Source organism: Crinia signifera, chromosome 4 (assembly GCF_055691185.1).
Source record: "Crinia signifera chromosome 4, ASM5569118v1, whole genome shotgun sequence".
In the NCBI taxonomy this organism is placed as follows: Eukaryota; Metazoa; Chordata; class Amphibia; order Anura; family Myobatrachidae; genus Crinia; species Crinia signifera.
The window spans coordinates 50,512,523-50,656,701 of NC_139220.1; the positions used below are offsets into that span (position 1 = coordinate 50,512,523).

The window sequence follows — 144,179 nt, forward strand, 5'->3', positions numbered from 1 at the left end:
CACCAGGCACTGCACTCATAAAATGCACCAGGCAGGCGGAAGCACTTTGCACCAGGCACTGCACTCATAAAATGCACCAGGCAGGCGGCAACACTTTGCACCAGGCACTGCACTCATAAAATGCACCAGGCAGGCGAAAACACTTTGCACCAGGCACTGCACGCATATAATGCACCACAACCACAACGGAATTCCAAACAGTACCAAACAGTATTGAAAATCACCCTTCCCAGCACAAATCTTCCTGGCCTATATAATGTTGTAGTAGAGTCCAGGTATATAATGTGATATACACCAAAATAAACAACTTTTGTGCCAGCCATTACCACCCCAAAACTGGATATGGGTTTGTTTATCTCCAGGGCTAGCCAGTCACCCATTCAGCATCCCCACCACACAAGGCCAAACCACCCACCCCCACAACATAAATAACTACAAACATGAAGCGCTCAGCACATTAAACTCTACTACATAGCAGCCGCCACCCTACCCTCACCACCACACGAATAAACTCACCAATTTATTGAAGAATCCACCCCTGCTGTGTCCTGCTACGCACGCTGGTTCTCCTGATGCCATCAGCAGCGAAATGGCGCCTGGGAGGTTCCTGGGAGTGGCTACATCGCTTTCCGTCGCTCGTTGTCCGCCGTTGTTCATCGTTTGCCGTCTTCGGCACTGTACAATGTAAACGATGATAGACGAATTGACCTGCATGCAAGGGCGATGACAGACATGATGACCGACCTGCGGGGACGCGCATCGTCGTTTATCGTCCATCGTTTAATGCTAAAAATGTGTACGATACCAATCGATGTTAAACGATTAACGACCATGGATAATCGCTCAAAATCGTTGCAAGGGGGTTAAATGAATGGAATCTTTCATAGTCGTGGGCATAGGATCTTTGTGTCTGTATGGGCCTTAAGTAATCCCTCCATTGTACCATCCCCATCCTCAGACCATCATGTTGAAGGGGAAAATGAAGGAATGAGTAATGAACTGATATTGCTTTAAAAGATGCATTCTCCTGTCGAAGCAGAGCATGCAAAGGGTTATTGTAATCAAACCGGGAGAGCCCCCTGGAGAGACCAGCCACATAATGTTGAGCTTGTAAAAATGCTAGGGGAAAAAGTTGTAGAACCATGAATTTTTTAACAAATAATGTAGAGGCTTTAATTTTATAAAAAAAAACAACAACACTTTTCCCCTGTTCAAATTAGGAGTAAAATCTACAGCAACCTGGGATTTTGATTAGTGTGAAAGAAAATAACCCGGGTCTAAGTCCTGGGTCCCTGATCAGGGTCAAGGAACTGAGACAGGGAATTTGTTGGCTTTCTAGATTCGTCAAATTCCCAGGTCACATGTTTGAGTCAAGTATCACTTATGGATATTGCCAGATAAATGTCAATGTGGGCTTGGAGCTGAAATTACTAGGAACCTATTGTGTACCACCATAGACATGTGGGGTGAAATGTAATAGGATGAGAGATTCAGAAAGTGAGAGATTTGGTAAGAAATCTCCAGTTTTTTTAAAGTGGCAATCATTGACACAGCAAAAACACTGGTTTTGCTGTGTAAATGATTGCCACTTTAAAAAAAACTGGAGATTTCTTACCAAATCTCTCACTTTCTGAGTCTCTCATCCTATTTCATTTCACCGTGATGTGGGACTTGTGATCAGCATTGAAAGGAATGATCTGAACAAGGGCTTTATTAATATTATATTGTACATGTCTTTGAACAAAGGGAAAAATGTGAAACCAATATACTACAGAGCAAAGGGGTAACTAAGTGATGCTAACATGTTGCACAAGCAGCTTTTGCTGATTACAATTATATATAGCATGCCTATATTCTGTATGAAATTAAAAAATGTTTTGATTCAGTATTTCCCAGCCAAACAGTGTTACATTATCTATTATGCAGATACAATCGCATACAATGATATGCAGCTTGTCTATATTTTTTGTGTATGTTACAAACTTGGCCAGCGTTACATCGGCTGATTTATATGTTTAACATGGGCAAAAATCTGGATCCGACTTTTCACAGGCCTTTTGTATTCAGAACTAAAAAAAAATTCCGACTTTTAATGAACTCAAATACTATTACATTGACTGACTTTGTAAAATGTCCGATTTTTACGTACAAATTGGACATATTTTACAAAATTGGGCCTAACACAATATTTATTATATCTTGGCCTATATGTCCATAATAATAATGAAGATTGTTCCAATGTATTAATGGAGGCACAAATGTGGATTCCGAGTCACACTGTGCTAGATAAAAATAGTGATATTGTGTGCCCAAATGTTTTTATAGAAAGAGTGGTACATTTAGTGTAATAAAGAGAAACATCATAAAAAAGACAATATATTAAAAATAAATAAATAAATAGAAAACAAAAGGGAAGAGAACTTTGCTAAAAAAAAAAAAAAAAAAGGCCAAATAGCTTTGTAGTAGTCCATAAAACGTATAGCAATGGGTGAGGAGGGCCCCTCCTACTGTATTTCATGGAAACAATCACATATAAAAAGACCATTTTTAATTATTAATTTATTTTGCAAGGTATCACAGGAGAACATTTCTTTTAGCGTGTTACACATCTCTCTTTTTACTACAGTTAACAACATCCTCACAACCTTTTTCATTCTGATTTTGTCTTAAATTCAAAATGATGTTACATTTACAACAAAGGGCCTAATTCTGCTTGGATCGGGGCTCGATGGTACGGCTCTGCGCATGCGTAAGGCCGATTATATCCATGTGCAAGGCCGCTGGGCGAATGCCTTTGGTGGCTATTGCAGTCGCCGAGTCATTTGCATGGGTGGGGGGGTGGGGGGGGGACGCCTGACCCACATGACATCAGCGCCTGCCCCCTCTTTGGGCGACTCGCTCGCAGGGGCTTGTGAATGGATATTACACAGTAACATCCATTCACAGGCAGGGGGAACCTCCCACATCTTTCGATGGTCGCCGGCTGACCATCGAAAGATGTGGAAGTTGCAGGCATACTCTCAAGTCACTTACATATGTGTGCATGGAGGGAAAAATTTGACCCTTTTTTCGGTGTTGACCGAGTCATTATCTATCCACTGACTGCATATCCTTGCATGGACTTATACGTGCCCCATGAGAGCCCATGTGTCTCAACTATGCTGGCCGGTATTAGTAAATACTAGCAAAAAAAGCATCTCATTGGAAATAGCTTCAAGCAATGTTCAGTACTGCAAGTAAGGGGGTACGGCGTACCTTTAAAAAATGCTGCTGGTACAGATGTAGTCCCGGCGCCCGGCAGAACCTCCCCTCTGGAGAGCGCCTGCGGAGAGGGACTCCATTAAAACTGGTAGGCACTTGCGTCTCACACGCGTCCCAGTCTTCCACGGCGGCGCAGTGTGTCCCTGCCTGTCTCTGCTTCAGGGCGGTGAGGGGGACCGGCAGGGGACCCCGGTCAAGCTCCATTGCCATGGGGCGCGCAAGTGTCTCGTGCACACACGCCCTCCTGGCGGGAGCTTACGGCAATTTTGACATTCTCTTCCAGGATGACAGGGGCTCCATCTGTACATCGTACTATGTGGTCCCCACCCCGCTGTCATCAGAAGTGCAGCAAGGGTTAAGCCGGTGGAGCGCAAACTCCGAGCGCCGAAGAGTAGCAGGGCACCTGGCAATACACTCGCTGCCCGTCAGTCTGCCCTCCAGATACCGACTGCTCGTCTGCTGCGGAGGCACAGAGTCTATGACAACATTAGAGACTCTACACCCTGGCCACCGCCACAGAGAAGACACACTAGAGGTCCTCCACCTCTAGGGTCTGTCACACTGACAGACCCTAGAGGTGCAGGAGGGTCTCTCCTCTGTGGCAGTGGCCATATTTGGAGGGACGCAGGGTCTCTAAAGCTGTCAGAGACTCTGTGCCTCCGCAGCAGACGGTCGGTATCCGGCAGGGGAAGGTCGGGCAATTAACACATTTAATTCCCCCTAAGCAATGCACATTTAACTCCCCCTGGGAAATGAGCATGTAATACCCCTGGCTATGAGCATGGCACCCCTGGCCACAAGCATGTAACCCCTATGGCAACGAGCATGTAATCGCCCTTAGAAACAAGCATGTAATCCTTCTGGCTACGAGCATGGAACCTATGGCAATGAGCCTGTAATCCCCTATGGCAATGGGCATGTAATGCCCCTTGGCAACAAGCATGTAATCCACTGTCAAAACACCGACAGCTGGGTTCCCGATGGCCACCCGCTATTTCCCCTCGTGGGGCTCCACAACCCCCATAGAGGGTGAATAAAATAGGTGGCTCGCATAGCGAGCCACCGTGCCCGCAGCGTGGTGAGCGCAGCAAGCCCGCAAGAGGCTTAGTTGCGCTCACCATGCTGTCTGGGTCCGGCCAGTCGGGATCCTGACAGGATAATGACTGTCGGGATCCCGACTGTCGAACCCCTATACCACACCCAGGCTTTTTACCCAATCCGCACAGTTCACAAAAAATAGACATGTGTTCTTTTTCTATATTCAAATAGTAACGTAACCCAGGATCAACATTTCTGTGTGATTATATCATCCTTTTAGACACTGGCAAGTCCTGCTAATAATAAATACTCATTTAGAATTTCTAAAACAGCAGACTTCTGGTAACTCCATCATCCAAATACTGTATCCGCATTTTTAAAACGAGAAAATGTAATTCTTTGTAGAGCAAGTTAGAAAAATGAAAATATGAGAGTAGGTCGCCCGCAAAAAAATCAGGAGTCCGGATGTTCCATTTTTGCACTGTCTATTCCGCGGGGACAAAATTCCCTGCAGCCCTTGGGAGTAGCAGCTGGAAGAACTAGGTAGCTATATTAAATTTTGTACCATTCACTTACTTGGTGCGCTGAAATGACTTTTTATGACACCTCCCGGACAATGGGACACACAGTCATCAATATACAGAGCCTGCGTCTGTAGAAAATAACATACAAAGATGAGTAATCATCAGCAGACACCTGTGCTGGTTTGTGTACAGTCAGTAAGTTCTGTGCATTTAATTGGTGCATAGAGAATGCCTATTATAAGTCTACAACTGCAGCAATATTTTTGGAACATTCAAGTAGAACAACCAAACATTTATAACAGCTCGCTGTAGGTGGGGAGAAGGGGGTCTGCATTCATGGTTTCATGAGACCAATGCTGAATCTTGTGTTGATAGAGCAATAATGAGGTACAGTATGCAGAGAATAGAGAGGGAACAAGTGTATTCTGTATAATAGAAGTGGTATGAAGAAAAACAAACACTTTTGCATTGATAATATACTGTGGTATGCCTTGTTATGGCCTGTTTCATGGCCCCAGGTATTCTGAAAAAGCATGGGACCAGCGCCGGTTTTTACCAATTTTTGGCGTTTTTTACAGGTTTTTACCACTGTAGTGAAGCCAGATGCAGTCTGTGAGACTGCACTAGTTTCACTGTGACTGGCAGTGACTTCCTATTGGAAGTCCGACCTGCCAATCACCAAGGCAGTCCCATTGGAAGGTGTCTTCTCCCTCCGGGATGCCTTTCTGCGGGCTGCTGAGTGAAATCCAAGATTGTGCATGCATCGATACTGCACATGTACTGGTTCCGGTGCCTGTCATCGGTATTATACAAGCGCCGGGACCATGATTCCCCTTCTATGGGCTGTTGCTGAAGAAGCCAATAGAAGCTGAGGTTTGTACTGTGCATGCGCCAGTCCCGGCGCCTGTCACCATAGCACAGGCGCCGGGAACTCTGCAGGGACCGGGAGGAGAGGAGGTTTCGGTGACAGAGGGGGCCCTGCATCGAGGTACCCCCGTGGGGTCTGTGGCCAGAGGCAGCCGCCCAAAAGGAATGAGCCACCACTGCATGGGACCATCACATTGTATTTTAAAAATTGAATTTTTTACTATAAAACATCTTCAGAGATTATTATTTTAACTGATGAGCACTAAGAGGTGATGTTACCTATAGCCACCAACCCAAATATTGTATGTTCTAAACTACTACAAAAGTTACAGAATGTTTGGTTGCTTTGGGCACTTGGACTTGGTGGGAAGCTCACATGGACTCTGTTGCACTGAGGCGTATTGAATCCAATCATTTCAATTTGTTGTTAGATAGCCATGAAAAATTTCAGTTGCACCAGCTCTATACTAGGAGCAGAACCACTATCAGAGTATGGCCTCCGATGTGAGTGCTTAATAATCTGAATCCGCAGTTTGGTGACACGCCTGCAAGACTTCCATAACACGTCCATAAGACAGTGCATCGCTGTGTGTCGGTACAATCACCTTCCAGAAACGCCCAATACATTTAAACCACTGTGTGCCTCAATCGCTACTGTGCCTCTGTGTAACTCAAACGCTACTGCGCCTCTGTGCATCTCAATCGCTACTGCGCCTCTGTGCATCTCAACCACTACTGCGCCTCTGTGCATTTAAATTGCTACTGCGCCTCTGTGCATCTCAATCGCTACTGCACCTCTGTGCGTACAAACAATGTGTTTATGCTCTTCTGCCCATGGGCACAAAAAGATTTTAAATTTCTTAAACATTACACTTTCATTCAGTCACTTTGGCCCTCATTCTGAATCATTTGAGACATGCCAAATTCTGGGACTTGCACATGCGAAATCGTGTTTTTGCGCTTGTGTAGATCCCGGCAACAAACGGCCTTGGTGAGTTACACACTCGCCGGGCCATTGTCTTGCAGGGATGGAGAAACAGGGCAGTCAGTGACGGGGATCGCCCTTAGAAACGTCCAGCGTTTTATGTTCCTCCCCTTGAAAACGCTGGGCATTCACATGGGTACGCGGATGGGCCTATGTCTGCCGGGGGTGGCTGGCTGGCGTCACAGGACGCCCGCTGGCTCCAGAGGCCGCTCGCCCCGTCTTCGTCCTGGTGGTTGTGGTCTTGGCAGCTTACAGAGCCAACCAGAATCAGGGCCTTTATACTATATTTAGATATGTCTCCCATTTTATTTTAGAGCTTTAATTTTTTTTAAATACACAGGTAAATTTGCTAAGATGGGAGTTGTATATCACATGGGATGTTGCTTACCCCCCCCCCCTCCCACCCACCCACAGTCACTCAGCCTTGACCCACTTTGACACATGTCACCGGATTCAGGACACTCCACCCCCACTGGTACTACCTGTCACATTGCCATTCTGCATCATGACAGTGGACTGCCCTTCCCCCCACCCAGTGACACTAGGCACCGGACCGCCCTCCAACATCATACTAGAATACTACTCCCACCGTGTCATTGCACCACTCCACCGCCAGCCACCCTGTCTCACCATTTTAGCAACCTGTGCATCACCACGCCGGATAAATCTTCACACCGTCACCTCCGCGCATTAGCTTGCAGCAGTTGCCCATCCGCTTGCGCAGCAGCGTCACCACAAGACCTGACCATGCCCACCGGGAACACCTCTAGCTGTTGACCACGCCCATCATAACAAACCACGCCCACTTCGTCAGCGTGGTGACTTTTTTTTGTGTGATAACGGTTCATTTGTGACGTAGGCAGAGGGACCGTTGGTAGCGGTGGCCGATGTGCTGAACACGATGAGAAGAAGACAGTCTGCGCAGCGAAGCCGCGTGAGTGCCCTAAAGGGGGCGTGGCGTATACAAATGAGGGTGCGGTTTATGCAAATTAGGTCGCGGCCTCGTTTTCGGCCGCGAATAGATGCTGTGCGCATGAGCACAGCGTCTATTCTGTGAGATTGGGGGGACTCCCAACTGCCCCCCCACAGCGGGACACTGCCGATAGCGGGAGGGACGCGGGAACGTCCCCAAAAATCAGGACGTTCCCGCATTTAGCGGGACAGTTGGGAGGTATGGTATAATGAAAAACGTTCACTGTCTGTGTGTGTACTGAGCGATTATCCATCATCGCTGGCAATACAAAAATGCCCAGTGTGTATGGACAGTTAGACTTCAAGCTTCTAAGGACATGGATTGATTATATACTGTATTTTGGATGGCCATCGACCATCGATGATTCAAAATCATCGATCGTTCATGTCGATGTTGAATACTTTTGTAATCTATGTGGGAGAACCAGATGGTCTCCCTCCATCGATGGAACAGCAAAACAATGTTTTGCTGTTTTTTTTTTTCTTTCAAAGTGCCGGAAAACGGAGCATGTCTCCGACACCCGCGAAGCCCCGCCCTGTGTTTTGATTGGCCCACAAGCAATGTTCCCTCTAATTTTACGAAGGCTGTGTGCGGCAAAAGATTTTGGCTGTGCCACTTTGGAAGGAAATTTAAATTTTTGTGCGTCACTTATATATAACTGGAAAATGACGTTCAGCATTTGTGTTAACTTTACTTTAAAATGATATTAAACATTTAAACATTCAAAACACAGCACACAATGTAGTTAATGTGTGAAACACACATTAATTGAGTCCACAACTGCAAAAAGGGACCACTGCTGCTTTGTGCGCTCTGTTGTAATGTCTGTGCGCATGCTTGTCGAGTTGTGTGCGCGTGCACGCGCGCACAGCTTAGAGGGAACACTGCCCACAAGCCAATCGATCAAACACAATGGCTGACCATCAATATGTAAAAATATCGATGGCCAGCCATTGCATAGTTTAGCACTATCGATGGCCAGTTGCAGAATTGCAATCGATGGTAACCATTGATGGCAATTTTAACAATGGCCATCCCTATACTTTATTGATTTGTGTTCTCTGTACAGCACTGTATTAATATGTGTTACATACAGTATAATACCCAGTAATAATAAATATGCATGTATGTCATGAACATATTTTTGCTGATATGAGTGACATATTCTATATATAGCATTGTGTGTTCCAGAGTGTTTGTGTGTTAGTAAATTTAGAGTGGAAGCTCCTATGGGGCAGGGTCTGATGATATGAATGATTTTTGTTGTCTGTACAGCATTGTATTTATGTTTGTTATATATAATACCCAGTAATAATAAATATGCATGTATGTCATGAACATATTATCGCGCCTCTTTCTTCTTTTTTTCAGGTAGGCCTTCTCCACAAATGAATTGTGATTTCACCATCCAAGCCAACTGTATATCTGGGCTTCTCTGGGCAGTATTCAATGAGAAAGTTCTCCGTGCATGGAGAGCGTTTTATTTCGTTCTCCATGCACTCTCCGTGTTTTAGCGGAGATTCTCCCTGTTCCGGAGCCTCCTGCTCCCACTATTCAATGTATTTAAGACTCGCCGCCACTCGCGGCGAGTCTTAACCCCTGCAGCGGACGAGCGTCTGCGGCAGGGAGCTTTCAGGGAGCCGGGGGACAGAAGCAACCAGAGAGATTAAAGTCTCCCTGGCTGCTCCAGAGGAATGTGGAGGGGAGGTGGGCTCCCCTGGACCCAGGCAGCACAGGCTGCCCCCCCCCCCCCCTATAGCCAGCGGGGGACCCAGTATTCACTGCACCCGATCGTGCATATTAACGATCGGGTGCAGTGAATATATGAATATCTAATGAGCGGCTCGAGCGCTCCGGCCCCCTGCTGGCTGCACTGTGTAAAAAAAAAAAAAAAAAAAATTTAAATTAAATATATATTCATGTGCTATAAGCACATGAATAAAAATAACATGCCCCTTCACAGAAAAAAAAACTGATTTTTTGACACCAAAATTAAAAAAAAACCCTTTTAGTTTAAAAGTTCACATTCCAGATCTCCATGAAAAGATGGAGAATTTCTACACGGAGAGAGATGGAGAAAATCACTTAGATAGACGGAGAATATTTCACATTGAATAGGGTTGCTCGCTTTTGGAGAGCAAAATGCTCCGTCCAAGGCGAACAAAGCACAAATTCTCCATAAAACACGGAGAATTTTTCTCATTGAATACTGCCCTTTGAGGTCATCTTTTCTACATCATATACTGAAGATGGAACGGCAGTAGCAGCTGACCCACAACAGGTAATGAGGCGCGATAGTATCTTCCTGGCATACATGCATATTTATCAAATCTGTATATTTGCTATAGACCCTCTTTTTTACAGTACTGTTATGGCTTGATGAATTTAGGTCATCAAACTATTGTATGGGGACAGGGAGCCAGATCAGGACTGATATCTGTGCAGGAGATATCGGTGATGTCTGCCTCACTGGCTTTCTATTGAATGGCATGGATACTTAATTTTTACCAAAGTAGGAGAAAAATAATTTTCAACTACTTTTGTAGAAATTAATGGATAGTACATAGGCCCCTTAGTGAGCAATCACCCTGACAACAAGGCCGGGTGCAATTAGAGATTAAAGCAACACAGTTTTTGTGCACTTGTGTGTTTGGAAATTTAGTCTTTAACCTATAACGGGGAAGGGCCTAACATAAATGTTTTTTTTTCTTCTGCACACTAATCATGTCTAATGAATATGTGTCTTTCTTCGGGGGTGCACATCAAAAAGTGATAAAAAACTATCTTTAAAAAAGCCTTTGTCTTACAAATCCTACCCATGTGTGTGAGAACACTTGTTTGTTAGGAATTTTAGACTGTATGCTCCTATGAAGCAGGGACTAGTTTGAATGACATCTATACTCTGTACAGCATTGTGTGTTTCAAAGTGTTTGTGTGTTAGTAAATTTAGACTGTAAGCTCCTATTGGGTGGGGATTATTAATATGAGTGATATCTACTCTTTGTATAGCATCTGGGTTTCAGAGTGTTTGTGTGTTAGTAAATTTAGATTGTAAGCTCGTATTGGGCATGGACTAATAGAAGTGGTGATGCGGTGTGGAGGAGACGGCCCTATAGGCCAACAGTGTGCCAGGGCGGAGTCAGTGTGCTACACATACGTGGAGAAGGAGACTTGCTGCGCAGAAGGCCGCCGCGGAGGAGACTTGCTTGCAAGGAGACCGGATACCCAGGACACCTGTTGCTGGGGAGGACACAATCGGATGCTGCCGACGAGACCTGCTGCCACAGAGGACACTGCCAGACACTGCCGCCGGGTTTGTAAGTGATGCAAAACAGCAACTGGGCAAAACCGTGCTGCACTGCAGATGGGGCAGATGTATTATGTGCACAGGGATTTAAAAGCAATGGGAGGTGATTTTGTGAAATGTCCGATTTTTCCGCAACAGTCGGACATTTTGCAAAGACGGCCAATGTAATAACGTCCAAGTTCATTAAAAGTCAGATATTTTCGGCTCCGAATACGAGGGCCGGTAAAATGTGAGAACCAGGTGTTTTGCACATGTTAAACATATTACTTAGCTCAGGTATGTCCAAACTAGGGCCCTCCAACTGTTGTGTGACTACACAACCCAGCATGTCTTGCAATAGTTTTAGCATTCCCTACTAGCAAGACTGTGGCAAGGCATGATGGGACTTGTAGTTTCACAACAGCAGGAGGACCATAGTTTGGACATGCCTGACAGCTGATGTAAAGTCTGAGTTAGGAAACTTTATATACAGTTGTTGGACATAGGGCCTAATTCAGACCTGTTCATTGGGCTGCGTATGTGCGCAGGCTGGCGAACAGGTAATCGCCGCCCGCTGCTTAGACGAGCGTCCACCCCGGGTGCACAAATCCCGTAGCTAACATGCTAACACATGTGGTCCCTAACACATCCCCTCGCATGCGGCCGAACAGGAGACAAATCATTTGATGGACGCGCTCCACGGAAATATTTCTCTCCCCTTTGGTAATAAAAGTCAGTCTAAACTGAATATTGTTCCGGCTGCTGATCGTCAAAAAGGGGACAGACACTGACATCATGTGACGTCAGACGCCCACCCCGAGCAGGCATCGCCATGCTGGCATGTGCAGGGGAACGCCCAGCATTTTTATAGGGCCGCCCATCAAACGCTAGGTGTTTTCCTGTAGCCACCATCTGCTGCCCCCACTCCGCAGCCCCTTTTTTACAATTATTTCTAACCTTAAAATTGTAAAATATACTTTGATCTCAAAGGGTGTGGTATGCGACTCCGACAGTCAGGATCCCGACAGTCATTATCCTGACGTCGGGATCCCAACTGCCGGAGTCAGACATCATGGCGAGTGCAAAAAAGCCCCTTGCGGGCTCGCTGCGCTCGCCATGCTGCGGGCACGGTGGCTCGTTAAGCTAAGCGAGCCACCTATTCTATTCTACCCTTACGAGGGAAAATAGCGGGTGGCCGTCGGGCACCCGGCTGTCGGCGTTTTGACAGTCGGGATCCTGACGTCGGGTAAATGACTGTCCCGACTTTTTTTTATGACAAAAAGAGTCTTAGTAACAATGCCATGCCACTAAGATGCACCAGGAGACTGTGCTGGATAATTTGATATGTGACACTTGTGCTGTATATTTGTATGCGTCTGGGACTCTGAATCTGTTTTACAGACTCAGTCGCACACAGATGTACTGCACAAATGTTGCATACTGTATTAAATGAATCAGCTCAGTCTCCTGGTGTGGACTACAGTGCATTAACTTCCCAAAAAGCCATTTAGACCTAATCTCTTCTGAATGAATTTGCAGCGGCCAGCGAACAGGTAGACACCGTCCCACTATAATAAAATCCTGCCATGTGATTTAATATGCACATGGGCCCTTATTCTAGTTGATTCGGACGAATGCGTATTTCGAACAGGAACCGAGTGTTCTTAGCCCCGCCTACCGTAGGGATTGCTCACACCATCCGAATGCGGTAAGACGCCGAGCGAACGTACCGCGAGTGGATGTTTCATGTGAACACCTCCTTCATCTGTGGGAACCTCCCCCATCCTCTGATGGTCGCCGTCCATCGAATGATGGACCGAGCGGTCAGACAGCACCGAGTGCTCCAGACCACTCGGACATTTTTCCCTATGAAAGCAGGGATATGGGCGGGCAGCTGGCATCCGGCTATGTCAGTTGTCTGCCCCCCACACGTGCGTCACAGCCGGATTACCATACATACGCCCATCATTTTCATGGGAACACCCATGAAACACGGGGCGTACACATATGGTAATGAGCCCAAACAGCCCTTCACTCTCTTCTCCACCCCCTGTTCGGATGGTTCCATACGATCGTTTTCTGCACGGACCTCACTCCGTGTTTGGACGTGCGAGGCATTCGCACATGCACAGATACGCTTCTGCACATGCGCAAATACCAAACTTCTGCTGTCCGACCGCACACAGAGCCATCCGACTCAATCAGAATAAGGGCCATTGTGTGAATAAATGTGTACATCTTAACAAATCCTTTGCAGCCGAGTGAATATGTCAAAACTCCTTTATTAGACGCTCACCATGGAATGGTGGGGCTACCCAGTTGTTACTGGAACGATGTGCCTGCCCCAGAAAATGATATAAAAGGTGGTCATAGCACTAGGCCACACCCTATATACCTGAATCCATTTGCACAGCAGCAATCAGTTATGAATCAGGCCCACAATCACAGTTTCTTGGGACCTGGCGGCTGACTCATGCCAGGCAGCTTACAGCTCATGTTGTATTGAGGCTAGATGTAATCAAAGGGGTTTAAAGAAAAATAACAGTAAGTCAATGATGGAAGACTGAGGGAAGTTGAGTGGTTAAAGATAAATAATGTATGATTAAAGATGGAATTTGGAAGACAAGCAGTTAATGACTTGTATGTTTGACTTATTGTCAGTCACCGCACATCCTCACGTAGACCGCAGTATGAAATAGAGCAGCCTGGCTTTTATATTACAGCACAATATAATTACTTATAGCTGGCAGGAGAAGGTGGTAAAGCTGGAACTTGGGAATTCCATAAATGCTATAAATAAATCATCTTACAGCCAGAACTTAGCTGTACAGAATGATCAGTGGCAGCAGTCAGTGCAGGACCACAGGTACAGGGAAGGATGGACAGGGACCTGCATTCAAATAATTACCTTTACAAATGGAAAATATCAGGAAAAGTAAATAAATAAAACATGAGATACTGTATAAACTTTCATAGTCCTGAGTTTTGCTCAGTAGCTCAATAAAATTAGCAAGATCCGTCAAATAATAAATAAAATGATTTTTAGACAACAAAAAAATGAATAGGAACCATTTATTTTATAAGTACACCTAAAATGTTCACCTAAAAAAGATGGCGAAAGCAGAACAGAGAACAGTGAACAGAGGGCCTCATTCAGATCTCATCGGTACTGCGTCACGCAGTACCGATGTTGCGCGTCTGCGCATGCGCAGGCGGGTATCTGCGCATGTGCAGGCGTATGGTGCGTGTACCCACGGCGACCTTTCGGTTGGCGGCATGGGGGGTGTAGATGGTCGGGGGGCGCCAGGCTGCCCCATTACCATATGGGAACGCCCAGCGTTCCATGGGCGTTCCCATGAGAACGCTGGGCGTTCTCATGGTAATGAGGCAGTGACGCGGGTAAGGGGGGCGGGTAGCTGACATCACCGGATGTCAGCTGCCCGCCCATATCCACGCCAGCGTGCATGCAAATGTAAGTAACTAAAAAGTCACTTATATATGCGTGCACTCTAAACATCATTCGATGGTCGGTGACCATCGAAAGATGTGGGCGGTTACCCGAACCATACGAATGGATGTTTATGCAAAACATCCCTTCGCAGCTGTTCAGGGGGGGGGGGGGGGGGGGCGGTCGTTCGCCGGGCGGGGTTTGGTGGACTCGCAAGGCTGCGAATTCGCAGAATGGATTTCGAGTCTGCTTTCCCTTTATGCAATTCTCACACACAGGTCTCTCACTATTACTCATTGGCCCTTACAATTTCTGTTGTGAGTTTGGTATTGTTAGATTCCGATGCAACCACCAGGAAATCAATTTCGGGTGTCAGATTCTGTAACATCGCCATTGCCACCACCTTGTCTTCCAGCTGTGCCCCCACAGGTGCCAACTGCTGAGATATTGACAACAATTTATCAATGTAATTGTTCATATCTTTGCAGGTACTTAACTTTGTCCCATATACAGTAGCAACCGTTTCAGACTTATCCTTCTCATCAGACCTCTGTCTTCATACACCATCTGTAGGCCTTTCCACATGTACTTTACTGACACTTTCCCACTGATAATGGAGTATACATGCTGCTCCACAGCTAATCCTATAGTCCCAATGGCTCATCAGGGTTTGGACCTGCCCCTGGACTAATTGTGACTTTCTCCATGGCAAACTTCCATGTACAGATGGAGCAAGCTCCATCTTTGCAGGGGCTGGCGATAAAATCGCCATACCGCCAGGGGCACGCACGAGTTGCTCGCGCACCCCTTTGCAAACGGAGCCTGCCGCCTCCCCCGCTGGTCCCCCTCGCTTCACCGACCCCCACCTCCGAACTGAGCAGCGTCTCCCTGAAGCGGAGACGGGTAGGGAGATGTTGCCCAGCCGCCGTGATACTGGGATGCATGTGCGTGTGAGACGCAAACGCTTCCCAGTCTCCATCGCCGGTGCTCGCCAGGGCAAGGGATCTGGCGAGCGCTGGCCAAGAATGATGCCCACTCCATCTGTAGTGTAGTTCTCTGAGCCTTTCAGTTTTGCAAAGTTCATAGTGTGCCCTGTACTGCGCATCTTGTCTGTGTTTTAATAAAATGTCCTCTCTAGTTTAATATGCTGCACATTCACTTTCTGTTTCAGAGATACTTTCTGAAACACGCGGTCCTGGGCCCATAACCTGTTGGCAGGGTGATGCTGGGTTTGGGTGATGTTAATCTACATAAACAGAATAATCAGAACTTTGGTTATTGAGTATTGATATGATAACAGTGGTAAAAGAGGTTCTGCAGCAGCACAAGGATCTGCAAATACACAGCGAGGTAGAGACAGGAACTATGTAGCAGCGTGTGTTAGGCGTAATGTGCCAGGTATATGACAGTGACTCACGCCTGTAGTAGGGAGCTGTGCAGTCTGATACACTCTGGTATAAACGCCCGTGAGATGGCGCCAGGCTCCGCAGTGTTAACGCTCGGGCAACGTCGCACAGATCTCCTCAGGGTGGATGAAGGAACATACAGTACCATGACAGGTTCCTTCCTGCACAAAGAGGAGACAAGGAAAGGTGATCAGTGCGCTACTATCTGCAGCTGGTACTAGGACTTGTCAGGTCCTCAAAGTGTTGGATAAAAAAGAAAAAAGTACCAGCGCTGGCTGAGGTAATAAAATATAAGCAAAAATTTGCAGAACGGTATCCTGTACAATATATTTATTTGTTAAAAGTACTGTTTAAAAAGCTGTATCATTTGTGTACTTTGCAAATAATAAAGGGGGTTACAATAGTATATTAAAATCAATATATGGACATTCAGTTATCAACACAATCTCAATTTTCAGAACAAGCATAGAATTGATTTTCCCGTGACAGCCACGGGAAAATCATCTCATCCTCCAGGTTTTACCATCCATCCCACCAGAGAAACCTAATTTATCATCTGGACTCTGTTCTGGGACCGCAATTGGCCACCTGGTACCTGCTAATATGGGACTACACCTTAGGATGTCCGTGTGGTAATATGCAATTCTATGCTTGTTCTGAAAATTGAGATTGTGTTGCTAACTGAATGTCCACATATTGATTTTAATATACTATTGTAACCCCCTTTATTATTTGCAAAGTACACAAATGATACAGCTTTTTAAACAGTACTTTTAACAAATAAATATATTGTACAGGATACCGTTCTGCAAATTTTTGCTTATATTTTATTACCTCAGCCAGCGCTGGTACACTTTTTCCTTTTTTATCCTTCCTGCACAAATCAGTCACTAGGGGACTCACAAGAGCATACGCAGTGCTGTCTAGTGGACACAGGAGACAGCGAAGTTGTGCTCTAGTCTCCAACAGAACAAATCTGGAAAACAAAATGAAGACATTGAAATTCACATTTTTAAATTAACTTTAATTTGTGAGAGGCAATGGACCTCTTTTATAAGGCAAACTTGTCTTAGAAGGCCAATCAAACTCCATATTTCAGTGGAATACAGAAGTGTGCACAACAGGTTAGGCTGCAAGAGTGTTTAAAGGGGCAGCAGGAGGGGAGGAGTCACATTGGCTGACATGGGGTGCCGAGGGAGATGACTTGTGGTTCGGCTGGAGTGACAAGATGGGGATCTGGGCCACTCGGCCTTCCTTTGATCTGTTTCTGTGTAATTGATACAAAGTCTTTTTGAATAAAGAAAGTTTCATTTATTCATCAGACTGAAGGCACATGATGTCCTTTAGAGGTACGGTATTATTATTATTATTACCAGTATTTTTATATAGCGCACATATATTCTCATTGGAGCTTACTCCCTACCATTCCCTACCACATGCAAATGCACACACAGACATACAGTACTAGAGTTCATTTTGATGAGAGACAATTAACCTACCAGTATACTGTATTTTTGGATTGTGAGAGGAAACCGGAATACCAGGAGGAAACCCACGCAAGTACAGGGAGAATTTACACACAGTTTGGGCCATGGTGGGAATTGAACCCATGACCTAATTGCTGTGAGGCAGTAATGCTAACCATTACACCTTCCGTGCTGCATGGCACAGAACAACTACATACAGTAGGTTCTCAGTATTTTACCTCCTCAACCAGGTTAGCGTCTGAGTCACACACGACAGCTGCATGCAGTGCCAATGCTAGAATAAAGGGTTCCTGTGCATTGTCATTATGCTCCATTAGCTAAGCGACTGAGATACAGTACATATATTGAGGATAGTTGTTTGTGGACACATCTACATCTAAACTCAGATACTTAGAAAATGACACGCTAACTCTGCCCTGATGATAATAATGATTCAGCTACATTATCCATGAAGCCTTTTTCGAATACTTATGTTATGCGCCCACGCTCTTTGCTGTATGGTAGAATAATAAGTGGAGTACTTGAATGTACAGCTCTATAGAGCCACAAAATGACCCATTCACACATTCTGAGAAGCAGAAATGTTCAAGGCTGTATGAAGAAGCTTAAATGTTTGCCTTGAGCTGCCCTTTTCATTTTTCTAAAATATGTAAATACTGTAAACTTAATCTTAATAGCTACTGTGCATTATTAACTAATTTCAATGTCATGGAAGAAATAAAGAACTGTACAATCAACAATTATACAAAGTATAACACCCTGTAATATAAGGGTACCAGTATTGAATTGACAATATTGTATTGTAGCAGTATAGTATAGTTTCATATTGCTATAGACCAGGGGTGGGGAACCATTTTTGTGCCAAGGGCCATTTGGATGGGGAAAAAATCCTTCGAGGGCCATATGTAAAAAATTTCTCTTACAAATTGTCCTGCTGCAGCCGTCCCACGCTCCGGCGGCTGCCGCTGTATAGGACTCACAGTCTCCGACTGCTGTTGATTAAGAGGAATCTCGCGAGAACTACCGACCTCTTGTGAGAATTCCCCTGTAGTTGACTCCCGGCAAAGCCGCTGGGCAGGTGGGTGGGCCACTGAGACTAAGACTGGCTATGGTCCCCGGGCCTGAGGTTCCCCACCCCTGCTATAGACTGTTCTCTCTTTTGTCTCATTCTCTCTTTTGTCTCTTTTGTGCCTCTTTGGTGATTTGAGGTTGCGGTTGTTGTTTGTACAATTTCCACTGAGAGAGTGTTTAGAGGTTTCAACCCAGCATGAACATGTAGTTGGCAATCTCACTCAGTGTGTATCTTGCAAGATGAATGCGCACTTGGATCAAATGATCCTGGGCGAATACATCTGTGAGAAGTGCATACAGATGGCTGCCTTGGAAGCCCAGATCATTGATCTAAAGCACACCATCGAAAATCTGAGGGACATTGCCATTTTGGAAAACAAGCTTTTTTCTTATGGTGGAAACTTGGACATGGGGTTATTAGCGATAGATGAGGTAGCTAGCTGGGTAACAGTCAGAGGGAGTAGTAGAGAGAGGAAGAGTCAGAGTCCCAGTAGAGTCTCTAGACTGGATGAGCCTACTGAAGGGGCTGAAATGCGACCAACTCCTCTAGAAACCAGGGAATTGCCACATTAGGCATAGTAGGGAACAGGAAACCTGAAGCTCTGAGGCAGGTGGTGGGGGTTTCTATTATCCGAAAGACAGACCGGGACTGTGATTACCTGTTGTCTTCCAGGTACTTGGGTATGACACATCACAGACTGATTATTGGGTGGGGCTGGGAACGACCCAGCAGTCAAGGTGCTCTTTGGCACCAATGACTGAGTTAGAGGAAGGTGCGGTGTCCTTAAAAACTATTTTATGGATCTAGATCATAAGCTAAAGGCAAGGACACCCAGAGTAATTTTCCCAGCCAGACTAGCCAAATGCTATAAAAGAAGACGTTTAAGGGGAGACATACTTAACATGTACAAACATATTAAGGGGCAATACTCATATCTATCAGGCAAGCTCTTTAAAAAGTAGGACAGGGGACATGCATTAAGGGTAGAGGAAAGAAGATTCCCTAACATTGGAAGGAAAGGGTTTTTTACGGTCAGAGAGATAAAGATATGGAACACTCTTCCAGAAAAGGCGGTGACGGCAGACACATTGAACATATTTAAAATAAGGTTGGACAACATCTACTGAAAAAAAAAATATTCAGGTGTACAACTAATCTCTATTCAGACATAGTAGGAACAAATGGTAATACTAAAAGGGGATATACAGATGTAGCAGGTCTCATCTTTACAGGTGCTGGTGATTCCATTGCCAGCTCCCGCCAGGGGGTGCACGTGCCCTGGACGCCCACGCGCCCCGTGGCAATGGAGCTCCCCGCCGACGTCTGCTGCTGCCCTCGATGCCCTGACACCCACCCCCCTAACACTGCCCGTCGCCCTGAAGCGGGGACGGGCAGGATGCCGCTGCCCAGATGCTGAGAGACTAGGATGTACATGCGCGTGAGACGCACGAATGTCCCAGTCTAATGGAGTCCCTCTCCGCCGGCTCTCGCCAGCGGGGACAGTCTGGCGGGAGCCGGACAGCAATGAGAGGGGCTCCATCTGTAAAACTTCACTCCTGATTGGCTGGGGGCGGAGCTGTAAATGTAAACAAACATTAATTCACAGATTCTCTCCATTAGTGGGTACGTGTATGTGGTTTGTTTTTTTACCATCCCGGGATGCCTACTACGGACCGAAAAGGATAAGAACAACGCCCGAGGCATCTGTAAGTATAATTTTTTTCCACAGGCACCAATTGGAACAGGCCAACAATGGCAGCCATAGGTAAGTATAGTATGAATGATTGTAGAGTGTATTCAAGTTTTATTTCTCTATGTGTGTGTGTGTTTTATTTAAGTATTTGTTCTGCTGTTGAACAACAAGTAACAGCGGGCCCTTTAATGCCATGATTGCTGGGACTTGTGGTTCTCCAGGTCTCTGCATGCAGGGCAAGCTTGCTAGTACTTGTAGTATGACAGAAAAAACACAACAGTTTTATATCTATTTTTGCACAATACCATCAGCCCTGTGCCCACTGCCCAGGGGCACTGGAGACACCCCCGGGCTTTAGCCCATAAAAGGGGGTATACTGGAGGGGGGCCTTTATGGGGGGGTCTCCACTCCCCCTGGGTCACTGCCTGTGATGAACAGTCAGTGAGTTTAATGCTTCAGCTGGGGGAACGAGTGTAAATAGTTTCCCACGGCTGTGGCATTACCCGGCTGGCTGTTTGAGCCCAGTGCTGGTTGCCAAAATATGGGGGACCCCTATTTATTTTGTCCCCCAAATTTTGGGCACCAGGAATGGCCCTTGAGCCTGGTGCTGGTTTTAGAAATACAGTAGCAGGGAACACCAACATCGGAAAATTCAATTTTCAGAAAAACGAATGCCAAGATTATCAAGGCGTTTTCAAGATGAAAGGCTAGCTGTCCACCAATTGATGATCAACAGAAGTTGTGTGATGCACCAGAACAACAACTCAAAACACAGAAGTAAATGAACAACTTAATGGCTGAAGAGAACAATCATCTGTCTTCTAAAGTTGCCCAGTCAGAATCCTGACCTCATCCTGATCAAGGTGCTGTGGTATGACCTGAATATAGAGGCTCACAGCAGGCATCTCAAGAATATTGCTGAACTGCAACAGTACTACTGCCTGTTTGCAGCTATGAAAAGCAGGGACAGGAAATGTTTGAATGAGGTTATAGCTGCCAAACAAGGGCCAACCAGTTATTAAATCCATGGCTTCACATACATTTCTGCAGTATCTTGTACTGTGAACGTTATCAGTGTGTTCAATAAAAACATCAAAACATTTATGTGTTATTAGTTTACACAATCTGTTTGTCCATTATTGATACAGATAAAGAATAGGGTCCAGATGCACTAAGCTTTAAAAGTAATAAAATGGAGAGTGATAAACAGCCAACCAATCAGCTCCTACCTGTCATGTCACATACTGTGTTTGAAAAATGTCAGACAGGAGCTGCACATACTGCCCTTGGATCGCATCACATGCAAAACGCATTGGTTGCGATGCGATCCAGCCCATAACGGGTGCCATCATCACACCGTGTATGGGCACCTTAAGGCTATTCAATAAAGGATGTTCAAAAAGTAACTGTCTGCTGCTCTTCAGAGAGATGCAATGTAAGTGGGCATAGGGTGACAGACAGAGGGTGGGATGGAGCCAGCATCATATTTTACATGTAATGCATACTGCTTTCTTCACAAGCATAGCGGCTTCTAGTAATGCAATATGGTTGGATAGAATTGCAAAGGACAGCTGTCCTATGTAGTGATTGGACTTCTGAATTTATGAATGGGAGGGATCTTCTCAGTTCTCATGCCTTCCAACTGTCCCTATATTCATGGTGCAATCCAGTTTTTTGGGGGGCTGTTCTGCATCCCAGCCATAGCCAACAGTGTCTGGGGGGGTAGTTGGGAGTCCTCCCTGCCACTTGCTGCTCGATATATAGATGCTGTGCGCAAAGGAACAGCTCACACAGCACTGGCCATGACCCCCGGCGGCGAAATGGGGATGTTGCCTTGCAATCACGGACATTTCTACAAAGTCATGCCCCTTTCCCAAGGTCATGCCTCCTTATCGGGAACAAACACAGTGGTGCCGCATGGAAATCCTATTTCGGGGCATTAGAATGTTGGGAGGCAGTGAGGAGGTGTAATAGTTGCCCATAGACTTTAAAAGGGCATCACCATACTGTATTAAGATGGCGGTGCACACTGCATCCAAGCCCCGGAATCTATTGCATTCCCAGGCTTTGTGCATACACAGTTAGCACACCCTGCAAGGCTGGAGTGGAGCTGGCATCAGGGCAGCCAGTTCCTGTGGCCAGGTGAAGTCTCCCTGTCAGCCGGCTGAAACCTGGGAAGAGCTGTGAATGCAGTACACTTGGGAGCTGTCCAGTGCTGATCATAAGGGTACCTTTAGGAAAGCAGTCTGTGTAATATGCAAACAAAACTAATTTGCAGTGCCAATTCAAAAGACTAATTAGAGAGTATAGTAGGTCATTTTATTGCCACAAATTTGAATCAGGCAAGATCCCCGCCATATATTTCTGTACCCATGCCCAGATGCCCCTCTGTGCCATATAATGACCATGCTAATTAATTACATTGGGGGAAATTTACTAAGAATACAAATACAAAAAATCGTATTCGTATTCTTAATACGAATGAATACGAATAAGTACGACTGGTGTAGTCGTATTTTCATTCGTATTCCGGAGGATAATTTACTAATCAGTAGTATTTGACTGATTTGTATTATCCGATGGCCTATTGATTCGTATTTTTTCTGATACGAATTCGTATTTTAAATACAAATTCGTATTTTTAAATACAAATTCGTATTTTTAAATACAAATTTGGATGTTAAAATACATATTTGGATGTTGAAATACAAATTTGGATGTTAAAATACAAATTTGTATAGGTTTTAGCCTGCATGGAACAGTCAGATCCATGCAGGCTGCAGTGTAAAAATAATTTACAAATAAATAAATAATTTTAAAAGTGTGTATGTGTGCTTAGTGGCCTTTTATAAGTCACACATTTGTGATTTTGATCATCTGGGGGTCATTTTCTGATTTTTCCTCATGTGTAAAATTCTAAAATGTGAAATACAGGGGGGAATTTACTAATATGAAAAACCGAGTTTTTCGTATTAGTATTTCCCCTACGACTGCATACAACTGTTTGAGTCGTATGCAAAGTCGTGTTCCGGAGGGGGATTTACAAAGCAGTCATATACGACTGCTTTGTAACCCTCCGATGTCGTAGGAATTCGTATTAGCAGCCGTATATACGGCTGCTAATACGAATTATTTGTAGGCAGTCTGCACGGATCAGTCAGATCCGTGCAGGCTGCAAGGTGTAAAAAAAAAAAAAAAAAACGGCGTGGGGTCTCCCCCACAGCCGAAACCAGCACCAGGCTGACAGAGCCTGGAGCCGGTAATTAAAAATCAGGGAACCCGACAAATAGGGGCTGGTTCCCAAAATACGGGGGACAAAATGACTAGGGGTCCCCCGTATTTTAAGAACCAGCCCCAGGCAAAACCAGCCAGCAGGGTAATGCCACAGCCGGGGGGAGACTTTTTATGCAAGTCCCCCCGGCCAAAGCATTAACCCTACCGACCAGTCAGCCTGGCCAGGGGCCCTGGGGGAGTGGGGACCCCCCCAATAAAGGGGTACCCCCCCTCCAGGACTTACCTGACCAGGCTGAAGCCTGGTGCTGTCCTCGATGCCCCTGGGCGGTGGGCATCGAGCTGATAGTGGTGTAAAAAATAGAACAAACTATTGTTTTTTACTGTGGCACTACAAGTGCCAGCAAGCCTCCCCAGCAAGCTGGGACTTGGAGAACCACAAGTCCCAGCCTGCTGGGCATTAAAGGGCCCGCTGGGTCTTGTAGTGTTACAGTAAAAAAAATAGTTAAATAAAACACACTGACACCCATTTTAAATAAAAGTTTAATACACACATTACACACATACTGATACTTACCTATCTTGATCCCCTTGGTAGGTCGCTGGCTCCGGTGTCGGCGGCTCCGGTGTCGGCGGCTCCGTGTCGGCGGCTCCGGGGTCGGCGTCCTGTCCGAGGATAATCCATGTTGGACCTGTGGAAGGAAATCCTACTCACCCAGGTCCTCCATGGATGGTCTTCTTTCTTCATCTGTCGACCTTTCCTGATTGGCCGCTAGGCGGCTAGGCGGCTCCTGATTGGCCTGAATTCATTCTGAGCCCAGACGCCAAAGAGGAAGGATCTCTCCGGCTCTGAAAGCCGGGGAGCGTCGCGGGAGATGCCGGCAGCTGCTGGAAGTCGTCAGCAGCTGCCAGAAGACCTGGATGTCGACAGATGAAGAAAGAAGACCATCCATGGAGGACCTGGGTGAGTAGGATTTCCTTCCACAGGTCCAACATGGATTATCCTCGGACAGGACGCCGACCCCGGAGCCAGCGACCTACCAACGGGATCAAGATAGGTAAGTATCAGTATGTGTGTAATGTGTGTATTAAACTTTTATTTAAAATGGGTGTCAGTGTGTTTTATTTAACTATTTTTTTTACTGTGGCACTACAAGACCCAGCGGGCCCTTTAATGCCCAGCAGGCTGGGACTTGTGGTTCTCCAAGTCCCAGCTTGCTGGGGAGGCTTGCTGGCACTTGTAGTACCACAGTAAAAAACAATAGTTTGTTCTATTTTTAACACCACTATCAGCTCGATGCCCACCACCCAGGGGCATCGAGGACAGCACCAGGCTTCAGCCTGGTCAGGTAAGTCCTGGAGGGGGGGGAGCCCTTTATTGGGGGGGTCCCCACTCCCCCAGGGCCCCTGGCCAGGCTGACTGGTCGGTAGGGTTAATGCTTTGGCCGGGGGGACTTGCATAAAAAGTCTCCCCCCAGCTGTGGCATTACCCTGCTGGCTGGTTTTGCCTGGGGCTGGTTCTAAAAATACGGGGGACCTCTAGTCATTTTGTCCCCCGTATTTTGGGAACCAGCCCCAGAGCAGGAGCCTGGGGCTGGTTGTTAAAAATCAGGGAACCCCTATTTGTCGGGTTCCCTGATTTTTAATTACCGGCTCCAGGCTCCGTCAGCCTGGTGCTGGTTTCGGCTGTGGGGGGGACCCCACGCCAGTTTTTTTTTTAATTTATTTAATTTTTCTATTTTTTTACACTGAAGCCTGCACGGATCTGACTGATCCGTGCAGGCTTAAAGCAAATAGAACAGGAAAATGGTGTTCTATTTTCCTGTCGTATTTGCATGCCTGTTTTACACCACTAAGCAGCCGTATTATCAGTACGGCTGCTTAGTAAATCAGAAACCACCATTCTTTTGAATGGTGATTTCTGTCGTATCCTATCGATGGTGTAGACATTCGTATTTGTAAATACAAATACGAATGTTCCATCTTTAGGAATACGAATTGTTGTATTTTTGGGATTGTAAATCCCGAAAATACAAATTCGTAAAAAAAAAGGTGTATTTCTCCCTACGAATACACCTTTTTTCTACGAATCCATTTTGGTAAATGTCCCCCACACTTTCAAATCAAGGTGTATTTTTTTGCCGTATTTTTTTACGATTCGTATGCGTTTTTGATTCGTATTCGTATTTTTTACAAATACGAATTGTTAGTAAATGACTAAAGTACGTTGTTTTCATGTTAAAAATAGGCGTATTCTATCGATGTCCTATTCATTCATATTCAAAAATACGAATACGCCATGTATACACCATGAATACGAATACACATCACCATATTTTCAGGATAGTAAAATACGTATAAAAAATTTTATTTTTCTGTACGAATACAAATTTTTTGTACGATTTTACCTTAGTAAATTTCCCCCATTGAACCTCTAAAACAAGAGTGTAATTCTATATATATGACTATATAGTCTTTGATAAAGGTTGAATAAACCGAAACGTTAGATCCTTGCACAGGTGTGAGTCTGTATCTATACTTATCCAGTTAAACCCGTTGGAGTGCCGCCCGATAGTACCAGTTGGTACTTACCTGTTTGTATCCTCCCTGGAAGGCACCGCGGTTGCTGATTTGGACTGAGAGTGCCGGGCACAAAAGCTGCTATGACTATATAGTTATATATGTTAGTCAGAATCGCACAGTAATTATTGAGATTAAAGTCCTTAGCATCATGGGCTTTGCATTACTCCACAGGAAACAATTACTGTACAACAACTTACAGTACTGCATGGAACTTTTGACTAGGGTCAAATAAATTGGCTTTACTTTTAGATAGATAGTGAGCAAAGTAAGCCCTGGAGGGTCCACTCCAGCTGATCTAAATGAAAATAACCTACACCAACCTAAACTCCAGACAAAATACAAAACGCTGTAAGGGCATTTAACCACTTCTGCCCTCACCTTACATTACATCTTGGTCCTTTCCACACAGGGAAAATAGTTACATTGGGTTAGAGCTGTAGCTAGTGTCTTTTAGCCAACACTGATCGGGGGGGGGGGTTGGGGTACTCAGAACCCCTCCTCCCCTCATGCGTGCGCTACTGTCTAGGCTTTCGTGCAGTACGGAAATATATTTTTCAATAATTAACAAATTTATGTTTAATACATTTAAATATTAGAGATTTTGTTGTCAGTTACTGTGTTTTGGGGAATTTCTGGGAGTCTTTGCTTTTCTTTTGTGGTGTGGAAGTAGAGGAAGCTAACATATTCCAAAATAACTCTTCAACAGCTTCAAATCTATATGCAACTCACTCACCATCGCATGATTTTCACAGTCATTGACCCTTCCACAACAACAATAGAATCAGGCTGATTAAGGACAACACTGACATCACAGCCCCTCCCTTAAAATGCCTGGGCACGCCTGCATTTTTCCCTACACTCCCAGAAAACGGACAGTTATTACTAATGAGACTATCTAGGAAAAGCATAGGGAGACAGCAAGCATGTAATGACATGTGTAAGCTGCCTATCTTTTATTATAGTAAATCTGGTGGCCTTTCTATAATGGGTGTAGCCCCATAGGGCCCACACCGTGGCCATTTTCCCAGTGATCTGTGCATGCGCCGTGGTCTGAGTGCTCATACTCCACAGTGCAGCGAAGGTTTATGCAGTAGGGTCTGAGCACTTATGCACAAGTTGAACATGGCAGCACTGGCTGGGTAATGTTAAAGAAATTCTTCTTATAGGCCTTTACTCAGGTTAACTCGGTTGGGTGTGAATTCACACTGGGACCAATGTTTTGCATATTCGCATGCGCAGCAGCATTTCTGAGCATGTGTATACGGTGGGAGCATGTGAACTCGGCGCTAAAGCTGTTCTCCAAGGGGTGGAGAGGGGCAGGGCCATCTTAACAGCATTATGGGCCCCCGGGCAAAGCAGTGCAGTGGGGCCCCTATGTACACAACCAATTAGAAAAACATCAATGATCAAAATAATTAAGATAGAGATGGAACAGTATGACACTATCAAGTGTTCAACTCAGAAAAGGACTTTGATTTAAAAGCTAACTATTTAGTCTGTTGAAGTTCCGCACACATTTCAGCATGGATTATATAAAATTTCTTAAATTAAGGAAAAACTCTCAAGTTGAGTTTTAAAGACCATGATTGCTGCCTGCCAATCAATATAACTATTTGGGCTTTCATGAGAGTGCCCTTGGGATTTGTAGTACACATGGCAGTGACAGAGGCACACATGGGTAGGGGCACACACAAGCAGAGTCAGAAGCACATACTTATAGGGGCACACATGGGCAGGGGAATACATGGCAGGGAGAGGAACACATAGGTAGGGGCAGAGGAACACATGTGCAGGAGCACACACAGTCCAAGAGAGACACACATGGGCAGGGGCATACACTATCATGGACAAAGGCACACATGGTCAGGGACAGAGGAACACATGGTCAGGGACAAAGAAACACATGGGTAGGGGAGGTGTACACATGGAAGGTACAGGCACACATGGACAGGGGCACACATGGTCAAGGACAGAGGAACACATGGTCAAGTACAGAGGAACACATGTTCAGGGACAGAGGAACACATGGGTAGGGGAGGTGTACACATGGCAGGGACAGAGGCACACATGGGCAAAGGCGCACATGGGTAGGGACACACATGGCAGGGACAGAGGAAGACATGGGCTGGGACACTCAGATAAGGGCAGGGGCACAAATTGGCAGAGGCATACACAGACATTGACAGCAGCACATACTGGTAGGGGCACACTTAGGCTGGGGCAGAGGTACACATTGCAGAGCAACCCGTGGGCAGGGAGAGGAACACATGAATAGGGGTACTCATGGCAGGGACAGAGGAACTCATGGGCAGGAGCACACACGGTCAGGGAGAGGTATATATGGTCATAGGGGTATTGGCAACTCAGAGTTCAGTAGCTCCACCCTAAAATTTACCATTCCCCCACCCAAATGTAAAGCTTTGATAAGTGCACTGCACACTGGGGTACTGAGACTGTGGCTGGTCACTTGAAGTTCACTATCCGTGCAGGCCAGGGATAACATGGTCAGCCTGTGTAAGGAGTAACAACTACCTGTGCACTCTGCTGCTGTTGCCGGCTCCAGCTGGGTGCCGGACGGCTCCCCGACAGTCGGGATTCGACAGTCAATACTCCGACGTCGGAATCCCGACTGCTCCCTCGTGGGGGTCCAAGACCCATATAGTGGGAGAATAAAATAGGTGGCGAGAGCAGCTCTCCAACATGCCCGCAGCGTGGCGAGTGCAGCGAGCCCACAAGGGGCTTCATTGCACTCCCCGGCTGTGTAGTCGGGATTCAGACGTCTGAGTAATGACTGTCGGAATCCCGACTGTCGGTGAATTAAACCACACCCCTCCAGCCGGTCACGATTCCTGGCTGCGGGTCTCAGCTCCGGTCCCCCGTGGCTGCTGAAGAAGGCGGCAGGTCTCTTGTTGGGCATAATTTTCCTTGAGGCTGTTTCTGTCCTGAGTGCAATGCAGCCTGTGCTCCGACCACCCGTTCTGTGCTGCGGCTCTCCTGACTGACGCTGGCCTCTGCCCGCACCTCCTTACTTTGCGGGTACAGCGCTGCCGTTCCCTTGGTTGTGCACCTTTCCTCCACTGCCACAGCCTCAGTCTTCCTCAGCGCACATGCATCTTGGCCCCATCTGCGCTTGCTGTGCGGCTCTGCTCTCCCGGCTGCTTTCTCTTCTGGGCCGTCTTCTGGCCTGTCCTCCGGCTGCCCCGCTCACTCGTATTCGTCTCCGATCACCTGGGACTCCACTCTTCACATCGGCACTGCGGGGCACACACAGAGGGGATCCTGCCTCCCTCTTACCACCGCTGGTGAGCTGTCCCCTCCCAGCAAAATCCCAGTAATGCCCTGAGGAGCATTCATCGGTGGCGCCAGCTATTGTCAAATACTAGGGTCCATTTGGGTGGTAGTGGTTCACAGGGAGCTATGGGGGGGGGCTGGCTTTGGGCCCCTAGCATTTTGGGGCCCCTGGGCATCTGCCCTTCAAGCCCATACGTTAAGACGGCCCTGGCATGGGGTGTCGGCCTGGGTCATTAGCATATGTAAGTGCCCAGCGTTTCATGGGCTTTCCCATGAAAATAATGGGCGTATACATGCTGATGCACATGCGGGGGGGGGGGGTGGACAGCTGACATAACCGGATGTCAGCTGCCCACCATATTCTCTGGATTTCTACATGCATACAGTATGTACGAGTGGTCTGAACCACCCTTACATATGCGTGTGCCTTCACCATCATTCGATGGTCAGCGACCATGGAGAGATGGGGGAGGTTCCCACTGGCATGCGAATGGATGTTAATGTAAATCATCCATTTGAATGCCGGGCGAACTAACCTGGCGTGCGAAGGGGGGCAGGCGTACCACCATTCGCAGGGTGGGTTCTAGTTGTCTCGCAAGGGTGCGAATTCACACCCACGTGAGTCAACCAGAATAAGGGCCATACAGTAGACACAAGCTAAGCTCAACACCATAAATCTTAATAAAGTAAAGTTTATATTTAGACTTTAAAAACCAATAGATCATAACAAGTTGTTAGATAAGTATTATGTTAATTCAAATATTATTATACATTAGCTATACAATATAATCTTAATATGCTGCTAACTACCAATCACAATGAAGGTAAATAGATTACCAAAAACATTATGTTAATTGCTTCATTAAGTCTAAACTATAATATTAATTGTCATATTATTACATAGAGGCAGGTATGAGGAGAACTAGCCAAAAACTGATTTACTACACTCTCCGATGTTATTAACACCTGTAAAGTAATGTAATAGGAGCCAATATCATGGAATCGGCAGGATTCCTTGTTCCACCTGTTCCATAAAATCTGAAGCTATTACATAACCACTCTGGTGTCCGAGACTGCTACATAATATGTGGGAATTCGGGAGCAAGCCAGAGAAACAATAATACAAAATAATATTTCACACAGGAGATTTTTACCTATGAACAAATTGGCTTCCAAGTTCCATTTTAAATGAACACTAAACTATCACAGTAGGAATCTGCTTCCTGATTGGATAGTGCAGTGGTTCCCAATCTTTTTTGAATCACGGCACCCTAAGGGTATCAACATTTTTTCATGGCACCCCTAGACCGCACAAAAATGTATTAGATTGGGTTTATATGCGATTCCCAGGGTTAGTTATGTGTTAAAGACAGGATTTGCTTCTGTGTGTACATATTTTATTATTGGCAGCCATCAACACTGGTTTTTCACATAAATAATTAACCATAATTAATTTGAATTGGTCCTGGACCACCAGCCCAGGGCACCCCTGCAAGTGTTCTAAGGCACCCCAGGGAGCCACGGCACACAGTTTGGGAACCACTGGGATAGTGCAATACTGCACACAATGCGTATCTCTGTGTTACCTGTTCAGATGGCTAGACTGGGCTGATTCTTCTAGAGCTGAATTCACTGTGTAAGTAAAGGAATAATAATGATAGTAATAATAATAATAATTGTTGATGGAATAGGTAAAAGGAGTCGTTTCCCATTAACAAGTAATATTGTTATTTACAGGAACTATAAGTTATATTTGCTACATTGTTCCCAGATAAAAACAACTAAGTACTTTGCTGTAAAGCAGGGATTGATTACACATAAGGTGGACCAAGCAGCAATCTATTGTTCAGTGGATCCTAGGGGCTCAACTGACATCTACAATGTATGCGGGGTGTCAAACAGCAAGTACTCCTCTAGGAAGAAATGGCTGCATTTAGGTATGGCCATCCACCATTGATAATTTCTAATCATTGATGGTTTATGGCCGATGTAGAAAAGCTTTGCCGCCGATGGGAGAGAATCAGACGGTCCGCCCCCGCCCCCCATCAATGGCACAAAATAACCAAATAGGTTTTTTTTACCTCAGGGGGCTGGGATATGGAGCATAGCTCCGCCCCCATCACCCATGAGGTCCTGGCCCCCAGGTTCTGATTGGCACATGGGATGCTCAGTTAGAGAAAATGGATGGTCAACGATAGATAAACCTATCAATGGTTATCCATTACATAATATGCTACCATCAATGAACAGTTGCACTATCGCCACCATCAATGGAAGCCATTGATGGCTATCGCAGCGATGGCCATCACGAGGATCAAGGGACTGGAGGCTGTCCCAGAATATAAAATACAAGTTGTTGATGAAGTGCACCAAAGACCAGATGACCTTATCTGGGGGGGGGGGGGGGCTAACACTAAGGCTCAATAACATGGCCAGGAAAAGCGAAATACCCCCACCAGTGTTATACGTGACACTTGTACATACACCATATGGACAAAAGTATTTGCCGACACCTGTTAATTATTGAATTCAATATATACCCATTGTCTCTGGTGTAATAAATCAAGCACATGAGCAATGCAGTCTCTATTTGCAAACATTTGTGATACAGAATGGGACATTAAATGATGGTACTGTGATAGGATGTCATATTTACATTGATATGGTTCATGAACTTTGACCCCGGGAGTATAAATAATATTATCTAGGATCAACAGCATCTCAGCCACAAAGTGGAACACTACATAAAGTCAATGGGGTGATTCTACTTCTTATTTATTTAGCATCTTCTACAAGATAATAGATAGAAATTGATTGGTTGCTGCTATATGGGCAACTACCCATGACTGCTGAGGTGCATGGTGGGTAAAAGTCATCTACGCTCTACTAATTCCATAGCGCAAGAGTTCAGACATTCCACTGGCATTAATATAAGTACAATGACTGTGTGGTGGGAGCTTAATGGAATGGGTTTCCATGGCCATGCAGCTGCATGCAAGCCTCACATGGCCAAGTCCAATGCCAAGCATCATATGGAGGAGTGGTATAAAGCACTCATGCTGCATTATGTATTGAGGCAAGATGTATGAGGACACATCTGTAGTTAAGCTTATAGCATGAAGAGATGTGTCGCAGGAGTGAAGAGTAAGCGTGCATCTTGTAGTATGCTGGGTGAACAACCAACCTCCTGCATGGTAATATAGATGGCTGCCACAAATTGGTGGTTGATTTTCATTAACACTGTCTCAGTGGAGTGTTCTGGGACTTGTGGGAATACTCCTAATATATTCCAAATAATTTATAGGGGAAATTTATCAAGCCTTTCAGAAAAATTAAGGGAAGTTACCCAAAGCAACCAATCAGATTTCAGTTGTCATTTACTGGCAAAGTCTTTGAAATGACAGAAGCAACTGGTTGCTTCTGTCTTTTCCACTTTATCTCCAAAGCTTGACACATCTCTCCCACATTATGTAACTAAAGCATGCATGAGATTTACCTTATTGATACAATACACAGTGGTTATCGCTAGGGATGCCAATCCCGGGACATTCAGGATTGAAAAACTGTCAATCCCGGTATTCCTAGGATTGGCCTTCTGATGCGTGCCATGCCTAGGAACTGTTTATTGGCAGTCCTTCGGGGGGGGGGGTGGATGGATGCTGTAGAGCAGGAGATTACTGGCTGCCGAGCATGGGAACCAGCGCCAGAGCCTGAGAGAAGGAGTAGTATTAAAGGGTGTCTATTGTGAGACTAGCGGCACAGGAGGGCAGAGGTGACCCATAGTGATCCCGCGACCACAGGGAGTTACCTCAGTACCTTATGATCACTGTTTTTGCAGCGACATAATCTCTAATATCACGCATGTGCATTTCAATCCCAAAATCCCGGGATTGGAGGCTCCAATCTTTGACAAAAAAGGACCGGATCCCGCCAACCCTAGTTACCGCAGTCATCGCTTCTTTATATTTTTATTGGTCGGCCTGGTCCATAATACTGGTTGTTAATATTGGCCTTCCTGGATTTATCTCATGGTCTTACAAACACTGTAGAGACATTCATGCAACTGTGCTGAATTTTGCAAGTTAAATAAGACAAAAATTCTCATTCCAAACAAGTTTGCCTTCTCGATGCTTGCTGACCCAGGCTGAAAGTAGAGTGGTATTTCAGGCTTATTAGCGAAAATAGAGGTCACCAGAATGTAGACATTGAAATGAGGGTACTGATCTGTTCCTGATCCTTGTGACAAAAACTATTCTGCCAAAAATGGCCTTTAATTGGTTGCATACAAATAACCACTGATTTTCAAAGCTGTCAGCTAAATCTGTAAAGGCCAAATATTTTTTTAGCTTCAGCAGCACATTCGTGTCACTCATGATTTAAAAATTTTGCCAACTGCAAAAAGTAGTCTTTACAAATTGCTACTTCTTTCCTTCATACATCATTTTGTGATGCATAAAGGGTGTAGTTTATTCGGTACTTGTTTTGTAGCACGGCGCCCGTCGGGTCCCATCGCATACCATAACTTAAGGTATGCGATGGGACCCGATCAGACCCGACCGACCCGATTTTCGGGATTTAAAGAAGTCTCTGTACAATTTAAAAATCAGTCGCATCGCATGCCATTATATTGGCATGCGATGCGATGTGACGTGACCGACCCGATTTTTACATTGGACCCAATGTTAAATGGTCCCTGAGACCCGATTTTACATTGGACCCAATGTTAAATGCCCCCCAGACCCGATTTTTAATTGTATACCCACCCTGATGGTTAATTATTATGTGAAATGCCCCCCCATTGTTAACGCAACACCACGATAAACGTCAACCCAAAGCGTGGCGAGTGAAGCGTGGCGAGCGAAGCGAGCCCGCGAGGGGCGGCAGTACGCGTCCTCCGAACTTTTCATACCCCCACTCTCCACGTTGGTGCGGAGTTGATTTTATATAGTGTGGCGAGCTCACCGAGCCCGAAGCGTGGCGAGCGCATGAATAGGTGTGAAGTATGATAGGTGTGAAGTAATGTGCGTCCCCTCGCGGGGCTCCCTGCGCTCGCCACACTTCGGGCTCGGTGGCTTGCTGTGCTCGCCACACTATATAAAATCAATTTCACGCCGATGTGGATAGTGGGGGTATGAAAAGGTCGGAGGACACATACCGCCGCCCCTTGCGGGCTCACTGCGCTCGCCACGCTTTGGGTTGGCATTGATCGTGGCGTGGCGTTAAATTAAAAATTGGGTTGAATCGGTTGCATCGCATCGCATTTTCCGATTTCCGACCCAATGTCATACAATTGACATCGGTGGTGCCATGCTAGGAAACAAGTACCATTTACAGTATTCAAATTTTAAAGTGTCCCCATTCTCATAGCGTTACACTGCAAAACACACACGGAACACTGGAATATTGTAGACCATATCTGTTCTCATGAATAGGGCCTGATTAACCAATTGGCTGATTAGGCTGCAGCCTACAGCGCCAGGTTTATGGGTCGCCTTGCAGGTGACAGCCGAGAAATAAATTTATGGCCAAATTTATTCCATGCTTGTTAGCTGTAACCTATCCCGATGTACTGTGGGGGGGGGAGTGAAGTTCTTAAGGTGACTGCCAGATGACTGTGCCAATGTAACTTACTGATGGAACCATTTACTATATGTACATTGTGCTTCATCACCAGCTGGGCAGCCTAAAGCCAGAGTCCCCTTCAAATGCCAATAGCATTAGATCCTACATGCCAATTGTACAACCTTTGTTATATATGCACATGGGCAATATGACTGGGAGTCACTGAGCACCCATACACGCGAGTTCAGCAGCAAGGGCATAACTACCATAGGTGCAAGCGGTGCAGCTGCTATGGGGCCCAGAGCTGAAGGGGGCCCATCATTGATGTCCAAGTAATACATATATTTATCCCCATTAGTCACTAAGTAGGGGGCCCTTACAATCTTTTGAAGTAAAACCAAATCTAAATCTCCCTGCACATGTTACATCTGCCCCACCTGCAGTGCACATGGTTTTATCCATTTGAGAAGGAATTTACCTTTTCATGTGAACCAGAATAAAGCCATAATGTATTGAGCTACATGGAGTAGACATTTACTCCTGGCTCATTTGCAAAACATTGTGAATATGGGCCAGCATCTGATTACTGCACTTTATCTACAGCCACTTTTTAAGTGGTTCAGGTCCACCTTTTTATCATGTCTACTCTGTAATGGGGCCTACACACAGAGCAATTGGAGGGCATTTTCTAAGTGATCCCACTAGATTGCTTAGAAAATGCCCCTACATCACTCCATGTATAGGGGCAATAGTGATGCATGGCCTTGTGCGTCGCTATTGCCCAGTGATTAATATCCAGCATGATGGATAATTCTAAAATCGCCAATGTCAGGGACAGTGTTCTCACCGGAGAACACTGGCCCTGACAGATCGCTCAGCACACAGTGATGACACTGTATGCTGAGTGATCTTGCTGAAGCGTTCTTTGTGATTTAGCATTGCTCAGAACTCTCAGCAAATTTCCCAGTGTGTAAGCCCCTTTACAATCCATGTACTGTACATAACTTCTCTTCAGGGTACCCTTATAACAAGTCTCACTATTTACATCATGAATTAATGACTCAACTTGGATGCTGCTCATTCTAACATTGACTTCTTAGCTTTCAGTGATTAAAAATAACTACACAATTAAAAGCAAAACCTTTATCAGAGGTGCCTCAGAACAAAACATGCTCACACACTTTGGGGTTATCTATTACATGCGCTCATTTTTCCTCTGATTTTGACCAACGGTCATTTTTTGAGCTATCCAATCATAGCCCTTTTTATTGGGTGACAAAATTCCTGTTTACAGACATTAACACATGGTGTGTGGGATAAGTATATGGACCCATGTGTCATTGTGTAAAAAATGGGGCTGTTCAACTGAAACTTAAACTTAAAATCTAACCTTTTTTTTTAGTTATTTAAAGAAAAAAAATTGTACACATGTTAAAATGAAGAAAGTGCAATAAAGATAGAAAAAGTGGTTAAAAATGTGTTTCAATGTATTTTGTCTGTTTTGTTTTATTAAATATCCTTCTCTGAGTCTTTTGTTCTTATTATTTTTTGCATATTTTCTTTTGTAATTCCTTAAGGTTTTATTTTATGATATTATTATCTCATACAAGATCTCCCCTCAGGAGTATTGGACTTACAGTATCGTACCATATGCTTCTGTATTTATGTTACAACTTCTCTGGTAAATTACTAAGCAAAAGAGGACCACTCTGGTATTACTACAGCAGTTTTATATTGACCCTTCCAGGCTATTAAGCGACCAAAATGTGTGAGCACTGGGTTTTTGATTGCCACTTGACAAAAACTCCTGCCTCTGATAGTGTGTATTCATGCTAAAGGATTGTTAATAGGATCACATAGAGACACACACGTACAATATATATTAAAGCGTCTAAATGTAAATGGATTTCATTCATGTGGGAAAACAAACAAGTGGTGGAGCGCTAACACAAAAATGGAATTTGACCAATTGGGTATAACAATTATTTTATTTACTAAAAAGGTATATTAAAATGGTATACGGATTGTTTAAAAAGCAATTGCATTTTCCATAACACAATATAATAAAGTGCACAGCCTATTGGGGAACATATAATTGCATGAATGCAGTTGGAAATATCTCACTTGTTCCTAGATACGCTCTCCTGAGATGGGTATCACGATCTCCCACATAAATTGAAACTGGTTTTGGCGGGTGTCCATTTAACCTGCTGGAGTAAGTTGGAATACTGGTCCAGATGGTATGGGACCTTGAAGAATAAGTCCTTGATAGGTGACTCCAGATGTAGTAGCAGGTGGTGGTTTCCCTTTAGAATGTCCAGTAATGTCCAAACAAATGGGCCGGTGAGGATAAAGGAGAGCTGGTCCAAGTTGAGATCTTGTTGTGTTCCCAGAGTGATAGGCTGTTAGCACTTGGCCTGACGCGTTTTGTCGTCCACAGACAACTTTTTCAAAGGTATACTGTGATGTCCCAAGTCAGGGTTTATATACCTCTACACAGGAAGTAAAACATTTGACCTATCATTTCATTACCCAATTGGTCAGAACATAAATAAGGGATGAAAAACATAATTTATACATTGCATAACTTAATAATAAGAATTGATCAATAGGAGGCAGTCTGTAGGATAAGATAATATCGGAATGGCATCATATAAAGATCTATAAACCACTTTCTGAAGGTATCAGCGTTGCACATCCGGTTGTTGGAACGCACGCCGCGTCCAACTTCCGGTTTCTGTGGAACGCACATCGTAATATACAATTTATTGAGGATGGCTGTATATACATTCATATACTTGTTATTTTGTACGGCTGCAGTGGGAGCGTTATTGTTGCTCGTTTTGTATATCGGAGCCTACTGCGTAGGTTACTCCGATAAACCCTGACTTGGGACATCACAGTATACCTTTGAAAAAGTTGTCTGTGGACGACGAAACGCGTCAGGCCAAGTGCTAATAGCCTATCACTCTGGGAACACAACAAGATCTCAACTTGGACCAGCTCTCCTTTATCCTCACCGGCCCATTTGTTTGGACATTACTGGACATTCTAAAGGGAAACCACCACCTGCTACTACATCTGGAGTCACCTATCAAGGACTTATTCCTCAAGGTCCCATACCATCTGGACCAGTATTCCAACTTACTCCAGCAGGTTTATGGACACCCGCCAAAACCAGTTTCAATTTATGTGGGAGATCGTGATACCCATCTCAAGAGAGCGAATCTAGGAACAAGTGAGATATTTCATGCAATTATATGTTCCCCAATAGGCTGTGCACTTTATTATATTGTGTTATGGAAAATGCAATTGCTTTTTAAACAATCCGTATACCATTTTAATATACCTTTTTAGTAAATAAAATAATTGTTATACCCAATTGGTCAAATTCCATTTTTGTGTTAGCGGTCCACCACTTGTTTGTTTTCCTATTTCTTCCCCTTTTCTGGGGGCTGACCTCCCCATGGTTTGAGCAGCTTGCTAAATAACCCACCTCTAAGCGCCTGTATACCCTGCCCCACCAAGGTGGTATGGTGTATAATCTTTGTTGGGATTTCATTCATGTAATTGTTTCCTTCAAGACTTTGTCTTCTGTAATGAAATAACCAAAGCTCTAGTTAAATACCTACCTAATAGGACTGAGGCAGTAGCTTGGCTGGGAGCATGCTGCTGCAATTTATTCATCTCTCTGAGGAATTTTCAATTTCGGCAGAATACAAAATGGCCACTCAAGTGTAGAGAAGGCCATCGGCAGACTTATATAACATATCAATTGGATTTGAAAAATTTAAATAGTGTAGGAAGGATAGTGTGAAAGCAGATACTGCATGGTTAGTACACTGCATGGTGAGAACTCTGAATGGTGAAGACACTGCATGGTGAGTACACTACATGGTGAGTACACTGCATGGTGAGTACACTGCATGGTGAGTACACTGCATGGTAAGGACACTGTGTGGAGAGGACAGTGCATGGTGAGGATTCTGTATGGTGAGCACTCTGCGTGGTGAGTACACTGTGTGGAGAGGACACTGCATGGTGAGGATACTGCATGGTGAGCACTCTGCATGGTGAGTACACTGTGTGGTGAGGACACTGCATGGTAAGGATACTGCATGGTGAGTACTCTGCGTGGTGAGTACACTGCATGGTGAGGACACTGCATGGCAAGGACACTGCATGGTGAGGACACTGCATGGCGAGGACACAGCATGGTGAATACACTGCATGGTGAGGACACAGCATGTTGAGGAGGGTGTGGTATGATTCACCGACAGTCGGGATCCCGACAGTTATTATCCCAACTGCCTGGTCTCAGACAGCATGGCCAGTGCAACAAAGCCCCTTGCGGGCATGTTGGCGAGCTATGCTTGCCACCTATTCTATTCTCCCTCTATGGGGGTCGTGGACCCCCACGAGGGAAAATAGCCGACCGGAACCTGGCCGTCGGTGTTTTAACAGTCGGGATCCTGACGTCGGGTTAATGACTGTCGGGATCCCGAGGAACCCTGACTGTAGTTGTAAAGTTTGTAAAAAAAAAAAAACAACTGTTTGAGTTTCAAAATAACATGTAAAGAAATATGTGTACTGTATATGCTGTACAAATATAGACACACACATGTGCAGGAATGCACGCACACTTAATTATCCTTTGTCTGAGGCTAGATAGGAATAAGGGGGAGAGATTGACTCCCCGGTGGTCCCCTCCTCCCGTGCTTTTACCCAAATAAATGTGACAACACTTCCATTGGGAAAAATTCACAGCTTTTATTAACTTAACAACACTTCAACCATAACATCTCACAATATTTTGCAGGGCCAGGTTCTATTTAATTGGGTGGGACGTGTCCGGCCAAGAGAGCACGCCACATCCCGCCCGTCCTGTGCAACCTATGGGTGGAAGCACACTTGGCCAGACGATGCGGGCACAAAGCGCCTAGCCTCCTCTCCTTCATACCTATGGGTGTAGCCGCGACCTGTGATCCCGCATCCCCTCCAACCACAATTGGGAGGGGTTGCGGCTTGCCCCGACATTGATTGGCAACCCTGGCCCCGTCCCTTACCACCCGGGGACCGCGCACCTTGCGCATACCACATTAACTTGGTGTGCTGCCCATTTCGCCCAAACGACTGAAGCTGGAGCCAGGAGTGCAGCATGGTGAATCTGTTTGGCCGTCTGTAGTCCCCTTATGTACCATTGCATACCATGCCTTGCTCACCCCTTTCCCCCAGGCTACTTAACTGGCCTGTGAAAACCTGCACTTAATAACAATATACAGATATGGAAAGTGTATGTAGCATAAATCCACAATCACTAGTTAGAGCCGCAGCTGTGTTCAGTATTAGGATATATATTCAAATAATACTGTTTGCATATAATAACAATATATACTGCATACTCTGTCACCTGTAAACATTTCAAAAGTTCATATATTTGATTGCAACTATAACATTTATTTTTATTTTTTTAATTGTTTTTTTTTTATTTTGTAAACAAAGCTTTTCCACTTTAAACATGGCCTAATGCCTATATAAGCACCAATTGTTACACAAAAACAAGAAATCTTCCCATTCGACCATTGTGTTTTTACCTTAACCTGCCCTTCCGTGCTCGCTTCCTCCTAGGGATGGTTGGGTGGGACTTCTTCTGGTGAGTATGCCCTGCCACGACTCCTGCACCCTCTTAACTACTCCTCACCTCCCCCTCCCCTCCTGATAAGGTACGGCTGCCATACTGGACAGCGGAGCCCCAGAGGTGGCAAAATGGGGGACGGGGTTTAGCCTCCCACCCCATCCCTTCCCACTGCTGGCTTGTGGCCCCCCTTGTTGCCCTCCCCCTTATCTGCCGCTGGCCACCATCTTGTGGCTTCCTTTGTCCCCATGATTGAGCAAGGGGGATAAGGGAAAAGAACAGCAGATATATACAGTGGGCAGGTCAGACAGACCGGGGGCAGGTCAGGGCGCAAGTGGGGGCAATTTGTGGTGAACTTTTGTTTGTTTGTTTCTATATGAATATCTTCCACAGCTCTTAAGGATAAGCTGCCACATCTTACAGTTATTTAATATTGAAAAATAACACTAGTAGGCCACAGTGCAACAATGGGACAATGGGACAAAGTAGCAGCAAATGTTGAAAAACAGAATTTTTTAGTTATGTATTATCTGGATGTGACATCAGGGAGACACTTGCAATGTGCAGGCTCCTCAAGTCCGAAAGGTGGAAGGCATCCATGTTAACAAGTCCAAGAGGCTGATTCATAGTTGTGTCGCAGACAGCCTCATCTGCAGCGCATTGTGTACCTGAAAATAAATGTGTACCTGTTTTCAGAGATGTATCCAGCCCCTATATATTCATCTCTGAAAGTAGCCCTAGTTTCTATCAATGTTTGACCCAGTCCTATCTTTAATGCAAAAGATCCATCAGAAATCAGCTAAATCTTTGCATACGCTCACCTGAAAATGCCCTCAATCCTCCTCTGGGGGTAATTCAGACCTGATTGCTCGGCTGCAAATTCACACAGCGGATGATTATCAATACACTGCACGTGGGCAATGCCATGCTGCGATGAAAGTCTGCTACTTTTTTTCTTCGCTAGCTGTTTGCGAGGTGATTGACAGTAAGATGGCATCTAGGGGTTGGGAACTGCAGTTTAAGGAAAATGCTAGGCGTAACTGAAATAATGCTGGGAGTGTCAGTGAAAAAGCAGGCGTGCCAAAGGAATAAATTTATGGCCAAATTTATTCCATGCTTGTTAGCTGTAACCTATCCCGATGTACTGTGGGGTGGGGTGGGGGGGAGTGAAGTTATTAAGGTGACTGCCAGATGACTGTGCCAATGTAACTTACTGATGAAACCGTTTACTATATGTTCATTGTGCTACATCACCAGCTGGGCAGCCTAAAGCCAGAGTCCCCTTCAAACGCCAATAGCATTAGATCCTACATGCCAATTGTACAACCTTTGTTATATATGCACATGGGCAATATGACTGGGAGTCACTGAGCACCCATACACGCGAGTTCAGCAGCAAGGGCATAACTACCATAGGTGCAAGCAGTGCAGCTGCTATGGGGCCCAGAGCTGAAGGGGGCCCATCATTGATGTCCAAGTAATACATATATTTATCCCCATTAGTCGCTAAGTAGGGGGCCCTTACAATCTTTTGAAGTAAAACCAAATCTAAATCTCCCTGCACATGTTACATCTGCCCCACCTGCAGTGCACATGGTTTTATCCATTTGAGAAGGAATTAACCTTTTCATGTGAACCAGAATAAAGCTATAATGTATTGAGCTACATGGAGTAGACATTTACTCCTGGCTCATTTGCAAAACATTGTGAATATGGGCCAGCATCTGATTACTGCACTTTATCTACAGCCACTTTCCAAGTGGTTCAGGTCCACCTTTTTATCATGTCTACTCTGTAATGGGGCCTACACACAGAGCAATTGGAGGGCATTTTCTAAGTGATCCCACTAGATTGCTTAGAAAATGCCCCTACATCACTCCATGTATAGGGGCAATAGTGATGCATGGCCTTGTGCGTCGTATTGCCCAGTGATTAATATCCAGCATGATGGATAATTCTAAAATCGCCAATGTCAGGGACAGTGTTCTCACCGGAGAACACTGGCCCTGACAGATCGCTCAGCACACAGTGATGACACTGTATGCTGAGTGATCTTGCTGAAGCGTTCTGAGTGATTTAGCATTGCTCAGAACTCTCAGCAAATTTCCCAGTGTGTAAGCCCCTTTACAATCCATGTACTTACATAACTTCTCTTCAGGGTACCCTTATAACAAGTCTCACTATTTACATCATGAATTAATGACTCAACTTGGATGCTGCTCATTCTAACATTGACTTCTTAGCTTTCAGTTATTAAGAATAACTACACAATTAAAAGCAAAACCTTTGTCAGGGGTGCCTCAGAACAAAACATGCTCACACACTTTTGGGGGTTATCTATTACATGCGCTCATTTTTCCTCTGATTTTGACCAACGGTCATTTTTTGAGCTATCCAATCATAGCCCTTTTTATTGGTTGACAAAATTCCTGTTTACAGACATTAACACATGGTGTGTGGGATAAGTATATGGACCCATGTGTCATTGTGTAAAAAATGGGGCTGTTCAACTGATTTAATCAAACTTAAAATGTAACCTTTTTTTTTAGTTATTTAAAGAAAAAAATTGTACACATGTTAAAATGAAGAAAGTGCAATAAAGATAGAAAAAGTGGTTAAAAATGTGTTTCAATGTATTTTGTCTGTTTTGTTTTATTAAATATCCTTCTCTGAGTCTTTTGTTGTTATTATTTTTTGCTTATTTTCTTTTGTAATTCCTTAAGGTTTTATTTTATGATATTATTATCTCATACAAGATCTTCCCTCAGGAGTATTGGACTTACCGTACATTATCGTACCATATGCTTCTGTATTTATGTTACAACTTCTCTGGTAAATTACTAAGCAAAAGAGGACCACCCTGATATTACTACAGCAGTTTTATATTGACCCTTCCAGGCTATTAAGCGACCAAAATGTGTGAGCACTGGGTTTTTGATTGCCACTTGACAAAAACTCCTGCCTCTGATATTGTGTATTCATGCTAAAGGATTGTTAATAGGATCACATAGAGACACACACGTACAATATATATTATAGCGTCTAAATGTAAATGGATTTCATTCATGTAATTGTTTCCTTCAAGGCTTTGTCTTCTGTAATGAAATAACCAAAGCTCTAGTTAAATACCTACCTAATAGGACTGAGGCAGTAGCTTGGCTGGGAGCATGGTGCTGCAATTTATTCATCTCTCTGAGGAATTTTTCAATTTCGGCAGAATACAAAATGGCCACTCAAGTGTAGAGGATGCCATCAACAGACTTATATAACATATCAATTGGATTTGAAAAATGTAAATAGTGTAGGAAGGACAGTGTGAAAGCAGATACTGCATGGTTAGTACACTGCATGGTGAGAACTCTGCATGGTGAAGACACTGCATGGTGAGTACACTACATGGTGATTAAAATACATGGTGAGTACACTACATGGTGAGTACACTGCATGGTGAGTACACTACATGGTGAGTACACTGCATGGTGAGTACACTGCATGGTGAGTACACTACATGGTGAGTAAACTGCATGGTGAGTACACTACATGGTGAGTACACTGCATGGTGAGTACACTGCATGGTGAGTACACTGCATGGTGAGTACACTACATGGTGAGTAAACTGCATGGTGAGTACACTACATGGTGAGTACACTGCTGGGTGAGTACACTGCATGGTGAGGACACTATGTGGAGAGGACAGTGCATGGTGAGGATTCTGCATGGTGAGCACTCTGCGTGGTGAGTACACTGTGTGGAGAGGACACTGCATGGTGAGGATACTGCATGGTGAGCACTCTGCGTGGTGAGTACACTGCATGGTGAGGACACTGCATGGCAAGGACACTGCATGGTGAGGACACTGCATGGCGAGGACACATCATGGTAAATACACTGCATGGTGAGGACACAGCATGTTGAGGAGGGTGTGGTATGATTCACCGACAGTCGGGATCCCGACAGTCATTATCCCAACTGCCTGGTCTCAGACAGCATGGCCAGTGCAACAAAGCCCCTTGCGGGCATGTTGGCGAGCTATGCTTGCCACCTATTCTATTCTCCCTCTATGGGGGTCGTGGACCCCCACGAGGGAAAATAGCCGACCGGAACCCAGCCGTCGATGTTTTAACAGTCGGGATCCCGACATCGGGTTAATGACTGTCGGGATCCCGAGGAACCCTGACTGTAGTTGAAAAGTTTGTAAAAAAAAAAAACTGTTTCAAAATAACATGTAAAGAAATATGTACTGTATATGCTGTACAAATATAGACACACACATGTGCAGTAATGCACGCACACTTAATTATCCTTTGTCTGAGGCTAGAAAGGAATAAGGGGGAGAGATTGACTCCCCGGCGGTCCCCTCCTCCCGTGCTTTTACCCAAATAAATGAGACAACACTTCCATCGGGAAAAACTCACAGCTTTTATTAACTTAACAACACTTCAACCATAACATCTCACAATATATTGCAGGGCCAGGTTCTATTTAATTGGGTGGGACGTGTCCGGCCAAGAGAGCACGCCACATCCCGCGCCGTCCTGCGCAACCTATGGGTGGAAGCACACTTGGCCAGACGATGCGGGCACGAAGCGTCTAGCCTCCTCTCCTTCATACCTATGGGTGGAGCCGCGACCTGTGATCCCGCATCCCCTCCAACCACAATTGGGAGGGGTTGCGGCTTGCCCCGACATTGATTGGCAACCCTGGCCCCATCCCTTACCACCCGGGGACCGCGCACCTTGCGCATACCACATTAACTTGGCGTGCTGCCCATTCCGCCCAAACGCCTGAAGCTGGAGCCAGGCTTGCGGCCTGGTGAATCTGGCCATCTGTAGTCCCCTTACGTACCATTGCATACCATGCCTTGCTCACCCCTTTCCCCCAGGCTACTTAACTGGCCTGTGAAAACCTGCACTTAATAACAATATACAGATATGGAAAGTGTATGTAGCATAAATCCACAATCACTAGTTAGAGCCGCAGCTGTGTTCAGTATTAGGATATATATTCAAATAATACTGTTTGCATATAATAACAATATATACTGCATACGCTGTCACCTGTAAACATTTCAAAAGTTCATATATTTGATTGCAACTATAACATTTATTTTTATTTTTTTATTGTATTTTTTTTATTTTTTAAACAAAGCTTTTCCACTTTAAACATGGCCTATTGCCTATATAAGCACCAATTGTTACACAAAAACAAGAAATCTTCCCATTCGACCATTGTGTTTTTACCTTAACCTGCCCTTCCGTGCTCGCTTCCTCCTAGGGATGGTTGGGTGGGACTTCTTCTGGTGAGTATGCCCTGCCACGACTCCTGTGCCCTCTTAACTACTCCTCACCTCCCCCTCCCCTCCTGATAAGGTACGGCTGCCATACTGGACAGCAGAGCCCCAGAGGTGGCAAAATGGGGGACGGGGTTTAGCCTCCCACCCCGTCCCTTCCCACTGCTGGCTTGTGTCCCCCCTTGTTGCCCTCCCCCTTATCTGCCGCTGGTCGCCATCTTGTGGCTTCCTTTGTCCCCATGATTGAGCAAGGGGGATAAGGGAAAAGAACAGCAGATATATACAGTGGGCAGGTCAGACAGACCGGGGGCAGGTCAGGGCGCAAGTGGGGGCAATTTGTGGTGAACTTTTGTTTGTTTGTTTCTATATGAATATCTTCCACAGCTCTTAAGGATAAGTTGCCACATCTTACAGTCATTTAATATTGAAAAATAACACTAGTAGGCCACAGTGCAACAATGCGACAAAGTAGCAGCAAATGTTGAAAAACAGAATTTTTTAGTTATCTATTATCTGGATGTGACATCAGGGAGACACTTGCAATGTGCAGGCTCCTCAAGTCCGAAAGGTGGAAGGCATCCATGTTAACAAGTCCAAGAGGCTGATTCATAGTTGTGTCGCAGACAGCCTCATCTGCAGCGCATTGTGTACCTGAAAATAAATGTGCACCTGTTTTCAGAGATGTATCCAGCCCCTATATATTCATCTCTGAAAGTAGCCCTAGTTTCTATCAATGTTTGACCCAGTCCTATCTTTAATGCAAAAGTTCCATCAGAAATCAGCTAAATCTTTGCATACGCTCACCTGAAAATGCCCTCGGCGCAATCCTCCTCTGGGGGTAATTCAGACCTGATTGCTCGGCTGCAAATTCACACAGCGGATGATTATCAATACACTGCACGTGGGCAATGCCATGCTGCGATGAAAGTCTGCTACTTTTTTTCTTCGCTAGCTGTTTGCAAGGTGATTGACAGCAAGATGGCATCTAGGGGGTGGGAACTGCAGTATAAGGAAAATGCTAGGCGTAACTGAAATAATGCTGGAAGTGTCAGTGAAGAGTGGGGAGAGTGTGTGCTGTCATCTCCAGGCTCTATCAGGCTACTCTGAGCCTGCAATGGGTGGTGACCAGGGCCGGAGTTACCTTTAGGCAGCTGCCTTTGAGCGCTGGTCACTAGGGGGAGGATGCTGAGTTAGCTTATCACAAGAATGAAGGATGTCTCTTTCATGGTGGCAGTGTGACTTACCAGCCCTCTGCAGTCACCCTCCCCCCCCCCCTCCCTCAGCCAGTCACAGGGAAGCTCTGCCTCCCAGCCAGGCATAGCTCTGCCTCCCAGATAAGACAAGGAGCCGACCTGAGCTGGGAGCTGCATGATGTGAGGATCTTCGGGTTGCAATGCCCAGCGGCTAGGGCTCAGAGTTGAGGCTGGCCTGACAGAGATCCATGGCTGTCCCTGGAGCTGAATCGCAGAGGTAAGTAGGTTGACGTCTACATGTCTGGAGAGTGTCCTGTATATATACACCTGCATCTGTCCAGCATTAATGAAAATAGAAGTCCCAGCATACTGTGTGAGCTGCATGTGCTGGTACTTGTAGTGTTACTTCAGGAATATGTGTAATTAGTACATCTTGGGGCAGATTTTGTTTTTTACTAGTATTACTTTTCTAAATTTCAGCATACTGTATACTTGGAATACATACATCATTCCAGTGATCAGGATGCCAGAGGTCATAACACCGACCCAGAATCCCAAGAGAGGATCCAATGACACCCTAACCCTCCTTTATAAAGACTGACTAACTTACCCCCTGCAGCCTGGCACTAGCCCTACCCACTAGTGCCTAACCCAAAACCCCACCGCCTACACCTGACCCGCACAACTTGCAGCCTAGCCCTAACCTCCCACATAGACTGACCCTAACCCTACCCACTAGTGCCTAATCCTTGCACCCCACCACCTAAACCTACCCCTCTTGTATGTGCCTAAACCTAACTCCCCACAGCCTAACCTTCCTATTCCCTCAGCCTAACCTTCCTATTCCCTCAGCCTAACCTTCCTATTTCCTCAGCCTAACCTTCCTATTCCCTCAGCCTAACCTTCCTATTCCCTCAGCCTAACCTTCCTATTCTCTCAGTTTATGCAACCCCCAGGGTTGCATAAACCGATCCCCCCAAATACTGGGACGCTTGCTAGCTACTGTAGCACCGCATACTCACCATTCAGGATCCTGACAAATACTGTACAATAGCAGTTTTGAGTCTCTAGGCTGTGGAGCTGCTAATATTTGCAAGTGAAGCTGCCCAGGAATGCAAAGATACGCCCACGGGAGCCATTGTAAACTCACAATTGTGTCCACATTAGCTGACTACAGTATATGCAATTATGGAAAACATCAAAAGTAAGGGCTGGTCTATGAGTATGTAGACTGGCCGCATCAGTAAAAGATACACATCCCCAAAACAGCCATGGAACATCTGCATTCTCCCAACCACTCCACTTAAACTCCCCATGACCACCTCCAAACAGCCACTTCCTCTCACTCAATCTGCGAATGGGATCACAGAAATATAGAGTTTGACGGCAGATAAGAACCATTTTGCCCATCAGTACTTGTGTATTTTGAGGGCGCCCACTAAGCAAATAGCTTTGTACCCTATTCTGCGTAGTGAGATCGCATTGCATGCAATTTGCGTTCAATGCGATGGTACTAGTTCCTTTTCAATGTTAAGTAAACTAGATTTTAAGATTGTAATATATAGCACAATGGGATATATTCAATGGATGCCAGATCCATTCCAAAATTCTTTTGTCAGATTGGATCCGTCATCCAATATTCAATGCAGCGGCCAAATCCGTATTTCGGATTTGGCCGCTGCATTGATGCTCACCCGGTCGGCGCGGGGCAGGTGAGTGTGGCGGGTGGGTACTGAAGGCTGCAGGTGGGTAAGGGAGATGGCGGGAGGTGACGGACAGGAGGACGGCACCCTGTAAGCTGCTGCTCTTCACCCGGCACCGTCCTCCCTGCCTCAATCTGGCATCTTTGAATGTCAGATTGAGATTGCTGGAAACATGGCCAAAACCTTTCAGTTTTGTCTGTGTTTCCGTCAAATGCAGGCGGATTTGCGGCTATTCCGTCAATCTACCTGGTTTTCGGCAGGTCGGAACATTCCGTCATGCTGAAAAAAAACCCAGCTAACACTGAATAGGTCAGAACCCCTTCCATCCTATTTATGTTAAACCTGCCGTCTTTTCAGTAAGACGGCAGTTTCAACATCAATAGAATATACCCCAATATATCACAGGTTTGTAATGAAAAGTACATTCTCCAGGCTAAATATCGGAAATCAAGCTTTTATTATTATTTTTTTATTCCCAAGCAATCTATCTAGAACAGGGCTGGGCAACACCGGCCCTCCAGATGTTAGTGAACTACACATTCCAGGATGCTTTGCATTAGTTTTGCTATGTGGCCATGCTGAAACTGATGCAAGGCATCCTGGGATGTGTAGTTCATCAACATCTGGAGGGCCGGTGTTGCCCAGCCCTGATCTAGAAGGATCAATGTGATAAAACTCATCATATTTAAGTCATATGCTCGGTTTAATAATCTCTCACAGGTATCGTGTAGTTTATGGTTCCTTTCCCTATTATATACTATATTACATGAGCACAGATGTTCTTTTTAAAGAAATTCATTTTTTTTACAAGCCAGAACCATATTTGTGTAGTCAGTTTAGTCTGGTCAGTCTTCACGGCTATGTTCCTCTGTCCTGATGATTGAACAAGCAGCACATTCACATTCTGTAACTGGTGCAAAACACAAGCGATTACATCTGTAGGAATTAACCCTGTAGTTGTTGGTGCAATTAAACGGCAGTAACTGGAACTTTGTCACTGATAGTGAATGCGCTGTGATCTTTCTAAAGCTCAGAACCGTGTTAAATCCTGCTCCAAGTCATTGTTAGAATATTGAATAATCCAAGTCACCCAATCAGCATCCTTAAGGGGAGGAGAATTTCGACTGAAAAAAAAAAGAGATCTTTTGAAAGGCAACTGGTGCACAATATCACAGCACAATATCACAGCAGCACAAACTGAGAGTTAAGCAGCATTTTCCCATCTGCACAGACTCAAGGCTTTTGGAAAGTGCTGGGAAAGGATCTTTTGAATAATTATTCCTATTTTTTTCATTACCGTTTGACTTCACCTTCCATATTCTTGTATTATTTTACTGCTTTTTTTTTTTTGATTAGTCATTTATCTTTGCTCTTTCTGTTGTGAGGCTAATCTAGTTTGTTATATTTATATTGTAGTCAGTTGTGTTTTTGTTTCTGTTCTTGTTTGTTTTTGTGTTATTGAGCATCTGTCAAAATGTATTGTTTTTTTGTTTCTCTTTAATATACTTTATGTTATGTAATGTTATCTACTTAGCAACACGAATGTTGTGTGCACTTATTTATACCATCATTAGTTTCTGTCGACAGACAAATTAAATATATTCAGATTTTGTTTTTAGCACGTTGGTGGGATGGAAGACCATCAGAACATGAATTTCTCCTGGCCAGGTCATGTTCTTCCCTTGGACCACTCTTTGCTGAGATATTTAAACAGCACAGAAGAATACTTAGCATATTTGTGTGGGCCAAAACGCAGTAGTTTGTCTCTGCCCATGACTTTAGTCTATGCATTTATTTTCTTAGTGGGGGTCAGTGGAAACCTGCTGGTGTGCCTGGTGATACTGAAGCACCATAACATGAGGACCCCAACAAACTATTACCTGTTCAGCCTGGCTGTGTCTGATCTCCTGGTCCTGCTTCTTGGGATGCCTCTGGAAGTGTATGAGATGTGGAGCAACTACCCTTTCCTGTTTGGTGCTTGGGGTTGTTATTTCAAAACTGTTCTGTTTGAGACTGTCTGCTTCGCCTCCATCCTCAGTGTGACCACTGTCAGTGTCGAAAGGTATGTGGCCATCATCCATCCTTTTCAAGCCAAGCTCAAGAGCACCCGAAAAAGGGCACTGAGAATACTCATCACACTTTGGATCTTCTCCATTCTTTTTTCCATTCCCAATACCAGCACACATGGTATCCAACTCCAGTACTTCCCCAATGGAAGCCTTGTTCCAAACTCTGCCACTTGCACTGTTGTCCAACCCCTGTGGATTTACAACTGCATTATCCAGATCACATCCCTTCTCTTCTACATTCTTCCAATGGGAGTTATAAGTGTCCTCTACTGCCTGATGGGCATCAAAGTAAGTTGGATGTGTACACACATATTTATTGAGATAAAAGTGTTGTTTGCTTTAGATTCATTTCTCTTTACAGAGCACATAAGTAATACATGTAAAGTTATAGTGAAACTTACACCAAGAAGCTCAAAAGTCATATAAGCATAATTTACAGTAATTGTATATAGATTGTGAAGCAAAATTGATGATAGCCAATCATGTAATGTTTGTATTAAGAATATGCATAGCTAGTTGTCAAACACTATTCAGCCTATTAAAAAACAGTATTAAACCGTGGTTTAGTCTTAATCAGAAATAAATTCTCAGCTGCAAGCACCAGAAATAGCTAAAGGCTAGGAATCAATACTGTAATATAGGGTTAATCTGAGCAGCAGAAATGGATCTGGGTTTAAGTTTGTTGCAGCAAACAACAGGCTGGTTCCCATAAGGAGTTCTACAATACTCACCTAATGTATCTCAAGCTATTGAACAGTATACACAGCTAATGAAAGATCTACTGCATGACAAGATAGCACCTACAGCATTTTCCACTGAATACTGAGTCATGCATTGCTGTGACAATCTGCTCCGTCTGTACAGATGTTTATCTTCTAAAAGATTAGGGAGCGGTAATAAGTTCTTTTATTTTTATCCTAACACCTTTTTGCTTGAAGTACTGTACCTGCTGTTCATTTCCTTAGTCTGCGGACAATCCATGTGTTGTCTAATAGAATTTATTTAGCCAATGCTTTATAATCAACTGTTGAAGGTTACAAGATAAAACAAATCCCATTAGTTGCAGACTCAAGGAGTCGGGAACACAAACAAACCATCACAATACAACCCAACCACCAATCGTTTGTTTCCATTTAGTAGCTAGAACATTATCGTTTGAACCATCTATACGTAAATAATAAACTGATTCAAGTTGATGAACGTTGTTAAGTTTTTGAAAAAAAAAAAATAATAATAATAATTTATGCTTATTTTGACACAATATACTTGTAGTTTTATCATTAACATAGTCCTGGAGTTTAAAGATTTGTCTCTGGAAATGTCCATTTTTTTTTCATAATAACCATATATTGCATTTTAGATGCTATACTTACCATCTATTTAATCACTAGACTTTAAGGCTAACAGTTTTTGAAAAGGAGAATTCAAATGGTATAAAGTACACTGTTGTCACATTCAGTAAATGCCCATGGAAAATATTTGTAGATGTTGGAAATCACACATTAGAGTAAATCATTCCTTTCAGCAGTATGTTGCTAGGGTGATCATCATATCATCGAAACTAATTCTATGTTCTGTTGCTAACCATAGATAAGAACTTTTCTACGAGAGATTTTGGTGATGTAACATTGTTTGTGTGCGGAGGCAGTGGCTAGCATTAAGTAATTAATAAGACACAATGGAGATTGAATGATGTAATAGCTGCTATGGTCAGTTACACCACCAAGTCAGAAACTATATATGTGTTATTAATCTTTCCCTCTGATCAACTAATATAGTAAAATTGTCCTAGACAGTAGGAACATATTCTCTTTATTTATAGCCATTAGCAACGGATTCAGTATGAAATCCTGACGGTCAAAATCCCGAATGGGTCAAACTACAGACAAGGACAAAATCCCAACAAGGACAAACTCCCGACATTTTAAATCCCGACATGGTCAAAATCCCAACATTTAAAACCCTGACAAGGTCAAGATACCGACATATAGAATGTACAGGTGAAAAAGTCAACATGACTTTCGGTCGACAGGTCACGAGGTGGACATGGGTTTTTTCACTGTTTTTTTTTACCCGAATGTCGACACAGTCGACATGGACACAGTTGGAAGTGAACCGCTTCGCTCACAATGCTTCGGGCACGGTGCCTCGCTGCGCTCGGCACTCTATTTTATTCTCCCACCACGCCCTAGTGGATGGTAGGGCATGAAATACCGCCTGTCGGCACATGTCGGGTCAAAAAACAGTGAAAAAAACCCATGTCGACCTCGCGACCTGTCAACTGAAAGTGTTGACTGCTTCTCCTGGACATTCTATATGTCGGTATTTTGACCTTGTCGGGATTTTAAATGTCGGGATTTTGCCCTTGTCGGGATTTTGTCTTTGACGGTATTTTGACCCATTCGGCATTTTGACCCTGTCGGATTTTTAACCGTCGGGATTTTGACTGCATCCCTTAGCAACATAAGGTTTATTTGCAATCTGTTGTTGTACCAAAGTCTCTCAGAGATTGGGCAAATGTTCTTGATGGTTGACCTTCATACACCCCAGAGGCGGATTAAGATCTCATGGGACCCAGTGCCGGATTTGCCGCTAGGCCCTTGAGGCACGGGCCTAGGGGCGGCACATATTAAGGGCGGCAGCCAGGCTGCCTAGTCTGGACGGGTGGCGTTTAATAGTCAGGGAACATCGGGCAGTCACACAGACCGGCAGCCCGCAGCCTCTGCAGAAGAACGCTGTGTGCGCGCACCCTGGAGCCGTTAATCAGCCTGTGCTTTTAAGCACAGGCTGGTGGCGGTGCATGCGCAGGAGGACATCACGGACGCTGGGGCTGCACACAGTGCTGTTCCGCTGCCGCCGGAGAATCGGGTGATGGGGCTGCGGGCTGTCAGTCTGTGTGACTGCCCGATGCTCCCTGACTATTGAACGCCACCCGTCCAGACAAGTCCCAGTGCCTCTGCAGCCCAGTGCCTCCGCAGCATCAGTATATGTACTGTAAGTTCCACTGATAATTTGTGGCAAAAAGTGCACTTAGTGCAGTGCAATGCTGTGTGTGGGGCCCAGCATACCCTGTGGCTCAGCTGCCGTCACCGTGTGGCACTTATAGGCTGTGAGGAGCCCTTGCGTCCCTGGCCCCTGCTGCTGCCAAGGGCTCAGGCTGCCCTAGCAAAGCCCGGCCAAGCTCCAGCCCTGTGATTGTGGGCCCACCCTCTTGAGTCCTGTGGCTCTGAGAAATTGCCCCCCTGGCCCCTGCTGCCCTATCAGGTCCCTCCTACTTGGCCTGTTCTCCACAGGGAAGGCTGAGTGACACTGACACCACACAGGTGTCACTGGCTACCTGTCACAGAGACCCCAGACAAAGCATGAAACCCCTGGAATCAAGCATGAAACCCATAGCAACGAGCATGCAAGTAAGTGGCACTTATGTGGCATAATATGTAATAGGCAGTATGGCATGTGTTATTATATAATGGGCATTACGGTTTTGGTATAACATGTAATGGGCATTACGGTGTTTGGTATAATGTGTAATCGGCAGTACTGTGTTTGGTATAGTGTGTAATGGGCATTACGGTGTATGGTATAGTGTGTAATGGGCATTACAGTGTTTGGTATAACGAGTAATGGGCATTACAGGGTTTGGTATAACGAGTAATGGGCATTACAGGGTTTGGTATAATGTGTAATGGGCATTACAGGGTTTGGCATAACGTGTAATGGGCATTACAGGGTTTGGTATAATGTTAATGGGCATTACGGGGTTTGGTATAGCGTGTATTGGGCATTACAGTGTTTGGTATAACATGTAATGGGCATTATGGTGTTTGGTATAACGTGTAATGGGAATTACGACATGTGGTGTGATAGGTATGGCGTGTGGCATAATGTGTAATGGGCATTATGGCATGCGGTATAATATGTAATGGGTGTGTGATGACATCAAGTATATGGTAAAAATAGTGTTGTTTTAATTCAGCATGGTGACTCCTGGAGACTGCTGTCACCATGTTGAATTAATACAACACTATTTTACCAACATGTCAGTCAGTCTCCGAGTGCCGCTGATTTAGGTTTCTATTTGTATATTATCAGGCAGGGTCTGGTTTTAGCTCTACTCTAGGCATATTTTATTATTACAGTATACTGGCAATTGCATAGTTAGGACTTAATAATGAATATGTTAAAATGGGGGGAGGGGGGCGGCCAAAAATGTTGTGCCTAGGGGCGGCCTGTCCAGTAAATTCGCCCCTGATGGGACCCTAAGCAAGATGCCAGTTTGGGCCCCCCCTCCCACAAACAATCCATAGCATTATATTTTAGTAACTGATTCCAGACAGCATTGCTAGGATACCTATGCATATGCACAGTCTACCGATAAATGCCATTGGGGAAACCACTGACAGGCAGCCATGACAGACTTCTCTCTCGGCCAATCATCGTGCACCCATTGATTCAATGAGATTTTTAAATCTTCTGCCCGGCTGCCGGTGCTTGTCCGCAGCCAGTGTAGCTCCTTTGCTCCTCGGTGCCGGCCTCTCTCCCCCACAGCAGCCAGGCAGCAGCAGAAGTGGAGACAGCATCTGTCCTGTCGGGCATCTCCCCACTCTGCAGGCAGCAGACAAGGTGGGTGCCAGTGGTGCACCTACAGTGCAGATACGCTGTGGGCAAGGCACCGCTGGCATACACCTACGGTAGTTACGGCCCTGGCGGTTCACGCTTGCTAGATATACCTGTAACAGCTGTATATACTCCTCACTGATATTTGGCTGCATGAGATAACTCCATTATAACACAGTTACACCTACACCAAGGGGTGATTCTGATTCGTGACTGCACATTTTCTGCATATGTGCAGCCGCTTGGTGTGAGTGGGAGCGGCTAATTGTTTATTCGCAGGCCCATTCGTACCTAGCAGTGCGGGCAGGGGGTGTGAGGCCGCACCCATGGGAACTCCCAGCGTTTCGTGGGCATCCTCATGAAAATTCTGGACACTCCTATGTACATGCACTGGTGACACGGGTACGGGGGGTAGGCAGCTGATGTCAGTTGCCACCTTCTTCCCGTACATCAAAGGATTTTGTCCCCGCACGCGAGGCTGCGAATGTATGTGTATGCTAAACGTCCATCCACATGCGTACAGGGAATATCTGTGTGAGAGCAGGGGCAGCTGTTCATGCGGGCAGTGGCCCTCATTCAGTTTCATGCGCTCGCATGCACATTCGCAAGCACTCTTACGGAAAAAACCACACGCACGCATCGGGCGAAGGCACGCCTACAGTGCTTGCGAAATCATTCGCACGCAACCATACAAAGAAGGGGGTGGTCTATCGCTGTGCGTACGTGTAACTGGTCGCACGCGCCCACACACTTGCGCACGCACACTCACCTCAAGCTGCTAACGAACATGCTCTACTCCCCAAATGTTAGCAAACCAAATACTAGTATGCACATGTGTTGAGTTGTAAAGGAAGTATCTGATATCTATGTTGCATGTGAGGTGACACATGTCGACTAATGTTGACAGGGGCAACATGCTAAATATAGCAGAGTAGAAATGACAATAGTGGTGGTATGTTACATAAGGCAAATTTATAAGGGTGGGATTTGTTTGGTTTTAGCGCATTGGTTTGGTCAAAATAACTTTAGCAACAGAAGTTTGTATCTGCTAACACTTGATTGCTGGTGGTATGCAATCAGAAGTTGTGCTGAGGTAATTGTCTCATGAAATCAACCATGTAATGGTGTCAATAGTGTGCAGGTGCCATTGATTTACCCATTGATTTAGCCATTTTGTGCGTGTGTTTGCTCCGTGCGAATGAGCACATTACAAGGAGCAAGGTGTGCGAAACGAAAAACCTGCTTTGAGCTGGCGAAAAGTTTTGCGTTGGAGGGGAACAATCCCTCGTGCACTCATGCGAAAGCACTCCCACCACTCATAGTGAACGTCCATGTGTACGCCCATGTGTACGCCCACTTTTGCTCATTATAATGGTCGCGCCCATGCTAACGCCCACTGCATGCCTACTACCGATGCACTCGTTCGCACTGAGAAATCTCCGCGAAAGTTTGCTTGCGAGTATTTTTTAATGACATTGCACATGCGCAGTGCGCTTGCTGCACATGCGCAATGGGGGTTGCAGGGTGAAACGTGAGAATTCGCATGCGTACGCACCAATGTGAATAAGGGCCAGTGTATAGATAGGTGCAAATTTCGCAGCTTCACATGTCAACCAAGTGTTGAATGTGTACAACTTCATGTCATCTATACCTGTATGTGTTCTGCTTCAGCGCATGTACAGTCAGATAAGACACAAGTTACGCTCAGACAATATACACATGTTCTTCGCTGCATCAGAACCTCAGCATCTGTAATTGGCATCATAAAAAATAAGCAGAAATAGAATATGTCTGAAGTATTAGAAGTAATGGCACTTTCCTTACAACTATCTACATAATGAAATGTTCCACCTGACAGTTTATCTGGAGAAAGAAGCTCTCAGTCAACAGAATGCCAAAGATACAAATTGCCAACAAATGTCCCATAGCCGTTTGCTACTTGCTCAGTGAGAGATATGTCAAGCGTTCCTCTTATGTTACCGATTCCCTTCTGGTTACTGGTCAACGTCTTTAACGATTTTAAGAACGGTTCTCTTACATATGTGATCATCGCTCGCACATGCGCAGAGACGCCTCTGCACATGCGCAGACACAAAACATCGGCGGCACGAACGCAGGCGGATATTACCGCACCAACCAGAATAAGGGCCCATGTTCTGCACATAGGATGCACCTGTCTTTAAAAATACAGCTACAAAATAGATATAACACTACTGCAGTGACTGTATGCTAATTATGTCTTCCCACTGTAATGTGTTAAGTACTATGACAAAATTTGGGACTGGGAGTAAGGCCCGCCCACCAGCCATTTGCCCGATCATGATTGGCTGGTGGGCAGGCCTAACTCCTGGTCTGTGGGTGGAGCCCCAGATGTAAACACAAGTCCCGGTGTGTGTACAGCGATGGCAGAGACCCGGAGAAGCTGACAAGACAGCTGGTAATTATGTTTTCTTTCAACAGGTACCCCAAATGGATTCTACTGGAGAAGGGGACCGATGCTTCGTGGCAAGCTAGTGTAGGTGAGTATTGGATGAATGGGCTATGTGTGTAATAAAGTTTTACTGTACGTATGTGTCTGTGTAGTTTTCACTATTTGTACTGTAGTGGAACTACAAGTACAAGCGGGCCCTTTAATCCCCCGCATGATGGAACTTGTGGTCTCCAGGTCCCTGCATGTGGTGCATGCTTTCTGGGACTTGTAGTTCCACAACAATACACAATAGTTACATCTAATTTTACACATTTATCAGCCCGATGGCCACAGCCCAGGGCCATCAGGGACAGCCCTGGGCTTCAGCATGGGTAAGTTCTGGAGGAGGGGGACCCCTTGATTGGTCCCCATGCTGACCGGTCAGGGGGTGAATGCTATGCCCGGGGGAACTTGTATAAAAAGTCTCCCCCCTGCTGTGGCATTTCCCTTCTGGCTGGTTGGGCCCAGTGCTGATTCTTGAAATACGGGGGACCCCTACTAATTTTGTCCCCCGTATTTAGGGAACCAGGACCGACCTTTAAGCCTGGTGCTGGTTTGGTGAAAGCAAGGGTTACACTAATTCATTTGGACCCGGAGCTGGTTATGCTCAGGAGGGGGGCCCCATGCGTTTTTTTTTTGTTTTTTTTTATACTTTTTTTGGACAGAACCATGCACAGATCACACTGGTCTGTGCATGGTTCTGTCAAATTCGCCCATCACAACCTGGTCTGTTTGTGTGGCGATTTTTTGTATCGTTTTCCAGAATTTGCATCCCATTAAATTTGCGATTTGTATACTTTTTAATGGGAAAACATCTGGATGCAAATTGAAAAATCGCCACTTCAAAATGTGCGAATTCGCGTCAAAAAGTGTGATTTTTACCACATTTTCCATCTCATTAAGTTGGCGATTTCCGGAAAACGCTCGATTTCTGCCGTTTTTTGCCGAAAAATTTCAAAAAAATTCACATCCTATTAAATGTCACCCACTGTAACCAAAACAGACCAATTCAAAAGCATTAATATTCAATATAGATCAAAATAACAGATGTGCACTATACTGTAGAATAAAAATGCTCCAATAGATTGTTAAAACTATAATAAAATATAAAGATCTGTCAGATGACTACTGTGTAATACAGATCATACTTCGCGCAGCAGCAAGTATTATAATAAAATAACATTTAAAAAATATAGACTTCATTGACAATTGTGTATGCAGTGTATGTTGTCTCTTTTCCATAGGTAAATCTATTTTATGTGTGTTCGTTTATACTGTATGTCCCTACATTTTGTTCCCTGTGGAGACATTGCGTATACAAATTATACTTTGATAAGCTGCTTGCAGAATGTTCTGCTTCCTGAAATAAACGTGTGTTTCACTCTGTCATTCAGAAACAGCTTTTAGAAAAACTGCTGATAGCCAGAGAAGCCTTTTAGACCAGACTGGACTTAATAAGCTGAGGTCATTTGGTGAATGGCTGATTGTGTAACAGTCATTTTAGCTAGCATTAATGGGAACACTGGCAGCTCCCAGAGCTGTGAACCCATTGTTAAGAATTAACCATTTATTCACAGTCACATGGTCTATATACTGTATACCTGATCTATACTTGATTATTTTCTCCTCTCCCTCTAATGACCCCATCTTACATAATCTATTTGTAACCATTTGTTTCCCACATCTACAAAATATCAGCTTTTAGCAAAAGTATCACCATCTGCCACATAAACACTGTGTCCTTATAGAAGGGTTACAATGAGTCAGTGCAGGTTATTCTTGGGCTCATTGAAACCATTATAATAAGAATACTTTTTTAAATCCTCCACCAGTACTTGGCTGATAAATGACCACACTCAGGAGGTCATTCTGGTTGACACGCTGCCCACCTAACTGTACACTGAATATGTTTACGGGGACAAAATCTGACCATCGAATGATTTTTCAGGCGCTCGCAGATGTAAGACACCTCTCTGTTTGGGAATCCTGTACAGGAAGCGGACAGGCAGCACGGACATCTGCTGACGTCAGCTGCTCGCATCCGCATCACGGGCAAATTTACATGGGAATGCCCAGCATTTCATGGGGACACCCATGAAACGCTGGGTGTCCCCATGATCGCAGCCCCTCGATGCTGCCCCATGCCGCCCCGTCCACACTGCTAGGTGTGAACAGTTCACCGCACCTGCTCGCATCATGCGGCTGCACATGTTTATAAATGTATTATCGCCATCACCCCCTAAGTCCAGAGGCCCGTGTGCAGTCTCCTCGGCTGGGTCCTCTCCTCTCTGCTGGAAGCATTATGGTCTGAGCGCTCTAATGCTCAGACCCTTCTGCACATGCACAGATCACTAAAAAATATGGCTGCTGCACCACTTTTCTGGTGATTTTTGCATCGTTTCTGCCATTGCCCCTGGATTCTGCAGAGTAAGTATTACCAAAATGGGTGGAGTATGTGTAGTGTGTAGCAAAATAGGAGTAGTATCCTGCACAGGACATAAACTAGTTACGTGTAAATTTATAGAACCAACTAAATAGACAATATGTTTGTATACATACACGAAAACATTTTATATGTGTTGGAGGTGCCCCCAGGAATTAAGTACTAATATACTTAAACAAAGAGAAACAATGGTCCATAGATAGTGGGCCACTGTTCAAAAGAAGAATTCCTTTTTGGAGGCACACTTTTGAAAGAATAAGAATAATGTTGAATGAGTAAGATAAAACGGTACTTATGTAGTATCTGGGCTGCCGATTTTTTGATTGTATGCCTTAAGTTAAGGCATACAATCAGATGCGATGCGATATCGCATCGCATCGCATACGATGCGATGCGATGCGATGACCCGATTTTTCCATAGGATTCAATGTTAAAATGGACTGAGTCCATTTTAACATGAAATTCAATGGGAAAAAGGGGTCCTTTTCATACCCCTACTATCCAAGTGGGCATGGAGTTGGATATAAACCTGTGGCGAGCGTAGCGAGCCACCGAGCCCGAAGCGTGGCGAGCGAAGCGAGCCCCGCGAGGGGACGGTATTCTGTGTCCCCTCGCGGGGCTCGCTACGCTCGCCACGCTTCGGGCTCGGTGGCTCGCTACGCTCGCCACAGGTTTATATCCAACTCCATGCCCACTTGGATAGTAGGGGTATGAAAAGGACCCCTTTTTCCCATTGAATTCCATGTTAAAATGGACTCAGTCCATTTTAACATTGAATCCTATGGAAAAATCGGGTCCATCGCATCGCATCGCATCGCATCGCATGCGATTTGGTCGGGTGCGATGCGATGCGATGGACCCGATTTCAAAATCGGCAGCCCAGTTACTACATAAGTACCGATAAAACTTAGCTTTTATTTCCAATTATTATAAAATACTGATAACTCTATAATTTCATGTGTTACACAATTTACCATGAAGAGTTAAATAAATAAATAAATAATAATGAAACAAAGAAAGCAAACGAAAAAGGCCACTCAGATTTACTGTATATTTTTCTGTCGACACAATGGCAATTTTAGCATATAGTATTGTCGACACAGTGGCAGGTAGTGGTGTTATTAAGTGATCATATAATGTTAATATATGATTTGTAAGGGTCCTTAATAGGCCCGGGCTGATGACATGTCCAGATTCTGTGAGAGGTTTATACTTCTAGCACATCTTAAATATCAGAAAAAATTGATTGTTTAGGCTAGGTAAAAACACTTAATCACAGAGATACCCGCTGGTAGTACAGATAGTATTAGTACATGGGTAAAGATTAACATTTTAATGGCATATCAGGTATCGTAAGGGGTTTAGAAAAGCAAAAGTACAGTGAGATAGATTAAATTCTTTCTGCTGCCCAATGTCTTCACAAAATAGGAGCGGACAGAGGGTGAGAGAAGAAATTAATGCACTGATGGAAAGAAAAGACCAATGGAAAGAGGACACTTCTGTAAGTGGTGTTAGGTACACCCTGATACTATTGAAGCATTGCAGGGTGGAAATGCACCACCAGAAAGTCTCTCTTCCACGAATAAGAGAAAAATAATTGGAAGAAAACGATAATGGCGGCAGTGAAGGGTTAATTGGCAATTAATGTGCCGATATTCAGAGACATTCAATCAGGCTGCTCCAACAAACTACTAGGACATATCTATCGCTGCTTTGACTTAATAGTTAGGGTGTGTCTCAATGCCAAAGTGCTGAAAATTGCAAGATATCAGGATATGGTTATTATGTCGACACCCTTGTGTGTCGGTAGTTTGACAGTCACTGAATCTGCAAAGTAGGAATAGAAATTATGACCTAATATCTTTCAATATGGGTTGTTAAATTGAAGCAAGATGCCTGAAAGCACTATTAGCAGCTGGATGGCAGGGTGCAATTGACCTGTCAGCCCGTGTGATTAGATTAACAGGGAGTCACATCAATTAATAGGAGAAGGTAAATATCTCCCAATATCTTAGGTTTTGTTAATCAACTTACATAGCAGCATTTATCAAACAATAGATATGTACAAGTACTGCATAAATTAAATGATGGATATCACCCAAATCATTAAACAATTTCAGAATAATGGCCGATATAGAGTCAAATTAATAAAAAGCTGCAAACGGAAAAAAGAAAGAAAACAGTGTTTAACTGCAGGGATCAATCACAAACGACCCATCATCTGGGAGCGGATGGGAGGTGATAGAGATGAAGCCGGCACACTGTGAGAAGGATAAGGAGCGGTGTGCAGGGACAGACGCTGTATGCGGCGTTAGGTCTGCCCTGATACCAAGGTAGAGCAGGACCGAGATGCGCCGCCAGCGTGTCCGTCGCACCCTGAGAAGGAAGCGGGAGGAGGGAAGATACCTGAAATACCAGCGGGTAACTGGAGCGATGTCAGGGCTGTCAGTGTCCCGATGCTCGGGGAGCTACTGCAGCCTGGTCAGCACTGTCAGAACGCGTTTCACCACGTGGGCTTGATCACCTGGTCAATTGCACCCTGCCATCCAGCTGCTAATAGTGCTTTCAGGCATCTTGCTTCAATTTAACAACCCATATTGAAAGATATTAGGTCATAATTTCTATTCCTACTTTGCAGATTCAGTGACTGTCAAACTACCGACACACAAGGGTGTCGACATAATAACCATATCCTGATATCTTGCAATTTTCAGCACTTTGGCATTGAGACACACCCTAACTATTAAGTCAAAGCAGCGATAGATATGTCCTAGTAGTTTGTTGGAGCAGCCTGATTGAATGTCTCTGAATATCGGCACATTAATTGCCAATTAACCCTTCACTGCCGCCATTATCGTTTTCTTCCAATTATTTTTCTCTTATCCGTGGAAGAGAGACTTTCTGGTGATGCATTTCCACCCTGCAATGCTTCAATAGTATCAGGGTGTACCTAACACCACTTACAGAAGTGTCCTCTTTCCATTGGTCTTTTCTTTCCATCAGTGCATTAATTTCTTCTCTCACCCTCTGTCCGCTCCTATTTTGTGAAGACATTGGGCAGCAGAAAGAATTTAATCTATCTCACTGTACTTTTGCTTTTCTAAACCCCTTACGATACCTGATATGCCATTAAAATGTTAATCTTTACCCATGTACTAATACTATCTGTACTACCAGCGGGTATCTCTGTGATTAAGTGTTTTTACCTAGCCTAAACAATCAATTTTTTCTGATATTTAAGATGTGCTAGAAGTATAAACCTCTCACAGAATCTGGACATGTCATCAGCCCGGGCCTATTAAGGACCCTTACAAATCATATATTAACATTATATGATCACTTAATAACACCACTACCTGCCACTGTGTCGACAATACTATATGCTAAAATTGCCATTGTGTCGACAGAAAAATATACAGTAAATCTGAGTGGCCTTTTTCGTTTGCTTTCTTTGTTTCATTATTATTTATTTATTTATTTAACTCTTCATGGTAAATTGTGTAACACATAAAATTATAGAGTTATCAGTATTTTATAATAATTGGAAATAAAAGCTAAGTTTTATCTTACTCATTCAACATTATTCTTATTCTTTCAAAAGTGTGCCTCCAAAAAGGAATTCTTCTTTTGAACAGTGGCCCACTATCTATGGACCATTGTTTCTCTTTGTTTAAGTGTATGTGTAGTGTGGCCAGTGGCAAATGCAAGATTTTTAGAGGGGGTTTCCAAATGTAATCCAGAATCTCCTACTCTGTAGCACATTGGAGTAAGTACGGGAGTCTGGGGGAGCGGTAACAGCCCTGAAAATTGGTATTTTTTTACACTGGATACTGTATGGAATACAGTATTAATATTTAACAGTGCAGATGGTCTACAGTCAGGGCAGCCGAGAGGTATGCCGGGCCCCGGGAAAATCTTGGGGGTGTGGCCTAATTGTTAGAGCCATGGCCACCTCTCGTGATTAGGCCACGCCCCCAAAAACCACTCTAAATTCAAGGTGGGGGATTTTATTGTCCCCCCCCTCAGCAGCAGCACGCATCTACAGCATGTGCTGTGCTGACAGCAGGCTCAGCATGAGCTCTCACGCTGTCAGTGAGACGCTCATGCTGAGGCTGCTGTCAGCCCACCACATGCTGTAGAGGTGTGTTCTGCTGCTGCCCGGAGGGGGGCAGAGGGGGAAGTGGGGGATCAGACCAGGGCCCCCGTGGGGCCTCTCCAGCAAGCCCAAGCCCGGGTAATAAGTACCTGCTCCCCCCCCCCCCCCCCTCTCGGCTGCCCTGACTACAGTATAGGCTGTTTCAAACATTTAAATACGATAAGTGGTCAGGAAAAGGTTAAACATATAATAAATAAATACTGTACACAAAAAAAGTAGAGCCAATACTGCACTTTCTAAGCTCACAATCTCCCACTTCATGGTAAGGCTCCTGTCTCTTCCTCCTGGCAGCTACTTTCTGGTCCATTGTGATGTTAAAGGGCACTAATTCACACATACAGTAAATGTAGAAGCTGCTACCACTGGGCATGTGCAGAAGCTCTGTTCTGTCCGGGTACACACCAGAATGATTTGGGCCAAAATGACCCAATTTAGATACAATCTCGACCGATTGTATGTAAACTGGGCATGTTTTGGGCCATTTCAGATCATTTCTGATCTGATCCCGATCCGATGCACGGCCCGGCGGGTCGTTAGGCCGTTTCTCAGAGCGTACCAGCAGCAGGTAGGATCTGTAAACGACCATTTAAGTGGGTACGGGGCGCGATCGGATCAGGACCAGATCGGATGCAGATTGTGAGTGGGTCATTATGCTCCACCAGATCGTGAGCGGGTAGCGCGATCGTCTTATGACCCGTTCATGATCTGCATCATTCTGGTTTGTAGCGGGCATTACACTGCATGATGTGGTGGCAGCTCTATTGATCATATTATATACCAGTGCTATTGCGGTCATAATTTAAGGCACTTGCCAAAAGGAGGGGGATTTCTGGGCATCCATAAACCCCTCCTGTGTTTGCCTATGAGTGTGACCCCCTGGGACTTAGGGGCCCGTGTGAACCGCGCCCATTATAGATAAACCACTGGATAACTAACTACTTTCTAACTGGAATAACCACTGGATAACTAACTAGTTATCGACCATCAATGTTCCTGATCCTATGGTAGTAATTTTCCATATGAAGGTATTCGATGGTTGCTAGTCATGGGATCCAGCTTTTGGATGTCAATACAGTGGCATAATGGGTGAAGGGTGCAAACCCTGCACCCACGTCTTCAACAGTCACCCCTCCCGTGGCAGCAGCTCCACCCAAATCCCCAGGAAAATGGCAGAGCAGTCATTCTCCCGGTGTTTCACTCATGTACAATTTGAAAATCATTTGAAAAATGGCTACTGTGCCGTTTCCTCAGAGACCTGAGAATGCACACAAGACCCCCGCACAGCTCTAGGGTCTAGTATGGACCCTAGTACTGTCCCGCTTCCTAGAGAATAGGGCCAAAATGGAGACTGCACACAAGCTCAATCCTTTATTAATAAATCACTTTGCCCATATAATTGCTGCCTGCTTATGAGCAGCTGCAGACACCCGGATAAGGTGTCCACAGTCACAAAGTGAGTTTGGACCGTAGAAACATGATGGGTGGGACCTTGTTTGTTAGATGGAATAGCGGGATAAGGTCGGTTGGTCGACCTAAAGACGGTTGACAGTCATTAGGTCGACATATTGCAAGGTCGACAGGGGTCTAGGTCGACATAGGACAAGGTTGACAGGTCATTAGGTCGACACAAGCATTAGGTTGACGTGGTCTAGGTTGACAGTCAAAAGGTCAACATGGGGTTTCTTCACTGTTTATTGTGCTGACATGTGCCGACAGGCGGTATTTCATGCCCTACCATCCACTAGGGCATGGTGGAAGAATAAAATTGTGTGCCGAGCATAGCGAGGCACTGTGCCTGAAGCATGGTGAGTACAGCGATCCATACGAGGGGACGCGGTGCACTTAAAACTGTGTCCATGTCGACTGTGACTGTGTCCACATTCGGGTAAAAAACAGTGCAAACCCCCATGTTGACCTTTTGACTGTCGACCTAGACCAGTCGACCTAATCCCAGTGTCGACCAAATGACCTGTCGACCTTGTCCCATGTGGACCAAGATCACTGTCGACCTTGCAGTATGTCGATCTAGTGGTGTCGACCATCTTTATGTCGACCATACAATCCATACCCGGAACAGCATAGCAGGCAGCAGCCGCATAAAGTTCTAGGAAGATTTATATTTATCGGTTTCCATAAATTGTGTGCCAGGGATTAATAGTGTTAAAATACATATGCTGTTAGTTATACGCTCGTCATACAGGATTCCAGTGAAGTGCAGATTCTCCATGGAGCACTTCAGTGTCTATTTCTAATTGGATTATGCCTTCCGCTTGTTAATTACAAGAGTGCAGAAGGGAACAGTCCTCTTCTTCTAGATATGTCCTCTACACACGATTACCCAGTGTTACAGATCTATTGCAATTCTGGGTTTTGTGTTCTGTATCCTTTTCATCATCACCCTGCCCAGTGATCCTTTCTAACGGTTGCCACAAGTAGAGGCATCACAAGGGGGGGTTGGGGTGAGCCAACCCCACCCACATGTTATTCTTTCAGGATCTCCCACAGTAACAGGGAGCAGGGCCGGATTAAAAATGGGTCTGATGGAGCTAGAGCTCCAGGCTCACTCTTCAAATAGGCCCATTTTGGAGATGAGGACTGGGGCTTTCCAACAGGCATAGCCCCGCGTCACTATCCCCCCCCCCCCCCCCCACCCACCCGGTTCCAGTGTACATTTTTAATGTCCCTGTTTGAGAAGCATATTGTGAATTTTTGCTAAATCCGTTTGGTATAGTGTGTATTTTGGCTCAATCCATGTGGCAAAATGTGAATTTTGCCTTAATCTGTGTGGCATAACGTAAATTTTGTCTCAGTCGGTGTGAATTTTGGCTCATTCCATGTGGCATAATGTGTAAGAGGCAAGTACAGTATAAAAGGGTTACTATTGTGTTGCCTGATTTGTATAAGGGGTATATGGTGTTGTAAACTTAGGTGACCACATAAAAGGTGCTGAAATGTTGTCTGTTTTGGCTTTCAGTATTTTTTTATGACTGGAATGCCACCTCAACCCGCAAGTACCTTAGGACATCGGTGTCCTGTGGGTGCACCTTTGGAGGTCACCCGGCAATATACAGATGGAGCGCCCCTCATTCAGGCAGGGGATGGTGGTAGATTACCCAGCTGCCATCCCCCGCCAGCCTTCAGAAGGGGACACACGAGACGCGCGTGCGTCCCCTTACAACGGAGCTCCCCCTGGGTCCCACTGCCTCGCTGCCAGTCTCCAATGCATTACCCCACCTCCCCGCTTCCCCCCTAACCCTCCCCGTCTCCCTGAAGTGGATACGGGCAGGGTTCCCGTCCCCGCCGATGGGAAACTGGGACGCACGTGCGTGTGGGATGCTCACGCGTCCCAGTGAGATGTAGTGTCCGCTCGCCAATGGGGGTGGTCTGGCGAGCCCCATCGCAGGATGAGCGGCGCTACATCTGTATCTCCCTGCATCCTGTGAGTGTCGGAATTTGTAATATATATATATATATATATATATATATATATATATAGCACTTACCCTAACCTCCAAGAAGGAAAGGAATGGACCAGCTATCTAAATCATTATCTAAGGACCTTGCACCCCTCCTTCTATCATTGTGTCTCTGAGTGCCGTCTTAAACATGCTCTATATATATATATATATATATATATATATATATATGCATACATACATACAAACCGATGAGCAGACCACCCAACCAGAACACTGGTCACGCCTCCACATTCTTAGGTGCTGTCCAGAACCCCTATTATTGCGCATAATAGGCCCTTGATAATTTTCAGCTCCAGGCCCATTAAGACCTTAATCTGGCACTGACAGAGGCCCTTATTTTGATCTGAGCGGTACGGACCGCGTGCGGCCGTACCGCCGATGTTTACACTCTGCACATGCGCAGAGGTCACTCTGCGCATGTGCAGGGGAATTCGCCGAGTAAAAAATTTAGACGCCGCAAAGGGGGCGTATAGGGGTGTGAGGGGCTTAATAGCCTCATTACCCTATGTATACGCCCAGCGTTTCATGGGCGTTCCCATGCAAACGCGGGGCGTATGCATGGTAATGAGGCTATGACGCCAGTGATGGGGGCGGAAAGCTGACATCGCCGGATGTCAGCTGCCCGCCCCAATACAAGCTTTCACACGGACGATTGTCCGTGTGCTCTAAGCTTGCGTGAGCGGGGGGAGCGTGCGGCCCTGCCTTCGATGGTCATCGACCATCGAATGCAGGGGGCAGCTCCCAACATGGTGGAGGCGTACGCCCCGCCATTTTCATGCGGATCGGCAGCCGTCCGTGTACGGACGGCCGTGCCGATCCGTCTTGTAGGCGGGGATTCGTCTGGTGCGGTCGGAGCCGCATATGCGGCTCGACCGCACCAACCAGAATAAGGGCCAGGGAGCCTTGTGCTGCACTATGACATTCTTTTGCAGCACCTGGCTCCTAAATAGGAGGCAGCAGTGCAAGGAGATACGCCCTTGGATGTATGTAAAAGTGGTCTAGCCAGGAGGCTACACACCCTTCCCTCTAGGCCATGCCCCTGGAGTAACGAAAATACCATGTTCCACCAAGTAAGCACCCCATCCCAATAGAACTTACTGTTTTTCAGCTGCACTCGCCCTCAGCATGCGACAAAGGCTATCTACCGGATCAGGTTGTCACAGACACCCGAGCCACCCCTGCCACAAGGCTCAGATCTTGGCTGCAAAATGTATGAGAAGTGATCACTGATCCAATAATTTGAATTGAATTATATTAAGTTAATTTTACCTCTGTTCCCTTTTATGTACTCCTCGTCTACATCCACACAACACTGTATTCTTAATTCTTATCTTAAATTGGTCAAAGCTCATTATCTGTCAGCTGTCTCAACAGCTCCATAATTTTCATTTATCTCAGTAACCAGGGTCGTTGAAACGGGGGGGGGGGGGGGGGGGGGCGGAGGGGGCAGTACATGTATATATTCTTTTATATCAGTGACCTTTCTAAAGTGGCTGTAAGCTAGGGGCGGCCAAACTGAGATCTTGCCCCCCCCAACCTAATAATGTTTTGACTATTCTGTCAGTAACTGATGCAAAACCGGTTCCCTTGTGTACAAATTTGACTTTTATGGAGAAAATAACACAGTAATAGGTCAGATGAGTATGGAGGCTGACCTAGCACTGCAATCTGTTTCTCAGCTAAAAACAGCTTTGCAGAGGGAGCTGTTTGGGCTGGCACATAGGGCCTTATTCTAGTTCACTCTTTCTGACTTCTTCTTCTTAGATGGACAAAACCATGTGCACTGCAGGGGGGCAGATGTAAAATGTGCAGAGAGAATTAGATTTGGGTGAGTTATTTTGTTTCTGTGCAGGGTAAATACTGGCTGCTTTATTTTTACACTGCAATAAAGATCTCACTTTGAAGTAAAACCCCACCCAAATCTAATTCTCTCTGCACATGTTACATCTGCCCCACCTGCAGTGCACATGGGCCCTTATTCTGGTTGGTGCGGATATGTCTGCGTGCATTCGTTCCGCCGATGTTTTGTGTTTGCGCATGTGCAGAGGCATATCTGCGCATGTGCGAAAGGGACATACGTCCAAATTCCGCATGAATTGTTTACACTATGAACAGGGGGAGGAGAGGGGCGTGAAGGGCTGTTTGGCCTCATTAACATATGCATACGCCCCGCGTTTCATGGGCGTTCCCATGAAAATGCTGGGCGTACGTATGGTAATGCGGCCGTGACGCACGTGTAGGGGGTGGACATATGACATTGCCGGATGTCAGCTGCCCGCCCAGATCCCTGCTTTTGCACGGAGAAATGCCCGAGTGGTCTGAGCTCGCGGGAGCTGCCTGACCACTTGGTCCTGCATTCGATGGTATGCGACCATCGAATGATGGGGGAGGTTCCCAGAGATGGAGGAGGTGTATACATAAGAAATCCACTCGTGCTCCGTGCGGTCAGCAGCTTACCGCATTCGGACGGAGTGAGCGATCCGTACGGAAGGCGGGGTTTAGGACGCACGGTCCTGGCCGCATATTCGGCTCCGGCCGCACAGACCAGAATAAGGCCCATGGTTTTGTCCATCAAAGAAGGATTTTGTCAGAATGAGTGAACTAGAATAACCCCCATTGTCTTGATGAAAGGTGAATCCATTTTTCCACAACACTGGCTTCTTTCTTCTGATTCTTTACCGCAAAGGTTCTAGAACATTTTTGTAGTAATGTTTATTTACTTTTACACCTTCTCGTACCCAGTCTGCTAATATAACAGATTATAATAAAAGAAAGCAAGGAACGTGGCTTTGAATGTAGATTTTCATTGACATGGTTTCTTCATTCTTGGTGATGTTGTGTTCCAGTGCATGGTTTGGCATTTAGACTGGGGCTCATATACTGGAAGATCCATGTTTTATCACAGGTGACAACTTTATAGAAAAAATAAAATGTGAATCTGCTTGAGTTTGTTCCAAAATATCTATACAAATTTCCTATCATTTCAGCAGTAAGAAGCCTTGGAACCATGTTAGCACAAACATTTGTTGTGTTGAAAACTTGGCAAACTGTTCCTTTGTTGATGTTTACCATTTCTGCTATCGTGCTGATGCTGAGTCGTCAGTCAACTCTAACAATTTTGACAAATTTTCTACATTTTCATTTCTTTTTGATGCGTAAGGCCTTCCAGGACATTCATCATTTTTGACATCTTGACGCCCGTCCCTAATTCATTTGTGCCATTCAAACTCACGTACATTTGACATATGGGCACTTATTCTGGTTAGCGAATGTAGCAGCCTTTGAGTCTCCCGCAGGTCCAAACGTACCCTCACTTCTCGCACGCCGGGTTCCCCCGCACGGCTGCGAATGGATGTTTAACATAAACATCCATTCGCAGACTAAGCAGGAACACCCACATAATTCGATGGTCGCCAACCAAAATTGTTTTAAATGTAGTTTAACCCACAGTCGTGTCCCACGATTAAGCCCGCCACTGGGAATTAGCACTGCCCCTTTTTCAAACACCAGTGAATCGCGGCTTATGAAGAAAGCAGATAATATGCTAAAAGAACACACAGCTGCTGCTGTGATTTCTGTACAGCTCTGTCCCACCCTCCACTGCAAGTACTTGACAATGGTGCGGCTGCTGCTGCCCACTGCCTATGGCATTTGTAAGAGGCCTTATTTAATTACTTAATTATGCCCGGGTATATGCCGATTCCCCTTAGTCTAAACCCCATGCGTCTGTCCACCCCTCTCTGGAACCCTCCCCTAGCAGTTCCTGCGTTTGCCCCTGCCCCATCATCTGCCCTCTAAGCCTTAGTATATGGAAAGATGCACTGGGTGTTTAACTAAACATTTTAATTTAACACATTGTTCTACTTTATGATCTATGGCAGTGGTTCCCAACCCTGGTCCTCAAGTACCCCCAACAGTGCACGTTTTGCAGGTCTCACACAGAATCACAAGTGCTATAATTAGCTCCACCTGTGGATCTTTTCAAATGTGCCCGAATAATGAGTGCACCTGCCGGGTGACCTGGAAAACGTGCACTGTTGGGGGTACTTGAGGACCAGGGTTGGGAACCACTGATCTATGGGACAAAATAACATCACTGAACACTGTGTGGCAGCAACCTATCTGTGTGAGAGGGGTGATATTTGCAAAACTGTTTTAGGATTGTCCAAGTTAAATGTTCCTCCACTCCATTTTACAGTCCCTCATGCATTAAGTATAGTCTCATTACTATATTTAATAGCCACAGATGTGTCTTATTCTCTCTAGAGAGAGAGCGCACTCTCAGCCAATCAGCGGCCTATCTTTTGAATTTTCAAACTCTGCCGCCGCTGTCCATCCACAGTGTCCTCTCTCAGCGCTTCAGTTCCCAGACACTGCAGATGCCGCACCAAGTCCTCCAGCACCCTTCAGTTTCCGCCGCCACCACTGCACCTGGGTGCCGGCACTTCATGCTCCCAGGGGGCGCATTATTTGTTGTTACACCACTGGGAGCCTCCCCTGGTGGTAAATATGACTAACAAGTGAGCTACTGCCGAGTTGAATGTAAACCAGCTGTAGATGCTTCAGTTTGTTTATGCCCCCAAAAAATGTGTAGAATTGCCCATCTGCAGTGTTACATTGCTCTCTACCCACCCTTATTCTTGCATTTGGCTGGCTACACATCATCATTATCAAAATGTAAATATACTGATACTAATAATAAGATAGGAGATAAGAAATGCAGCATTAGGTCTCAGTTGTGCAAATTGGACACATGCTAGTATTTACTTACTCTAATTTTTTTTTTTTTTTATTCAGTAATTTTTATTGAAAGTTTTGACAATAATAAACAAAGTGACTGGATGCATTAATTATGTCAGTGCGCGTGTGCAAGAAAGATACGTGGTGTTTTAACATTTACGTATATAAAAGCAAATCGAAGGTGTACAGGTTAGCAGGATTATCAGTGTAACATGGTGTATTACATATAGTAAAGAAGTAAAGTCAATACCCGAAGGCGCCATTCGGGCAGACAATTACAAGAAGGAGGGAATATAGCGACAAGTCCCACGTATCACAGTTAGCACATATGACCATCTTGCAACCATTATGAAAGATTCGTAGAATGCAAAAGCCACAAAATACGAGAAGGAATATTAGACGTCCAGCCACTAAACAGTCTAAATCTACCCTACCCTCAACTGACAAAACAAAATCCCCAAAACCCCAAAGCAAACCTCCCCATAACCCCCCACCCTGTATGACCTAACCCCAACCTAGGTATACCTGGATCCCATTAACATAACCCTTACTCTACCCGCAGGGGAGAAAAAGTTAGTGGCCTGTAGCTGACGAAAGCAGCTACTCTAGCCAAAAAGAAAACCTAACTTTCCCCTTCCACCCTAATCCCTTTATTTACCAACTATCCCACTAACTATCCACCAAAATAAAGAATGTTGAAAGGAGAACTACCAGGGGCACACAAAAAAAAAACAGGATATCACTACATCTATACTAACCACCCCTTCCTTCCCTCCCCCTCCCAATCCCCCTCCCCCCCCCGGATCGGATGATAAACGGATGGACTGGCTGGGGCGATGAAACAGCAGGATACAAGCATAGAGTAGATTGTATCGAAGAAAAGAAAATCAGGATGTCAGCTCTGCAAAATCAGTTATGGCACACCTAACTCCCCCACCATCAATAAGCTGTAGTATTGAAGGAATAACACATCACACTAATAATAGCCAATTAAACTAAATCATTAGTCCGGCCGGTCCCTCCTCCATAACAGAACCATATAGTAACAGTCTCCCCATCGTATATCTCAGGATGCACACAATCAACTGTAGTATTAAATAGGCAGACGGAATGACCGGGGCAGTGGTTCGGTAGCAATTAAGTTATAAAATATAGTTAGGATGTTACACAACAGAATCAGGATATACAAGTGTATAACAACACGGATATATGAAAGAGAATAGAAGGGAAAATATATGGATATACATTATACGAATGGGCACATGAGCTTAGAATAATAGTCCGGCCAGCTCTCAACAGCCTGGCTAGAGACAGGGATAGGATCCAGATTTTTCCAGAGTCCTCTATAATAAAAGGCAGAGTAAGCAGTATAATTAACTACCAAGTCTCAAAATCGTATGTTATCCAGCAGGAATACATAAGGAGTCATCAGGTGTAGTGCGGCCTCTGCAAAGTATCCAGGCCTGTAGAAATTATAAACTTTGCTAGGGCTGCACCAAAAATTCCAGGACTGTTCAATCCGGCCAAGGGTACTTAAACAAATAGTAGTAGACCAAAAAGAGTTTTTAGGAGAGCACCGGGAATATACAATTGTTCCGACATATACCCCAGGATACAAAGATAGCTGGTTACCGCAATGGGACAAAGGTTTCAACAGCGCCTCCGCAAGCCAAAGATATGGACGCAGAGAAAGATGGCAGGCAAGTAAGGAGTTTTTTAACTTCAACCCAACCACTGGGGTCAGAGAACATAACTGCAGGGAGTCCCCATAATCAGAGGCTGGAACCGCATCAGATATAATAGGAGATATTTTCACATGCTGGAGATGGTCCCCAGAGGTTGTATAAGGAAATGCTTCCATTGTAGGATTTACAGATGCAGTGATCACACTGTCCAGCATATCAGCAATCCTCTGTGTTGAGGCACTAATGGCCTCTAGTATTTGATATAAGAAGCCAGACATTTCCGCAGTATAATTGAGGAATACCACCCCCATAAAATACTGGCAGTATAATGGTGGCTAGCTAGCACACCACACACTGCCAAAACAGTGTAATTATCCCAGGTACACCGTATATGCGTCAAGATATGTATAATAAAGTCACAGCTATAAATTATACAGTGAACTGGTTAAATCAGGGGTGTTTGTCAGGCCAGAAGTGGGAAATGGAGCAGGCTGGAATGGACCTGGACTCTCCAAGATGGGCGCAGTCCCTCACTCACAACAATTGTACTGTGCTGGGTCCAGGTGGCTGGAGGCAATCAGAGACAGCAGCGGGCTGAGGCGTGCAAAGCGGCAGATCAGGCAGCCGATGATAGTCAGACGGCCAGGAGCTTTGACAGCAGGCACCCTCCCGCGCAAGAGCAGCAGCAAGATGGCGCCCGCGCCGGATCTCCACCCCGCAGCAGTGTCTCGGCAGGCCGAATAACTCAGCAGCGGGTGGCTCAGGATAACAAGGAGACAGGGGACTGCGGGAGACTGTAGTGTGCCCTGAGCGGAACAGCAGGGAGGCAGTCCGCAGCTACAGCGCGCCAGGCTCCGGGACGCCACGAGGAGACTCCAAGATGGCGCCCGCCCACCTGAGAAGCTCGGAACGCCTCAAGCAAAATGAGCTGCCGCATCCACAGTAAGCCGTCCGGTCGGGCTCCAAACAGTGAGCCAGGTGCAGGGGAGCTTCAGGGGCACCAGTGAGCGGGTCTGGATCGCTGATGGTCCTTCAAACAGGATAATTAGTAGGATAAATAGCGGAGCTCGCCTACCCTGCGGCTACTCCCAAGCTCGGCCAAGCCACGCCCCTCTACTTACTCTAATTTTATGTTCAGCCTAATCACATACCTACCACCTTTCAACAGACCCAAAGACAGGCACATTTGTATGCCAAAGGTGCATGTCCAACTTGTGTGGGTGTGGCCTCGTGGCTTGTGGAGTATGGCCTCCACTGCAAGGCCAAAGTTTTCACTGCTAAGGGAGCATGTCCATTGCTCTATGCGCTGCTGGTATGCCCCTTGTCCCTGCGTAAAGATGGCAAGATTTTCCTTATGTATTCCTTATTTATTCCTGAAGATTATAGAAATTAGAGACTTTTTCTGTTCTGTGTTTTGGTTTTGGATCTGGATCTCCGGAGGTGTTTTGGATTTGGATTGGTTTTTCCAAAACCACCCTTTCAGGTTTTGGTTTAAAATCTGTATTTAAAAAAATACAGTAATATTATCCTCAATACAATGTATTTTCAATAATTTCCAGTCTATTCTGAACACCACAAACCTCACAATATTGCTCAAGGATAATCTGGAGGAATCCAAAATGGGAGAGGAGTCAGTGATGCCTATGACATGGCTTGCAGGACAACTTCCAATCCTGATTTAGAAGGAAATTGATGAGGCAGAAGTTGGTGGTGTGGATTGCTTATTACGCTTTTACACAGGCTGCAAGATAGTTGTTGTCCTGGATTTGGATAGAATTTGGATTTTTTTGGTCTTCTTCCCATGCATGACAACAGGCTTTTTCATCCCATGGCCAACAACTGTCTCCACCTGTGCCTTATGTAAACAAATAACATAACCATCAGAATCCTCCTTGTCAACATCCTCCTCAGCGCCAGCTACACCAATGTCCTCACCCTCTGGTGTACTTCTACAGTGACACCCTCAATGTCAATATCAGCAGCTGGACTGGCGGTGCTCCTCTCAGCACTTGCAGATGGTGGAAGGAGCCTCTTCTTTCTGTCCAGGCCTAGATATCGCAACCACCGACACGCTTGGACTCTCCTTGGGGATTTGGGATATTTGTTTTTTTTTAGGGGGAAGAGGACTTCCATCTGCATGAGAATCTGGACCACTAGTCATGAACATAGGCCAAGGCCTTAGCCTTTCTTTGCCGCTTTGTGTCGTGAATGGCATCTTGCCAATTTTTAAGTTTAAACATTTTGGTTATTGATTTTAGCTTCTTGGATTTACATGCCCTCTATGTCATTGGGAATTGCATCAAAAATGTCATGACTAGTGGCAGCATCTGGAGCAGTAGGAAGTGGTTCTTGTTCTCTCACTATTTTTTCCTCCAAATTTTTGTTCTCTATTTCACAGGACAGCTTTATATCTTTATCAGCACACAGGGCAGCACCCCTTCACAGCACAAGACAGCACCCCTTTACAGCACAGAACACCACCCCTTTACAGTGCAAGACAGCATCCCTTTATTTTTATAGTACACAGGGCAGCGCTGCCTTGTTTTTTTCAGGACAGGGCATGCCCCTTTATTTTTACAGCACAGGACAGCACCCATGTACAGGACAGTACAACAGCACCTTGGACAGCACCCCTGTACCGCACAATACAACACCCCCACCCCTTTACACACAGCACAGGCCAGCACAGGAGGAGTGCAGCACCCTGTGCAGAACCCCTGTACAGCACATGACAGCACCCCAAGACTGCACCCCAATATAGCACTCCAAGACAGCACTAACTATCGGACAGTTACAGTATTTGATTAAGAAAATATATTGCACAATATTATAACAATGCTGTGGATCTTAATCATACCTCCCAACCATCCCTACAGATGGAGCCGGGCTCCCTCTTGCTGGGGAATCGCCAGACTGTCTCCGCTGGCTATCCGCCGGCAGCCCGGCACTCCATCTGACTAAGATGCGCGTGCGTCTCACACGCGTCTCAGTTTCCGGGCGGCGGGGCGACGGGAACCCTGTCCGTCTCCGCTTCAGGGACACGGACAGGGTTAGGGGAGGTGGCGGGGGGAGCGGGGAGGCGGTGGGGACCCAGGGGAAGCACTGTCGGAAGGGGACGCGCGCGCATCTCGTGTGCGCGCGTCCCCTTTCGCAGAGCAGATGGCGGCTGGCGGGGGATGGCGGCTGGCGATTCTGCCGCCATCCCCTGCAAAGACAAGGCCGGCTCTATCTGTATTTCAATGGAACAGACCCAGTGGCATAAATACAAATGTTGTTATCCCCTCGCCAATGGTACCTGCTCATTGTCATGGGTTTTACTTGTTGTCAGGGGATCCCCCACCATCAGTCGGAGTCCCGCCAGGGCCGCTGTTCTCGACCCTGTTCTCTTACTATTGAAAATGTTCGCTGTCAGTCACAAGATTGCTGTGTTGTTTATCAAACAAATGTTTTGTCAGCTATTTTCACATTATTATCCACCATTCTCTTTCATTCAGCTCAGAGGTGATCAGTCACTGGAAGGTGAGAAAATGTCTGTAAACATACAGAGGCCATCTCGGAAATCAGTCACAAAGATGCTCTGTAAGTATGAAGGGAACTTAAAAACTGCATGTTTGAATGATTGTGGCTATAATGTTTCTCTTTCAGTATTGCAGAAGCTTGAATATGTGTTTATATATATATTAAAAAATATATTTTATTGAATTTATACTTAAACAAGAACCTATGGAAGTGCAAGGGAGTGGCTACCATAGGTGTACGGAGTGCACCTGCTATGGGGCCCAGATCTGAGAGGGAACACCTTCCCTGTTAAAGATACCTGTGTTATACACAAGGGTGTAGCTACCATAGGTGCAGGGAATGCAGCTGCTTTGGGCCCAGAGCTGAGAGGGAACACCTTCCCTGTTACAGATACCTGTGTTATACACAAGGGTGTAGCTACCATAGGTGCAGGGAGTGCAGCTGCTTTGGGGCCCAGAGCTGAGAGGGAACACCTTCCCTGTTACAGATACCTGTGTTATACACAAGGGTGTAGCTACCATAGGTGTACGGAGTGCACCTGCTATGGGGCCCAGAGCTGAGAGGGAACACCTTCCCTGTTATAGATACCTGTGTTATACACAAGGGTGTAGCTACCATAGGTACAGGGAGTGCAGCTGCTTTGGGGCTCAGAGCTGAGAGGCAACAACTTCCCTGTTACAGATACCTGTGTTATACACAAGGGTGTAGCTACCATAGGTGCAGGGAATGCAGCTGCTATGGGGCCCAGAACTGAGAGGGAACACCTTCCCTGTTATAGATACCAGTGTTATACACAAGGGTGTAGCTACCATAGGATCAGGAAGTGTAGCTGCTATGGGGACCAGAACTGAGATGACGCAGGCCATCTTTCCTGTCACAGGTACCTGTGTTAAACACAATGTTGTTGCTACCATAGATGCAGGAAGTACAGCTGCTATGGGGCCCAGAACTGAGAGGGGCCCACCTTCCCCTTCCTTTTACTGTATGTGTCAGATATATCTCCAGACTCATCTTTACTGTGGCTAATTGTCTCTTGCATATAATGGCACCTGGGCCCATGAGGCATTACATTGCCTAATCACAGGTGCAAATTGTGTCAATAATCTGTTAATTGTATGCCTCCCGAAGAGAAACACAATATTAGTACAACCTAGCTGAAAGGGGTTTTTTAAAACTTAAAAATCACCCCCTTTAATCTTTTCTCCTAGGGTGATGTTGAAAACACCCCAATCACTGTAAGCCGTGGAGCTGTAAAATAACAAGAAAGCTTAGAGTTGAACTGTTTCTGATCAGCTGTGGCATTTGCTAATACATTTCTGTCAGATAAAATATCAGCCATTGCAGTAGACTAGTCATGTAAAGAACAAATTGAACATTCTAATTTATGCATTGTCTTTCATTTTAAAGAAATGAGGCAATAAAATCTTGTTGCTATATAGGTTTTGGCAAGGAGTAATAAGATATTGTCTGTGTTACAGATGTCTGAATTCTTTCCAACAAAAAAAAAACCTTTTTACATAATTAACTGACTTCACAATTAAACAATATCTCAGCCCTGCCACTTTCTCCTCTATATAACCTCTGGAATTTGGCCCTTTCTTATTTCAGATGCAACTGACCAAGCACTTGTCATCTCCCTTCTCAACTACTGTAATCTTCTCCTTTCTGGCTGCCTCTCCGCCTCTCCAAACTATCTATATATACTGTAGCTACTCTTATCTTTTTCTTTCACAATACGTCTACTGTACCTCCAGTCTTTAATCATTCCTTTCCCACCTACTGTACATCTGCAACCTCATCCCCCACCCTGTATGCTTTTTTCCTGACTCTTGCTGTATCCCCTACCTGAATGAGGAGCACTCCATCTGTATATTGCCGGGTGCCTGCCAAAGGTGCACCCGCAGGACGCCGATGTCCTACGGTACTTGCAGGGTGAGGCCGCACTCCAGTCATAAAAAATACTGAAAGCCAAAACCTGGTAGACAACATTTCAGCACCTTTTATGTGGTCACCTATGTTTACAACACCATATACCCCCTTATACAAATCAGGCAACACAATAGTAACCCCCTTATACTTTACAATATGCTTCTCCAACAGGGACATTGCACACCAAAGGCGCACATTAAAAATGTACACCATACTGCCCATTACATGTTAAGCCACATACCATAATTTTCATTAAGCCAAACACCATAATGCCAATTAAAAATGATGCTACGTAAGTGCTGCTTACCTACAGTACATGATCATTGCCAGGAGTTCAATGCTCAATGCAAGGGGTTCCATGCTCATTGCCATGTGGGGAATACATGCTCATGGTAACTGGGGGACAGCCACCGCCAGGCAGAAGTGGCAGCCATTGACAGCCGGGCAGAGAGTGGGGGGGCTGCCCGGCTTTATTCAGAGCACCACTGCAGGTCCCGGCTCTTTGAAATAATACCCCTTTCACACCAGAAAATGCAGGGACTTACCCAGGAATATCATCCCAGGATCATGCAGGGACATTCCGGGCTGGCCCCTTTTACACCAGCCTAGTCCCTGCATTTTCTGGTGTGAAGGGGGAGAGAAAAACACCCCACCCCCCTTTAACCAGCTATATCAATTAACCAGCTATATCTTCGGAACCAACAGACCCATTTACATGAGACCAGTATCATATTGAAGAACTTAAGGGGGCTTTGAATGAATGTAGTCCCATGAAACTGGGCCATTTGGTTCCAGAGCAATCTGCCCTCAAAGAACATGAACAGCCATGAAAATACATTTCAGAAATAAAAAATTGGTTTACCCACAATATCTCTGGAACCAATTAACCCATTTGAACCAGCCTGGTATCCGATTAAAGGCCCAGCGATTTGAATTCGAAAGAGATCAATACCAGGTGGGGAACTGGCAGCCGTTGGAACTGGGTGGCGGTCGGAATTAGCATGTCCCATGTTATCTTATAGAGAAAATTATCCAGCTTTTCCCGGCAGTATCTTTGGTTCCCGGGGGGCTAGCGATGCAGGGCTAGGCTTGTTGGAAAGCCACAGTCTTCATCTCCAAAATGGGCCTATTTGAAGAGTGGGCCTGGAGCTGGAGCTCCATCAGGCCCATTGTTAATTTGGCCCTGGCTCCTGAATTGCACTTCCTTTGGAACACACTCCCTCTCCAAATGCAATTGTCTTCCAATTTAGGCTTAAGGCCAGTGGCGGCTCCAGTGAAAGAGGGAGGCTGCTGCTGGCTGCAATGCTACCCCCTCCTCCACTGCAGCCAGTAGTTCATGCTGTCCGGCCTTCTTCGCGTTACTGGCGCATGTGCTGTATCATCCTCGGTACTGCGGATGCCCCTAGTGTCTATGGGCTGCTTTGGCAGCAGCCCATAGAAGCTGAATCACAGTCCCAGCACCTGTGCACTGCAGAGGACAGGCACCGGAACTAGCGCATGTGCAGTATCAGCCTCAGTACTACGCATGCACATACCCCGTACTCTATGGGCTGCAGCCGAAGCAGCCCATAGAGACATCACTGAGGGAGTGAGCACCTCCCAATGGAACTACCTTGGGTGACTGACAGGTCGGACCTCCAATAGGAAGTCACTGCGTCACAGTGAAGCCAGTGCAGTCTCACAGACAGCATCTGGTTTTACTTATTTAGAGCACCAGTGGCGGAACTCCAGGAGGCAATGGAGGCTCCCACAGCCGGGCTTTAAGCCATGAAGGGGCACTTCTGCTCCTCCCAATTCCAGCAGGCACAGGGAGCAAGTATCCATGTGTCCCCTTCCCCCACCGCAGATCGCAGGCAGTGATAGACAGCTGCTGCCCACTGGCGCTGCAGAGCAGTGCTGTAGTGCTGCCAGTGGCTGTCCTGTGATATTTGAAGCGGGCAGGAGGCCTGGAAGCCACAGAGAGCAGGGTGGGAATATGTCCGCAGCCAAATCACATGTGTTTTGACACTTATTGCAGGTCCTGTGGCTTCTGGCACCTCAGATCCAGCAGTATCAATAAGGTGAGGGCTGCTTGTGGGGGTCTTGCAGCAGTATAATCCTCACTGCTGTACCCTCTTTCAGCACATAACTCCAGCATACGCGTTACCTCTCTCACCCCTCTCTCTATATGACAGACCACTCTCTCTCTCTTTCTGCCTCTCTCTCTTTCCCTCCACTTGACCCCCATCTCTCTCTCTGCCTGACACCCGTCTCTCACCCCTTTCTCTATTTGCCTAACCCCCATTTTACTCCTCTTATCCATCTCCTTTTTTCCATGATACCCCATCTCTGCCTAACCTCCCTCTCTCAACCCTCTCTAGTGCCTTCCCGTCTACCTGATCCCCCTATTTCTCACCCTTCTCTCTTTCTGCCTGACCTCCCCTCTCACCCCACACTCTCTGTATCTGACATCCTTCTCTCTTACTCCCCTCTAGCTATACATTACAACCTCTCACCCCATCTCTCTTTCAGGCACTATTTCTCTTTAAGAGGAAAGTATGTGGCTAGGGACGAGGAGGTCACTGGTTTGGGCAGCATACCAGGAGGCACCGATAATGGTTTTTTTTTTACTGCATTTTAGTGGTTCCTGCCCCTAGTATGCCTCACAAATCAAGCCCAAACAATGACAGGCTACTTAAATCATTATACACTGTTTATTTGTAATGCCAATTACACATTATGCCCCACAGTATAATGCCCATTACACATTATGCCCAACACCGTAATGCCCATTACACAATACGCCCCACAACGTGATACCATTTACACATTATGCCCCACACCGTGATGCCAATTACACAATATGCCCCACCCTGTGATGCCCCTACACATTAAAACCCCCACCGTGATGCCTATAACACATTACACTGCAGGCAGTGATACCCATTTCACATTACGCCGCACCCCATGAAGGCTATTACACATTACATTATGCCAATTACACAATATGCCCCACACCGTATTGCCCATGGCACATTATGCCCCACACCATGATGCCCATTACACCACACATCATGATGCCCATTACACATTATGCCCCACACCGCAATTATGCAACACACCATGGTGCCCATTACACATCATGCCCCACAACATATTTCCCATTACATATTATGCCCCACAGCATAATGCCCATTACATATTATGACCCACACCATAATTCCAATTACACGGGGGATTTCCTGCTTGCAGTCATAGGGTGATTACATGCTCTTTGCCATGGGGGATTTGCTGCTTGTTGCCATGGGGTAATTACATGCTTGTTACCATTGTGGATTTCCAGCTTGTTGCCATGGGGTGATTACATGCTCGTTACCACGGGGTTTTCCTGCTTGTTGCCATGGGGTGATTACATGCTCATTGCCCAGGGGGTTATTGGCACAATGTGTGACTGCCACTCCCAAAATAAAATTAGCTGAGGATCACGGCTGCCAGGAGCTCCCATCCGCCGAGACCCTGTGGAGGGGAGCTCTGGCAACAGAGAATGGCCAGCGTAGGTGAGTGCCTCCCACCCCTGTGCTAACCCTGCAGTCCGATTTCTACGGCAGGTCATGGGGGATCTGGTGTGTGGCAGCTATAGAAGTGGCAGACAAGCTGTGTAGTCACGTGGTGACAGGTTCCCCATGTGGTTGCAAAACTTGTCTGCCTCTAGAAATGTCCCTGTACTCACCTTGGTGAGCGACTCACCTTCCATTAAATGATTTCTCTCCCCTTCGGAAATAGGAGTCAGTCTAAACTGACTTTTATTTCTGTCGGAGTCTGCTGAAGAAGGTGCACATGCGGATGTCATGTGACGTCAGCTGCCCACCCCCGGCAGGAATACTCCCGCCCCATGTTCCCAGGGGAGCGCCCAGGTTTTCATGATGCCTAAGCTTTTGGCTAGGGCTATAATTCCTTGTTCATTCCCAATCTTTACCTTGTCCTTTATCTTCTCCTCTTCAGTGTCTCTGACATTGTCTGCTCATCCATATAATGTTTACAGGCTCATTGTGCTTTCTCCGCAACTCAACATTGCCTGCTGACTCTAGCAAGAGCAAATTACCACACCCTGTTAATAATAATAATAATAATAATAAACATTTTGTTTGCTGAACTAATAGCACCTTGAGTCCTGTTGGAGAAAGTGCGCTATATAAAAAAAACTTACTTACTTACTTACTTACTTACTAGTCAGTAAATCTATTCACAAGTTGCCAGACCCATTTTTTCAGCCAAAATGTTCATTAATCTCATTTTATTTTCTAAATTTCAGAGTCCTAATATTATTAACAATTAGATTCCTATATCTTACCTATAGACATAGGTAACACAAAGTATAGCATTGATTTAAATAATTGAGGAAGCGTTTGCAAAGGGAGCCACGGCTGGCGCACCATACAGTTGCTTTCCATCTCATCGCGCATGCATGTGAGACGCCCATGCACCCCATTCATGACAATGAGACCCGCGAGCGTGGGAGTAGTTTGCGCATATTCATCTCAGGGAACGACGCACAGAGATGGAAAGCTCAGTGGATACCAGCACTTGTCCAGATATCCTAGGGCTTTGGGGACTGGGGTAATAAACAATAATGTTACACTTGGATACTAGAACTTTCATCTTTGCCACCGTAATGACCCCAGTATACTGTAATGTACAGAGATGCCTTAGAACACAAATAAACTACAATTTAAGCCTCCATAAACACATTTTCTTCTGATAGTCCCTCTTACTATACTGACAACACTGAGTGACTTGGCACCAGCCTTAGGCTTACTAACGGGCTGGTTTTTTTACCAAAGAAGAGCCCTTATCCTCACAGTGTGTGTCTCTATTGTGGTCTTGTGTTGTGGGCATACCCCAAGTACCTTTTTAGCAAACTGGAGGAAAGCCATTTAGAAAGCAATCCGATTTGTATACCTGGGTGAGTTTCCTTCTGTTGTGCTGGATTAGGTCTGACAAGGACAGATGAATGCTTGTGCATACAGTATATATATATATATATATATATATATATATATATATATATATACAAAATAACCTCACCGTTTCTCTTCTTAGTTGTCTTAGTGATGGTCTTTGCCCTCTGCTGGGCTCCATTCCACGTGGATCGACTTTTCTTTAGTTTTGTGGTGGATTGGACTGAACCTCTTGCCAATGTCTTTAACCTCATTCATGTCATCTCTGGTAAGTTCTACATTTTATAACAAGGAAGCTTTACTTTAAATTCAAATTTATATTTTATCGCGTGATGATGAGTGACCCAACATTTCAACCCAGATATCGAACAGAGTTGAACTTGGGTTCAACCTGGCTCCCAGTGCAGTCAATGCTACCTGACACCCATTCACATGATAGGAAGAGCTGGTGCTTGGAGATGATCTCATCTCCAAGTGCCAGCTCAGAACCTGTCAATGATGATGTCACCAACCCAGGGTGGCAGTCTGAAGGAGGTCTCAGCCGGGTTGCCTTGGTAGTACTGCCTGTAACATGGCAGTTGGGAGCTGTTTGGTTGGTACTTTTACTTGATCACTCTCCAGGGCTTAGTACACCTGCCTCTTGAAGTCCAAGGCTTAAAAAATCAGAACTCAGCTTATTACTTTTACACTACAGTATGCATTTAATAATTATCCTTCAGTACATCATGTGAAGATACGAGGTTCCTCAATCATTTAGACACCGAGCAGATGAAACCAAAATATGGTTTATTTTTATCACAGCACACACAGGTAGACAAAGACAGGAACAAGAGGCAAATGTAGCATATAAACGTTATCGGGTAGCAGTCCAAAATTGGCAGTCCTTGTAGCAGCAGTTCCAAAGCACAAAACTATCACTCCTCCACACAGCAGTGATAGCAGATAAGTCCACACAATACCTAGACAGAGTACAACCTCTTAGGCTGGTTTCACACACTCCGGCTCCTGCCGGACGGTGAAATCCCGCACGGCCAGGGAGCCGTGCCGCACACATTAGTTGTGAATGGACACTATTGTGTCCATTCACACGGGACGGCCACGGCCCGGCCGCACGGCTGCAGCCGGATCCCACCACTGGAAGGGACGGCTGCCGGGCTGTGGCCATCCCCACCATTGTAATCTGCTGAGTGCGGCACGGCTCCCTGGCCGTGCGGGATTTCACCGTCCGGCAGGAGCCGGAGTGTGTGAAACCAGCCTGAGTCTAGGACAGTCCAAAAATCTCCCCCCTGGCTTGTGTGCAAGTCATTTTAAAACCTTCTAAATTCCCACGCGTGCCTATACCATCAGTGGGCTTGCACTCGATCTCGATTGGTGGATTCAAGAGTCAGGTTTATCCCCCCTCCCAGGTACTGCTGCTGCCCCCCCTGCTGGGTCAGGCTCCAAAGAGTCTACTAGAGTCCAGAAAGGCACAAAGGAGTGTAAATACAATTAAGGTAATTTGGTTATGTCCTGATTACCCCCTGTGGACCTAACCTTCCTGTAAATAGCAGGGGAATTGGATCACCCCCTGTGGGCATTTCCTGTCTGATCATATTGGGCAATATACAGTCTAATACTATGGTACAAACATATATGGGGAATAGAAACATCTGCAGAGAACAAGAGGCCTAAAATGTACATTAATTACTGTGGAGTTCTACAGCCTAATACTATATGATCTGGAAATACACACACATATATGGGGAATAGAAGCATCTGCAGAGAACAAGAGGGTACAGACTGACTAAAGTGTACATTCATCACTACAAATAATACAATATCATAATTACAGTCTTACTGTCAGTCTGCTAACCTCACACATCACACTTCTTCTCCAGTGCCCATAAATAATTTTTGAGACCTTCCAGAAGAGGTCGCTACAAACAGTTCAGTGGAGTAAACTATGAGGGCTCCTGGAGAGTAATGCTGTAATGTACTTAGAAGTGGTTAGTAGTACATTTATTTCAAACTCTAATAATAATAATAATAATAATAAAAATAATAATATTAACTTCATTTACGTGACTTTTCAATGAATCTATAGAGCACTTCAATCAGATGCAAAAAAATCCTTCCAGAATTAAAATCCCATCATTGACTGGAACAACGATCTTTTTTTTTTCTGCTGATCCTTTTAAATTGATCATCTTATTTTTCGATGAGATACAGCGTAGCTGCATTCAATCCATTTTAGCACATACACATACAGAACATCACTTGCAGATTTTGGCTGCCATGCAGCATGGCTTGAATACATGAAACCCTCTAGTGTCTTGATATGGAGCGTATCCTGATTAAATGTCTCACATCAGATGAATAGCCAGGCATTCCTTATAATAAGAAATGTTTCGACACCTGCTGATCTTTTGGCCGCCAGTTACTGAAAGAGGAGAACCGGGTGGTGGGAAATCTCTGAACTGTGGATGAAAATGATCACCTTGTGCTATAGCTGTACCCTGTAGGAGAAAGGGTTTTGGCAAAGTACCATAGATAAGTGTTCTGGGATGAGCTAAGCTTCTGCATTTGTAACTAACGCTTACTCCACACCTGTTCTATGTGGCTTTCGTAGCCGGCAGTTCTAATTTTTTAATTTTGTTTTCCATTTTTTTTAACTTTTTATAATTAGTAGAGAATGGCACTCTGCTCAAAGTACCTATTTAGCCTATTAGTGTTTACAGGGAAACATATGGATAAATGTATTTCACCTGAAAAATGCTTTATATGTTTAGTTTGCTGCTGTTACTATTGCAGTTGGTTTTAAATTTTTTTAAATGTTCTAAGTTGCAATAGTTACAGTGACATGCCTGGGTATGTAGATGTATGACAATTCTTTCATGAACGCAAACACAGCATAGCATGGAAACTAGTAGCTCAGCGGCATATGTAGTAAAACATGTAAATATGTAGTAAATGTAGCAGTGCCCCCTCTTTAAAAAAAATTACATATTTTGGTACTTCTGTAGTTTCACGGCGCCACCGCGCTTCTAAACTGTACGCGGGATTCAGACGCAACTGCGTCTGAATCTCGAGTCACATAGATAGCCGCTAAGAAGTTTAGGTGGCCCTAGGGGAACACTATTGAAACCCACCCTCAGTGCCACTAGTGGATGCCACAGCTGTGGACCGTGTAAATCCCACTATCCACGCCCACCCGAAGCGTGGCGAGCGCAGAAAGCCCCGCGAGGGGCGGCAGTACGCGTCCTACGACCTTTTCATACCCCCACTATCCACGTCGGCGTGGAGTTGAGAATAGATTAGTGTGGCGAGCGCAGCGAGGGGACGCGGATACCTTCACAGCTATCCGCGTCCCCTCGCGGGCTTCACAGGTGTCAGCGTCCGCTCGCCACGCACCGACCCCGAAGCGTGGTGAGCGGACGCTGACACCTGTGAAGCCCGCAAGGGGACGCGGATATCTGAGAAGGTATCCGCGTCCGCTCGCCACGCTTCGGGCTCGGTGGCTCGCTGCGCATGCCACACTAATCTATTCTCAACTCCACGCCGACGTGGATAGTGGGGGTATAAAAAAGGTCGTAGGACGCGTACCGCCGCCGTTTGCCACGCTTCGGGTGGGCGTGGATAGTGGGATTTACACGGTCCACAGCTGTGGCGTCCACTAGTGGCACTGAGGGTGGGTTTCAATAGTGTTCCCCTAGGGCCACGTCTGAATCCAGGCTTTCCGGCTTCTTAGCGGCAGTTGCGTCTGAATCTCGCGTACAGTTTAGAAGCCCCGGCATCGCTGTGCCGGGGTGTCCACTTTAACATACCCCCGTTGTCAGCGGTGCCCAGGCGCTGCCTATTTCACTGTGGCACTACAAGTGCCACAGTGACATTGACCTGTCAGCGCCTGGGCAGCGCCGCTGCTGCTGCTGCTGCTGCAGGCCGGCCGCTACGCTGTTTACGTCCAGCTAGAGCGGCACAAGCTCAGTCAGACAGAGCTAGAGCGGCACGCGCACAGTGAAACAGAGCATCTGGCAGGCTGCCAAGTTTCATAGCTAGAGCGGCACGCGAGCCTCTGCACTTCCGGCGCCGTGAAACTACAGAAGTACCCATATTTTTTCCATGATTATCCCTGTTATGCATTATGTAAGGCTTCTGGGCACCCTAGGCCAGCGATGGCTAATCTTGACACTACAGCTGTTGTTGAACTACACATCCCAACATGCCCTGCATCAGTTTTAGCATGGCCAAATAGTAAAACTGTAGCAGTGCATGCTGGGATGTGTAGCTCAACAACAGCTGGAGTGTCAAGGTTAGCCATCACTGCCCTAGGCAGAACGCCAACCTACTGCAATCCCCCCCCCCCCCCCAACCCATACTAGCACCTATAGCCACTTCCCAGACCCTCAAATAAAAGTGTGGAGGAGACATTCCACAGCCACCACCTGCATTTAGTACAACAAGGATGTCTTGCTCATAAACAATCTTACATTTTGTGATATGCACAGTTTGTGGTGCTTACTCAGGTCTCGATGACCTTTTACATAACAGCACAAAACAATAATCCTTACTCAAAATACATACACCTTTCCCAAACCAAATACAGGGTATAGTACATGTAATTATGAGCTATTAGGAATAATAGAGATCCCACCACACTCTAACATTAATATTTACCCCAACCAACTATTTTAAAATACAACAACCAAAATTATTTAAATGAAAGGAGATATTTCTGCTTTTATTTCTAATGCTTTTTTTCATAATAATATTAAAATATTGCAATTTGTTTTACCGATGTGAAGAACAATGTTATATGTAAATCATCTTATTATGGCTTAAAGGATTTGATTTTTAAAAATGTTTGTGAACAAGGAAAGATACACACAATACTAAGTATAGACACCAACACAAAAACACCAATCCCTAGCTAATGTGCTTTACATTATATGAGTAATTTTACCTAAACAAAAAATTGATCTTTTTAATCTTGAATGTCCTTCTCTCATCTTTTAGGTGTGTTCTTCTATCTCAGCTCCGCTGTCAACCCTTTGATCTACAACCTTCTGTCTAGACGTTTTCGCTCTGCATTCAGAAATTTCCTTCCACCGCTATTCAAGCACTGGACACCAAAAATTCCAGTCCAGGTTCTGGTGCCTCAGAAAAGCACTTTGATGTTGGCACAACGAAACCGTAAAGACTCGGCCGAAGAAGGCAGTCCTTCCTTCCCCCACCGTACCTCTGTCTGCAGCTCCCACCTCTCCACCGTGTTGTGATTTGTCATGGTGAGGAACGAAAAGAGACCTTGGCCATGCGGCAGTCAACTGTGGAAGGAATTACTTTAGGAAACTGCAAACACCGGATCTTCCTCTAGTTAATTGCCGTTGCAATGATCAGAGCGATAGCTTAATCTAAGAACAATTTATTCATTTCAATCAAACTCAATTAAAAAATGTTGCTCTATTCATGCAAATCATGTTAAGTAACTTGTGTTTTTGATCTTTTAGCTCTGTTGCATATAGCAGTCCAGATGGAGTAAAACATGTACTTTAATATGGAATACTTTTATATGAGTTACACTATGCTTAATAATAACAAGACTAAAGTTAAGTGGCAACTAAAAGCCTAAATCAGAATAGTTCTCTTTGAAAGATTACTTTCAGCTATCAAGATCAGATATCCATCATATCAGGCACTTCAGCCAATGCATGAAGTATATTTACTCATTATTTGAAAATGATGTTCTGTGCACTGTACTGCTGGGAGGATTCATTAAGGCCTACTACATATATGTAGCTTTGAGGCAATCCACCTAATAAAGAATTATTCTGCATGTAACACATTTCAGGACGGTGGACACACAGGTCAGGACGGTGGACTGGTTTCTTTCTACTAGATGGAGACACATGAAGTTCAAGAGAACCTGATTTGGATAGCTTGCTCTTAAAAAGAACTACCACATCTGGTGATAACAGAAATAACAGGAATTTTGCCATCCGGGAGGTCATACTACATACAATAGAAAACATGGAACATGACTATGAAAATGAAAGACATACAGTATGCTACTGTTAATGCATTAGGTTTAATGCAGAGTATACATTGCATTCATAGGTGTGCGCAGCACATTTCAATAGGGGGTGCACATTTCATTAGGGGTGTCTTACACGCCCATTGGGTGTGTCTAACACCTCCAATCAGACTTGTCTACCATCAGCTATTCGCACTCACTACAATATAAAAAAATCTCTCAGCCACACCATAATCTTCTGCCTAGTTCAGTTTTAATCTTCGAATTACTCTGTGTAACAGTACATGCAAATAAAGTCATAAACAAATATTAATAACGCAGCTATGTAATGATATGACAATGGTCTAGTACAATTAACAATGCAAAACAAACAGACTTGAGTGATGCATACCTCCCAACATGACCCTCTCCAGGAGGGACACAATGCTCTGCTTCTGGACTTTTTTCTTAATGCATAATTACCTTCATCTGTGTTGAACAGGTTAATTGATAAGGAAGGTGCTTCAACACAGGTGCTGATAATCATACATTAAGAGGGAAGAGCAATGTGTCCCTCCTGGAGAGGGTTATGTTGGGAGGTATGGTGATGGGCGCTTGTTTTAATGGAATACCAGTTCTAAAAAGCAAAAGTATATAAGGGTAGGCACAGCATTAGGGGGTGCCTGTGCACCCCTAACACTCTATGTGCGCACACCTATGATTGCATTCCAGTTGGTAAATGATGGGACTTTACTCCTGCAACAAGAGAAGGGCTACAGCTTGCCAAACCATGCTGGACCATTACCGGTCATTAATGATAAATCAGAAGCTTCCAGTGAGGCCTTCAGAGTATATTAAATACAATGGGAACCTGAAGAAAATATGGTGAAAATTTAGGGTTACCACCTCATCCCTTTAATTCCGGACACATATTAATTACACAGGTTCTGTGGCTGGCTGACTACAAGACTCCACTTCAACTGTTTTTTTTTTTTTAATCAGCCACAGAACCTGTGTAATTAATATGTGTCTGGAATTAAAGGGATGAGGTGGTAACCCTATGAAAATTACTTTATTGACCCCTATGTAACAAACTGATCACCCGCAAAAGCGCTTATTATGGCTCGCTTATTATTTGTGCTGTAATACCTTTGTGCTCTGTATGATATTGTGTATTTATTGGTGTGCCCTTTGTAGTGAAGTACAGAAGTCATATTTACTATACGGGATGATTCTATGTTTTGTTGGAACATTATTAAATTAATAAACACCACTACATTATTAAATTAATAAACACCACTACTGTAAGTGTGGGGTCAGTACTCTTATATCCCAATCCTCTGCACTATAGGGATCCCTGAATAAAGTTGCTACCCCACAAAGGAGATCCTGATCTGGTATTGAAAATAAGCAGAGCTCTATGTCATTTTCAACTTCTGCTCAAGTCCCTGTACCAGTTTGACCAATCCCCCACCTTCTTTTCAAGACACTGTGCCAGTTCAACCAATCCTGACCTTCTTTGCAAGCAAATGTGCCAGTTCACTCAATTTCCTCCGACACTGTGCCAGATCAACCAATCTTCACTTTATGATTAAGTTACTACTGCAAAAATAATTTGTGTGAATTATGCCACTAGAAATCTGTGCCATAGAGTAGACATACTTTTCATATTAGTACGGATGTACCAGCTCTGGCTGAAAATCTTTTTTCCAGTGTGTGCAGTCTGTGTGGAACTCCGACCCTTCCACAGCTCTGCGACAGAGACAGGCTGATCAAGACCAGAGAAGACATCACAAACCTTCCCTGGAAACACCTGGGCATGCCTGAGCTTCTTCTGACACTCCCAGAAAATGGGCGGTTACCAACCCCAAACGGCGACTTCCTGTCAGCCAAACTGCAAATAAAAAAAATCACTGAATTTTGACACTGTTTGGCATTACGCATGTGTACTGCCATCCATAAACATGCACAGTCATCCGATCATTGATCACCTTGCACAACAGAAATCAGCTCTGAATAACCCCCAATATAACAGACGTTTTTTCTGTACCAATGGCTGTAAAGATTATACATGTTATCGCTAATTTATTTGCAGAATATGTAGCACAAAATTGCAGAGCTTGCAAGAAACTTAATTTAAACATTCATGCTATTTAGGAGAACATAATTACACTCCTAATGTAGCTTCTATATCAGTGATAAGAATACAGATGAGGATGCAAATACTTTTACCATCAGCATTTATTTAGGAGGTGATTCAGTAAACTGTAACATTGCAACTTAGGGATGGGGGCACCACCTCTGGAAAGTACATCGCTGGCTGAAACATCCTAAGGACACACCAGGCAGCTCAATAGGCTTGGTCTGTATATCACCATTATGTTGTCTCTCCGTATTTCCTCATTATGTTGTCTCTTCATATATGCCCATTTTGTTGTCTTTCCCTATGTCTCCATTATGTTGTACTGTATATCCCCATTATGTTCTCTCTCCGTATATCCCCATTATGTTGTCTCTCCGTACATCCCCATTATGTTCTCTCTCCGTATATCCCCATTATGTTGTCTCTCCGTATATCCCCATTATGTTGTCACTCCGTATATCCCCATTATGTTGTCTCTACATATATCCCCATTATAGTGTCTCTCCTTATATCCCCATTATGTTGTCTCTCCGTATATCCCCATTATGTTGTCTCTCCTTATATCCCCATTATGTTGTCTCTCGCTCCGTATATCCCCATTATGTTGTCTCTCCGTATTTCCTCATTATTTTGTCTCTTCATATATGCCCATTATGTTTTCTTTCCCTAGGTCTCCATTATGTTGTACTTTATATCCCCATTATGTTGTCTCTCCGTATATCCCCATTATGTTGTCTCTCCGTATATCCCCATTATGTTGTCTCTCCGTATATCCCCATTATGTTGTCTCTCCGTATATCCCCATTATGTTGTCTCTCTGTATATCCCCATTATGTTGTCTCTCTGTATATCCCCATTATGTTGTCTCTCCTTATCAGTGACGTGCGGTGAGATCAGTCACTGGTGAGGCTCTGTATTTTTTTAATTATTATTTTTATTATTACCAGTTATTTATATAGCGCACACATTTTCCGCAGCGCTGTACAGAGTATAGTTGGACATTCACATCAGTCGCTGCCACAGTGGAGCTTACAATCTATATTCCCTACCACATGTACATGCACACAGACATTCTAGAGTTATTTTTTTGTTGGAAGCAAATTAACCTACAGTACTAATATGTAAGCAATCAACTTATGCTTTTAAGTGATGCCCAAATAAACAGACATCAATTACAATAGTGCTCATGAAAGGTACACACTTTATGCTCCAAATCCTTACTCTGATAAAGTATTTATCCAAGAAAACCAACAGTTTGCATTACAATGTTGCCAGTCTGGAAAGTGAAGGATGACAGATAGTACAAACAAGTACAAAGGAAATCCCAAAATACCCACCAGTGAGGGAGAGAAGGAATACATACTGTATCTAAGCCGTACCTGGGCTCACAGAGTCCGGATCTCCCCCTGATGCATCCTTCCTCGGCCCCCGCAGAAGCAGCAGTTACTGAAGATCAGGAGTGCACCCGGCAACCTCATGCTGCGCTCCCCCTGAGCTGCTGGCACACAGGACGGGGAACGCTACTGTACGGGCCCCTGCTCTGTATGCAGACTGTGATGTGCTGCCCTGCACTCCCGCTCCCACCACCGGAGATGCCGCTACTCTCACCGCCGCCAATGCCTGCCACCACAGATGCCACTGCCGCGCCCGCTCCTCACTCCAACCGCCGCCGATGCCCGACATTTTGCAGGTCATACAGTACCTTCTGGGGTGGGGGCAGGGCCGGCAACAGAAATCTTGGGGCCCTCTACAATGATATTTCTGGGGCCCCCACCTAATCCCAAATCTACACAACCCTCTTCTGCATAAGCCTCATTTAACCTTTTCGCTGCTCCAGATCCTGTTTTCAGGTGCGGACTTCTCTCGTTCTCAGTCCTGCTGGCCTGGCTGCTGCTTTCTGCTGGCTCCTGGCTGCTGTGCATCTGCGGCCCCAGGCTGTGCACACACATAGGGCCTTATTCAGATCTGATCGCATTACAAATTTGGGTACTTGTTTCCTAGCACGGCCACAATCTTATGGATCGTGTACCTTTAAGTTAAGGTACACGATCCACACGATGGACCCGATTTCCTTTGAAATCAGGTCCATTTGGCCGGCTAAGACACAATATCGGGGGCATCGCGTCGGTCGGGACCATTAACATTGGTCCCGACGCGACCGACGCGATGCCCCCGATTTTTCCATAGGCTTCAATGTTAAAAAATATTTTAACATTGAAATCGTGTCGGGAAAGGTAAAATATCGGGGGCATCGCGTCGGTCGGGACCATTAACATTGGTCCCGACGCGATGCCCCCGATTTTTCCATAGGCTTCAATGTTAAAATATTTTTTAACATTGAAATCGTGAGTAAATGTGAAAAATGTGAAATGGGCCAATATGACCCATTTCACATTATAGATGTCCCCGTCGTCACCCCACGCAGCGGTGCGTGTCCTCCGACCTTTTCATTCCCCTACTATCCATGTCGGCGTGGAGTTGAGAATAGAATAGTGTGGCGAGCGCAGCGAGCCACCGAGCCCGAAGCGTGGCGAGGGGACGCGTATAACTTCACAGGTATACACGTCCGCTCGCCACGCTTCGGGCTCGGTGGCTCGCTGCGCTCGCCACACTATTCTATTCTCAACTCCATGCCGACGTGGATAGTAGGGGAATGAAAAGGTCGGAGGACGCGCACCGCCGACCCTCGCGGGCTCGCTGCGCTCGCCGCGCTTCGGGTTGGCGTCTATCGTGGGGTGGGGTTTACGACGTTAAATTTGGGGGGGTTGGGAATATTTTACATTGAATCCAATGTAAAATCGGGTCCCAGGGACCCGATTTAAATTTCATTCAATCAAAAAATCGGGGCGGTCGCGTCGATCGCATCGCATGCGACCAAATCGCATGCGATGCGATCGACCCGATTTTTCCGACACGACCACCCCGATGTAAATCGGTGTGGCCGTGCTAGGAAACAAGTACCCAAATTTGTTCTCAAAATGGGCACAACCATGTGCACTGCAGGTGGGGCAGATGTAACATGTGTAGAGAGCGTTACATTTGGGTGGGGTGTGTTTAAACTGAAATCTAAATTGCAGTGTAAAAATAATGCAGCCAGTATTTACCCTGCACAGAAATAAAATAACTCACACAAATCTAACTTTCTCTATACATGTTACATCTGCCCCACCTGCAGTGCACATGGTTTTGCCCATTTTGAGAACAAATTTGTGCTGCGATCAAATCTGAATAGGGGCCATAGAGTAGACGGCTCTGAGCGTCGAGCGGCAGGGCACACACACACACAGTAGACTGCAGCAAACAGTGAGTCGGTCAGACTCAGCCACTCACAGATGGTGCACAGTAGTTGGCCGAGCCGCGAGGATCACTGACAGGCCAGCTAGTACAGTTGGCCGCTGTGCCAGGGCATGGAAGCTCTGGGGCCCTTCAGATTGCTGGGGCCCGTCACACTTGTCCCCCTTGACCCCCCCTGTCGCCGGCCCTGGGTGTCTGATTAGGAGTTCCCCTCGGCTGAACCAGCTACTGCAGGCTCTGGTCACAGTAGAAAGGGCCGGCACTGAGCGCAGATACAGGCTGTCAGTGTATGACAGCCTGTACCCGCTGTCCTATCACATCTGTCTCAGTGACATCCCTGTCACTGAGGCAGATGTGTAATTGCCGCTTCCCCGTTGATTTCTAACGGGCTTTTCTGACTCTTACTGTGCCCGTCCTAAGCTCCGCCCCTCGCTGCTGACAATATTCAATTATCAGCAGGAGGCACCGCTCTCACTGCCTCCCAGCTTCCTCACAGTGCCCCACCACATAAATGATTTAAAAAAAAATATACAAATAGGATATTTCTTGCACAGTATACGTGTTTTAAATATGTTTGTATTTTTTTTTTATCATTTATGACAGGTGAGGCACTGCCTCCCCTGCCTCCCCTGACTGCACGTCCCTGCTCCTTATATCCCCATTATGTTGTCTCTCTGTATATCCCCATTATGTTGTCACTCCTTATATCCCCATTATGTTGTCTCTCTGTATATCCCCATTATGTTGTCACTCCATATATCCCCATTATAGTGTCTCTCCTTATATCCCCATTATGTTGTCTCTCGCTCCGTATATCCCCATTATGTTGTCTTTCCCTATGTCTCCATTATGTTGTCTCTCCGTATTTCCTCATTATGTTGTCTCTCCGTATTTCCCCATTATGGTGTCTCTTCGTATTTCCCCATTATGTTGTCTCTCTGTATATCCCCATTATGTTGTCTCTCCTTATATCCCCATTATGTTGTCTGTCCGTATATATCCTCATTACAGTATGTTGTCTCTCCGTATATCCCCACTAAGTTGACTGTCCGTATATATCCTCATTATGTTGTCTCTCCGTATGTCCCCATTATGTTGTCTCTTTGAATTTTCCCCATTATGTTGTCTCTCCATATTCCCCCATTATGTTATCACTCTGTATTTCCCCATTATGTTATCTCTCCGTACATCCCCATTATGTTGTCTCTCCGTATTCCCCCATTATGTTATCACTCCGTATTTCCCCATTATGTTATCTCTCCGTACATCCCCATTATGTTGTCTCTCCATATTCCCCCATTATGTTATCACTCCGTATTTTCCCATTATGTTATCACTCCGTATTTCCCCATTATGTTATCTCTCCGTACATCCCCATTATGTTGTCTCTCCTTACATCCCCATTATGTTGTCTCTCCGTATTCCCCCATTATGTTATCACTCCGTATTTCCCCATTATGTTTTTTCTTCATATTTCCCCATTATGTTGTCTCTCCGTATATCCCATTATGTTGTCTCTCTGTATATCCCCATTATGTTGTCTCTCCATATATCCCCATTATGCTGTTTAACTGCAAACCAAAATTCTGTGTCTGGATCGATGCAATTCCCGCATTATAAGTGGGTATTTGTTTGAAGAGGAGTATTTAAAATGCAAAAAAAGTCCATTGTAATTAAAACCAGTTAACTTGGCATGCTGGCATTTGCATTGCTCCGCGGTCCGCCGAGAAAGTATTTTGAAATGTTGGCAACTGTGCAACTAATAAGGTCATAATCCCATCTGTTCCCCACTACAGATTCTTCTAATCCTTTACAGTACATATCTGCAGTGATAACGCTATATTATATTGGCAGTGCTGGTGCCTTTATGCTGTACAGTAAACATCATGATAATTCTCCATCTTAATGTTAATATTATTGCTGCCTCTAACTAAATAACTTGCATGTGGTTTGTATCATATGCCAGTCAGATAAAACCAAATTCTAATAGAAATTGTGCCAACTTTAATGTTGTACAAATGTACAGTCACAGCTACCTGTCACAGAAGGCCAAAGATGGCGACCCAATTGCCCCCACCCTTATCCCCCACCAAGAACAAAAAAATGTTAATGTGTAGTATAAAAAATGTATTTGGGAAAATATGTTAATCAACATTTGAGTAGCATCTAAACACCTTATTTCAGTGGTTCTTAATTCCACTCCTGAAGAACCTCTAACAGGTCCATACAGTATGTGAGGGTTTGGTGTGCGAAAACAGATGGGATATTTTTTATTGAGGACTGAAGTGGGGAACCACTGCTTTAATGTATTTGAGGTTCATAACTTACATGGTACATGAAATTTATTTTAATTAAGTGACCAGGGATAAACAATCTGTACTCATATCATCTGGAGATGAGTGTATTAAACATGTGGGAGAAAGTCACCTAGGGGCCATATGTATCAATCTTCAAAAGTGATAAAATGGAAAGTGATAACCAACCAGCTAATCACTCCTACACTGTACCTGTCCTTTTTCAAACCCAGTCTGTGACATGGTAGGTAGGAGCTGATTGGCTGGTTGTTTATCACTCTCCATTTTATCACTTTTGAAGCTTGATACATCTGGCCCTAGTACCCTATTCCCTCACTCGCATAACTATAGTGGGTGCAGGGGATGCAATTGCTATGGAGCCCAGGACTTGGGGGGGCGGGCCCCAGCAGGCTATCCCCTGCACCCCATGGTCTTTTTTATTCTTTTCATTTAAAAAAAAAATTAAATATTGCAGCGCAGGCAGTGGTGGCCGTCCTTGGAGCCCAGCGCAGGAGAGCAGTAAAGCCCGGGACAGTTGCACCAGACAAGACTCATGGAGCGGAGCAGGGGACTGCGGTGCTGGGAAGCACAGAAGAGCAAGGGAGCCCAGCACCAGTGAAAGGAGCTGGTGAGTTCAATTGTAGACCTGCCGCCACTGCCAGAGGAAAACCAGTTGAACACTTTCAAACCCTTGCTCCTCCTCTCCTCGACTTCCCCCTCCCCCTCCTCCCCCCTCTCCTCCCCCTCCTCTCCCCTCCTCTTTCCCCTCCTCTCCCCTCCTCTTTCCCCTCCTCTCCCCCCTCTCCTCTCCTCTCCCCCTCTCTTCTCCTCTCCCCCTCTCTCCTCCTCTCCTCTTCCCCCTCCCTCATTCCATTCCCTTATCTCCTTCCCCCTCCCCTCTTTCCCCCCTCCCTTCTCCTCTTACCCCTTCCCCTCTTTCCACACCCCTCCCCTCCCATGTCTCCTTTCTCCCCTCCCCCCATGCCTGTAATCCCCCTCTCCCCTCTACTCTCCCCTCTTCCCTCTCCCCTCTTACTTCATTCTTCCCATCCTCCCTTCCCTCCTCCCTCACTTTCTGACCCCCCACATTTTTAATCTCTCTCTTCCCACCACCCCATCTTTTTTCTCTTTTTTTTGTTTGCTCACCATTCCTTTTTCTCTCTTCTCCTTTTCCCCCTCCCATGTTCTCTCTCCTCCACCCCCTGCTCTCTTCCCCCTCAACCCTCTCTCACTCCCCCTCCCCCCCATCTCACATCTCTATCTCTCTCTCTCTGCCTCTTCTAGTCTATCACTCTTTTGCTATGGGGCCCACAAAGTTGTAGGTACACCTCTATATTCCCTATATGTGATTGATACCCCTTTTACACCGCTGAGGTTTACACAGGACTTCTTCACAGGTCCTTTCCAGGGTGGAACACGGCAGGACCTGGGTATTGTGCAGAGTAAACGGTTATGACGGGTCGTCCGACCCAGCTCCCATTTACAGCAATGGGGATGCCTAACCTTCGGACTGCTGCATCAGCATGCAGTCAGTATGGAGGTTGGGTGGGGGCGCACACAGCCTCTGCTACTGTACTGTGCAGACATCAGCGGAGCCGGGGGGGGTAAATGGATACCTGTGTGCTGCATCCATCGCGGACGGGTGCTAGGGGCTTGGAACCGTGTTAAAATACTGGGCCGGATCCGAGATTTTGGTGTAAAAGGCTTATAAGTTACTGAGGATACAGTAGGTCTTCTCATGTGCATATTTAGACTGGTCAACCATGTGCAATTTTCTCTCCCCCTTTCCCCCTCTTCTCTATCCGACACTGCAAGTAAGTAGTGATGCAATTGGAGGGTGATAAAGTACCATCCAATCAGTTCTTAACTGCCATGTTACAGGCTGTGGGGTAAATTTTATAGGCTCCATATTTTTTCCTACTGGAGAAATTCACACGCATTTGAAGGTGCTAGCTTCTCCCACAACTTGGTAATACACTGTAGTCTGCGAATTTGTGAGCACAGGGAAATTGGGTTCCGCACCGGATCTCTCCCCCAGGGCTGGCTTGACAAACGAGTTACAGAAAAGCAATAAGAGGTATAACAATGTTTTGATACCCAGCTGTGTGTGTCACCAAACTGGTAGTGAGTATCAAGCTGGTGGTGCTCCCTAGAGTTATGTTTAACTGATAAGAGACAAAAAGAAGATTCTTTGTTAGGGGCACTCAATAGATATAATGATGTTTTATAATATATCTTTTAATTCTTCATTTAAAAATAATCACAACACTCAACAACAAACGTATACATATACATGTATATCCACCTTCGTGCTAATTGCTTGCAGTGAAATCATTTGTAATCACTAAGCAGCTGTGTACAGGAACCAATATATAAGCCTGTTCATCACTTTTAGGGAAGAGGGGGGCCATAGACTGCACACCCTGTAATTAGAGGTGCTACCTTGCTAAGATTTTTAGATATACAGTATGCAAGACAGAGGGGGTTTGCAGGTGCACTATGCACTCATTACTGCTAACATGTATTCCTTTTATAATTAATTTATGAGGTTGTTAGCATACATTTGGCCAAATATATCTATCTGCTCACCACGTTAAGGTCTCCTCATTAGAGCAGGTCCCTAGCACTATGGGGTTCATGCCTGGGGTGCAGGGCACCCCCAAACCAGTCCAGCAAAACCACCCCAGGGCATCGCATAAATAAAATATAGCTGTGAAGTGTAGTAGACAGTGGTGTAGCTACGTGCCACGGTGCCCGGAGCAAGGGCATGTTTCCCCCCCCACCCCCCCAATTTGTTTATATGCAAAGTTTTTAAATGGTAACCCCTATTATTAGTGTACCTTATTATGAAAATGGAAATCAAGTATGCTATGCGTCTGTGATGTGGCAGGTCTTTTATTACTATATCAATGAGCTGTACATACTGGGTAAGGAGAAACAAATCAAATCATATGTCATGATTGAAGAAAATAAAAACAAAAATTGGTGCAACACACTCAAGAGTCAATGTCCATAAGTTTCTATAAGTAAGGGGAATGGCAGCCGGTGCACGCTGGAGCGTGAAGGGGAAGGTGAACCAGCTGGGATATGTTGCAGGGGGCTGGAGTCCCGACCCTCCTGCAGTGCAATTCCCGGTGCAAGTACCTGCTGGTTAGTGGCGGGACCCGCTGGTCTGAGGTTATGTGCCAAGTGGTGCGGCAACTCGGTCCCACGCCAGTTGTATCCATTGCCCGGCTTTCGTTCTGCGCGGCCGCCAGCCGGGAACTGCGTGTGCCGCAGCCCGCAGGTTCGCCGGTTCGATCCCAAACAGTGCTCTACGTCAGTCGATGACGCGGCCTGGGAGGTGCTATCGCGAGATTACACCCCCAGGTGCGCCCGGCCTGACGGAGCTCCTTGTGCTCGACTGCGCTTTGCAGAGGAAACTGGGGACAAGCAAGGCAGGGGAGCCGGCGGCAGAGTGCACTGCTCCGGCGCCAGGTGAAATCTCTGCGCCCGGAGCAAGTGCTCCACCGGCTCCGCCCTAGCTACGCCTCTGGTAGTAGGGTGTAAAGTGTCATAGAATGTAGGGTATGTGTAAGCAACTAATAGTGATAAATGGTGTAAAAAAAAAGAATTAAAAACTATTGTCTAAAACTGTGGAACTATGAGTCCGAGCAAGCCTCCCCCGCATGCTGGGACTTGGAGAATCACATGCGGGTTAATAAAGGGACGCTGGCACTTGTAGTTCCACAGTAATAGAAATAGTAAAAAAAAAACACTGACACACAGTAAAAATAAAACTTTATTACATCCAAAGCCCTCACATACTGATACTTACCTTTCTTGAGCCTGTAGGCAGCCCTGGTTCCGGTGATGCTGGTGATCCTGGGTCCAGAGGTCCAGTGATCCTGGGTCCAGGGTCCGGCGATCTGGGATCCAGGGTCCGCTGATCTGGGGTCCAGGGTCCGTAGCAATCCTTAGGGGGACCTGTGGAAGTAAATCCTACTGTGGCGGGTTGTGGCGGGCGGCGATAGAAGCCCATAGATTTCCCTCTTATGTAGCAGTGCACACCCACGCTTCTAGGTGCCATGTTCACAATCTCTTTTTACAATATCTCCATATATGGAACTAGACACGCCCTGTGGGTGGAGCATGACACGCCCCCTCAATGGGGGGCACTTTGCGCAATTCTATTACCAACTATAATCTCCCTGAAACTAGTTTTCAAAAGTAGGCAAATATGGGAAATGGGATCCATTTAAAGTTGAGTGATTACAAATGGTTTTTCCCCTCCTAACACGGCTGGGATAGGGTTAACCGATCATTGGGCTGCAAGAAGCTGCATCCCTGGGATTAGGCCTGATTGGCCCCTTAGTAAATGTTCTACAAATAGCAAATAAGCTACTTTAGTTAGGTTTAAAGTTGGAATCCCTGTAAGAAACCTGAGTTTTTCCCTGACACTGTACATACTATTCAGAAAAGAGACCTAGGATTACAAACTCAGTGAAGTGCTATTAGTAATACAGCGTGGTGGTAAAGAGAAATGGGGGCATACAGTACGTGAGCTGCTAATCAGATCAAAGAGTCCGTGCAATAACGGCTGAAGTGCTCCTTCTGATACTAGCCTGATCTGTAACTCCAGCACACTTGGCTGCTTCTCCAGCTTCAATGCTGCGGATGATTAGATTGTATATCAGGGGACCAGATTGTTGCCATTGGAAACCTTGTAATTAGAATTTCAAGGTCTGGATTTACTTTCCTAAAGAAGGTAGGCAATTATTACCTTTCATACGCAACAGACCATTTAGTGATTAAAAAAACCCTCGAGGGAAAGAAAAATAGTAATCAACAAAATATATGATACTTTTTTTTTTTTGCTCTGACCAGTTATCTAAGATAACATTTTGACAAAGAAGGGGGTTAATAATATAATTCCCAATGAGTGTTACTGCAGAGATGAATTCACAGAGCATCTATTATCTCATGCCAATCCCCAGGGCATGCTCTCAGCACCAATAATATACAGTAATTAAGACACTGCATGGGGACTGACTAAAGGGGCATACACACTGGGAGATTTTGCCTAACTATCTGAGCAATGGTAGATAGCTCAGCAAGATCGGTCAGCATACAGCAATGTCTTCTCCGGGACACGCTTCACTATCGCTATGGCCCCTACACACAGAGCGATGTAGGGGCATTTTCTAAGTGATCTAGTCAGATCGCTTAGAAAATGTCCCGTGTGTAGCCCCTGTTACATTCATCACTTCAATAACTGTATATATTATACCTGTTACCTTATACTGCACAGGACTATGGTTTACTTTCTACAGATGTTATCAATCTTGTTCATGTACAAGCAGTATGTTATAGCTATATATATATATATATATATATATATATATATATATATATATAGATACGTATCTATATATATATATAGATATAGATATGTATATAGATATATACATACATACATACATACACATATACAGTTGTGCTCATAAGTTTACATATCCTAGCAGCATTTGTGATTTCCTGGCCATTTGTCAGAGAATATGAATGATAACTCACAAACTTTTCTTTCACTCATGGTTAGTGGTTGGGTGAAGCCATTTAGGGGGAAATTTACTAAGAATACGAATACAAAAAATTGTATTCGTATTCTTGCTACGAATAAATACGACTGCATAGTCGTATGCAAAGTGGTGTTCTGGAGGGGAATTTACAAAGCGGTCAAATACAACTGCTTTGTAACCCTCCGATATATACGGCCGCTTATATGAATTCCTACAGGCAGTCTGCATGGATCAGTCAGATCCGTGCAGGCTGCAGAGTGTAAAAAAAAAAATAGAAAAAAAATCAATAAATAAAAAACCGGCATGGGGTCCCCCCCACAGCCGTAACCAGCACCAGGCTGAAAGAGCCGGGGCTGGTAATAAAAAATCAGGAAACCCGACAAATAGGGGGAAATTTACTTAAGGAAATTTGTAAAAAATAGGTGTATTTGTATCCAGAAATACACTTATTTGTGACATTTACTATCCCTAAATTAAGGCGATTCGTTTTCGTATTGATAGTACATCAATACGAATACGAATTGCCGTATTTTCGGAATAGTAAATGTCAAAAATAAGTGTATTTCTGGATACAAATACACCTATTTTTTACAAATTTCCTTTAGTAAATTTCCCCCATAGGGTCTGACTGATCCGTGCAGGCTTCTGCCAAATAGGACAGGAAAATAAAGTGTATTTTCCTGCCGTATATTCGTGGCAGTTTTACACTAATTAGCGGCCGTATTATCAATACGGCCGCTTAGTAAATCAGGAACCACCATTCTTTTGAATGGTGATTCCTGTTGTATTCTATCAATGGTGTGTTCATTCATATTTGTAAATACAAATACGAATGTCCCATCAATATGAATACTAAAATTCGTATTTTTGGCATAGTAAATGCCAAATATATGTATACGCCAAAAAAAATTGTATTTTCGTATGAAAATACGATTTTTTTTCCACAAATTTTGGTTAGTAAATTTCCCCCTTATTGTCAAACAACTGTGTTTACTCTTTTTAAATCATAATGACACTATAAACTACCCAAATGACCCTGATCAAAAGTTTACATGCCCCAGTTAATACTGTGTATTGCCCCTTTAAAATCAATGACAGCTTTAAGTCTTTTGTCGTACAGATGGGGCAGGACTCATCCTTGCAGGGGATGGCGATGGCGATGCCAGCCGCCATCCCCCGCCAGCCTCCATCTGTACAGCGAGAAGGGGACGCGCGCACACGAGATGCGAGCGCGTCCCCTTCCGATCGATTCCCCCGGATGACCGCCGGCTTGTCGGCGGTCACCCGGGGTCCCCGCCGCCTCCCCGCACCCCCCCCCCCCAACCCTGTCCATCTCCCTGAAGCGGAGACGGACAGGGTTCCCGTCGCTCCGCCGACGGAAACTGAGACGCGCGTGCGCGTGAGACGCACGCGCTTCTCAGTCAGATGGTGAGCCGGGCTGCTGGTGGATCGCCAGCGGTGAAGTTCTGGCGATTCGCCAGCAAAGAAGAGCCCGGCCTTATCTGTAGTTGTGGATGAGGCTCTTTATTTTCTCAGATGGTAAAGCTGCCCAAAAAGCCTCCAGTTCCTGTAAATTCTTGGGCTGTCTTGCGAGAACTACACGTTTGAGATCTCCCCAGAGTGGCTCAATGATATTGAGTTCAGGAGACTGAGATGGCCACTCCAGAACATTCACTTTATTCTGCTGAAGCCAATGACAGGTCGACTTGGTCTTGTGTTTTGGATCATTGTCATGTTGGAACGTCCAAGTACATCCCATGCGCAGCTTCCGGGCTGATGAGTGCATATTTTCCTCCAGTATTTTGTGATAACATGCTGCATTCATCTTGCCATCAATTTTGACCAAGTTTCCAGTGCCTTTGTAGCTCACACATCCCCAAAACATCAGCGATCAACCTCTGTGGTTCACAGTAGGAATGGTGTACCTTTCATCATAGGCCTTGTTGACTCCTCTTCAAATGTAACATTTATGGTTGTGGCCAAAAATGTTTAATTTTGGTCTCATCACTCCAAGTAACTTTGTTCCAGAAGTTTTGAGGCTTGTCTCTGTGCTGTTTGGAGTATTGTAAGCGGGATGCTTTGTGGCATTTGCCTAGTAATGCCTTTCTTCTGTCGACTTGACCATGCAGCCCATTTTTCTTCAAATGCCTCCTTTTTGTGCATCTTGAAACAACCTGTCTTCAGCTGATTTTATTTGTGGATTTTTCTTTGCATCCCGAACAATTTTCCTGGCAGGTGTGGCTGAAATTTTTGTTCGTCTACCGGACCGTGATTTGGTTTTCACAGAATCCCTAATTTTCCACTTCTTAATTAAAGTTTTAACACTATACACTTTCCACGCAGATCCTTTGACAATTCTTTTGCTTTCCCCATGACTCAGAATTCAGACACATCAGTGCAGCACTGGATAGAAGATGCAAGGGTCTTTCAGGAGACCAGAAACTAACTGACCTTTTATACACACACACTGATTACAAGCAAACAAATCACAGGTGAGGATGGTTACCTTTAGTAGCCATTCAAACAAATTTGTGTCAACTTGTTTGCATGTTATCATGCCAAAATCTCCAGGGTATGTACACTTTTGATCAGGGTCATTTGGGTAGTTTCTGTTGTCATTATAATTTAAAGTAAACACAGTTGTTTGACAATAAATGGCTTCATCCAACCACTAACCATGAGTGAAATTTTTTTTTGTGAGTTATCATTTATATTATCTGACAAATGGTCAGAAAATCACAAATTCTGCTAGGGTATGTAAACTTATGAGCACAACTGTATATTTTACACACACACACACACACACACATATATATATATATATATGTATATATATATATATATATAAACACACAGGAAAATACCTAAACCGCGCCCAAAGTAAAACAAGTAGCAGCAACTCTAATGGACCCCTGTTAGCCGAGTCCAAATAGGCAAATAGAAATACAGAAATAGTTTAGAGTGCGCTAGAGAAAACTCAACAATTTAAAATTGAACATTTAATATGTAGTCTTCACAAAGACTTCAATCATTTAAAACACAGCAGGTCTGTTATTGGTACAGATGATGGTGCAGGGCCTGCACCATCATCTGTACCAATAACAGACCTGCTGTGTTTTAAATGACTGAAGTCTTTGTGAAGACTACATATTAAATGTTCAATTCTGAATTGTTGAGTTTTCTCTAGCGCACTCTAAATTATTTCTGTATATATATATATATATATATATATATTTATGGGGAACAGACTCTTGTTTCGCGCTACTAATTTCGTGATAACTGTGTTTGGGCTGCCGGACTCACACGGGCCCCTGTTGGATGGGGACAAGGAGAATGTGGATAGCAGTTGTGAGTTGGCGACCCTTAGTGAGACCTTTAGTAATTGGATCTGTATAGCCTTTAGACAGATTTCAAAACAAATGAAAGTAAAGTCCAAAATTCGTACAAATTTATTAAAATGTCTCTTGTTCCACACAACAGTGGTGGTTTTTTCAGACCATAAAAAGTTCAGTAGTATAATCCATAACAGCAACATCTCCAAAAGGACAGTGATAACTCCATTTCCGATCAATATATGACTGTGTACTGGCTGCACCTTCCCTCGAGTATATATTGATCCACGGTGGCCTCTGAATGAGAGTGTCCACCAGATAAGTTAATCGGACGAGTCCGAATCAACATACCGAGTGTATATACAACTGACCCTATACCAAACTATCCCCATAAGGTGAACAGAGTTTGGACGGATTAGCGGGGACAATACCCTAGAACCCTTAAACCCTAAGCTATTCAATCATATATATATATATATATATACGGACTTAATAAATTCTCTGTACCGATTGAAATATTGAGAAATCAAGCCCTAAAGCTAAAACGCACCTCTGAATCTTAAAGGACTTAGTGTTCAACACCTTGTCGGAGTTACCCTTATCAAGAAAACTGTGGAAATTGTTTCTATGCCATTTGCGAACCCCTGATGAAGTCCCGTGTAGGGACGAAACGCGTTTGGATCGTCTATTTTGCTGTTATGAATTATACTACTGAACTTTTTATGGTCTAAAAAAAACCACCACTGTTGTGTGGAACAAGAGACATTTTAATAAATTTGTACGAATTTTGGACTTTACTTTCATTTGTTTTGAAATCTGTCTAAAGGCTATACAGATCCAATTACTAAAGGTCTCACTAAGGGGCGCCAACTTACAACTGCTATCCATATATATATTTATGTATGTTATTTCTAGAAGGTGATTTGATCCCTCTTTTCTCCCTAAAAACCAAAATCAATAAATGAGGTATAATTTTAAAGATTAAGTTCACACACTGAGAGGCACGTTACATATTATGGCACAAAAGAGTAATGGAAAATAAACAGGACAATTCATTTACTTAAACAATAGTGTATTGGCCAATACCAACTCCTGACTTATTAGCACCCTCAATAAGAATATTAGAATCGTTGTGCCAAAAAAGAAAAACAACAACCAGCAGTGAGAATTTCACATCTTATTAACTTCATTCAAATATAAAATCAAGATTTAAATCAGGGAATTACATTGATACAATGACTCGTTATCATCAGTAATTATAGCCTTTAGAAGCAAAACATCCTTTATGCAATTGCATTAACTCTCAATGAAAAAAAAAATCTTATGCATGTGTGTTTTCCAGAGAAGGGAAAAGTAGAGGCACTGCTGTCCTCAAATAAGTCTCATGGATTAGCTACACTAATGGACTGTGAATGGTCTGTCATTCTATCCCTCCCACTGATGTTCCCTGTCGGTGCTAATTTTCTCCACAGCAGTACTGTCTTCAGGACCAGAGACAGGCACATTAATGGAGGTTAGTAATTTACACGATGTAAAACACTGCAGAAACTCTGCTCAGATGCTCCCATCTTGAGGGAACAGATAATATCATTGTATCTACTTAAATATATGTGTTCAATGTGCATAGAGAGTCCAATGAAACTTTTCCTAGTTAAAAAGTAAGTGTTTAACAGAGAAGTTATAAAATAGAACAGCATTTAAGCCAAGACAAGGATATAATGTATAAATTAATTAAACATGATACCGCCAAATCATACAACCTTTTTTGACGACTTGTCACATTCTGAGACGCGCCAAGAGGAAGAAGACAGTAGGGACAAAAGAAGCTACCAACGACACCAATTGGCAAGGAAAGGCTAACTCCTTGGCCTGTGTTTATTCCTATAGTGTTGCTCCAGGACTACAGACTGCACCTTTAGTTGCCTTCTGCCCTTATCCCACAATTGTCCGGATTGTGGGATATTAAACAGGTAATTGCAATGAAATATTTCAAAAATAGAAACAAGTTTGTAATTAAATAATTGAAATTAAGGTGTTAATTTAAATCTCTCCCCTCTCTCCTGGCTCTCCCCCCCTCCCCCCACCCCGCGGCCCAATCTGTGAGTATTAAAAATTTAGGTCGTCATCCCATCAATAGCGATGGGAGGATCATTTGCTGCTAGGCGTAATAAGTACCAAGATGTGTTCTGTAAGCTTTGGTGGATTTGTTGTCTCATGTCCGCTGAAATTTTAGCAATATAGCTTTTCCATATTTAAAGAATGCGTTAATTTTGTGTTCCCTGTCCAGGCTGACTTCAATCCAGTCCATCCTGAACAAGTGAAACAATTTGTATTTAAATAAAGAGAACGTTGGAGGTGATTGAGAAATCCACTCATGAAGGATGGTCTTCCGGGCAGCTGCACTAATTGCCAGTAGGAGACGTCTGCCTCCTTTAGATGTGTTGTCCGGATTTGAGTAGAAATAATTCCAGATCAAAGAGTTGAAACTTTTGGTCTTCTGCCAAGGCATGACAATGGGGTTTTCATCCCATGGGCCAAAAACTTTCTCCACCTGTGCCTTACATCATCATCACCTGTGCCTCACATCATCATCATCAGAATCATCCTCGTCAACTTCCTCCTCAGCAACAGCTACATAAATATCCTCATCCTGGTGTACTTATACAGTGACATCCTCAGTGTCAATATCAGCAACTGACCTGGATATACTCCTCCCAGCACTTGCAGAGGGTGTACAAATGGTGGAAGGAGCCTCCTCTTTCTGTACAATGTTTGGAAGGTCAGACCTAGAAATAAAAATTGTTGACACACTTGTGCTGTCCTTGGGTATTTGCGGTATCTCTCTCGAATGCACAGTTATTTCCTGTGCTTTTTCCAGCTTAATATTTTAAGGGCTTCCATCTGCATGAGAAGCTGAAACCCTAATCATGAACATAGGCCAAGACTTTAGCCTTTCCTTGCCACGTCCTGTCGCGAATGGCGTAATGGCAATTTTATCAGTCAACAGACAATGAACAAAAAAAATTGGGGGTTATTAATTTTAGCTTCTTGGATTTTACATGCTCTCTATGACATTGGGCATCAGCCTTAGCAGATTACAGTAATGGAATTGCATTTTCAATGTCAAGGCTAGTGGCAGCAGCTTCAGCACTAGGATGTGGGGATCTTAAATTTTTTTTCCCTCCAAATCTTTATCCTCCATTTCACACTCAGAAAGTGGCAGCACAAAATGATTTGGCAAACCGTGACAGCACCAATTATAAAGCAGACAGTGACAGCACCCAATTATAGAGCAAGCAGTGACAGCACCCAATAATAGAGCAGACAGTAACAGGACCCAATTTTAGAGCAGACAGTGGCAGCACCCAATTATAGGGCAGACAGTGGCTGCACCCAGTTATAAGGCACACAGGCCCTTATTCAGATCTGATCGTAGTACAAATTTGTTCTCTAAATGGGCAAAACCATGTGCACAGCAGGTGGGGCAGATGTAACATGTGCAGAGAGAGTTAAATTGGGGTGGGGTGTGTTGAAACTGAAATCTAAATTGCAGAGTAAAAATAATGAAACCAGTATTTACCCTGCACAGACACAAAATAACTCACCCAAATCTAACTCTCTATGTCTATACATGTTACATCTGCCCCACCTGCAGTGCACATGGTTTTGCCCATTTTGAGAACAAATTTGTACTGCGATTAGATCTGAATAAGGGCCACAGTGACAGCACTCAGATTTAGGGCAGACAGTGGCAGCACCTAATTATAGGGCAAACAATGGCATCACCTAATTATAGGGCAGAATGTGGCATCACCTAATTCTAGGGCAGAATGTGGCAGCACCAAGTTATAGTGCAGACAGTGGTAGCACCAAGTTATAGGTCAGACAGTGGCAGCACCCAGTTATAGGTTAGACAGTGGCAGTACCCAGTTATAAGGCAGACAGTGTCAGCACCCAATTTTAGGACAGAAAGTGGCAGCACCCAGTTATAGGTCTTACAGTGACAGCACCTAAGTATAGGGCAGACAGTGGCAGAACCTAATTATAGGGCAGAATGTGGCAGCGCCCAGTTATAGGGCAGAGAGTGGCAGCACCCAGTTTTAGGGCAGACAGTGGCAGCACCCAGTTTTAGGGGAGAAATGTATTTATAGTAAACAAAAAACAAAAGTGTAGAGCCCTGCGCCACGTACAGAACTACACCATCTATCCCAAGGCGACTCCAGATAAAGTTGTCTGTAAAGGTGATTCAGTGATTCAGCACCATCAACTGGGAGGCCCGAGGAAATACAGGTGGCAGCTGTAAGGTACCCTTAACACAAAGGGGGACATTTACCAAAATGGATTCGTAGAAAAAAGGTGTACTCGTAGGGAGAAATACACCTTTTTTTTTACGAATTTGTATTTTTGGGATTTACAATCCCAAAAATACAACAATTCGTAGTCCTAAAGATGGAACATTCGTATTTGTATTTACAAATACGAATGTCCTACACCATCGATAGGATACGACAGAAATCACCATTCAAAAGAATGGTGATTCCTGATGTACTATGCAGCCGTACTGACAATATGGCTGCTAAGTGGTGTGAAACACCCACGCAAATACGACAGGAAAATAGAACACCATTTTCCTGTTCTATTTGCTTTAAGCCTGCACGGATCAGTCAGATCCGTGCAGGCTTCAGTGTAAAAAAATAGAAAAATTAAATAAATTTAAAAAAAAAAACGGCGTGGGGTCCCCCCCACAGCCGAAACCAGCACCAGGCTGAAGGAGCCGGGGCCGGTAATTAAAAATCAGGGAACCCGACAAATAGGGGTTCCCCGATTTTTAACAACCAGCCCCAGGCTCCAGGTCCGGGGCTGGTTCCCAAAATACGGGGGACAAAATGACTAGGGGTCCCCCGTATTTCAAGAACAGTAAAAAACAATAGATTAGTCTTTTTTTTACACCATAATCAGCCCGATGCCCACCGCCCAGGGGCATCGGGGACAGTACCAGGCTTCAGCCTGGTCAGGTAAGTCCTGGAGGGGGGGGGACCCCTTCATTGGGGGGGGTCCCCACTCCCCCAGGGCCCCTGGCCAGGCTGACCGGTCAGGGGGTTAATGTTTTGGCCGGGGGGACTTGTATAAAAAGTCTCCCCCCCGGCTGTGACATTACCCTGCTGGCTGGTTGTGCCTGGGACTGGTTCTTGAAATACGGGGGACCCCTAGTCATTTTGTCCCCCGTATTTTGGGAACCAGCCCCGGACCTGGAGCCTGGGGCTGGTTGTTAAAAATCGGGGAACCCCTATTTGTCGGGTTCCCTGATTTTTAATTACCGGATACAGGCTCCGTCAGCCTGGTGCTGGTTTCGGCTGTGGGGGGGACCCCACGCCGTTTTTTTTATTTATTTAATTTTTCTATTTTTTTTTACACTCCGTGCAGACTGCCAGAAACATTCGTATTAGCGGCCGTATATATGTGCCGCTAATACGAATTGTTACACCATCGGAGGGTTACAAAGCAGTCGTATCTGACTGCTTTGTAATTTCCCCTCCGGAACACGACTTTGCATACGACTTAAACAGTCGTATGCAACCGTAGGGGAAATACCAATACGAAAAACTAGGTTTTTCATATTGGTAAATTTCCTACAAAGTGTCTGGCCAGACCTATCACCTGGACAGTATTAACTTGCTTCACATCAATAACTGTTAACAAACCAATTACTAACTTCATAAGAGACTGCGTATTAACCAGCCATTTCAATTGAATTAACAAATACCCTAATCCGATAGTTATTTCTTTCAAGAGAAGTGTATATCCAAACTAACACTACCAGCTTTTTAACAAATAATTTTTTGCATGCTATACATAGTCACAACCGGTTGTTCAAAGTTTTTTTTAATTTTAATATGAGTATTCATTTTTATGTATGTTTTTGATATATGTCTTTATGGAGAGCAAATAAATTGCTATTACTGCTTATCCCCTATATTGCGCAGTTCTATATTTCTTTATATTTATTTATAGTTTCTTATATATTGCAGCAGATTCTGTTGCATTTTACAATTGTAGACAGTGATAAAACAAACTGGGTAACAGAGAGACTTGGAGGTAAGAGATTGCTGCAAGCTTGCACTCTATAGGGACATAGGACGGAAATACAAGGACAGGCACCAGTAATAGCATAGCAGTCCCACCAAGTTGCAAATCCAGATGAAAAGCTATATGATGCTTAAGTACTGCAATTTTTCTATGAATTGCGCACTCGCTGCTGTTGATATGGACCTCTTGTTTATGTTAAACAAAATGTATTGCAACGACTGTTTGTGAACAAATATTTATTTATTGACACTTAAATAGTGCATACACTCTAAATGGTGTGGGGTTGATTGGGGATGGGTAGGTCTCCCTGTTGTAGTTTTGTCACAGGGACCTCCAAAACTGCAGATCTCACTTTCACAAACGAGCCGAAACGCGTTGGACATTGGACATTAGGACACCAGTCCTGCACCCACTCACCACCACACAAGTCTCCTCCAGGAGGAGTTGAGCGCACACCGCGACGGGACCCGCGACACCCCGGGTGACGCCGCCAAGCCGAACCCGGAAGTGCCACGAGGAACTGAAGCAACGGTGTGGACCCACTGCCGGCTATCGCGTGGAAGTGAGGACGCCGGCGAACACCGAAGGAGAAGACGCGGACCCCATCCCCTGCAGGAAGCAAGCCCAGGTAACGGGTAAGTGCACGGTGCACCACCGGAGGGTTAGGGACGCCAGCCCCCGGTACCACCATACACTTACCTTGACCTCCAAGACTTTCCTTTCCCTGCAAGAGACTTCCGCTGACACCAGAGGTCTGCAAGTGCCCATCCAAACCCCGATTTGCCTCTTGCAAGTTCCCAACAACCAAACCCCCCCCACCCCCCTTTTTTCTAAACATCAGCACCAACAACAGACTCCGTGCATTGCCAAACCACGGGAGTCTGCTGAAAAATTGACTTAACGCCGCAGCCAGGCTGAATAACCCCAAACCAATCCGCAGAAGACACGAAAGTGAGATCTGCAGTTTTGGAGGTCCCTGTGACAAAACTACAACAGGGAGACCTACCCGTCCCCAATCAACCCCACACCATTTAGAGTGTATGCACTATTTAAGTGTCAATAAATAAATATTTGTTCACAAACAGTCGTTGCAATACATTTTGTTTAACATAAACAAGAGGTCCATATCAACAGCAGCGAGTGCGCAATTCATAGAAAAATTGCAGTACCTACCCCAGGCGAAATAACCCAGAATTTGCTGCACCGCAAAACACAGTACAAATAGTGGAGCGCAATACCAACCCCCCAGAACCACAGATATGATGCTTAAGTGCCTCAGAGGGTTATGCATGTGGAACTTTATATGATAGGCTTGCCTGAAGAGGTAAGTTATCAGGGAACGCTTGAAAGTTTGGAGGCTAGTGGAGAGTCTTATTGTGCATGGAAGGGCATTTCTTAGAGTGGAAGCAGCCCGATGAAAGTCCTGTAATAGTAAATCGGAGCTGCAAAAGAAAGACGCAGATCTTTTGCAGAGCGGACTGGTAGAGTTGGGAGATATTTTGAGATAAGTAAAGAGATATATGCTGGTGCAGTATGGTTAACAGCTTTATATGTGAGTAGAAGCATTTTGTATTGAATATGGTAAAATACAGACAACCAATGGAGGGACTGGCAGAGTGGATCAGCAAATGATTAGCATCTTGCTAGGAAGATCAGCCTAGCAGCAGCATTTAAAATGGATTGCAGTGGCGAGAGTCTGTTCTTGGGAAGACCAGTTAGTAGACTATTGCAATAATCAATGGGGGATATAATGAGTGCATGGATAAGAGATTTAGTAGTGTCTTGTGTTGTGAGGGACAAAGGGCAGTTCAGAGTCGAGGATAACCCCTAGGCTACTAGCTTGTGGGGTAGGGTAGATTGTCGAGTTGGGGGAAAGAGAGTCACTATGGCCTGGGGAGAGGCAGTGAGGCCTGGGGCTGGATTTGGGCATCCCCTGGGCTGAGTTCCACGCCGCTGCCCCCTATAGTCAATCATACCTCCTCCCTGTGGTGGGGGGGGGGGGGCACCGCCACAGCATAGAGGGCTCCTGCTGGTGGACAGAGGCTGGGGCCTGCGGGCCTGATCTTCCTCTGGCCGGGTGCCGCCTCTGGGGGGTCATCATGCCTGGGACGAAGCCTGCGGTCGGGTCCTGCGCCTCTGTTGCTGTCCCCAGGGGCCAAGCTGCGTGACGCTGGTGTCACTCAGGGGGCTGCAGTGGCAAACGCAGGATTTTCAAAAGGGGGTTTCCAGAGGGGCGGAGCAAAGCACAGAGATGGACACTTAGGTTCCCCAGTATACGCCGGGTCAGTTAAAGTATTATAGATAGACCAAATGTATATAAATAATAATAATAATAATAATAAAATTTTCTGGTGGGAGGACAGTTTGCTTGACTGCAGATATCTCCAGTTCCCGGAAAAAAAAATCTTAGATTTTAATGGAATTAAAAACTAGAAAATCCCACCTACCAAATGGTATTGGGGACTAGGGGATCAGAGTTCAGGAGGCAGAGCAATCTGCCAACGAGAATATAAAACTACATACCAGGTGTGTGGAGCTGGAGCAGTAACCAGCTGCTGGAAGGCTGATATCTCTGGTTGTGGGAACAGTAGAGACAAGCTACTAGTGTCCTTCAAAGGGGGAGTGTGCCAGCTTTTGGAATATACCCTCAGAAAAACTCTAAGTCAGACAAAACCTGAAATATCTGACTGGGAAGAGCAATTAACAGGCTTGGATGGGGACCACTGCTTTGAAGTCAGATATCTCCGGTTCCCAAGGGCCGATTTTTAAAATTCTTGTACTCTTAGAAAGAGGAGACCCTAAGCTTTTAGCCAAGGACCCTTAGACTCCTGGGGTGGTTTCTGGGTACTCAAAACCCCCCCTGCGTGCGCTACTGGGCTGCGGCCTGGTCAGTGCCGCGTCATCCAGTACACCCGTCCTGGCCGGGTGCGCCGCGGCCTGTCCTGGCCGGGGGTGGGTGGACACCATGCCGCTGTGCCGCTGCCGCCATTCATCCTCCTCTCCATCCTCCCCCATCCATGCACCGTCCAAGGCACCCTTTTCTCTGGCCCTGACCAGGGATGGTCGCAAGAGATTAGCTTGCCAAGAGATGAGGTATAGATTGAGAAAAGCAGAGCACCTAAGATTGAGCCTTGTGGAACTCCAACTGACAGAGATAGTGAAGAGAAGGTAGAGTCAGAGAAGTGAACACTGAAAGAGCGATCAAATAAGTAAGATGAGAACCAGGAAAGGGCTGTATCATTAAGACCTAGGGAGTGCAGAATTTGTATGAGAAGAGTGTGATCAACAGTGTCAAATGCAGCAGAAAGATCTAGAAGAATGAGTAGTGAGTAGTGAGTAATGGCCTTTAGACTAAGCAGTGACCAGATCATTCATCATTTTAGTCAGTGCTGTCTCAGTGGAGAGTTGGGAACGAAAGCCTCACTGAAATGGATCTAATATGGTGTGAGAGTTAAGAAAGTGTGTGAGATGAGAATAGACAAGTCTCTCAAATAGCTTGGAGAGGCATGGGAGCTGAGGGGTAGGACAGTAGTTCTAAGAGATTTATGGGCCCTACACACATGCCGATGTGTGCAGGGCTACCTAGCTATGCTAGGTCGGGCTGTGCTGCGCAGCTATCGCCTAGCACACAGAGCTGACAGCCCACACACAGAGCGAGCTGTCAGCTCTGTGTGCTAAGCGAGCGGACAGCGCCAGTGTTCTCCGGTGGGAGAACACTGCCGATGCCGAGATTGATGGACACTGTCCATCAATCTCGGCCACCGATAAAGACACGCAGGGACGCGCACGGATGCCGATACAGCCCCCACACATACACCGATGTGAGGGCATTTGCTAAGCGACTTTGCAAAACTAAGCAAAATCGCTTATAAAATGCCTTAATATCGGCATGTGTGTAGGCCGTATTAGGGTCAGAATTGTGTTTTTCAGAATGGGAGTAATCAGTGCATGTTTGAACAGGGAAGGAAAAATACCAGTAGTAAAAGAGAGATATTGCAGATTTGAGTTAAGGTTGGGATAAGCACAGGAGAAAGAGTTTTAATTACTTGTGCAGGTACGGGATAAAGAGAAGAGGTAGTGGAGTAGGATAAGAAGAGTGTGGATACTTCCTTTTCAGTTGTGGGCTCAAATAAATAGAAAGTGCCAGAGGGTTCATGTGGGGAAGTAAGTAGGTTAGAGGCTGCAGAAGAGCATATCATTACATTTTGATATCAATCTTGTCCTTAAAGTATGAATCAAGTTCACTGATGGTAGCCGATGGGGAGGAGGGGAAGATACAGAAGAGATTTAAATGTGTTAAAAAGTCACTTGGGGTTGGTGGCAAGAGAAGAGATGAGAGATTGGAAGTATGTTTGTTTCGCAATGTCCAAAGCATTACAGTAGAAGTGGTAGATAGTCTTATATGTGAGGAAATCGCTCATATTACGAGATTTACGCCAGGGTTGTCTTTTCATATGGGCTTAATGGGCACTTGCCCAGGGGCCCCAGGTGTATAAGGTAAGGGATGCGGGCGCAGACGCACACCGAGATTCCTGACAGGGGGTATTCAACCCAGTCCTCAGTATCGCATGCATTGGGGGTTTCTGAGTACCCAGAAACCCTCACAGGAGTCTAAGGACCCTATGCTGATAGCTGAGGATCCCCTTTTTACAGGGATACCAGAATTTTAAAAATCGGCCCTGGGGAACTGGAGATATCCAACTTCAAAATAGCAGTCCACATCTGACCTATTAATTGCATTTCCGTCATTTTTCTCAGGTTCTCTCTCACTTAGAGTTTTTCTGAGAGCTGAGACTCTCCCCATTCTGTCGATACTAGCGGCTTGTCTCTATCATGCCCAGAACCAGAGATATCAGACTTCCAGCAGCCGGTCCCTTCTCCAGCTCCAAACGTCTGGTCTACAGTTTTGTATTTTTGTCAATGGATTGCTCTGGCTCCTGATCTCTGATCCCCAAGTTTCCAGCACCTCCTGAAAGTTGGGACTCAGGTTTTTATACTATTGAAGGCTAAGAAAATTATTTCCAGATTATGGCAATATCTGCATTCAAACAAGCTGCCCTTCCACCGGAAAATGATGAATATTAAGCTCACTCCATTATCCAACCCTCCTCTGGGTATAAAACACCCCCTACCTCCCTGGGAGTCATTTACAAGGGACCCTTCATTCAGCTCAGTGCCCCCTTCCACAAGTTAGTGTTCTCCCTCCCACCATCTGTGCAGTAAAGGAGTATTAAGCAGAAGTTACTGCTCCAAGTCCTACATGTTGAGTGGAAGATAGAGCACCCCCTGCCACCCGTGGGACATCAAAGCTGCTGCTGATAGCACCCCCACCCCTAGGAAGGGAGAATGGGTAAGGGCCCCAGTGCATTGCTTTGCCCAGGGGCCCACACTGCTGTTAAGATTGCCCTGATTTACGCCACTAGCGTTCTACTTTACGTCACTGATTTCTTAGTTGTCTTGTTATTTTGGAGTGCCACGGCTGGCATTTAAGCCTACGTGGGGTGTAATGGGAAGCTGGAGCCACTTAAATGTAGAAATTGGTGAGAGCTGTTGCTGCAGAGAGGTGGAAAGTTGTGGAAAATTAATAGCATTAGTATTTCTGCGGATTAGAGTAGGCTTGCATGATGTCAGTGTCAGTGAGCTTCGTGTTTAGGAGGAGAGCGAGAGGGTAATGAGATTGTGATTAGAGAGAGGGAAGGGAGTGTTAGTAAAATCAGAGACTGAGCACAGCCTGGTGAAAACAATGTCAAGGCAGTGGTCTTCCTCATGAGTAGAGGAGTCGGACCACTGGAAGAGGCCGAGAGAAGAGGTTAGAGAGAGGAGTTTGAAAGCATGCAGAGATTGTGGACTGTCAATAGCGATATTGAAGTCAATCAGGATGATGGTGGAGATGTCAGAGGATAAGAAGTGGTAGAGCTAGGCAGAGAAATCTTCCAGAAATTGGGGTTTGGAAAGCCCATGTGGGCAATAGATAGCAACAACACGCAGAGAGAAAGGGGAAAACATCCTCATAGAGGGCCTTATTTTGGTTCATTCTTTCTGACAAAATCCTTCTTAGATGGGCAAAACCATGTGCACTGCAGGTGGGGCAGGTGTTACTTGTGCAGAGAGAATTAGATTTGGGTGGGGTTTTACTTCAAAGTGAGATCTATATTGCAGTGTAAAAATAAAGCAGTCAGTATTTTCCCTGCACAGAAACAAAATAACTCACCCAAATCTAATTCTCTCTGCACATGTTACATCTGCCCCCCTGCAGTGCACATGGTTTTGTCCATCTAAGAAGGATTTTGTCAGAAAGAATGAACCAAAATAAGGCCCAGAGTGAACTTCAAATGATGTAAATGTGAGTGAAGAAACTGGTGGTAGAACTGAGTATGTGAAGTCTTGTGACAGTAATATACCTACCTCACCTCCTTTACAGCTGGAGCTGTGAGTGAAGTGGAATCCACCATGTAACAGTGCTGCAGGAGAGGCAGTGTCTGATTGTGTGAGCCAGGTTTCTGTAATGGCCATCATGTTGAAGTTGTGAGAGATAAAGAGGTCATGGATAGATGTTAATTTATTGCAAACAGAGCGTGCATTCAATAGGGCACATTTAAGTTGCTTGGTGAGTGGTGGGAGACATGTGATATTTATGAGGTAGCTGAATTTCTATAAGGCTTGGAACCAGTTAACTCTGGGTTGAACAGATGGTTAGGGCCTGGGTTTGGTGATATGCTACCAGCTAATAGGATTAGAAAGGAGAGATGGATATAGGTGGATGTTTGTGGTTTTCTGTATTGGTGGTGGGATGTGGATGTGAAAGTACAAGTAGAGAAGTAAGTAAAAAAAGCTCATGTGTGTTTATTAGAAGGGGGTGGATAATAGAAGAGGCAATGTGCACAGAATGGTGAGTGTCAGGGAGATTATTGGATGTATGAAGTTTGGTGATAATTCTGTGTAATGAAATGAGAAGCAGCAGTTTGGTGAGCATGCTGTAATCGTGTGTATGTTATACCCCATTCACACCAGAAATGCAGGGGCAAACCCGGGAATTACATTCCCGGGACAAGCAGGGACATTCCCGGGTTGGGACCCATTCACACATGCTTTTGAAGCAGGGACAACCCGGGTCGGTACCTTTCAGACCAAACCCGTTTGACCCTGCATTTATCATTGAAAATGGCCCACATTAAATTATTGATTATTAAAAATTAGACACCAAACAGTTGTAGTGTTTTAACCTTTTGTTTACTTCAAGAAAACAAATGAGAAGGCATATTAAAGTATAAAACTTTGCCTATTTGTAGGCACAAAAGTACAACATAAATACAATAAATATAAAGGCACATTATTACACAAATCAAACAACCCCCCACCCCCGCCCCCCACAAGCATCAAACCTCCCACCCCCGCCCCCCCACAAGCATCAAACATCCCACCCACTCCCCGCCCCTAAACACGAACATATTGACCTTATGAAACAGGCCAAAATTTGTGTAAACTTGAAAAGTGCTCAGCAAACATCGGTCTGCCATTGTAAACATCAAACCTGTTAAGTGCACAGGCATATAAAGTGACCAACTATCAGCTTATAAATAAAATAACACCCTAAAAACCCAACCTCCCCCCGCCCCCCTACCTAAATGAAAAATGTGCCCTTAAAACAGCAAGACAATTTTAAACTGCCTATTGCAATTGCCTGTATACAGGGTATTCAGGTGAGGATGGTGGCAGGTTAGGAGGGTCATAGTATGGACCTCTTGAATACGGAGGGCAGCTATGCTCAGGGGCAGTTGGGCCTTGGTTAGCTGGGAGCATGTTGTTACCCACAAAGCGATGCAGGATGTGTTCCAGGAACTGGAATTGGTGGTCTTGGTAGCTGTGCAAGATGCGCTCTTGGTGTCCCATTATCTGCGTAATGAAGGTCTGCTGCAGCTCTCTTTTCACCTCGATGAAACTGAGTTGCCGGGCATCCTCCTGTCGCTGCATGTTGTTGTCCATGTCGCGCAGTTCTTCAGAGAGCACCCTGGTCATTTCCCGTGCTGCGAGCTCTACTTTGGTGGCTTTGCGTTTCCGCGGTGGAACTGTATATACTGCAAGGGGAGCAAAAAAAGGAGAAAAAGGCATAAGAAAAAGCAGTGGTGTGATCGTATGTGTTTGTGGCCTACTCCCACCTACACTTGATACACTCTGCGACACCAAACTTTGCAGCGGATGGTTATGGTGGCGTATAGTGCAGCATTACTGTGTATTGGAATGCAAGTGCTTAGGACATTAAAGCAAGTATAAATACTTACTATTGGTGCGCATCACAGGGAGAGTTTTCTGCGGTGTTGCTTTGGGTGTTGCGGGCACATCACTCTCTTGGATGGTTAGGCTGTCATCTGCATGGTTAACGGAGGAGTTTAAATCTGTGTCATCTGGGACTAGTATCGGTGATGTTGGCCCAGGTGATACTGGCCCGGATTGGGTACTGTCCATCGACTGATTGTCTTCATCAACCACATGAGAGAGTGACCGAGCTGGAGGATGACAGGCTGATGGGGTCACTCAGCGCAGTGTGGCCAAAACATGCTGTGAACAGCTCGTAAAACATCCAATCTTGCCTTGCAGCCCCGCTCTTATTCTGATTGCGGTCATGTATGCGGTAGAATTGTTTCTTCAGCCCCTTCAGCTTGTTCACCACTTGCAGCTGGCTGCGGGCGAAGCCCCATGATGCCAGGGCCTTGGCAATGTTGTGGTATATCTGGGCATCCTTCACAGTGCCTGTAATCTGGTGCCAGATCTCCTCTTCCCATCTGATGGCTCCCTCACCTCTTCATTTGTCCAAGCCATGGCATCCACACTTGCAGGGGTTAAAATCCACTTTTGGCCAACTTGCAGGGGTTAAACGCACTTTGCCCAACTTGCAAGGGTTAAAACACACTTTACCCACAGCACGTGTACGCTGTATCTCCCTGCAAGCTGTTTGCTGCCTCTGGGCATGTCTGTGAGCGTCCAGCACAACAGGAAGTTGCCCTGCTAGCAAACCAGCATTAGCTGACATCAGCAGAGGCAACACAGGAAGCAGGGACATGTCCCCGCACCTTTCACACCAGCCAGTAGTCCGGGAAGGACCCGGGAGTAACCCTGCTACCTAGCCGGGTTGGATTGCCGGCAAATTAGCCCAGGATTTTGTCCTGGGAACCTTTCACACCAGCGCTAGTACCAGGTTGTTCCCGGACTCAACCCGGGAATTTAGGCTGGTGTGAATGGGGTATTAGAGACAGGGTCAAGTACAAAGGACATGTATAGTAATGAAGACTAATAAGTATTGTAATTACCGTGCTTGATGTTTCTGCAGCTGCGGTCACGTGACCACCTAATCCAGGGGTGTCCAAATTTTTTGCGACGAGGGCCAGATTTGGGGCCTTATTCTGGTCGATGTGTTAATTTCCAAATTCTTTCGGTTGGCGTTTTTTAGCCGTCTGCGCATGCGTGGGCAACGCTATGCACATATCTCACTAATACCGTACAGAAATGTGCACCGCATTCACTCGTGAAATATGGGCGTAATATGGGCGTCATTCGGAACTACACAGGGGCGTAGTTTCAAAGTGGGCTAAACTGGGCGTACATGAGGGAGTGCACTAATTCTGGTAGGCGTGCATTCGGACAGAACACTGACTGCAAACGAACCAACAGCCAGAAAATATGCGGTCTTCATAAGCAAGTTTCACTTTGCGGACACCACTCGGTCTAGCCATTCGGATCGCCCAATTAGTACGGCCGCACCTGAACCACAGTCAGCTGAACACAATACAATCCACTCCTCTACTCATTACTCATTAATTACACTCTTTTCATTGCTTTAATTGGAACCATTGCAGCCTAAATGGACCATTACTAAACACACAAATATATGCTGAAAGCACGGCTGGGTGAAGGGTAATGTAAAGATGTAGATAGTGTCTTGGTGTGTATGTGTGTGTTTGCATTTGAAGAATAATTTATGATACATGCATACATAACACATGAGCATAAAGGGGCAAGAAAGAATGTTTGGAACTTTGTATGATGTAAGGGTTAATCTAAAGTGGTAGTAATGTGTTTAATGATCAATTCGAAAAATAATAGATGACCATTAAAAACAATCCCTTTTTAATGAGGTAGCCTAATTGCATAAGTATGTCATGTGTGTGATGTATGAGTTCCGATGATAGTAGTATGTTTTGCGGAAATACACCGCATCGGTGCGTACGGGCAGGTTCCCGTCCGTTCTGACGCTGTAAGACCGTGCAGACGCTGTAAGACCGTGCAGACGCTGTAAGACCATGCAGAATATGTGTGTGTCCACCACACACGCAAGGTTTGGATGTCGTCTGTAAACACGCCCTCTTCTTAAAGAGTGAGTCCGTCCGAATGCGGAGGACCGGTGGGCGTTTCTTCGTATGATGTCCGCACAGTGTGGCGTGCGGTCCGCTCCGAAAGAATTCGGAAATTTACGCACCCAGAATAACCTCCTTGGTGAGGTGAAAATGTGTGGGGGCCAACCATTCAGCCTGACATTCTTTGAATCATTAATCACATCAGAATGGTCCCTCACTCTGCCCCCATTCACTGTATGTCCCCCAGCCTGCCCCTTCACTGTATATTCCCCTGCCTGCCCCCATTTACTGTTTGTCCTGCACTCGGCCCCCTTCACATATTCCCCTGCCTGACCATCCTTCTCTGTATGTTCCCCAGCCTGCCCCTCCTTCACTGTATGCCCCCTATTCACTTTATGTTCCCCACTCTGCACCTATTCACTCTGTCCCATAGCTTGCCCCCCCTTCTTTGAATGTCCAGGGGGGGCAAGCTGGACTCACCCGAAAGCCGCCAAACACATCTCACTGTGGTGGCCGGCACCTTCTCACTGCTGCAGACAGCAAGGTAAAGGCGCACTCACCGGGACCCCACCTTTAGTGTCCTGTGCTGTGCATCCTGCATCTGATGCTCAGCCCGCTTCTGGCTGGAGGCACGGGCCGCAATTGGCCCCCGGGCCAGACTTTGGACATGCCTGACCTAATCAAAGGACATAAATTAGCCTGTGTTAAATAAACACTAGGCCAAATATACTCCAATAAATTATATCTCACTGAACAACAGCTTCAAACAGGTAATACAAAGACTAAAAACGCAATATCACACAGGTTATGCAGTGGGGATAATACAGATTAGCAGTTATAGATATTTCAGGATATCATTGTAATTCACATACTGTACATTGAAAATACTGCACAGAGCTCATTGGAGTTATTGCAGAGCAGAATGCTGAGACTTCTAGTGCTGACATGTAATTCACATACCGAGGATGAGAGAAAAAAAGAGATGTTCAGTCCATATCAGTAGAACTCATGCAGGATAAATGGTGGCAGCACCCAGTTGTAGATCAGACAGTGGCAGCAAAAATGGTAGATAACAATTTATCAGAGAAAGAAGCGCTCCAAGCAGAGCCGCGGAGCCAAGCAGCAGTTAGAAAAATAGGGGCCTACTATAAATAAACAAGGTAACAGTGTAACTGCGCTGAAAATATGCTATAACACTTTCAAAAGTAGGTACTGTATATCAAATTGCAGAAAAATATAAAAACGGTGACAAAAACTAAAGTCATAGAGTACCATATATTTGTGTGTATGTCCAAATAGTACTGTCAAAACGTCAGTGTCCGTTCCTGTTGTGCCTTGTCAAATTTTGTTTCCAAAGCAGGGTTCAGCTTCAATCTGTGGAGTCCCCTAATATTGGCTTGAGGGAGGATGCTTGCCTCCTGCTCTTTCTAGCTTTACAATGTATGTAGGGTCCACTGTACATATCCCAGGGCTGCAGCAGATGTAATTCAGAGGCTGGTCCGGTCACTGGACAATAAAGGCGGCATTTTCCAGGGAAAGTAGGCATCACCTTAAGACATCTATCAACGCGTTTCGCTGTGTAAACAGGTTTATCAAAGTGTCACACACCTTGATAAAGCTGTTTGTGCACATAATTAAAAATTGAAAAAGGTAGAGGGTTATTTTTTTTTATTGAATTGACAAACTCAAAAACTAATCAATGAAAATAATAAATTAGAGGGGTGGTTACTGTTGTGCTGAGGGGTGCCCCTGCATGCACAAGGTCAGCAATGACAAAGGTCAACACAACAAAATGTTGTCATGAGTTGCCAGTCAGCGGGATCTTGGGAATAACATACAGTAATAACATGGGAGCAGATGTATTCAGCCTGGAGAAACGATAAACTGGAGATAAAGTGGAGATACGGTGAAAGGAGATAAAGCACCAGCCAATCAACTCCAAACTATCATTTTCAAACACAATTCATTGGCTGCTGCGTTTTTTCCTGTAACCTAATCTCCACTGCAGGCTTGTGGTATTGGAGGTTTCTTCTGAGCTGTCAGGGCAATCATTCTGCTGCACACCTATGGTCATATCCAGTGGTCATATCCATGTCCAGTGACCTAAGATGGGGATTAAACATAACCACAAACATCAAAAAGGCCCAACAGCGCCTGTTCTTCCTGAGGCAACTCAGGAAATTCAACATCCCACAGGAGATGCTGTGCATATTCTACACTGCCATCGTGGAGTCTGTCTTATGTTCCTCGATCACAATCTGGTAAGGTGGCGCAAGCGAGAACGACAAACAAAAACTGCAGAGGGTAGTGAAGACTGCGGAAAGGATCATAGGGACCGACCTCCCCCCGATAAGGGATCTGTTCTCATCCAGGGTAAGGAAACGTGCTGAGAAGATCGCAAAGGACAAGCTGCATCCTGGTCACAACCTGTTCGACATCCTACCATCCGGAAGACGGTTCAGGTCCATCCCCGTCAAAACGTCCAGATCCGCAAGAAGCTTCTTTCCGTTAGCCGTCCATCACCTGAACAATCCAATCAAAGCGAATGCAATCCCAATATCAACAGCCAAACAACGTGTCCCTACTTGGCGACCTGACCACCATAGTCGTAGCTAGAAATTAAATGCTTGTAATGTCTTTATGTAATATATGTAATGTCTCCCACCCCCCCTTTTCATCCCTGCTTGATGCTGCACTGTAATCCACAAAAAATTCCTAGTGTGCGCAAGCACACATGGCCAATAAAGTTGATTCTATTCTATTCTATTCTATATCTGCAATGCAGTTATACTACACTGAGAAGTTCCTAGTGCATCAATCTCAGGTTAGGGACCCTTAGAAATGGCTGTAGGAATCTTCAGAGTTATTAAAGACTGCATAGGGTTTTGTTGTTTTGGTGCTTCCTTTTCTATCTCTTTCTTATTTATCTTCAGCAGGTACAGATGAATTCTTATACATCCTGGCAGATGGAGTAATCAAAGCAATCTCTCAATAACAAAGGGTAAAAGCAATTCTGTTACCACAAGTATCCGGCACATTCATTTTTCCCAACTGAAAATGCCATCATGATTGATTAATCAATATTCTAAGAAAACATCAAAGTAACTAATCATGTGCAATATATATATATATATATATATTGTACATTTACCTCTCGCATTAGCCCTACCTGAAGAATTTGTCATTGTCAGTCATTATTGAACACAGAAGAAATGGGTGAAGATTGTTTGGTCTACAACAACTAGGTCAACAAGCATTGGGTTGACACCACTAGGTCGACAGGCAGCAAGGTCAACATGGGTCAAGGTCGACATGGGTCAAGGTCAACATAGATCTAGGTCGACAGGAAATAAGGTTGACACAAGCATTATGTCTACATGGGCAAGGTTGACAGTCAAAAGGTCGACACATGGTTTTCCACTGTTTTTTTAACCCGGATGTTGACACAGTCAACATGGACACAGTTTGACGTGCACCGCACACTATTTTATTCTCCCACCACGCCCTAGTGGCTGGTGGGTTATTACAACACTAAAATTAACTGTCAATATTCTGACTGTACATATCTAAATGTCAACATAAAGAACATGTCAATGTTTTGATGATGTAGACATTCATGGATGTAGTCATTGTGACTGGGTATTGGCTTCATACATACTGTAATCTATACAGCACTTACACCTACAATAATTAGTCCATGTATAAGGACAGATGATAAAGTTACTTTTAGGTTTAGGAACCCATGTTTGCCAAATACAGACTCTCTCCCTCACTAAATAAAGTAGAACATTTCTTTGCTCCCGCATGCTATATGCTAAACTGTCCTTTCATTTCATATTGTTTTAGTCAGTACAAAAAACTACTGAACTATAGATAAATAAACCTGGGGAGCAGCAGGGTAATCACATTGTGAGCGTATTTACTTATTTTTAGCATGTAAAAAGACTTGTAGATAAAAACTATGCGGTCTGTTGAAAGGGGGAGGGGTTTACATATATTATAATATTAATTTACATATAATTATGCAGAATAAATAGGACAGGCCAGAACCTCTAAAACAGATCCACAAGCATAGGGACCCCAGAGCAACCTTAAGGCGCCTATTGAATTATTGTGCTAGACTTTTTCTTCTAACTTAAACATTGGTTACCCCTAGAAATAATCACACGGACACATGACCTGAAATAAATCACACGGACACATGACCTGAAATAACCACACGGACAACCACTGCGTAAGTTTAAAAAGGTCAACAGTATTTATTGTTGGTATGACCCTATTGAAAAGGGATGGCTTGGAGAGTGCTTGGAGACCAGCTAAGTCACAAACGTTAACAATGGCGGCGACTACAACGCCCCAACTTGTAACCAGGGCGATGAGCCGCCCCCATTGGATTCAAAGCACAGCCTGCACTGTGACGGTCTTACCGCCCCTCCTATTGCATGGTGAGGACAGTTCTAGTAAGTGGCCAACGTCTCCCCTCGGGGGCAGGACTCACCAGCCGTCCTGGCAGAGGGTGGGAATACCACACAGTGTCCTGCTGTACTTCAAACTTGACCGTTGATCGAGAGCGCCCTCCCGCCAATTATGATTACATTTTTGTGAAGCCAAATTTTAGTGAAGGCCGAAAGGCTGGGTGGTAGAAGATGAAAGCAAGGGAGGGAGGGTGGGAATCCAGACTCAAGAGGAAGAGGAATCACCTGACTACCACCTATACACCCCTGCCTAAGCTACCGCCCCTGTTCACCTGATTGGCTACACCTAACAACCCTGGATTCTATGGGTAAGAGAAATTCTTCAACTAGCTTTTGTCATACCAAACACAAAATTCCCAGGCTCTTATATGCCCTCATGCCTAGGCAGCCCTCGCTTTATCACGGCAGAGCAAATCGGAAAAATAAAAATAAAACGTTGCTTATGGCAATCCCGTTATGCTGGCCAGCAATGGCCGGAATTCCTCCTCCCCCTGTACTCCTCCTCCTGTGGTCGCACTGAATGTAGTATGTGATGACATCACACCTGGGGCAAAATATAATAGTGTATGAGAATCAGTACGTAAGAGATTTTAATAGGGTTTTTCCATTTTTATAAATCGGCAATCATTTACAGTGCAAAACCAGGTTGATTTTGCCATGGAATTGATTGCTGCTTTAAAGAAAACTTTCTGATTCTCACTCCCTGTTACATTTGGCCTTAGATGTTATCAGTGAGGAACGCCTAGGTAGGGGCCCCGATGCACCATACTTGCCTACTTTTTTTTACTCCTCTCCAGGAGAAGACGGGAGAGGAGACCAAATACTACGTGTCAGCGGGCAGGACGAGGTTGACGTCACCCAGCCGTTGTCCCCATGACAGTCAACCGCGGAAATCTGCGGGTGCGCGGATGAAAATATTGGAAAATTACACGATTCCCGTCATTTTAGCCCTGCCCCCTCGCCACGGACCCGCAAAATCTGGTATTTGGTGCAGTGGGAAAGGGGGGTGCAGGGGCTGCGCGGGCGATTTGGGGGGCCGGGAGGAGGACCTGATTTTCGGGAGCCTCCTGCCCATTCTGGGAGGGTAGGCAAGTATGCACTGCACTGCTTTGCCCGGGGGCCCATAATGCTGTTAGATGGCCCTGCAACACTGTTGAACTATTTATTTGTAATTTTTTGGCATATCTTATTTATTCTCAGTGACTAGCCAAGCAAAATAAAAATTGTAGTTATTAAAACAAAGGCATCGTTTTTTCCAGTAAAGTCTTCCTTTAAATTCCATTGTATTTTGCAGTTTTTACGTTGATGTTGCCTGTTAGTCTAAGTAAAAATGTATTTCCACAGCAGTCACTGTGGACATTGTATTATAGCTACTGCTAGTTGGAGTGGAACATGCTGTGACATTTACCCTCAGCTTAACCTTCTCCTCCTGCCACAAATATAAGTAAACAGAATGTGCTGCAACATATGAATCACTACGCAATGATACCATACAACATATACTGTTTCTACAAACTAAATGTGACACCATTGTACAAACATGGGAAATATTGAAGAATTTGACCTGAAATTCCCCCAAGACTAAGCGTTGCCTCTATTGACTGTACACACTCTTTTCATTTCAAAATACACTGTGTAAGTATCTGTCACATTGTATAATATAGGGATGTACACCAGCAACTTTTAGTGTTTCGTGAAACGTGTTTCGGATCTGTTCCAAAACACCACCCTTCAGTGTTTCCTGTTTCGGATCTGTATTATTATTATTTTTTAAACATAAAAATCGCTAAAATCGCAAAATTTGGTTTTTTTATTTGCTCCTTCTCTATTTTTAACCTCAATAACATTACTTTCCACTCATTTCCAGTCTATCCTGAATATCTCACACCTCACAATGTTGTTTTTAAGTCAAAAGGTTGCACTGAGGTAGCTGGATGACTATGCTAAGCAACACAAGTGGGCGGCACAAACACGTGGCTCATCTAGGAGTGGCACTGCAGCGGTAGACAGGATGGCAGTTTGAAAAACTACAGTAGGCCCCAAAGAGCATATAATGGAAAAAAAAAGAAGTACAAGATGGCATTGTTCTTGGGCCCTCCCAACCACCCTTATGTTGTGTAAATAGGACATGCACACTCTCTTTAACAAACCAATCAGGGGTCTGCCACATGACTGTGGCAAAAATTGTTGGTTTGATAGGGCTCCCTGTTCAAACCGGCTCTACAGAGGCAAGATGTTGTCCTCATCTTCCGATTCCTCACCCCCATTAGTAGTACATCCTCATCCTCACAGATTATCAATTCGTCCCCGCTGGAATCCACCATTACAGGTCCCTCTGAAGGCAATTGCTGGTCTTTGATGAAGAATTAATCATTCATTTTGATGAACATCCTCTTCTCCACATTTTGTGGAAGTATCCTCCTACACCGCTCGCTGACGAGGTCCCCGGCTGCACTAAAATCTCTTTCGGAGTAGACACTGGAGGGCGGGGACAACTCAGGTAAAATAGAGCCAGTTTGTACAGGGGCCTCCAAACTGCCTTTTTTTCTGCCAGTATAGGTACAGACTGTCCAACATGCCTACTTGGATGCTGTCACCAATGTAATCCTCCACCATTTTTTCAATGGTGACAGCATCATATGCAGTGACAGTAGACATGTCAGCAACTGTTGTCCTTCAGTCTGGACCAGATGTCCAAACTTGCTCCTGCCCTGCATCCCAGCCACCAGATTGGGTAGGAAATTTGAGCTGTTTCCTCAGAGCCACAGGTGTGGAAGAAAATGAAGGAGGAGCTGTTGCCATGTCACGGTCAGCTTCAGATGACAATCTCCTGACCATAGGTCTTTGAACCGCTGTAGGCTTGTGTCCACCGGAAACAGAGACACGGTGTCCAAAATGTGTTCCTCTGACTTTAATAGACTGACCACCCTTGTATCCTGGCAAAGCATATGAAGGCTTCATCCACAATAGCTTTGCGGAATCACAATGTCTTAGCTCCTCCTTCACTTTCTTCAGCTGCTTCTGCAACAGCCTGATCAGGGGAGTGGTTTACAGAAAAAAAGAGGTTATTTGCTGCGCTCTTAAATAAATACTGTAGGTAAGTATTTAAATGTAAAAATACATATTTTTAATAACAATAACATATTTATAAAAAATAGCATGCTGTTATCTACAGAAATGACAATAAAATCATACCAAATAAAAATAATTTTCAAAAGATGCATGCGTAGAGAATATATTCACCTGTGACCACTGATCCTTATTGTCCGATAATGGTTTAAGTCCCAGTAGGAATGGGGAGTCCTTCAAATTGCTATTTGGGTAAGTATGGGATACCTCAATGTTGCTGGCGAGGTGGCTTTCCTCTGGTGAGATGGTAGTTTGCTGTATGGTGGCAGCAGGCTGGATATACTGTACTTGTCTCCCTTGTACCAGTTGTGCAAATTCAAGCAATGGCATCCGCTTGTTGTTGTTTAGCAGGTAAATTTCATCCACATGGTGCTCCCAAACATAACTGTAAGCTGGGGTTTGAACGGCAGTGGGATCAGGGTCTCTGGGTGTAGCAATGTGTGGATTAGCACTTCTCAACCAACACGTTTGGCAGTGTCAGAACTGACTTCATGTGAAGCAAGTTCAAACAGCTGGAGAACCTCGCAAGACACAGTAGTCAGTCTCCACTGCCTTTGAGTCAGGTGCATTCCCGCTCCTCTGCCTATGTCGTAGGTGGCTTTGTAGGCTTGAATGCTTGAATGCTTTTGCTACTCCTCCATCCTCTGCAGCATATAGAGGGTGGAGTTCCAGCGCGTCACAACCTCTTATTTGAGGTGATGGCAGGACAGATTGAGGAGTTTTTGATGGTGCTCCAGTCTTCGGCAGCCAGTGGCAGAATGGAAAATGTATCCCCCAATTTTGCGGGCTACCGCAAGCATCTCCTGCATGCTCCTGTTACTTTTAAGAAAATGCTGCACCACCAAATTTATTGTGTGTGCAAAACATGGCACATGTTGGAAATTACCCATATGTAATGCGCGCACAATGTTGCTGGTGTTGTCCGATGCCACAAATCCCCATGAGAGTCTAAGTTGGGTAAGCCACTGTGCAATGATATCCTTCAGTTTCTCTAAGAGGTTGTCGGTGTTGTGCCTCTTACTGAAATTGGTGATACACAGCGTAGCCTGTCTTGAAATAAGCTGGCATGGTACTTGTGTAGTTTCACGGTGCCAGCATGGCGCCGTGCTACTTCCGGGTTCTACGCTTGCCACAAACTATGTTAAAAAAAGTAACTTAACTCCATGCCAACATGGATAGTTCATACCCCCACTATCCATGTTGGCATGGAGTTGATTTTAAATAGCGTGGCAAGCGTAGTGAGCCACTGAGCCCGCAGCGTGGGCGAGCGAAGGGGACTCAGACGCACGGTGCCATACTGGCGCCGTGAAACTACACAAGCAGCAACCCAGGTTTTCAGGGTTGCTGCTGTTGTTTCAGAAGGCAATGCATTTACCCAGTGGGCTGTCACAGTCATATAGTCCTTAGATTTCCCTGTGCCACTTGTCCACATGTCTGTGGTTAAGTGTACAGTGGGTACAACCGCATTTTTCAGAGCACTTAGGATACTTTTTGGACGTCTATGTACATCCTGAGTATCGCCTGCCTAGTGAAGTGGAATCTAGATAGGATTTGGTACTGGGGACACAAGAACTCCTCAATCATCTAAATTCCACTCCACTGATGGCGGACACCGGACGCATGTCTAACACCACCATAGCTGTCAAGGCCGCAGTTATCCGCTTTGCCATAGGATGATCGCTGTCATACTTTGTCCTCATTGCAAAACTGTTGGATGGTCAATTGCTTATTGAAAGACGTAGCGGTGTCCCAAAATCCCCTCTGGGATGATGAACGACTCCCAGCAGCAACAGCGGAAACAGTAGGTGTATCGCTGCAGGATACTCTGGAGGAAGTCAGTCAGTCATACCAGTGACATGGCCTGCAGGACTACCTCCAAGCGGAATGGAGGAGGAAATTGACGAGGAGTAACTTGCTGGTGTGATTTTCAGGCGCTTGGATACAACAGGATCAAGGGATTTAGGTGTCCCTGGACTGCTTATGGTCCTAGCCACAGTCTCTGAACTAAATAGTGACTGATGAACTAACTTCAGGTGATGCATAAGCGAGGCTGTCCCTAGGTGGCCAACGGCCTTACCCCTGCTTATTGCAGCTTTACATAAGCTACATATGGCGAGACAATTGTTGTCCAGATCTGGACAAAATTAATTCCAGATCAAAGAGGTGGATTTTGGGTCTTGTTCCCAGGCATGGCGACGGCCTTTTGCATCCCGCGGAAAACAACTGTCTCGCAACGGCTGAATCTCGTGAGGTCCAGAGACCCGCACTCAGAGTCTGGGTGGGAATTCCTGAACGGTCTTGGAGAATGAGTTCGGATTGCGGTGTCCGGATTCCCCCAATCCGAACTCACACATCCCTAGTATAATATGATCTTTTGTAGGAAGCTGAATCCTTATAGAGAAATGCGCCAAACTCCGTGTTTTGGTTTTGGATCTGTATCTGTATTAGCTTTGTGTTTTGGTTATGGATCTGTATTATTGTTTTTTTTTAATGCTTAAATTACATAAAGTGGGCCTTTTTTCCCCCTACATTTGTAACCCTGATAACATTCATTTCCAGTCATTTTCAACTCAATTTTGAGCACCTCAGAGCTCATCATATTGTTTTAATCCAGTTCAGGCCAAAAGATTGCACCAAGCAACTGGCTGTGTAAGCTAAGCGTCAGCAGTGGGCGGTACTTACACATGGCGGTTCAACTTCAAATATGGCACATCTAGGAAACAGAGAGGCAGATGTATTAAGCCCGGTGAAGAGATTAGGTGGAGATAAAGTAGAAGGTGGTAATGCACCAGCCAATCTACTCCTAACTGTCATTTTTTTCAAATATAGCTGATTGGCTGCTGCATTATCACCTTCTGCTTTATCTACACTTTATCTGTTCTCCAGGCTTTGTACATCTGCCCCAGAATACCAATACGCGACCCCATAGAAAGTAACCAAGAACATTTTCATCAATCAATAACTAGATCAGAAACCTAAGGAAGGCACAGATAAATGGAGGCAACACAAGAAGAATTTAAAAAATTATTAAAGTATTGAATGGGTGAATGATTATGGTTGGCAACAGTATGGTGCACTGTGGCAGAGGGTGATGGGAATGACTAAACAACTAATCTCTTTAAGGCCAAGCAGCAAAAATACAATAAGAGAATAATTAAAAAAATATTGATTGTGTTATGCACTGGCAACCGATGTGAATAAATATAAAACCTCTGTGAGGGGAGCCCTAGCAGCAAAAATACCATAAATAAAGAATCAAAAATGTTTTACTGATTCTTCATTTATTGTGATTGTGACTGATTGTGGTAAGCAACTGTATGGTCCACTATGGCAGAGACTGATGTTAATCTATCTCCTATATATTTGGCTACATCTGTCACTCAAAGTGGGTGTCTGTGTCTATAACGCTCTGTTCCTGGACTTTCCTCTTAATGTGTGATTGCCTTCATCTGTGCTGAACACCTTTTTGAGAAATTAACCTGTTTAAAACAGGTGATGGCAATCATACATTAAGGGGAAGTCTAGAAACAGAGCATTGTGTCCCTCCTGGAGAGGGTCATGTTGGGAGGTATGTGACAGAGAACCAGCCCAGTGAGCCCACAGACAGTGCCAGACACCCACTGCCTTCCCATGTTGCCCAGCACTGCTACTCCACAGCCACCAGGTGAACGCCCCCCTCCTGCGATTTGCGGCAAAACCTCCCCCCCCGCGCCCCCCCCCTCCCGCGATTCGCGGCAAAAACACCCGCTCCCCCGCGACCCCCCCTACCGCGATTCGCAGCAAAAACACCCCCACGACCCCCCCTCCCGCGATTCGCTGCAAAAAGAACCCCCCCACGACCCCTCTCGCAATTCGCGGCATAACCACCACCCCGCGACCCCCCCCCCCTCCCGCGAATCGCGGAAAACCCTCCCCCGTGACCCCCCCCCCCCGATTCGCGGAAAAAACACCCCCCCCGCGACCTCCCTCCCGCGATTCGCGGCAAAAAGATCCCCCCCGCGACCCCCCCTTGCACGATTGGCGGCACCCCCCCTGCGACCCCCCTCCCGCGATTCGCGGCACCCCCCCCGCAATTCGCAGCAGCCCCAGGATTAAATGGCACATGCAAAACACTGACATGGCTATGGTCGACAATGAAAAAGGTTGACATGAGTTTTTGAAGATTTATTTTTAATTTTTTTAATTTTTTCATATTCATTGTCATGTGTCAACATGGACACCAATGAAGTGGCACACTTATGTCAACATTTACATGTGTTGACCTTTCTGTGTTGATTTTTTCTTGTGGCGATTCACGTCACACCCCCCCGCAAACACCCCCCCCCCCGCTATTCGCGGCAACCCCCCACCGGAACCCCTGTGAACCCCGCCCTCCCGCGATTCGCGGCACCCAACCCCGCGGCACCCCCCGTGATTCGCGGCAGCTCCAGAATTAAATTGCACATGGAAAACACTGACATGGCTATGGTCGACAATGAAAAAGGTTGACATGAGTTTTTGAAGTTTTTTTCATTTTTTTTATATTTTCATATTCATTCTCATGTGTCGACATGGACACCAATGAAGTGCCACACTTATGTCAACATTTACATGTGTTGACCTTTCTGTGTTGATTTTTTCTTGTGGCGATTTGCGTCACACACCCCCCCCCCACACACACACAACCCCCACTCCCGCGATTCACGGCACACACACACACACACCTCCCCCGCGATTCTCGGCACCCCACCCCGTGACCCCCCCTCCCGTGATTCACGGCACACCCCCTGCGACCCCCCCTACCATGATTCACCGCAACCCCCGCCCCCGTAACCCCCCTCCCGCGATTTGCGGCAACCCACCCCGCGACCCCCCTCCCGCGATTCTCTGCAATCCCTCCCCTCCCGCGATTCGCAGCATCCACCCCCCCACAACCCCCCCCTCCTGCAATTCGCTGCACCCCCGCGACCCCCCCTCCTGCAATTCGCGGCACCCTCCGCGACCCCCCCTCCCGCGATTCGCGGACACCTAAGTTGCAATACAGGGCATCTTTCATACAATTCTAACCATATTTCTCATATACAAACGTTCACAAATTAAGGGGGCGCAGCCCCTTACGACGGTGTGAAGAGCGCCCGTAGGGCGCGATGAATCACCTAGTATATATATATATATAAAAGACTAACTACTCCTCACCTCTATGATGTGAAGTACTGTCAATGAGCACTAGAGGCTACTTGATGGACCAAATTCCTTGCTGAATGTGGAGACAGGGCGCTGTGAAGACAGAGATTGGGGGTAGGAGTAGATATGGACTGGGTGTGGGCTGGAGAGTTTGTGTGCTAAATTCTGTCACAGCTCAAAGTGAAAGTAAAAACTGTCACCGCTCAAAGTTAAAGTACATTGCAGAAGCTATCATTTTGATGGGCTTTTAACTACTTTAGTAAATAAAAGTTAATTCTCTGTGAAGCGAGCAGCAAAAAGCAAATAAACGAAATATCACTAATGCCCCCCAAAAATGCACCCCATAATAAAAATAAAAGTTATGCGAGGTTGATTTGTCCATAGCCCCCCCCCCCCCCCCCCCCCCACTTCATGCTTTGTTTGTTGGAGTCCCCAGGAAGCACTACCTCTGATGCCTACTGAAAAGGTTGATGATGAGGGTGTTAATTGCATTATAATCTTGTAAAATAAATTCTATGAATTTACCGCAAATGATGAAACCTGGAAAAGTGCCTAGATGGTTAAAATCCTGACCTTTACTAACTTTGGCATCACAAGTGGAGCAGTTGCCTTTCCAAATATTGTCAGGATTTGGGTAAAAATAATCCCACACCCAAGAGGACAAATGTAATAGGGTGTGAGAATCAGAAAGTGAGAGATTTTGGGAGAGTTTTCTAATTTTTTTTTAAAGGTGCAATCAATTACATGGCAAAATCAACCTGGTTTTTAGTGTAAATGATTGCCACTTTAAAAAATGAGAAAACTCTCCCAAAATCTCTCACTTTCTGATTCTCACACCATATTACATTTGGCCCAAGAAGTGGCTTTTTTGGTGACAATGATTTTCTGTTTATTTACAGGCATCAACTACAGCTACTGATGACTGACTTATACAAACAACATCATCAACATCCTCATGCTCAGTGTAAGACAGTGGCACACATATACCCTTCATTCTGTTCCACTTCCACACAAGTATCCTAAAATTCTATGGGTGTGGTATAATTACCCGACAGTCGGGATTCCGACAGTCATTACTCAGACTGCACAGTGTGGGAAGCTCAATGAAGCCCCTTGCGGGCTCACTGTGCTCACCACGCTGCGGGCACGGTGGTGAGCTGCGCTCACCACCTATTTTATTCTCCCTCTATGGGGGTCGTGGACACCCACGAGGGAGCAGTCGGGATTCCGACGTCGGAGTATTGACTGTTGGAATCCCGACTGTCGGGGAGCCGTCCGGCACTCATTTCTATGACATCTTCATCACCACCTTTGCTGGTATTCCTACGAACATGTGTAGATGGTGCAAAACTTGAGGAAGGAGATGAAAGAGACTTCTCTGTGTGACAGTGTAATAAATGTCAGACTCACACATAGGTAATGTGGACACCCCTAGACTCTCCTTAATTATGTGTGATGGTTCTGAACACATAGTGCATTCTACTGACTTAGTGGTTTTCATTTTTTTTTACACCATCTAGACTCTAATAAGAAGGGCTTACATCATCATAAGAAGCAGAAAAAGATGCCTCACTGACAGTTGCAGAATCACCTTAAGTAAAGGCCAAGGCCTTAACCTTTCCTTGCCACCGCATGTGGTGAATAACATACCAGTATGTACTTTGTGTGTTTATTTCTACACTTAATTTTCCCTTAAATAAAGGTTTTATTTTTTTCATTAACAATGTACCTTAATACCTTGGGCAACAGCTTTAGTACAAGATGTTGAAGGACTAGTATTGGATTTGTCATGACTGGTGGCAGTAGTTACAGCGTTAGTAGTTAGTTGCTGCTCCTGCTGTTCTCTCAACTGATTGTTATGCATATTGATGAATACACAGATACCGTACAAATAATAGAACAATATTTTCTTTCTACTTTTTTCACTTTGCAGCTCCATTCACACAGGTCAGATAACACTAACAGGACAAGAGGATACATTGGCAGGATGACACTCACCAGGACAGCTAGATACACTGGAAGGAGGATGCTAACCAGGACACCAGTATATACTGGTAGGGTGATGCTAACCAGGACAGCTGGATACACTGGCAGGATGATACTTACCAGGACAGCAGGATATACTGGCAGGAAGATGCTAACCAGGACAGCTGGTTACCCCAAAAAGGCAGGATACAAGAACAGGATCCAGGAACACTTTGACAAACAGAAGCTATAACTGGCAGGAGATGGTAAGGCTAAGTGTCAATAACAGTTTCTTATATGGCGCACACATATTCCAGAGCGCTTTACATAGAATAAGTCAACATTCACATTCAGTCCCTGCCCCAGTGGAGCTTACAATCTATATTCCTTACCACAGGGATGGCCAAAGCTGTCCTCAAAATCTACCTACAATTCATGTTTCTCAGGCAACCTGTGTAGTAATGAATGCAGCATGTTTTAAATTTGTGGCAGTTAGTAATGAAAAACGTGGACCATTGGTAGATCTCGAGGACTGGTTTGGCCTCCCCTGCTCTACCACATGTACACATTCATTCTAGGGTTCATTTTGTTGGAAGCCAATTAACCTACCAGCATATTTTTGGGTTGTGGGAGGAAACCGGAGTAGCCGGAGGAAACCCACGCAAGCATGGGAAGAATATACAAATAAAGGGGAAGATGCACATCTTCTCAGCTGCTGTCAAGAATCCCCAGTGACACTTCGGCTTCCTGGTTTCCTAGCAACCTCAGGAAAGCCACTTGGTGGAAGCACACTGGCGTCCCAGTCACCTAGCAATGACCGGTACTTGTGGCAAACATGAGCCAATGTGGCTCATAACAGGTAGCTTGGAGGGGGTGCGTTGAGATCCTGGTCGCTTAGCAATGGCAAGAACTAGCAAGAATAAGAGCCTTTGCGACGTCTAACAGTATTATGGGGGGGGGGGGGGGTTGTTGTGTATACTGAGTAGTGCTATGGAGTTGTTGTTGTGTATACTGAGTAGTGCTATGGAGTTGTTGTTGTGTATACTGAGTAGTGCTATGGAGTGGTTGTTGTGTATACTGAGTAGCGCTATGGAGTTGTTGTTGTTGTGTATACTGAGTAGTGCTATGGAGTGGTTGTTGTGTATACTGAGTAGCGCTATGGAGTTGTTGTGTATACTGAGTAGTGCTATGGAGTGGTTGTTGTGTATGCCGAGTAGTACTATGGTGAGATTGTTGTGGATGCTGAGTAGAACGATAATGAGGTTATATATACTGATTGGTATTATGGTTGCTTGTTGTGTATACTGAGAAGTATTATGGTGAGGTTGTTGTGTATACTGAGTGGCATTATGGAGAGGCATTGTGCATACCTCCCAACTTGTTGTCTCCGTAAGGAGGGACACAGGCATGCGTCTGAAATTTGTGGGTGTGGCTTACCAGAAAGGGGGCATCCCCTTTCAACGCTGTGGGGGCATGGCCCAGAGGCTCTTTGAGCCTCTAGCCATGCCTCAGCCCCGCTGGCTGCAGGAATAGACCAGGGTTGCCGACTTTCAAATGCTCCTCTCCAGGAGAAGCCCGGGAGGAGACTTTAATTTAAATGCCGCGATCGGGGGGATCAGTGGGGGTCCCCCTGGTTCCGGGAGGGTTGCCCACCCTTCCGGGGAGCCGGGAGGGGGACCCGATTTTCGGGAGACTCCCGGTAATTCCGGGAGGGTCGGCAACCCTGGAATAGACGCTGTGTGCATGTAGCCCCCCTGCCTGCCGAAAAACAAGACGTTCCCACGGGAATCAGGACTATTGGGAGGTATGCATTGTGTAACCTGCAGCATAATAAAACAGCGATGTGTATAAATAAGCGACAAGCCTATAGGAGAGCTCAGAAGTTTGATGTGTGTCCATTGCTGTGTCATTGTAAGCAGTAGCTGATTAGAGACGCTGTCACTCTGTGTCTCTGTGCAAGTACCCACTGCTGTAACACTTACATATATTCACAAATCCACTGCGCACAAATTCGCACTGGCTTGTTTTGTTTTAAACCTACAAATATAACTACAGTACTTACTACAAATAAGGTTTTAACTGAGATTAGCTGACATTTTGCCATATACAGTATATAAAGTGGACTGTATCATCCTACTGTATTTGTGTGTAACAAATAGTCCAAAACTGATAATATAATTTGGATTTTGAATATTTCTTTTGATTCCAATTTTACAGCCACTAGGTGGAGGCAAATCTCTTTCTGATGTGAATGATTTCTGTTACATATATGTCTATTGGTATCGGCTTCTCAGTCTAAAGCTGCATACACACGTACAGATTTTCTGTCTGATCTATCTGGTGGGAACAAAAACCTGGAAATGTATGGGAGCAACTGACAATCAAAAAATTGTTTCCAAATGCTTGAAAACAGACAGTGATCAGTCAGACAAATTGTTTCTATCATTCTGAAATAACAAATTTATCAAAGCAGAATTTTTTTTTCTGTTTTCCTGCATTTGGTTGGAAATGTTTGATTATCATATGCTCCCATACATTTCCAGGTTTCTGTTCCCACCAGATAGATCAGACAGAAAATCTTTACGTGTGTACGCACCTTAAGATTTCAGAAAAATGGGTAACAGGCTTGGTCGGCCCCACCAACTGAGTAACAGGTTAACAGGCTCGGTAGTCCCTGGTGGGCCCCACCAACCTGGTGGGCCCCTCCTGTTGGATCAATGTTCCTCATTGTAATATATCTTTCCCTTCTAAAAACTCACACTTTAGTAGATTTACCCCACTGCTACACTGACATAAACATAATTGCTGTGTTCCCCCTCACTAAGGGCCTGATTCACTACTGCTGTTTAGCGAGTGGCTTTAAACCTCCTACTGCCCGGCCAAGTGCCCCCCACCCTCGCTGCTGAATCCCCTCAGTAACATGTGAGGGGATGTACGCGAAAACATCCACTTGCATGTGGCCGAAGGGGATAGAAATCATTGCATGGTCGCTGACCATCCCTTTCGTAAATAAAAACAGTCTGAACTGACTTCTATTTCCATCGGAGTGCGCCGTTGTCGGGACGGGCGCTGACATCATGTGTGAGCCCAGTAGTTATTAGAGACGTATAGGGGGAAATTTACCAATATGAAAAACCTAGTTTTTCGTATTCGTATTTTCCCTACGGTTGCATACGACTGTTTAAGTCGTATGCAAACTCGTGTTCCGGAGGGGGATTTACAAAGCAGTCAGATACGACTGCTTTGTAACCCTCCGATGGTGTAACAATTCGTATTAGCGGCCGTATATACGGCTGCTAATACGAATTATTTCTAGCAGTCTGCACGGATCAGTCAGATCCGTGCAGGCTGCAGTGTAAAAAAATAGAAAAATAAATAAATAAAAAAAAAAAAACCGGCGTGGGGTCCCCCCCACAGCCGAAACCAGCACCAGGCTGAAGGAGCCGGGGCCGGTAATTAAAAACCAGGGAACCCGACAAATAGGGGATCCCCGATTTTTAACAACCAGCCCCAGGCTCCAGGTCCGGGGCTGGTTCCCAAAATACGGGGGACAAAATGACTAGGGGTCCCCCGTATTTCAAGAACCAGTCCCAGGCACAACCAGCCGGCAGGGTAATGTCACAGCCGGGGGACACTTATAATATAAGGTCCCGCGGCCAAAACATTAACCCTACCGACCAGTCAGCCTGGCCAGGGGCCCTGGGGGAGTGGGGACCCCCCCAATAAAGGGGTCCCCCCCCCCCTCTAGGACTTACCTGACCAGGCTGAAGCCTGGTACTGTCCTCGATGCCCCTGGGCGGTGGGCATCGAGCTGATAAATGGTGTAAAAATAAGGTTAAACTATTGTTTTTTACTGTGGCACTACAAGTGCCAGCAAGCCTCCCCAGCAAGCTGGGACTTGGAGAACCACAAGTCCCAGCCTGCTGGGCATTAAAGGGCCCGCTGGGTCTTGTAGTGCCACAGTTAAAAAAATAGTGCACAAAACACACTGATACACTTTTAAAATAAAACTTTATTACATACAAAGCCCACACATACTGATACTTACCTATCTTCTTTCCGTAGGTAGCCCTGATGTCCTGTGTCGGCGTCTTCTGGTCCTGTGTCGTCTTCTTCCTCCATGTCGACCGTCGCTGTCGCCGTCCGGATCCGACGAAATCCATTTGGGAAGCTGTGGAAGGAAACCATACTCACCTGTCCCAGCGCGACGTAGTCCAGGTAAGTGTCTTGGCAAAAAAACAAAACGAACACCCGAATCCAGCCGGACACGGAGACGCACGGTACTGTGTGTACATCGTGCGGCTCCACCTCCCGAATGCCGCTATTGGCCGCCTTGCGGCCTAGCGGCTCCTGATTGGCCGCTAGGCCGCAAGGCGGCCAATAGCGGCATTCGGGAGGCGGAGCCGCACGATGTAAACAAACACCGTGCGTCTCCGTGTCCGGCTGGATTCGGGTGTCGGTTTGTTTTTTTGCCAAGACACTTACCTGGACTACGTCGCGCTGGGACAGGTGAGTATGGTTTCCTTCCACAGCTTCCCAAATGGATTTCGTCGGATCCGGACGGCGACAGCGACGGTCGACATGGAGGAAGAAGACGACACAGGACCAGAAGACGCCGACACAGGACATCAGGGCTACCTACGGAAAGAAGATAGGTAAGTATCAGTATGTGTGGGCTTTGTATGTAATAAAGTTTTATTTTAAAAGTGTATCAGTGTGTTTTGTGCACTATTTTTTTAACTGTGGCACTACAAGACCCAGCGGGCCCTTTAATGCCCAGCAGGCTGGGACTTGTGGTTCTCCAAGTCCCAGCTTGCTGGGGAGGCTTGCTGGCACTTGTAGTGCCACAGTAAAAAACAATAGTTTAACCTTATTTTTACACTTAATCTGCCCGATGCCCACCGCCCAGGGGCATCGGGGACAGTACCAGGCTTCAGCCTGGTCAGGTAAGTCCTGGAGGGGGGGGACCCCTTCATTGGGGGGGTCCCCACTCCCCCAGGGCCCCTGGCCAGGCTGACTGGTCGGTAGGGTTAATGCTTTGGCCGGGGGGACTTGCATAAAAAGTCTCCCCCCGGCTGTGGCATTACCCTGCCGGCTGGTTGTGCCTGGGACTGGTTCTTGAAATACGGGGGACCCCTAGTCATTTTGTCCCCCGTATTTTGGGAACCAGCCCCGGACCTGGAGCCTGGGGCTGGTTGTTAAAAATCGGGGATCCCCTATTTGTCGGGTTCCCTGATTTTTAATTACCGGCCCCGGCTCCTTCAGCCTGGTGCTGGTTTCGGCTGTGGGGGGGACCCCACGCCGGTTTTTTTTTTTATTTATTTATTTTTCTATTTTTTTACACTGCAGCCTGCACGGATCTGACTGATCTGTGCAGGCTTAAACGCAAATAGAACAGGAAAATCGTGTTCTATTTTCCTGTCGTATTTGCGTGGGTGTTTCACACCACTAAGCAGCCGTATTATCAGTACGGCTGCTTAGTAAATCAGAAACCACCATTCTTTTGAATGGTGATTTCTGTCGTATCCTATCGATGGTGTAGGGCATTCGTATTTGTAACTACAAATACGAATGTTCCATCTTTAGGACTACGAAATGTTGTATTTTAGGGATTGTAAATCCCGAAAATACAAATTCGTAAAAAAAAGGTGTATTTCTCGCTACGAATACACCTTTTTTCTACGAATCCATTTTGGTAAATGTCCCCCATACTTTCCAACTTTCCCAATTTTGGTAGGACAGCCCCATTTTCTAGGGACTGGCCCATGCATCCCACCTGCAGTTGGGAGACCCTCTCTCACTTGCTGCTCTGCTAAAAGGGACAGGGGGCAT

The 144,179-nt window shown here is 45.2% G+C and overlaps 1 protein-coding gene across 1 annotated transcript; it reads left to right on the plus strand.

Annotated features, from left to right (window-relative positions):
• The first annotated feature begins 49,383 nt into the window (after nt 1-49,383).
• Nucleotides 49,384-91,839, plus strand: NMUR2 (neuromedin U receptor 2). The gene is made up of 4 exons (XM_083181742.1): nt 49,384-50,885; nt 77,682-77,766; nt 84,715-84,840; nt 89,565-91,839. Exons 1-4 carry the CDS (start codon nt 50,160-50,162, stop codon nt 89,822-89,824), a joined length of 1,197 nt encoding a protein of 398 aa, XP_083037868.1. The 5' UTR covers nt 49,384-50,159; the 3' UTR covers nt 89,825-91,839.
• Nucleotides 91,840-144,179: the final 52,340 nt, after the last annotated feature.

What these genes read in the sequence shown, in the direction of transcription:
- NMUR2 (XM_083181742.1), top strand. Translation starts at nt 50,160, where the DNA reads ATGGAAGACCATCAGAACATGAATTTCTCCTGGCCAGGTCATGTTCTT. An exon ending in ATCAGTCACAAAGATGCTCT is followed by an intron (nt 77,767 to 84,714) that starts GTAAGTATGAAG and finishes TTCTCTTCTTAG; the next exon opens with TTGTCTTAGTGATGGTCTTT. An exon ending in CCTCATTCATGTCATCTCTG is followed by an intron (nt 84,841 to 89,564) that starts GTAAGTTCTACA and finishes CTCATCTTTTAG; the next exon opens with GTGTGTTCTTCTATCTCAGC.